Genomic DNA, 121,999 nt, shown 5'->3' with positions numbered 1-121,999 from the left:
GTCCCACCTGCTAGCACCTGGCCCATATCCCTCCAAACCCTTCCTATTCATATACCCATCCAAATGCCTCTTAAATGTTGCAATTGTACCAGCCTCCACCACATCCTCTGGCAGCTCATTCCATACACGTACCACCCTCTGCATGAAACGTTGCCCCTTGGGTCTCTTTTATATCTTTCCCCTTTCACCCTAGTTCTGGACTCCCCAACCCCAGGGAAAAGACTTTGCCTATTTATCCTATCCATGCCCTTCATAATTTTGTAAACCTCTATAAGGTCACCCCTCAGCCTCCGACGCTCCAGGGAAAACATCCCCAGCCTGTTCAGCCTCTCCCTGTAGCTCAGATCCTCCAACCCTGGCAATATCCTTATAAATCTTTTCTTAACCCTTTCAAGTTTCACAACATCTTTCCAATAGGAAGGAGACCAGAATTGCATGCAGTATTCCAACAGTGGCCTAACCAATGTCCTGTACAGCTGCAACATGACCTTCCAACTCCTGTACTCAATAGTCTGACCAATAAAAGAAAGCATACCAAACGCCTTCTTCACTATCCTATCTACCTGCGACTCCACTTTCAAGGAGCTATGAACCTGCATTTCAAGGTCTCTTTGTTCAGCAACACTCCCTAGAACCTTACCATGAAGTGTTTAAGTCCTGCTAAGATTTGCTTTCCCAAAATGCAGCACCTCACATTTATCTGAATTAAACTCCATCTGCCACTTCCCAGCCCATTGGCCCATCTGGTGCAGATCCTGTTGTAATCTGAGGTTACCCTCTTCACTGTCCACTACACCTCCAATTTTGGTGTAATCTGCAAACTTACTAACTGTACCTCTTAGGCTCGCATCCAAATCATTTATGTAAATGACAAAAAGTAGAGGGCCCAGCACCGATCCTTGTGGCACTCCACTGGTTACAGGCCTCCAGTCTGAAAAACAACCCTCCATCACCACCCTCTGTCTTCTACCTTTGAGCTAGTTCTGTACCCAAATGGCTAGTTCTCCCTGTATTCCATGAGATCTAACCTTGCTAATCAGTCTCCCATGGGGAACCTTGTTGAAATCCTTACTGAAGTCCATAGAGATCACATCTACTGCTCTGCCCTCATCAATCTTCTTTGTTACTTCCTCAAAAAACTCAATCAAGTTTGTGAGACATGATTTTCCATGCACAAAGCCATGTTGCCTATCCCGAATCAGTCCTTGCCTTTCCAAATACATGTACATCCTGTCCCTCAGGATTCCCTCCAACAACTTGCCCATCACCGAGGTCAGGCTCATGTTATACAGCAATGTAGGGGTTAAGCACTGCTGTATACTCTGGAACAGCTGCGCACAATGTTAAAACACAGACAACTTTTATAGGTCTCTTAACAAACAGAACAGCCTTAATTGCAAAATTAATCCAATGAAATGATATGACAAATAGACATAAAATTAAGCCATTGATATTTCCTGGGAACTGACTTGTTTTTCGCTTCTTTATCTCTGTGACACCTGATTTCTAAGGTCAATTTGGGATACTTTAATAATGTCATATCTTACTTAGTTAATTCATACTATGAACAGGGCATTGTTTACTAATCTCTTTCAATTAGTTCAGGAATGCAGTTTTTAAGAGAGTCAGATGTCATTGCTCCTAGGAGCCATTTTATTATGTTATTTTATGTTACTTGCATTAAGAAGCCACTTTGTAGTTAGTAAAAGCATGCATTAAATGGTTGCTACTGACAACAGCCTAAATCCAGATTTTAGATCCTCATGATTATGTAAGAAGATGAGCTTGTCAACAATTTGCAACATTTTTTGCAACTACTTTGCAACATTTTTTTGGAACTTTTGAACTTGACATCATTCGGCTCGACTAAGGACCATTGCATGGCATGTGTTAGTAGGGCAAAATATTGGTTGCTGCTATCACTATATATTGTTAATACCAATTTGTGTTGCTGCTCATTCTTGACACTGAAATGTTTAAGAATAATTGCTCAATTTGCTGGAAGAATGTCTAAAAAGCATCAGTTACAAATATAATGAATCCAAGATAGTCATGATTGCTTGTATATACCTGTGAATCATCAGCCAAGTATGCAGGTGACACTTGTATATGAGTTTGATCAGAAACTGATCTCCAAGTGAAAGATGATGCATTCTCTGCAGCATTTGTCAAAATGGTCTTTTCAGTGAACAGCTGGAAACCTAAGATCCTAAACCAACTGGACGGAGTTTAATGTAGGGAAGTGATGACACACTTTGGTAGGAAGAATGAAAGGGTAAACTATTATTTAAATGAAGAGATAATCACCAAAAAAGTGCAGTGCAGAGATATCTGGGTGTTCTTGTGCGTGGAACACAAAAGGTTAGATTGCAGGTCCAGCAAGTAATTAAGAAGGCAAGTGGAATTTTAGCCTTTATTGCTAGTGTGTTGGAGTTTAAATGTAGAAACGTCTTGTTGTAATAGTTTTCGTCGCTGTGTTTAGGAAAGGATGTGCTGGCATTGGAGACAATTCAATAGAGATTCACTAGACTGATCATAGGAATGATGGGATTGACTCATCAAGAATGGCTGAACAAGTTAGGTCCTTATAAGAGTTTAGACGAATAAGAGGCAATCTTGTTGAAGCATTCAATATTCAAATTGGTCTTGATGTTAAAAAGATGTTTCACTCGTGGAGGAGTCTCAAAGTGCGGGACATAGTTACATAATGAGGAGATACTCATTTAAAGTGGAGAAAAAAAAATCTTTTGCATCTCAAAGTGTGTAGTGAATTTCTGGAATTCTCTACGCTAGAGAATTATGGGAGCGAGATCACGGTAAGTAGTGGATGTAATTAGATTTTTAAATATTGATTTGAAGGCTTTAATAAACTTGTGCAGACCAACCATAATTTTATTGATTGGTGGGGCAGGCTTGAGGGGCCAAATGGCCTCCTCCTACTCTTGACATTTCTTATAGAGTTTTTTGTTATATAGATTATCTGATGTTTCTGCTGGAAAGCAGGGTAAATGAATCTCTTCTGCCCATAGCACTTTTATATAATATTATTATTATTATTATTATTATTATTGTTATTAATGGGTCGAAGTTGATACCTAATCACTTGAAATAGCATGGGCTATGTTCTCACACCTTGTCTGATTATTTGGGTTGCAGCAGTCTTGAATTTATGAAATATTACTCTGTCAAACGAAATAGGTTTGATTATTGCCTGTAGGGGAAGAACTGCTAGAAAAGTGTTTTGCGAAGTGATGACATGTTTAATATGCAGGTGGTTCAGCAGACTACTTGCACTTCTGTAACATGATACTAAATAGAGGAGTAACCACCTTTTATCCAATGCACATAAGACAATTTTCAATAAATTTCTGTTCACAAATCCTTAATTTCTAGAGTTTGTGGCATAATGTTTATCTTGACATTTTTTTTCCCAGTTCTGTTTAAATATTGGTCCACATTGTCCACATGGTACCAACAGGCCAGTGAAATTATACAAATCATTAAAGATATGAAATAACTCAACAAAGGCTGGTACCACATTACCAAGTCATCCTTTTTTAACACGTGCATAGTACATGACACTGGCTCAGCTGGCTCAGAATTGGGTCATAGAGTGAACAGAAGCCCTGACACTTCATTTTATATTTGTCAGCCAGAACTCCCTTAGTGGACCAGGTTAATAATCCCAGTCAGGGACCTCATTACAAGGTGTGATTTTTTTTTCTTGTTTTCAACTTTTATTTTTTATTTACAGCTCTCAGTCTTTATTCAGTGGTAGCATTCTCCCATTTGAATCAGAAGCTTGTGCTCAGTCACATTCCAGAAACTTGAATAAATGGATCAGAATCATTTAGTCAGCAGTGAAGATTTCAGCATAGGCTTCTTGCTTTCACAGCTCCTGTCCCGTTCAGTCTCTCTGGTGTACTGGCTGCAGTCTCCCCTTTGACCCTATACTTCCTAACCCAGTTGCTCAGTCAGAAACAGAAGCTGTGAGGAAAGGGAGGTGTGGGGTGAAGTGGTAAGAGGAGCTGTTCATTTAGAAAGCAGTGTTTCTAAGCAGTTCTACTGACTAAGTGCAGCTCTATGTAAATCCCTGTAAAAATGGCAAATAGCTGAATTTCCTACGTGATAGGTCTGACTGGGTTCTTCAGGAGCTCATTTAGATACATCGTGACTAATGAATTTGAGCTTAAGTCAGATTTACAGAGTTTGCAGCACTTTTATGGACCTCCCCAGTGTTCACTACAATTGGAATAGCGAGTTCTGAGCCAACATCTATGCTAACATTTCTTTGAAACTTTGTGGGAGTTCTGCGCTATTAGCGGTGCCATAATTTGGATGAGATGTTAACGATGCATTTCAGTTGCATGTAAAATCTCTGGCCTTTCAGATGTATGTAAAACATCCCTGCGTGTTATTTAGAGAAGAATCAGTGTCCAGTCATTGGTTATGCAAAAGCAAATATCTGAAACAAATAATCTAGTCAGTTTTTTACTTGCTGCTTGTGTTTTGCAAATTAACTGCTGTTTCCTACACTACAATCCTGGATACTACAAAGTCTATGGGTATTGACAACATTTCAGCAATAGTATTGAAGATTCATGCTTCAGAATTTACCATTACCCTAGCCAAGCTGTTTCAATGCAGTAACAACTCTTGAGCATCTCTTCAAGTATTGAAGCAGTCCATGTCCAAATTCAGAAAGACCTGGATAATATCCAGGCTTAGGCTGAAAAGTGGTTAGCAACATTCACATTACACAAATGCCAGGCAATAACTACGTCCAACTAACCACCAGCCTTTGACATTCACTGGTGTTGCCATCACTGAATCTTCCTGTGTTAATATCCTGGGAGTTACCATAAACCAGGAACTTAACTGGATTGACCATTTAAATACAATGGCTACAACAGCAGGTTAGAGGCTAGGAGTACTGCAGCAAGCAACTCATCTCATGACTCCCCAAAGCCTGTCCACTATTTACACGGCACAAATCAGGATGTGATGGAATACTCCACACTTGCCTGGATGATTGCAGCTCCAAGAACTCACAAGAAGCTTGCGATCAACCAAGCCAAAGTAGCCCACTTGATTGGTACAACATCTACAAATATCCACTTGCTCCACCATCGACGCTATGTAGCTGCAATGTGTACAATCTGCAAGATGCACTGCAGAAATTTAGAAAACATCCTTAAACCTATAACCACTTTCATCTAGAAGGACAAGCACAGCAGATGCATGGGAACACCTGAAAGTTTTCCTCCAAGCCATTCAACATCTTGACTTGGATATCACTGTTCCTTCAGTGAGTTTTCATATTCTAAGAAGGATGAGGTCAAAAATATGAAATAGCAAGAACTTTATTAAGGGGTTATTCACTCAGCAAGCAGAAAGATTAGGCGAAGCAGTTTCCTGCGTGAAATGACAGTGAGGTCGTTATGATGTGATGTGATTGGACTCTTAATGTGACTGTCTACCATACAGACCAGATGTACAACATACTTCTCCCTTTACATGAGAGGTTTCTACAGTGAAACATTCACAGAATTTACAATCGTATATAAAAAGTCAAAAAGTAAGAAGTTCTGGAGAACGCTTATTTCTATATAGCTGTGGGAGTCCCTCAAATGTTTGTTTATTTTTCTTGTTGGCTTTAACCTCTGGTGTTTTAGATGTACTAAGAACATGAATTGTCATTGTGTTTTCCTGAGACAACTCAATGTTTGGAAGTTCGCAAAATGTCATGGTATTCTACACTAAGGTACCGTCTTCCTTACATGTGCCACTTACTATTCTATCCTCAGGTAAATCTAGGTCTCTTATTTCGGTGCAGCTATTTGTGGATCATTGATTAACTTTGTTTCTGGCATGTTTATTCTGGCTGCCAAGAGTTGATCTGCATGTCTTCTCCTTACCATATTGCCTCTTGTCTGTATGTTGTGAGATCCTGGATTAGTGGTGCTGGAAGAGCACAACAGTTCAGGCAGCATCCAAGGTGCAGCGAAATCGACGTTTCGGGCAAAAGCCCTTCATCAGGAAGGGTTTTTGCTCGAAACGCCGATTTCGCTGCACCTTGGATGCTGCCTGAACTGCTGCGCTCTTCCAACACCACTAATCCAGAATCTGGTTTCCATCATCTGCAGTCATTGTTTTTACCTGTATGTTGTGAGAGACTGGTTTAGCCTGTGTTACAGGGATGGCTGGTACCCATGTCTTGTCAGTGATATAATTCGTCAACAACACTTCTTGACCTTTTTGAATCATGTGGCATCTGGCTTTGTTCTCCCGTTTGAAAACCCTATTCTGTTGTTTCCTGTCAACAGTGTCTTTAGTCATGGGTGCGTTCAGCAAATCAAATGGCATGTGCAACTGATGCTTCACAATGTCCAGTATGTTGGATGGCATGGTGGCTCAGTGGTTGGCAGTGATCCCTCACAGTGCCAGGGACCTGGGTTTGATTCCAGCTTTGGATGACAGACTGTGGAGTTTGCACATTCTCCTTGTATCTGTGTGGGTTTCCTCCAGCTGCTCTGGTTTCCTCCCACCGTCCAGAGATGTACAGGTTAGGTGGATTGGCCATGTTAAATTGTCCATAGTGTCCAGGGATGTGTAGCTTCGGTGGATTAACTATGGGAAATACAGGGTTACAGGGATAGGGAAGGGATTGGTTTAGATGAGATGCTCTTCTGAGGGTCGGTGCAGACTCAGTGGACTGAATGGCCTGCTTCCACACTGTAGGGTGCTGTGATTTTACAATGTTAATAAAACATTGTGTGAACAAACCTTTGTGCCAAAGGATTTTTGATTGTGTGATAAGGAGCTGATTGGATATGTTTAAATCCACTCTGCTTTAGATAGTCCGTAAACTCTTTGAAAAAAATTGTGAACGGTTGTTACAAACAAGATAGTCTGGATATCTGTAACCTTTCAATAGTTTTTCTCTGAAGAAGTCATCTTCATGATGGTAACTTCAGGCCATCTAGTATGCGCATCAACCACTACTGAAAACATTCAGCCTTCAAAAGGTCTTGCGAGGTCAGATTAGAATCTTAGCCATGGGATTTCTGGCCATTCTCATGGGAGTAATGACCCTAATAGAGGTGGGTTGTAAACTCTTGCACATATTCATGCCATCTCCTCAATTTTGGAGTCAAGCCCTGGTCACTAAAAATTGCTTCTGGCTAACTTTTGAAGGTGACTTGGATGGTCACTTAGCATCAATGTCATGGCCTAAATATTCAATGGAAGATTTTTTTAAAAAATCACACTATTCTTTCCTCACTTTAGGCCATAATCTTCAATTCACTGACAATGACACAGTGACCTTCATGTCAATTGGTTTAACATGCTTTCCTTACCTGTGGTGGAATGATAATGTTTGTTACCCATAGGGGACATCATTCTTGTATGAGTAGGTCCAGCTTCTGTATGAAGTATGGTTTTAGTTCTGGGCTTGTTCCACTTATTTTGCCACAAAGTACCATGTCCATCACTTTTGATCGTTTTGGATCATTTCTAGTGTACTTCATAACTTGTCCTGCTATTACTATAGTGTTTCAATATTTGTTTAAAGGAGTTATGCGGGATATAAATAGGGTTAATAGAGGTGTGTTTTCCCTAGGACAGCAGATTTCAAGACTGGATTGCTGATACATAGCTGTGTAAGTATAAATTGATAGCAACAAACCTCATCTCTGCATATAACTTGCTGCTAGTGAAGATATCCCTTTATGAAGCCCAAATATTGTGGTCAATAGTCTGTGCTCTGTTAGTGGCATAAATTTCTGGCCAAATTTTGTCTAATGCCAAAAATTATTTCTTGAGTTTCTTTTTCTATCTGTGCATAATTTGTTTCTGCTTTGTTTAACGATCTTGATACAAAAGTTCTGTGCTTCCCTTCATCATGGGGTAATATGTGAGAAACGAATGCTTCCACTCCTTAGTGTGATGCACAATGGTAACTTGGTCAGGATTTCTAACTTTAATAAAGTCTTGTTGACTTGAGTAAAAGCTGGTTCACATTGATCTTCTTGTTTTGGCACAATAAATTTTGCAAAGGCTTAACAATGGTTGCAAGGTTTGGAAGAAACCTGCCAAAGTAATTTAGCAAGACCAAACATTATCACAGTTAATTTATATTTTTAGGAGCTGGTGTCTCAGTTATGGCTTTTACTTTTGAAGATGACTTGGATAGTCCCTTAGCATCAACGTCATTTGCCTAAATAGTCAATGGGAGATTTTAAAAAATTCACTCTATTCTTTATTTACGTTAAGCCATAATCTTCAAGTCCCTGCAGAGTAGAATCTAAATTGTGGAGATGCTGGTTTTCATTTCACCCATGACTAAAAGACCATAAGATATAGGAGTAGAAATTAGGCCATTCAGAGCACTGAGTCTACGCCGCTATTCAATCATGGCTGATAGGTTTCTCAATCCCATTCTTGTGCTTTCTCCCCATAACCCTTGATCCTTTTGATACTCAGGAAATTATCGATCTCAGTCTTAAATATACTCAATAACCTGGCCTCCACAGCCTTCTGTGGCAATGAATTCCACAGATTCACCACTCTCTGGCTGAAAAAGTTTCTCCTTATCTCCATTCTAAAAGGTCTTTCCATTACTCTAAGGCTATGCCCTCTGGTCCTAGTCTCTCCGATCAATGGAAACATCTTTCCAACATCTACTCTGTCCAGGCCATTCAATATTCTGTATCTTTCAATTAAATTCCTCCTAATCCTTCTAAACTGCATTGAGTATAAACCCAGAGTCTTCAAACGTTTCTCATATGTTAAAATTTTCATTCCTGGGACCATTCCCTTGAACCTCCTCTGAACATGTTCTAGGGCCAGTATATCCTTCCTGAGATATGAAGCTCAAAACTGCACACAATATTCCAAATGTCATCTGACCGGAGCCTAATAGAGCCTCAGAAGTACGTTCCTGCTTTTATATTCAAATCCTCTCAAAATAAATGCCATCATTGCATTTGCCTTCCTAATTACTGGCTCAACCTGCAAGTTTACCTTGAGAGAATCCTGGAGTAACACTCCCAAGTCTCTTTGCGCTTCAGACTTCTGAATTTTCGATTCATTTAAAAATAGTCCATGCCTGTCTTCTTCCTACCAAAGTGCATGATCTCACACTTCCCCATGTTTGTACTCCATCTGCCACTTCTTTGCCCACTCTCCTAACCTGTCCAAATCCTTCTGCAGCCTCCCTGCCTCCACAATACAACCTGTCCCTCTACCTATCTTTGTATCAGTTGCAAATGTAGCCAAATGTCATCAGTTCTTTCATCTAGATCGTTAATGTGTAAAGTGAAAAATTGTGGTCCCAACACTGAGCCTTGTGGAACACCACTTGCCACCAGCTACCATCCTGAGAAGGACTTTTCTATCCCTACTGTCTGCTTTCTGCTAGACAGCCAAGCATCTATCCATGCTAGCACCTTGCCTCTGACACCAATGGGCCCTTACCTTACTCAGTAGCCTCCTGTGGGCATCTTGACAAAAACCTTCTTGAAGTCTAAGTAGATAACATCCATTGGCTCTCCTTGGTATAACCTACTCGTTACTTCCTCAAAGAATTCAAGCAGATTTGTTCCTGTGATGAAACCATGCTGACTTTGCCCTATTTTACCATACACTTCCAAATATTCAGAAATCTCATCCATCACATTGGATTCCAGAATCTTACCCACGACCGAGGTTAGGCTAACCGGTCTGTAATTTTCCGTCTTTTGCCTTACTCCCTTTTTTTTAACAGACATGTCACGTTAGCAATTTTCCAGCTAATTTTTCCTTTGGGACCCTCCCTGATTGTAGTGATTTCTGTCTAGGTAATGACTCATTCCAATCCATTTAAAATCTGATCCATAGGATGTTAGAATAATGCATGTATAGGTGTGATTCCAAATTGAAGCCTTTTGTATTTGAATAGTCCTTGTTACAATTACAAGCACTCCTTTGATTCAGAATCTTCATTCTTGCCTCAGGTCAATTTTACTGAAAAGCTGACCTGCAGCTAGTCCAGCAAATAGGTCAACAATTAAAAGCAAAGGATACTGCTCAGCACACGATACAGAATTAATAGTGACCTTAAAATCACTACACATGTGTGCAATGATCCATATTTTTTCATCACTCATACAATAGGTGTGGTCCAGTCACTCACATTTATGGATTTAAGGAAAGCCCCCAGTCTAGACCACAGCTGCAAATGTGTTGCTGGTCAAAGCACAGCAGGCCAGGCAGCATCTCAGGAATAGAGAATTCGACGTTTCGAGCATAAGCCCTTCATCAGGAATAAGAGAGCGAGCCAAGCAGGCTAAGATAAAAGGTAGGGAGGAGGGACTAGGGGGAGGGGCGATGGAGGTGGGATAGGTGGAAGGAGGTCAAGGTGAGGGTGATAGGCCGGAGTGGGGTGGGGGCGGAGAGGTCAGGAAGAGGATTGCAGGTTAGGAGGGCGGTGCTGAGTTGAGGGAACCGACTGAGACAAGGTAGGGGGAGGGGAAATGAGGAAACTGGAGAAATCTGAATTCATACCTTGTGGTTGGAGGGTTCCCAGGGGGAAGATGAGGTGCTCCTCCTCCAGCCGTCGTGTTGTTGTGTTCTGCCGGTGGAGGAGTCCAAGGACCTGCATGTCCTCGGTGGAGTGGGAGGGAGAGTTAAAGTGTTGAGCCACGGGGTGATTGGGTTGGTTGGTTCGGGCGGCCCGGAGGTGTTCTCTGAAGCGTTCCGCAAGTAAGCGGCCTGTCTCACCAATATAGAGGAGGCCACATCGGGTGCAGCGGATGCAATAGATGATGTGTGTGGAGGTACAGGTGAACTTGTGGCGGATATGGAAGGATCCCTTGGGGCCTTGGAGGGAAGTGAGTGTGGAGGTGTGGGCGCAAGTTTTACATTTCCTGCGGTTGCAGGGGAAGGTGCCGGGGGTGGAGGTTGGGTTGGTGGGGGGTGTGGATCTGACGAGGGAGTCACGAAGGGAGTGGTCCTTGCGGAACGCTGATAGGGGAGGGGAGGGAAATATATCCTTGGTGGTGGGGTCCGTTTGGAGGTGGCGGAAATGGCGGCGGATGATACGTTGTATGCGGAGGTTGGTGGGGTGGTAGGTGAGAACCAGTGGGGTTCTGTCTTGGTGGCGGTTGGAGGAGCGGGGCTCAAGGGCGGAGGAGCGGGAAGTGGAGGAGATGCGGTGGAGGGCATCGTCGATCACGTCTGGGGGGAATCTGCGGTCCTTGAAGAAGGAGGCCATCTGGGCTGTGCGGTGTTGGAATTGGTCCTCCTGGGAGCAGATGTGGCGGAGACGAAGGAATTGGGAATATGGGATGGCGTTTTTACAGGGGGCAGGGTGGGAGGAGGTGTAGTCCAGACCTCATTTTTTACCCAGTCTAGACCAGCCTAATTCTGCCTTGACCCTTGGTCTGATTGCATTAATGTTTAAGGATAAGTTTTAAAGTTGTAGACTTTAAAAGTCCTTCTCAGGATGGTAGCTGGTGGCAAGTGGTGTTCCACAAGGCTCAGTGTTGGGACCACAATTTTTCATTTTACACATTAACGATCTAGATAAAAGAACTGATGACATTTGGCTACATTTGCAACTGATACAAAGATAGGTAGAGGGACAGGTTGTATTGTGGAGGCAGGGATCTAGATCAGACGGGCCAATGAGCCAAGAAGTGGCAGATGGAGTTTAATTTAGATAAATGCGAGGTGCTGCATTTTGGGAAACCAAATGTTAGCAGGACTTATATATTTAATGGTAAGGTCCTGGGGAGTGTTGTTGAACAAAAGCACCTAGGAGTGCAAGTTCATAGCTCCTTGAAAGTGGAGTCACAGGTAGATGGGATAGTGAAGAAGACTGTATGCTTTCCTTTATTGGTCAGAGTATTGATTACAGGAGTTTGGAGGTCATGTTGCGGCAATACAGGACATTGGTTAGGCCACTTTTGGAATATTATGTGCAGTTCTGGTCTCCTTCCTATCAGAAGGATGTTGTGAAACTTGAAAGGGTTCAGAAAAGATTTACAAGGATGTTGTCAAGGTTGGAGGATTTGAGATATAGGGAGAGGCTGAATAGGCTGGGGCTATTTTCTTTGGAGCGTCGGAGGCTGAGGGGTGACCTTTGATGTTTATAAAATCATGAGAGGCATAGATAGGATAAATAGACAAAGTCTTTTCCCTGGGGTCAGGGAGTCCAGAACTAGAGGGCATAGGTTTAAGTTGAGTGGGGAAAGATATAAAAGAGACCTAGGGGGCAACTTTTTCACGCAGAGGGTGGTATATGTATGGAATGAGCTGCCAGAGGAAGTGGTGGCGGCTAGTACAATTGCAACATTTAAGAGGCATCTGGATGAGTATATGAACAGGAAGGGTTTACAGGGGTATGGGCCGGGTGCTGGCAGGTGGGATTACATTGGGTTGGGATATCTGGTCGGCGTGGACAAGTTGGACCGAAGGGTCTGTTTCCGTGCTGTACATCTCTATGACTCTATAAGGCACTGATCGAGCCTTGTAACATTTTCATCCTTGATTTTTCAATTTCATAGAGATCTTATCAATGCTACCCAGATCCCCTTTGAAAACAATGGCCTGTTTCTTTAGAATTTGTGATAAATCAAGTGATTTACCTCAGCCCAGTTGAATTTGATTTAATTCCCACCACGTACTTCCCAATAAATCTGGAAGATGTTCTTTGACAAATCTTTAGACTGACTGTATAGCTGTATAACTGAACATTCACATTTATACAACTCCTTAAGACACTACTTCGCCTTGTGTATGTTGTTAGTACAATTTTTGTGGGTCGCACGCTATATGACTCAGCTATTTCTGATGCACACGTATTGATGAAACCGTCGCTCAGGTGTTCACCTCCATTCTTACTGGTTTGTCATTCAGTAAGGGAGTGATCTAGTACTGCATAGTGTCACCAGCAATGGCCAATATGTTTAATAATAGCTTCTCTTCAAACTATGCATCTAGGCTTTTCTCATGCTCTTTTTGTACTGAATAGATTTTCTTTCTACCCTTTGCTTCCTGTACTTTTACTGTATGTTGTTCATATATCATCATCAAAAACTCCCATTCAGTGTGAACTTTTTTTCCTGCAGTTTCTGAATACAGTTTCTTTATATGAACAATTTTCAGTTGCATGACCAGCTTTTCATCACAGATGACAGTTTTGATTGATGCTTGTCTCTCAGGTGTCATTTTGTGAACTGTCTCAGCTGCCATTTTGAAAGTTCTTGATGCTCAAGCTTAACTGTTGAGCTTCCTTGATTGCTTGTTTCACCAAAACTTTTCACTGCTTTCTTTAATTGTGGGTTCCTTTCCATCAATCATCTCTTCTGTATTACTTCATATCTTAACCCATTCACCCATCTGTCTCTGATAGCATCATTTAAGTTGTCTTTGAATTTGCAGCTTTCTTCTAACTTCTTTAAAATTGCAATGAATTGGGAGATAGATTCACCATCATGCTGGTAACGTTTGTGGAATCAGAACCTTTCAGCAATCACCAATGGTTTTGGTGTAAAATTATTATGTAGAATTCCTACTATTTCTTCATACGTTTTAGAATCCAGCTTTACTGGCTGTACCAGGCTTCTCAGGAGGCTCAAAGATTTTCATCCATAATAGTGAGGAACACAGGGACCACTATATCTGTTTCAATTTTGTTAGCTTAAAGAAAATAATGGAATCTCTCTGTGTATTAGTTACAACTTTTTTTTTCATCAGAGAGCCAAAGTTTTCCATTTATTTTTTAAATGGCAAGGACCTTTGTAGCTTAGTGTACCTCAAAAATGTCAACATTATCTTGCTTTTCAGGTTTTAAAAAAGATATTCCTGAAGCTACCTTTTTCTTTCCTAAGACTATAGGTGTAACTGAAAACATTTCCTCTGTGGAGGGCATTAGTTAGTCAGTGTTCTTTCAGAATGGAGCACACAGGGAGCACTGTTTGCCTTTTCCCTGAGGTGAAGTCCTTTTGTTTTTATTCCTTACTGACTGTACCTGCTTCAATGCAGCAATGGGGACTTTTGATTTCTTATTGAAGTGCCTCCAAGATTTACCATGAGGACCACAAGGGCGATGCAGTGGCTGAGTGGTGTTTCCCCTGGACCGTTAATCAAGTTAATGTTGTAGGAACCTGAGTTTGAATCCTGCCATGGCAGATAGTGGAATTGAATTCAATTTAAAAATAATCTGGAATTAAGAATCTAATGATGACCATGAAACCATTGTTGGAAAAATCTAGCTGATTGACTAAAATCCTTTCTGGTCCTTTCCTGGTCTACAGCACATGTGATTCTAGATCAATGTAATTGATCCTTTACTGCGTCCAAGCAATTAGGGTTGAGCAATAAATGCTGGACTTGTCAATGAAACCCACATCCATGAATGGGTAAATGAAACACTTTTATTTCAATGAATCAGTGGATTGACCCAGTAGATCTTTAAGCAGTTTTAATCCCTATCATCAGGTTTATTTCTAGTGTTATGTTCCAAGAACGACCAGGAGACCAAAGTAGGAACTTTGATAAGGAGCGGTATTTTGGTGGCTTGGATTTGTCCTTGGCGGAGTGAGAGGGGGAGTTGAAGTCATTGACCACAGGGCAGTGGGGTTGTTTGGTGCATATGTCCCAGAGATGTTCCCTGAAACATGCTGTGACTTGGCATCTTGTCCCCTAATGTTAAGGAGACCACATCGAGAGCAACGGACACAGTAGATGAGGTGTTTGGAAGTGCAGGAAAATCTCTGCCAGATGTGAAAAGATCCTTTGGTGCTTTGGATGGAGGTGAGGGGGGGGAGGTGTGGGCGCAGGTGTGGGGATGTGGGGGAAGTTGTGTGGACCTAACAAGGGAGACGTGGAAACAGCGGATCTCCGGATACAGTGCATTATCCTCAGCCATTTCTGCCACCAACAATCAGATCTCACTACTAGAGATATATATTTCCTCCCTACCCCTATCTATATTCCTCAGAGCGCATTCCCTCCGTGACTCCCTTGTTAGGTCCTTCTTTGCTAAGGGGATTGAGTTTGAAAGCAGGGAGATTATGTTGCAGCTGTATAGGGTGCTGGAGGGGCCACTGCAAGAGTACTGCGTGCAGTTTTGGTCTCCTTACTTGAGAAAAGATTTACTGACACTAGAGGGGGTGCAGCGGACGTTCACAAGGTTGATTCTGGAATTGAGGGGGTTGGCTGATGAAGAGAGACTCGGTAGACTGGGATTATAATAATTAGAATTTAGAAGAATGAGGGGGGGATCAAATAGAAACATAAAATTATGAAGGGAAAAGATAAGATAGAAGTATAGAGCATTTTCCATTGGTGGTTGAAATGAGGACAGGGTAGCATAACCTCAAAATTAGGGGGAGCAGATTTAGGACTGAATTGAGGAGGAAATTCTTTACCCAGAGGTTGTGAATCTATGGAATTCCCTGCCTAGTGAAGTAATTGAGGTTTCCTTATTGAATGTTTTTAAAGCTCAGATAGATAATTTTTTGAACAGTAAAGAAACGAACTGTTATTGTGAGAGGGTGCGTAAGTGGAGCTGAGGCAATGAAAAAAATCAGCCATAATCTTATTGAATAGTGGAGCATGCTCAAAGGGGCAGACAGCCTACTTCTGCTCATGGTTCTTCTGTTCCTTGTAGCAAAGATCAAAGACAATGGCTTCAGTCTACCAATGATTTAACTGCTTATCAAGTAGTGGATGTCAGACATGTATTTCAATAATTTAGCAACAGTTGAAGAGCAAGGGTAAGTGCTGGGACCTCTATTATTTGTATTCTATGTAAAAATAATTTGGCCGAAAATGTTGGGTGTCTAACTAGTAAATTTGCAGGAAACATGAAAATGGTGGAGTTGTGGATAGAGAGGAAATTTGTCAAAAGCTACAACAAGATGTAGATCTGTTGGAAAGATGGAAGTAGAAATGGCAGATGAAATTTAATTGAGACAAGTGTGAGGTGATGCATTTTGGGAGGTCAAATGCAAGAGGAAAGTATATAGTAAATGGCATGATCCTAACACAAGAATTAAAGGCAAATGTAATAAGTAGTGAAATTAACATAAACTATACAGAAGACAGTAATTAAACAGATGATTAAAATTAAACACAGGCTATACACTATAAGAAGCTAAATGGCAGTTATAGTAACAAAAACTTTAATCGGGCATCCTACCCTTGGAGTTCCCTGCACTGTCATCACCTGCCTTTCCCTCCCTGCTAACCAGGTTGGAAAATTTGTGGGCTTGGGAGTTTCAGCTCACACTGTGAAAACATAGTTTTAAAATGCTGAGGTTCTTGCTGTTGGTTCTCTTAGTTCATGTCTGGAAGGTCTTATTCAGATAGCACTTGGTTGGTATCCCCCCTCTCAGATGTCCTTGGTTGCGATGATGCTCTTGGTTTATCTTCCTGAATCAGCTTATCTGTTCGGCATCTGTCGTTCTTGGTTTGAAGCTGCTTGTTGAGGCTAGAGCCTGTGGGAAAGCTGTTTCTGCAGAAACTTGGTGTTGAAAAGGCTCTCTCCCTCTGGTCAGATCAGGGCTGATAATTATACAGCCTCGGTGCCCCATTATCTCCTCTCAAATCTATGTTTTGGTGTTCCATTTGAGGTCAGTTTCCTGATGGTTAAGAGTATGTGTGAATATATTTTGATTTTAGATGTGATTTGGAGGTGTTAGACTGAGTTGGACATGATTAAAAATCACACAACACCAAATTATAGTCCAACAGGTTTATTTGAAAGTGTTTTCAAATAAACCTGTTGAATTATAATCTGGTTTTGTACTATTTAGATGATAGGGATTTTTGGTCAATCCTACAACCCTCAACAATCACCTTTTATCATTTCTTTGAAATATTCAATCAAGTTGGTAAGGCGTGACCTGCTCTGCAAATAGCCATGCTGACTGTCCCTAATTAGGCCATGCTTTTCCAAATGCTCATAACTCCTATCTCTAAGAATTCTCTCCAATAGCTTCCCAACAACTGATGTGAGACTCACCGTTGTATAGTTTTCTGGATTATTCTGCTTCCCTTCTTGAATAGAGGAACAACATTAGCCACTTGCCAGACCTCTGGGACTTATCCAGTGGCTAGCGAAGATACAAAGATCTCAGTCAAGGCACCAGCAATCTCTTCTCTTGCCTCTTTCAATAACCTGGGGGTAGATACCAATGGATCCTGGGGACTTATCCACCTTCCAGACACTAAAACCACTTTTTTCTTGATCTTAAAATGCTGTAGTGTATTAGCATGTTCCACACAAACCTCACGATCCTCTGTATCCTTCTCCTGGTAAATCCTGATGTAATGTATTCATTTGGGATTTCACACACATCCTTTGCCTCCAGCACAAGTTCTTTCCATTATCCTTGAGTGGTCCTATCTTCTCCCTAGTTATCCTCTTTTTTAATGTATCTACAGAAATGCCTCTTTAACCCTACCTGCCAAGGTCATTTCATGCCCTCTTCTTCCTCTCCTAATCCCCTGAGTTCTTCCCTGCTTTCTTTATTTTCCTCATAGGCTTTGTTTGATTTTAGCTTCTTAAACCTGACGTGTTTATTTTTTCCTTTTGCCTAAATTCATAGCCTCCCTCATTATCCAAGGGTCCCTTACCTTGCCATCCTTGTCCTTTCTCCTTATTGGAACATGCCGGTCTTAAACTTCCACAAACAAGTCTTTAAACAATTCCCCCATGTCAAATGTGGACTTATCTGATAACATCTCTTCCCAGTTAACAAACCCTAGCTCCTGCCTAGTACAGGCGTAATTTGCCCTTTCTCAGTTTAGTACCTTGGAACAAGATCCTGACTTATTCTTATTCATAGCTATCTTAAAACTTAAAGAGTTGTGATCACTGAATCCAAAATACTGTTCCACTGAAAGGTCTGTCACCTGACCAGGCTCACTAGCCAGTAATATTCCAGTTTGCAGCAGAAAAGTCGACGTATCAAGCATACGTCCTTCATCGTGAATTTATTCCCAATGAAGAGCTTATGGCCGAAACACGAATGTCCTGCTCCTCGGATGCTGCCTGATGTTCTGTGCTTTTCCAGCACAACGCTTTTCGACTCAGTTCTCCGGGAATCTCAGTCCTCAGTCCTCACTTTCTCCAAGTTCCAGTGTGGCCTCTCCTGGAGTTGGACTGTCGAAATATTCTGAAGAAACCCTCTTGGATGCACTTAACCAATTCTGCCGCATCTAAGCCTCTTGCTCTAAGGATCAATGTTGGGGACATTAAAGTCACCCACTATGACAACTCTACTGACCTATTTGTTCCTCAATATAGCAATGGCTGTTGGAGGCTCCATAATATAATTGTATCAGGGTGATTGCACCCATCTTATTTGAGCTCGATCCATGTTGCCTCAGTGGATGAGCCTTCCAGTATGTCCTTTCTGAGTACAGATATAACATTCTCCCTGATTAATAATGTAACTCCACACCTCTTCAACCTTCCTGTCTATCCTGTCTAAAACAATGAAACCTTGGAACATTGAGCAGCGAGTCCTGTCTGTTTCTCAACTGTAATGGCCGCAATATCATATTCCCATGTGCTGATCTGGGCTGTAAGCACATATGATGTTTAGATTACTTTCAGTATGGAAACAGGCCCTTCAGCCCAACAAGTCCACACCGACCCGCCAAACTGTAACCCACCCAGACCCAATCCCCTACACCTAACACTACAGGTAATTTAGAATGGCCAATTCACCTAACCTGCACATTTTTGGATTGTGGGAGGAAACCGGAGCACCCGGAGGAAACCCACAGGGAGAATGTGCAAACTCCACACAGAGTCACCTGAGGTGGGAATTGAACCTGCGTCTCTGGTGCTGTGAGGCAGCAGTGCTAACCGCTGTGCCACCGTGCTGCCCACTAATGCCTTACCTTGGTGGGCAGCATGGTGACACAGTGGTTAGCATGCAGCCTCACAGCGCCAGAGACCTGGGTTCAATTCCCGCCTCAGGCGACGGTCTATGTGGAGTTTGCACATTCTCCCTCTGCGTGGGTTTCCTCTGGGTGCTCTGGTTTCCTCCCACAGTCCAAAAATGTGCAGGTTAGGTAAATTGGCCAAGCTAAATTGCCCGTAGTGTTAGGTAAAGGGGTAAAAACAGGGAAATGGGTCTAGGTGGATTGCTCTTCTGAGGGTCGGTGTGAACTTGTTGGGCTGAAGGGTCTGTTTCCACACTGTAAGTAATCTAATCTATAATACTCCTTGTGTTGAAATAAACACACCTGCCCATTAGTATCATCATGTTCATTTACTTGTCTCTGCCTGTCTTTTCTTTCTGATTTACAGGTCCTAACACGTACCTTCCCCTCCATCTTTCCACTTGCTGATCTACTGCTCTGGTTCCCAATCCCTGCCACTCCAGTTTAAACCCTCCTGAGTAGCACTAGAGAACCTCCTTGTGAGGATATTGGATTCCCCCCCAAGATTAGGTGCAATGCGTCCATCTTGTACAGATCATCTCTGCCTCAGAAGAGGTCCCAATGATCCAAGAACTGAAAACCCTGTCTCCAGAACCAGCTCCTTAGCTGTGCACTCATCTCACCCCATCTTTCTATTCCTTGCCTCACTAGCATGTGGCATGTTGAGTAACCCAGAGATTGCTAGCCTGGAGGCCTGGCTTTTCAATCTCTTTCCTAACTCACTCCGCAGGACCTCATCCCTTTATCTACCTGTGTCTTAGGTACCAATGTGCACAACAACCTCTGGCTGCTCACCTTTCCCTCTTAAGAATTTCGTGCAACCACTCAGAGACTTCCTTGATGAGAGACAGCACATTATCCTGAAGTCTTGAACACAGCCACAGAAATGCCTGTCTGTGTCCTGAACTAGCGAGGCTCCTACCGCTATCGCTTGCCTGGAACTTGCCTAACTCTGCTCTATGGCAGAGCCAGTTATGGTACCACAGACCTGGCTGCTGTTATACTTCCCTGAAAGGCTATCACCCCAACAGTATCCAAAATGATATACTTGTTAGAGAGGGGAATAGATACAGGACACACTTGCACTACCTGCCTGCCTCTCCTGGCAGTCACCCAGCTACCTGACTGAACCTGTTGTGTGACCGCCTCGCTGTAACTAGTGTCTTTCACATGCTGTGCCCTGTGTATACTCCTCAGTGTATCAAACTGCGGCTCCAACCAAACAATTCAGTCTGCGAGGAGCTGCAGCCTGTCACACTTCCTGCAGACATAATCGTCAGGGACACTAGACCGCACCCTGGTCTCCCACATCTGGCAGGAGAAGCATACTACTGTCCTAACTGCCATCTCTGTCCCTTCACACTAAGAAAGATAACAGAATCTTAGCTTGCTCACTTGCAGTACCGTATTCTGCCACAATGTCTGAGTATTCATGCTGTAAGTAAATTATAACAGTGATGTGTATTCCTCACGTATTACATTTCTATTACTTATTGTGTGTTTTCACATTAATTTGCAAAGGTACATTTACATAGATTTTTTTTAGGGATGTTGATGTCTTGAAGCTTCATTTGGTCAAGGTTTACTGTGGTTATTTGTACCTCTTAATTGTCTGGAATATTGGACCAACCGGCACACTCTTGGTTCCATAAATGCTGGTTAATGAAATGTTTGTTGTATATAAAATTATAAGTGGCATGCATAGTGTAGTTAGTCAGAGTCTTTTTTCCAAGGTAGAAATTTCAAATACTAAGGGCTTAGGTTTAAGGTGAGATGGGAAGATTTTAAATAAGATATGTGAGGCAAGTCTCTTACACTTAGGGTGTTAGGTGCCTGGAATGCATTGCTGTTGGGGAGAGTGAGGGGGTGGTAGAAGCAGATACAAAAGCAACTTTTTACAGTCATTTAAGATATATGAACAGACCTGGAATAGAGGGTTTTGGGCAATATGCAGGCAGATGGGATTAGGTTAGAATGCATCATGGTCAACACAGATATGGTGGACCAAAGGACTTATTCCTGTGTTAGATTGTTCTATGTTCTGTGTTCTAGTTGAGAGAATTTGGTGTGAGTGAGACTGGGTTTTATCAACATACAAGCTATTATGTTATCAAGACTAAATATTTAAATGGAAAATATGAGAAGGCCAAGGATAGGTTATTGGGCATGCCAGAGGTATATGAAAGGGAGCAGGAAGAGAAGCCATTCCAGTTGACAATCCTCATGATTCATGTTGTTCAGCAGGCATATGTATGTTGTATGGAAGGCCCAACTGAGTTAATTATAGTTCTCTATGTACAGACTCCAAATTTTCATGGCATACTATTCATATTCTTTTATATGCATAATTTGTTATTATCCCTGTATAATAGTAAACAAACCTTACTTTCTATGTTTCTATATACATAGATCCACTTGTTATTTTGGGATCGTATTTATTTTTCCGTACACAGGCTCTGTTGTTGATTCGACATAATATCTTGCATTAATTTTTTAACAGCTTTGCAAGAAGAGACAATAAAAACTGCAAGATAAAAGAAATGCATTTACTCAATGTCTTTTATAAATATCAGTATTTTTTATTACAGGCCAATTGCCTGTTCATCTTTACATTTGTAGAAATGATGCACTTCACCTTGTTTCACACCCTCGATTGTCATTCTCTCTCATGGTGGCTAGGATATTTTAGTTCAGTCTGGATAGAGAAATCACTGGATTCAGAACTTACTATGTCTGTGACAACAGCATTAGAGCTCATAACTTATCAAAAAATGATTCAATGTTTCTAGTCAATAACATTGCAGGAAAGAAAATTGCTTGAAGAGCTGAGGGGGAAACTATTGCCAAGTACAGAGTTGGAATAAATCAGAAGAACAATGATGCTTTTGCTGTCTTAGGCACTACCTGCTCTCATTTATTATTAGATCAATGGAATTTCAATCAGCTTCCAACGTTGTGTTTAGTGATGTTGAGTGAGAATTTATTTCCTTGAACATCCTGGATATGGTGGAGGTGGGGTGTACTGCAAGGAAGCCTGAGGTGTGGGTGTGTAAGGTGGTGGGAGATCTGCAGGATAATCCATCTCATAGTCATAACTGTAAGGCGGAGGAGGAGGAGGGACTGAAAAGAAAGATTGAGAACAAAATAAATGAGCAGAGGTGGCAGCCAACAGTATTTACAAATAATAACTGGAATATTAAAAAAGTCTACTCTGAAACATTGTCTACAGCAAAAAAAATGATGCAATAAATCATTCGACAGCATACACCTACACATAGCAATATATTTTACTAATGATACCCAGTAAAATTATAAAATTATCTACTCGAATTGAGTAACTGGGACATTATTTTTCTTGCATTCCTGATTTAAAAAACATTTTTGTTGTTGGTTATTTCACAGCTTTCCAGCACAAATAAATTAATGGATTATAGAAAAGTTACTTAGATGCTAATCAAAAGCTTTGCTTATTCTTATGCTCATACTGTCCCCTGAGGTTCTGCCACATAAATACTTTATTTAGTCAGTCATATTCATATTTATTCATTCTAACTTATTAATGGGGCTGTTTTCCCTGGAGCATTGGAGGTTGGGGTTTAAACAATCATGAGGGGCATAGATGGGGTAAATAGACAAGGTATTTTCCCTAGGGTGGGAGAGGCTAGAATGAGAGGGCCTAGATTTATGGTGAGAGGGGAAAGAATTAAGAGACCTAAGGGGTAACTATTTCATGCAAAGAATGATGCATGTATGGAATGAGCTGCCAGATGAAGTAGTGGAGGCTGGTATAATTACAACATTTAAAATGCATCTGCATGGGTATATGAACAGGAGGGGTTTACAGGGATATGGGCCAATGAATAGGAAGACTTTAGAGGGAAATAGGAATAGATTAATTTAGGATATCTGGTCAGCATGAACGAGTTGGACCAAATGGTCTGTTTCCGTGTTGTACATGTCTACGACTCAAAATAAGATGTTGTGGTTGTGTCGGTGTTGGATTGGGGTGGACAAAGTTTAAAAACCACACAACACCAGGTTGTAGTCCAACAAGCTTATTTGGAAGTACTAGCTTTCAGAGCGCTGCTCCTTCATCAGGTAGCTGGGGAGTAGCATCATAAGACACAGAATTTAAAGCAATAGATCAAAGTGTCATGCAACTGATACGATATATTGAACAAACCTAGATTGCTGTTAAGTCTTTTATCTTTTAGAATGGATTGCAGGTCCCAGTTGAGGCCTTTCTCAACCTTGGGTTCATGTCACACTACACTACACAATACACTCTCTCATATACACACACAGTCTTACATACACACTCAAGCAGACCCTCTCTCAAACACAAATTTTCTCTCAGACACAGACATACACCTCTCATACTCATACCCAAGTGAACACCCTCTCATTGGCATATACTCCGTCACACTCATGCACACACTCTATCATGCATGCACACATGCAAACACACACTCTCACATACACACAGTCATGCACTAACTTGCACACACTCCCACTCCCACACATACTCTCTCCCTCTCTCTCTCTCTCCCTCACATTGCATGCACACACACACGCATGTAAGTATGGGGTGAGTTTGCATATGCAGAATTGTATTTACAGATACATTCTATTTTGTTCAAAAAGCACTCATTCTCCAGGCAGTCAATCCATGTGACATTTTAGAAACTCCTACTTTGGAAATAGAACCAGTCTGACTTAAGATTGAGATACAGACAGACTTTAACCTCATACCTTTAATGCATTATCTGAGATGAGATGTCACCTTTTATTATAAAACCTTATCTGGAGAATGTGACTTGAAAGAAGTTCTGGGATTTACATGTCAATGAACTAAAACCTGCAACCCATTCTAAAAGATTAAAGACTTACTTAGAGTCACAGAGATATACAACATGGAAACCTGACCATTCAGTCCAACTCATCCATGCCGACCAGATATCCTAAATTAATTTAATCCTATTACCCAGCACTTGGCCCATATCCCTCTAAACCCTTCCTATTCATATACTCATCTAGACTTAACAGCAATCCAGGTTTGTTCAATATATTGATAAATTGCATAACATTGTGATCTTTTGCTCTAAGTTATGTGTCTTATGATCCCGTTCCACATCTACCTGATGAAGGAACAGCACTCCGAAAGCTAGTGCTTCTAAATAAATCTGTTGGACCATAACCTGGTGTTGTGTGATTTCTAAATGAGATGAGAGCCCATGATGTCAGGGGCAAGGTAATGGCACGGATAAACGATTGGCTGACTGGCAGAAGGTGGACAGTAAGGATAAAGGGGTATTTTTCAGGATGGCAGCTGATGACTAGTGGAGTTCTGCAGTGTTCTGTGTTGGGATTATAACTATTCATGTTATATGTTAACAATCTAGATCAATTGATTGGTAAGAGTATCAAGGGTTACAGGGAGAAGGCAGTTGAACGGGGTTAAACATATCAGCCGTGATTGAATGGTGGAGTAGGCTTTAGGGTCTGAAATGCCAAATTCTACTCCTTTATCTAATGGTCTTATGTCAGTCTGTTGACTGATCCATGCAGACCAACAATACAGAAGATCACAGAGATTAAAAACAGTCACAAGGAAGACATAAAGGTGTCTCCTAGACCTTAGCTAAGTCTGGAGAGTTTGGTGGCTGTGGGAATGGAGTTATGGAAAAGGGTTAGAAAAGTTAGTGAGGGCACAACAGGATGGCATCATTCTAAGGCTGGGGGGTGGAGGGGTGCTTCTGACTGACACTAGAAATATCCCACCTTCCTGCTTAACAGCAACTTGCACTGTCAAATCTGCCAGGCTGTTTGCCTTCTTCTATCTTCCTCTGCTGAAGTCTATTTGATTCCTTCATGTAGGGTCAGGTTGCATTGGGGAAGATGTTAGCTTGCTTTAAAATATACAAGTGGTGGGGCAGGTGGGGTGAGGGAGAGGTGTGGCACATGGCAGCATGGGAGCAGTAAACTTCACACTAGAGGAGGGTAGACAAACTGTAGAAGGTGTTGGAAGCTAGGGCCATAGCTTGGAGTACACATTTTAATGTACTGTAAATTACAAACTTTTACACACATAGAAATGAATGTCATTACTCTGAAACACATTAGCTATATAACAAAGTAGTAATGAGAGCCTATTATGTTGTAAGTATTTTTGATAATGACACAAAAATAAGTAGGAAAGCAAGCTGGAAGTATGTTGGAAAATGTGAGGTTTTCCACTTTGGTAACACAAATAGAAAACAAAGTACTATTTAAAATAAGAGCTTGCAGAATGCTGTGGAAGTGAGGGGTCTGGGTATACTGGTATATCAACTACAAAATCACTGAAATGCAGAAGCATTGTAAGTGGATTGGAGATATGCCATGAGGGCTCATAGAAGGTGGCACATGTGGATGCCAATGCCTGTGGATTTTGGGGTTAATGTGATTGGAGCTTATGAGCCTCTCCTGATATGTTGCTGTCTGGTTTGCAATCAGGAGGTCATTTGGAGTATGCAGAGAAAAAGTGAGAATAGCAGATGCCGGAGATATCAGAGTTGAAAAGTGTGGCACTGGAAAAGCACAGCAGGTCAGACAGCATCCAAGAAGCAGGAGAGTTGATGCTTTGAGCTTAAGCCCTTTATCAGGAATATGGGTGGGGGGTGGTGGGGTAACAGGGCTGAGAAATAAATAGGAGAGGGGGGTGGGGGAAGGTAGCTGGGAAGGTGATAGGTAGATGCAAGTGGGGGATGATGGTGATAGGTTGGAAGGGAGGGTGATAGGTGAGAAGGACAATGGATAGGTAGGACAGTTCAAGAGAGTGGTGCCGAGTTGGAGGGCTGAATTTGAGATGAGGTGTAACGGGGGAGGTAGATGAGGAAACTGGTGAAGTTGTCGTTGATGCCATGTGGTTGGAGGGAGCCAAGGTGGAAAATGAGGCGTTCTTCTTCTAATCGTCAGGTAGCCTGGATTTGACGGTGGAGGAGGCCCAAGATTTGCATGTCCTTGGCGGAGTGGGAGGGGGAGTTGAAGTGCTTGGTGGGTGAGGTTGGTGGGTGTGTGTGTCCTAGAGATGTTCACTGAAAGGTTCCACGAATTGGCATCCTATCTCCCCAGTGTCAAGAAGACCACATCAAGAGCAACAGATACAAAAGATGACGTGTTTGGATGTGCAAAGAATCTCTGCCAGATGTGGAAGGAACCTTTGGGACCTTGTAGGCGCAGATTTTACACCTCTTGCAGTGGCAAGGGAAGGTGCCGGGAGTGGAGGGTGGGTTGAGGGTGGACCTAATGAGAGATGCAGAGTGCATGGTCTCTGCGGAATGCAGATGGGGCAGGGAGGGAAATATATCTCTGCTGGTGGGGTCTGGTTGTACGTGGCGGAAATGGCAGATGATAATGCACTGTATCCAGAGATTAGTTAGGTGGAAGGTGAGGACCGGGGGTTTTATCCTTGTTGTAGTTGGAAGTGTGGGATTCAAGGGCAGAGATACGGGAAATAGAGGAAATGCGCTGGAGGGAATTGTTGATCACGTGGGAGGGGAAGTTGCAGTCCTTGAAATAGGAGGCCACCTGGGATGTCCTGGAGTGGAAGCAGATACAGCAGAGGCAGAGGAATTGGGAGTAAGAGATAGCTTTGTTACAGGAGTGGGGGTAGGAGGAGGTGTAGTCCAGGTAGCTATGGAGGTTGATGGGTTTTAAGTAGATGTCTGTGATCAGTCAGTTGCCGGAGAGGTCTAGGAAGGGGTTGGAGGTGTCCGCGATGGTTCAGGTGAACTTGTCAACGTGGAAGGTGTTTGTGAAGTTGATGAACTGTTCAACTTCCTTGTGGGAGTACGAGGTGGCGCCGGGACAGTCACCAGTGTAGTGGAGCAAAAGGTGGGGTATGATGATAGTGTAACTTCAGAAGATGGACTGTTACATATATCCGATGAAAAGGCAGGCCAAATGGGTCCATGGTAAGCATCTAGTCACATTGCTCATGAAATGCATAAAATGTGAATTGAAATGAACTTGATGTCGATATGAACCTTGCTGGATATGGCATCCAGTTTTGCCACACTCCTTGCCATAGACCATGTAATTCACCCTGCCCCCCTTTTTTGTCATAAATTTGCATTCTGTTGCAAAAATATCTGCAGCTGATATTAATCTGAATCAGTACTAGTAACCAATCATACAAATTAAACATATAATCTAACATACCAGTTTTCATTATGAACCTCAGCTGTCCAAAGATTTCATCAGCTGGGGTCATAACCACAGAAGTTCATAGGACCTTCCCAAAAAGGTGTGGTCAAGGCTCAAAGTTGGACATTGTGAATTGAACCACAACTGGACAAATCAACTTTGACAGAAAATTGGTCAAACTAATTTAAATAGCAGCCAGAGAACAGTGTAAATGAAGATCAAAGATTGAAGGGGAACCAGTTTACAACCAGCCCAAGGATTGTGTATTGACTGCCTGAATTTGTGCACTTTATACCTTCCAGAATGGTAACAGTGAAGGGTGTTGGTGTGACCCTATTGGATGATTTAGTCCCAACTCATGATCTCACTGGCCAAAGGTCACAGAACCTTATAGAAGGTCCATTGTGAGAAAGGATAAAAGCACACACACCTGAAAGCCAGCCCCTTGGTGAAGGTGCAGTGAAGAATTCCAGCAACCCTAGAAGACCCAGGAGAAGGTCTGCCTTGATTTGCAAGATCCACATTTGTAGAAGAAAGCCATCTATGTGGGAAAGGATGGAGATTCTAATGGCCATGCTCAAACATGTGGATTATATTGGATTCAGGTTAGTATACTTTCTTAGACAGCTAGAACTAGACAGAAAGGAAATATTGAGGGAATTTGGGAAATGCGCACATATGTTCTAGCAAGGACTATTTTGTTAATAAAATCAAGTCGAATGACAAACCAAATTCTGTATCCCTTTGTCCGCCTCACCGACAAGAGCAAAGTGGAGAAAGTGTTTTTAATACATAAACTGGTTGAAGTGTCTATAAACAACAAATGTGATTTTGATCAGCTTGTCCCTGGCACAGCTTCGCTTAACAATTGTGTGATAGCTGAGATGATTGACTTTTAATGTCAAGCCATCCTGAATGATGCATCCTCCATCTTGATGAGACTGAAAGGAGCTGGGGTGTCTTGGGGGTACCATTGTCTCATGCATTTGTGTTTCCATGGAGTGGAATATAACAAGAGGACACTAGCAAGCAAGAAGTTGGTTTGAAGTGTGTCTATTTCAAGGCCAGGAGTATCTGGAATAAGGCAGGTGAACTTACAGCATGGGTTGATATCTGGGATTTTGATGTTATGGCCATTTCAGAGACATGGGTAGAACAGGGACAGGAATGTTTGTTGCAGGTTCTGGGATTTAGATGTTTCAGTAAGAACAGAGAAGATGATAAAAGATGTGGGGGTGTGGCATTGTTAGTCAAGGACAATATTACGGGCTGCAGAAAGGATGTTTGAGGACTCATCAACTGAGGTAGTCTGGGCTGAAGTTAGAAACAGGAAAGGAGAAGCCCCCTTGTTGGGGGTTTTCTATAGGCCTCTGAATAGTTCCAGATATTTAGAGGAAAGGATAGCAAAGATAATTCTCGATGTGAGCGAGAGTAACAGGGTGGTTGTTATGGGCGTCTTCAACTTCCCAAATATTGACTGGAAGTATTATAGTTCAAGTACTTTAGATGGGTCAGTTTTTGTCCATTGTGTGCGGGAGGGTTTTCTGACACAGTATGTGGACAGGCCAACAAGAGGCGAGGCCACGTTATATTTGGTACTGGATAATGAACCTGGCCAGATGTCAAGATTTGGAGGTAGGTGAGCACTTTGGTGATAGTGACCACAATTCAGTTATGTTTCCTTTAGTGATGGAAAGGGATAGGTATAGCTGGAGGGCAAGAGCTACAGCTGGGGGGCAAAGGCAATTACGATGCAATTAGACAAGATTTAGGATGCATAGAATGGGGGAGGAAACTGCAGGGGATGGGCACAATAGAAATGTGGAGCTTATTCAGGGAACAGCTACTGTGTGTCCTTTAATCAGTATGCACCTGTCAGACAGGATGACGTTGTTGAGCGCAGGAGCCATAGTTTACAAAGGAAGTTGAAGAAGAAGGCTTTTGTTACGATGAGATGTAAAGGGTCAGTTAGGGCGATTTGAGAGTTACAAGGTAGCCAGGAAAAACCTAGAAAGAGAGATAAGCTGTGCAAGGAGGGAACATGAGAAGGCGGATAGGATCAGGGAAAACCCTAAAGCTTTCTTTTGGTATATAAGGGATCAAACAATGACTAGAGTATGATTAGGGCCAATCAAGGACAGTTGTGGAAAGCTGTGCGTGGAGTCCGAAGAGATAGGAGAAGCGATAAGTGAATAGTATTCACATTGGAAAAAGACAACATTATTTAATAAAATACTGAGAAACAGGCTACGAGACTGAACGGGATTGAGGTTCAAAAGAGGAGGTGTTAGAAATTCTGGAAAGTGTGAAAATAGTTAAATCCTCTGGGCCTGATGGGATTTATCATAGGATTCTCTATGAAGCCAGGGAGGAGAGTGCATAGCCTTTGGCTTTGATCTTTTATGTTGTTATTGTCTACATGAATTGTACCAGAAGACTGGAGGATAACAAATTTTTACCCTTGTTCAAGAAGGGGAGTAGAAACAACCCTGGAAATTATAAATCAGTGAACCTTACTTTGGTTGTGTGTAAAGTGTTGGAAAAGTTTATAAGAGACAGGATTTATAATCATCTCGATAGGAATAAGTTGATTTAAAGAGAGTCAGCACGGTTTTGTGAAAGGTAGGTTGTGCCTCGCAAATCTTATTGAGTTCTTTGCAAAGATGACCAAACAGGTGGATGAGGGTAAAGTTGTTGATGTGTTGTGTATGGATTTCAGTACGGTGTTTTATAAAGTTCGCCATGGTAGGCTACTGCACAAGATACTGAGGCATGGGATTGAGGGCAGTTTGGATCAGAAATTGGTGAGCTGAAAGAAGATGGAGGGTGGTGGTTGATGGGAAATGTTCATCTTGGAGTTCAGTTACTAGTGGTGTACTGCTAGGATCTGTTTTGGGTCTGTTTGTCATTTTTATAAAAGATAAATGTGTAGAAGGATGAGTTAGTAAATTTGCGGATGATACAAAAGGTCGGTACAGTTGTGGATAGTGCCGAAGGATGCTGTGAGTTAAAGAGGGGCATAGACAAGATGCAGAGCTGGGCTGAGTGGTGGCAAATGGAGTTTAATGCAGAAAAGTGTGCGGTGATTCACTTTGGAAGGAGTAACAGGAATGGAGAATAGTGGGCGAATGGTAAGATTCTTGATAGTTCAGATGAGCGGAGAGATCTCGGTGTCTATGTACATAAGTTGCCACCCAGGTTGATATGCCTTCTTAACAGCACTATGGTGTGTTAGCTTTTATTAGTAGAGGAATTGAGTTTCAGAAGCATGAGGTCATGCTGTAGCTACAAACCTCTGGTGTGGCCACATTTGGAGTACTGTATGCAGTTCTGGTCACTGTATTATAGGAAGGATGTGGAAGCTTTGGAAAGGCTTCAGAGGAGATTTACTAGGATGTTGCCTGGTATGAAGAGAAAGTCTTACAAGGAAAGGTTGAGGGACTTAAGGCAAGTTGCATTAGAGAGAAGAAGGTTGCGAGGTGACTTATCCATACAAAGTGAGGGATACTATGTGTCCAGAGTGACGACCTAATTTTCTCCAGTTTCTCCAGCCTCTGCACGGACCTCCAAGATCTGTGTCTGGTAAGAGCGGAGAAAACAAAGTCAATCAGCATAAGCAGATTCTCAGTATCGTACAGCTTACAGGGAACATTGGTGACTGTAACATGTGCAGAAATTGTCTCCAGTTGCAGCTGCTGGAAATCTATACTTTTGATCTGGAGCAGCAGTTTGAGTCATTATGGCAAATCTGCAAGATTGAGATTTTTGTGGATAATACATACAGTCAGGTGCTCACAGTGCAGGTAAAGTATGTACAGGCATAAAATGAATGGGTGACCACCATACAGAGTAAAAGCACTAGAAAGATAGTGCAGAAGTCCATGGGTCCACCTTCCAGTCTTACAGATTTTTCATTTTGGTAACTGCTCGGGGAGATTGTTTCTCAGTGGAATGTAGCAACAACCAAGTCTGTGTCATCATGTGTGGTTCAGCTGCACTGCATGAGGGGAAGAAAAAGTCTAAGAGCAATAATGATACTGGATTCTATCATAAGAGGAACTGCTAGTTGTTTCCTCCCTGGTGCTTGGCTTGTGGTCAACAACAGTTCCAATAACATAGATAAAAAAAAGAATGGGGAGCTGGAAAATAAAGGCACAACCTCAATGGTACCATATATATACTTGTGTATAGGTTGATCACATGCATAAACTGGCTCCTCAGTTTTTGCCAAAAAATCTTGTATTTTCCAGAGATCTTGTATATAAGTTGACCCTACCATATCGCATTAAATCACATGCATTCATTCATATTGGTAACTCTATTCATCGCTCTTTGTTTACTTTATCGCATCTCTATTCATTCATTCGTAACTGTACTTATGGCACTTGGTTTACTACAGCACGTTTTGATCGATTGATTCATTCATTCATTCAGACCAGTCTATCGGTACTTTTCAGTTTGTTCTCTATACATCCAAAAGTTAATATTGTTAAAAAGTTAACCATTTCAATTGTGCCATTATATCTGAATAAAAGTGAGATATATTAGCTACATAGCAGTATATCTTTAATTCCATGACAAATGTGTTAATGTTGCTGAGGTTCATGACATATGAGAGTAAATGGGAGGGAAAGGGAAGAATTTGATGGGAAAGTTCAAGATACTTACACATCCAGAATTTAATAAATATTTCATTTAAGTGTGCCATTATACCAGGCCATGACGATGTTGAACAGTGTGATTTTGCAGGATTTCAATGAATCTTTGACATGTTAAATTTTCGTACCAGTCTCTTGCTTTTATCTGGTAATTATCTTTACCATAATTCATTGAGTTTTTCTTCTTTGCCTGTGACTGTTTGTTTTTTTTCAAAAGATTAGATTAGATTCCCTACAGTATGGAAACAGGCCCTTCGGCCCAACAAGTCCACACCGACCCTCCGAAGAGTAACCACCCAGACCCATACCCCTGACTAACACTTTGGGCAATTTAACATGGCCAATACACCTGACCTGCACATCTTTGGATTATGGGAGGAAACAGGAGCACCCGGAAGAAACCCACGCAGATATGGGGAGAATGTGCAAACTTGTGCAATCAAATTGACTTTTGCTAATAATTCTGTATTTTGAACTGCAGCATGAATTTCAGCCCCTCAAAACTTGTGCCTGTGTATTAGTCGACCCCCTAATTTCAGCTTTATAAAACCATTTTCAAAATTTGACCTTTACATAAGTATGTACGGTAATAATCTCAGGATTACTCTCAGTATAAAGTATTAGCAAGTTTTGGAACAATAGAACTGACAAGATTAGTGGCTAGAGAGATGTTGTAGAAAGAAGGATTTAGATTTCTGAGGTGTTGGGTCTGATTCTGGGGAAAATGGAAACTGTACAAGTTGGATGGATTTACCCAAGCAGGACTTGGCCTAATATCCCCCAGGGTCATTTGCTGGTATTAAGATTTAAACTAAAATGGAAGGGAAAGGGAACCTGAGTTGGAAGACACAGGAAAGAGAAACAAAATTAGAATTGAAAGCTAGAAAAGTAGAAACAGGAACATCAAGGTTAACAGCAAATAGGGCCATTGTACAAAAAAGTGAATAAAAATGTTAGAAAGGCATAAAGACTATAAGATGTAGGAGCAGAATTAGACCATTCATATCATAGATTCTGTTCTGACATTTGATCATGGCTGAAATGTTTCTCAACCCCATTCTCTTGTATTCTCCCAGAAACCTTTGATCCTCTTACTAACCAAGAACCTATCTATCCCTGTCTTAAATACACTCAATTATTTTGGCCTCTATAGCCTTCTGTGACATTAAGTCCCACAGATCAACTGTTCTCTGGCTGAAGAAATTCCTTCAGTTCTTCTCAGTTCTTCACTCTGAATCTGTGTACTTCGGTCCTAGTTTCTCGACTAGTGGAAACTTCTTCTCCACTTCCACTTTATCCAGGCCTCTCAGTATCCTGAATGTTTCAGTCACATCACCCTCATCCTTCTAAACTTCAAATACAGACCCAGAGTCCTCAATTGCCTCTCATACGACAAGCCCTTCATACCCAGGATAATTTTTGTAAACCTCCTCTGAACCTTCACCAGTGCGAGCACATCTTGTCTGAGATACGAAGCCCAAAACTACTTGCAGCATTTTAAATGTGGTCTGCCCAGAGCCTTTTATAGCCCCCAGCAGTAAATCTCTTTTCTTGTATTCTAGCCCTCTTGAAATGAATGTCAACATTGCACTTGCCTTTCTAACTGCCAATTGAATCTGCATAATAACTTATCTTGTGAACTAGGACTCCCAGGTCTCTTTGTGCTTCAGATTTCCACATTTAGAAAAAGTCTGCACTGTATTCTTCCTACCAAAATCTACCTCCCATTTTCAAACACTGTATTCTATGTTCCACTTCTGTATCCACTCTCCTAGCTTGTCCAAGTTCTTCTGTAGCTCGCTGCCTTTTCAACACTGCCTGTCTCTCTACCTATCTTATGTTGTTTGCAAATTGAGGAACAATGCCTCCAGTTCCTTCATCCAAATAGTCATTATATACTGAAATGTGAATGCTTGTTGTCCAAAAACACACTCCTTTGGAACTCCAATATTCACCGGCTGCCATTCTTAAAAAGACCCCTTGGTCTCTACTCTCTGCTTTCTGCCAGTCAGCCAATCTTCTATCCATCCCTAACAACATGGGCTCTTGACTCATTTAATAGCCCCCTGTGCGGCACAAATAGGTCATGTGCACTGGCTTTTCTTTATCTAATGTGGTCATTATCTCTTCAAAGAATTCTAATTGATTCCTCAGGCATGACCTCTTATTGATGAAACTGTGCTGACTTTGCCTTATTTTACCATGCACTTTCAAATACTCTGCATGTCCTTAACAATTAACTCTAAAAACTTAGCAATGACTGAGGTCAGGCTAACTAGTCTATAGTTTCCTCTTTTACCTCCGTCCCTTCTTACATTAACCATTTTCCAGTCCTCTGGGATCCTTCCTGACTCCAGTGATTCCTGAAAGATCACCTTCAATATCTCTACAATCCCTGCTATCTCCTTCAGGACTCTGGGGTGTAGTTCATCCAGTATAGGTGATTTATCTACCTTCAGACCTTTCAGCTTCCCCAGCACCCTCTCCCTATTGATGGCCACTACACTCACCTCTGTCCCCTGACTCTCCTGAAGTTCTGGTATGCTGCTGGTGTCCTCCATTGTGAATACTGATACAAAGCACTTATTCAGTTCCTCTGCTATTTCTTTGTTCCCCATTACTACTTCAGCCTCATTTTCCAGTGGTCCAATGTCCACTCTTGCTTCTCTCTTAAGAAAGAAAAAAAGAAATGTTAGAGAGAAGTAGATTCGTTTCTAGATAGTAAAGGTATTAAGAGGCATGAGGAGACAATGGGAGTACAGGATGGCGATATAGGATTAGCTATCTTGAATGGGGGGGGGAGGCTCAATGGGCCAAATGGGCCACTCTTGTTCTTCTTTTCTGTGGTTCTAACACATATTGAGACAGAGGCAATGTAGAAGAATGGATAAAGGCAAAATTAACATGAGAAATGACTAGATAGGAGACGATTTGCACATTACAAAGCAGATTAGATGTATTTCCTTTCACAGACATTTTGGGATCTGTATATGAATAATTTGATATGTGACATTGGACAACTATTTTATGGTTGGGAGAAGAACAAGATTCCAAACCTTTGATTTCTAAAACATTCCACCATTGTGAGTTTCTTCTGTGTCTGTTGCAGACTAATTGATAAAGTGTTACAGTCCATGTCGAGAATAATAAAACTAAAAAATTCATGCTCCCCTCCTCCACCCCATCTTCAGCAAATATATAACCTTTCCCTAGCTCCTAAACAATCTGAAGGAGGGTACTGGACCTGAAGTATTGACTTTGCTTTCTCTCCACACATACTGCTAGACTTTTGGATCCAGTGACCCTTCCTCAGAATTGGAACCTTAGTTCATAGTTTCTGCCAGCTTCTAATGGTTCCAAGTTTCCTCAGGAAAGGGAACATAAGAAGGTTCAGATTGTTTTACTGGGAAAAGTAAAAGGCTTTTACACTTGTAGGCAATGGCAGCAGGCTGTATCATAACAATGGAGGATGTAATAAAATATATATTATCATCATTTGGAACATGGATTTCAAAAAAGAAACCGATAGCTGTGAATCAGTTCTGTGAAGGTATTTTTTAGACATGATACACCATCCTTCATTTTACTTAAAGACAGTTCTAAATAATAGCAGTTCTATAAAAAAACAAAAGTTGTTGGGGAAGCTCAGCGGGTCTGGCAGTACCTGTGAGAAGAAAACGGGGTTAGCGTTTCGGGCCCAGTGACCTTCCTCCTTATCAACCTCATTATTATAACAAAACGTTTATGTCACGGTTAGTCCTCGAAGACTGTTGAGACATGTTTTTATCAGAATTCTACCAAGCAAATTTGACAGAATTTGTTTTATTTTCATCTCGTAATTATTAAGTTCCACAAAACTAAAAGTATAGAAGCTAAAATTAAAGTGAGTGGAGGTCCAATAAACCAAGGCGGATAAATGGAGAAATTGGCACATGTCTGGGTTCATTAAATGACTGTTAAATCAAAACTTTGCTGATTCTTTGTTTCTTACCAGTGAATCGACTGACGGTATTGATATGAGATGCCTGTATCACACCCACACGTGTGCTCCCACTGTTTTTGATACACATGCAGATACAAATAGCTATTCCAGCAACTACTCCCATGAGAAAGACAATCCCAAATACGACACCTGCTATTGCTGTGCCTCTGTAAAACAAAGAATTGTTACTGTGAGATGGGGATGCAATTGGAAATTAAACTATTTTGGCTTGATGAGTTACATTGAGCTGTTTGTGACTGCTTTTGCCTTGAGTCTAGGGAGGTTTCTCTCCATATTTTACCAAGTATCTCTCATTAATTACCTACTCTCCCACAATGGTAATATGTCCATCAGGCTTTGAGTCCAAATGCATTAATGTTGAGGCAGTGTGGAAACAGAAGGAAAGAAAAGGAAGCAATTAAAATCCTGGGACACTGGGCTCAAAGATCTATGGATCAAAAATAAGCCTTTTCAGTCACAAAGAAGACAAATATCAGAAACTTGCAGCTCCAAGTAGACATCATCCTGAACTGAGAGACAGCAAACAGATATATCATCATTGCAACTTGGACTTCTTGCGGTGAGGGAGAAAGAAAAGCAGCTAGTTGGCTCATTTAACTGGACAGCCGTGTTAATCTGATTATAACTATGGAGCGTGGGGTTTAATCCTCATTTCAGCTAGTGTGGATTTGGGACCTGCCTCCTTACCATACCAATGGTGAAGGTCATGGTCTTAACTTCAGGCAGGTAATTTCAGGAAAAGATATACCATATCAGAAAAATTATGTAAGTTGCCTTCCAGCACATTCATGCTGCTTTTCCCTAATGAACCTTTTTTTAAAAAATTCATGGTAGTAGTGGTCATGGGTTTGGAAGTTGCTGACCTGATGAAATTTTGCATCTTGTGGGTGGTACAGACTGCTGCTATTGAGTGTCAGTGGTGGAGGGAGTGAATGTTTCTGAATGTGGTGTCGATCAAGTGGATTGCTTTTTCCTCGATAGTTTCAATCTTCTGGAACATTGTGGAGGTGCGGGCAAGTGGGAGTGTTCTGTGGTACTCCTTACTTGTGCCTTGTAGTTGGTGGATAGCTTTGCAGTGACAGGAGGTGAGTTACCACAGAATTTGGAGCGTCTGAAATGCCAGTATGCCCACAGCACTTGTATGGTCAATGGTAACTGATAGTGGTCCATTCATTGATGGTAATGCAATTGAATGTCAAAGGGTGATGGTTAGATTCCCTCTTTTTGGAGATAGTCATTGGCATAAATATAACTTCCTAGTAGTTAACAGAAGATGTTGTCTTGCTGCATTTGGACATGGACTGCTTCAGCATCTATGGTGTTGTGAATGTTGCTCAACATTGTGCAATCTTCAGTGATCATCCCCACTTCTGACCCTATAATGGAGGCAAGGTCATTGATGAAGCAGCTAATGATGTTTGGGCCAAGAACTCTCCCCTGACAGACTCCTGAAATGATGTCGCAGAGCTGAAATGACTGACCTTCAACAACTACAACCATCTTCCTTTCTTTGAAATATTTTCAATCTTTAGCAGTTCGAGCTGAAGATTGCTTTAGCCTTATTCTGCACTGATGTGCTGTTTTCCCCCATTACTGAGGATGGGGATGTCTCGAGTGAGTTGTTTAATCGTCCACTGCTGTTCATGACTAGATATGACAGGACTGGATATTTGGCTTGGGAATAGCTTAGCTCTGTCACATGCTATTTGGCACACAAATAGTTCTAGGAGAAAGTGAGGACTGCAGATGCTGGAGATCAGAGCTGAAAATGTGTTGCTGGAAAAGCGCAGCAGGTCAGGCAGTATCCAAGGAGCAGGAGAGTCGATGTTTCGGGCATGAGCCCTTCAGCCCTTTCCTGAAGCAGGGCTCATGCCCGAAATGTCGACTCTTCTGCTCCTTGGATGCTGCCTGACCTGCTGCGCTTTTCCAGCAACACATTTTCAACACAAATAGTTCTGTTGTTTCTTCACCAGCTTGAAACAACAGTTTTAGCTTTAGTTGGTACTGCTCCTAATGTACCCTTCTGAAATCTGCTACATTGAGCCAGGGTGAGGTTTGGTGGTCATAGTAGAGTTGATGATATGCCAGGCCGTGGGATTACAGATTGTATTAGAATACAATTCTGCTGCTGATGGCTCCCAACTCCTCCTGCATGCTGAGCTTCAGTTGCTAGATCTGTTTGAAAACTATCCTATTTAGCATGGTGATAGTGCCACACAATACGATAGAAGCTATTCTTAATGTGAAGACTGGACTTCCGTTTCCACCAGATTCTGGATTGGTGGTGCTGGAAGAGAACAGCAGTTCAGGCAGCATCCAAGGAGCAGTAAAATCGACGTTTCGTGCAAAAGCCCTTCATCAGGAACTGTTTCCACCAGGGCTATGTCGTAGTTATTTTCACTGAGCTGTCATGAATAGATGCAACTGTAGCAGGTCAAGTGTGTCTGACGTCAAGTGTGGTTTTCCCTCTTGTTGGTATCTTCCTGCATGCCACAACCCTAATCTGGAAGCTTTGTCCTCAAGGGCTCAACCTGCTTATCATTAGTGATGCTTTCAAGAACTCTTGGTGATAGACATTGAATACTACCCTGGTAAATTCCATGCCCTTTTCACCCTCATGCTTCATACAGTGTTCATCATGAAGGAGTACTGATTCACCAGCTGAAGTATGGGGGTGGTGGGTAAGAGGAGGTAAAGATAATCAGCAGCAGGCTTTCTTGCTTTTGATGCCATGAGATTCACAAGATCAGAGCCAATGTTGAGGATTCTGAACGAAACTTCCAACTTTATACCTCTGTGCTGCCACCTCTGCTTTTGCCTCTGGGATGTACCCAGAGATGATGATGATATTGGTTGGGGCATTGTGTGTAATGTATGATTCTGTGAATATGACTATGTCAGGCTATTACTTGACAGCTGACACAGTTTTTGTACTAGTCCCGAGGTGTTAGTAAAGAGGACTTTACAGGCTTGACGAGGCTCTGTTTGCTGTTGTCATTTCCATTTAGTTTCATATTTAGTTAATGAAGTCAAGTGGTCCATTCAGTTTTGATTCTCATTTGTGACTTTCTAGTGTTGATACTTGCTGTGCCACTTCGGAGAGCAGTTAAGAGTCAACCATTGTTATGGGGTCTGGATTCATATGGAGTGCAGATTAGGTAAGGATGGCAGTTTCCTTCCCTAAATAATATTAGTGTCATAATTGTGTAAGTGAATTAATTTTTTTTACCAGATTATTTCTAAAACTTTTCTCACCTCTCAGATTAAATTCATTGGTTTGTTGTGACTGGGTTTTTCTAAATACTGTTTTGGAAACAGGGTGAAATGTTTGCATAAAATAAAACAAAACTGTGGAAGCTGGAAATCTGAAACAAACAAAACCAAAAATAGCTAGAGAAACTCAGCAGGTCTGGCAGCATCTGGCAAAATTTGAAATGTTTGCAAATTCTCCAGCCTGCATCAACCAGTGTCTGCCACTAGATGGAACCTGGTCAATTTAAACTCCTTCAGAATAGTGCAATTTTAACATGCTGCATTTACAGTTCCTGTACTTACATTTATATTGAATTCTTTTTTTAATTTTTAAATTTATCAACGTTATTTTATTTATTAATGTAGGGATCTAGTATTGTACATCATTTCAACTTCATTTTTTAATTGTTTTGTGCTGATAAAAATCCTTAAATGTCTCACTGTAATGTTACTTTTGTACTTCGTGATTTGATTTTGCAAGATATTTCAGCTAGGAATACACAATGTTCAGTATTTAATATCTATGCTATTACTTCTCTGCTAGAAATGTCCATAGAATCTTAGCTCTAGCTTTAACATTGATTCCTAAGGGAAAGCATGCTTCACTTAAGGTAATCTCACTTAAAGTCGTGATTTTTAGAAACACAAATGTGACTTTAAATGGGGACTTAATTATGTTCTTTTTAAAGGCATCATTCTGTTATTGTTTTGCCTGTAATTATTCAATCTAACTTATTCAGGACTGGGCCATCCTGAATCCACTGAAAGTAGCCCTCCTCTAATGAAGTAATTTAACTTTGGCAAAGATCTGGAAAATATCCACATGAAAATAGTATCTTTGTTGCAACTGGTGTCCCTTACATCTCTAATCCATTCTATTCTATGCTTTTCATGCCATACCCTTGTAATCCTATCAGCTGCTTGTGCTCCAGTTGAATAAGTATCAGAGCAACTACCATTAATTAAAGATTAGAAAAGTAAGCTTTTTTTAAGATGGCCTGTGAAAGACATGTAGACAAACAGAGCTTCAGGCTTTGCTCCTCACAATTTGAGTTTTCTCTAACATTCCTCAAAAGAACTTTAAATATTTTCTATCTGTGAAGTGGGCAGAGAGAAGAGAAAAACAGATAAGCAAATTTGTTAGGCTCATATACATATTTCACCATGGTGTTGTACTGAAATAATTAACTATATATCGAATCAATTGTCATCTCATAGGTGCAACATCTGATTTGATCAATATCTGATAAATTAAAACAGTCTGAATGTTAAGAAAAGTTGCATTTCTATAGCTTTAAAGAATTGACTTGCTTAGTACTTAACAGTCCTTCTGGTGACTATATTGGAGAATGCACAATTAGTAGAATTACAATAAATTATGGTTACAGTTTGATCTGTGTGTTTTAAATCTGGAACTATGACCCCATTGGAAATGTACAAGAAATCTCGAAATTGGCATTATTCTGTGAAACTGTGACATCTTATGAAAACAAAACGTGTTGTCGGAAGCAATGTATAATGTTAGGTTGAATTTATATTTTGTATTTTGTCTTGTGTTATGAAGATATGGCTTTCGAGTCCTTGGGAACTTGGAAGCCTATTCATTTACATTACCTTGAATGAGATTTTTGAAATGATGATCTGGGTGTGAGTAGTTCAGTGTGTTAAAGTGTAAAAGCAATGTTTTTGTCTACTGACACATAGAAGAAAAAACTAGATTACAGTAGACATTAAATGATCAGAGAGATCAATCCGGAAAGTCAGTCTGTCTGTGTGTGAGTATGATAGAGTGGATGCTGAGGTGTCAAACACCGTCATAAGAAATTTGACAGGAACTGCTGGAAACTGAATTTATGGAACTTGTGTGTTTGGTCTAAAGTTAAAATAAGATTGAGTTTAGTTTGTAATTTGTTTTAGTTGTCTCAGGAAGATTTATCAACTGAAGAAAATTAGCATCTAGTGCACACATAGAAACTCACTGGAGAAAAAACGTGCTCAGTGACACTGGTCTGTTCGAGAAGAGTTAGTGTGGAATAGTGATGACTCTTTGTTGAGGTTGGGTGTTTGCAAGGATCTTACTGAAGACAAAAAAAATGTGAAATTCTGATGTCGGTATTGAAATATTTCCAACATTTTATCTAGTATAATGTAGTTCATGTTCGTTCTTGTTTAATAATTGTGTTAAAGGTACACTGGCAGACGTTTGTTAATGTATTCAACAGCTAACCTCTATATCTTTTAAAAAAAAAGTTAGGATCTACCAAGCCATATTTTATTCTGTGGTCTGATTTGTGAAGTGTTAACATCAGCTGGGATCATAGCCGTGTTCTTTAGGTGAGATATACCTTAGCAGGCATAAAAAACTCTGTTTTGCATCTATGAAGCTAATATGGTTTGCTGATGGTTTAATTAGTAAGCATGCTTTAGAATGTTAATTGACCCATGAAGCTTAGAATATACTAGGTTCATTTCCCGATATTCAGCTTGAAAGATGCTACAATTGGCTATAGTATGCCAAAGGAGAAAGTGAGGTCTGCAGATGCTGGAGATCAGAGCTGAAAATGTGTTGCTGGAAAAGCGCAGCAGGTCAGGCAGCATCCAAGGAGCATGAGAATTGACGTTTTGGGCATGAGCCCTTCAGGAATGCCAAAGCTAAGGAGGAACAGGAGGAAATGGAATCAGGACTCCTGATTATTCAGAAATACCTGCTAGAAAATAATATCTGTCGCTGTCAGTTGAAAACAAGACTATGTTCAATTATTTTTATTCATTGGCAGGATATGGACATTGCTGGCAAATGAGATTAATTGGGCAATGAGAAGATGTTGAACCACTTTCTTAAAACACTGCAGTCAGTGTGATTTACATACATCCAAAATGCTTTTACAGCATAGGAACAGGCCCTTCAGCCCAACATATTTGTGCCTACCATGATGCCATTCTAAACTAATCCTATTTGCCTACACATGGTCTTTATCCTTCTATTCTTGCCTCTTCGTGTGTCTGTTTAAATGCCTCTTAAATGTTGCTATTGCGTCTGTTCTACGACCTCCCTTGGCAGCACATTCCAGGACCTATCCTCTGTGTGGGAAAAAAAAATTCCTTGCACATCGTCTTTAAACCTTTCTCTCTGACCTTAAACCTTAGGAATTTTAGAATTTTTATAAACCGAGAAAACTGCGGATGCTGGAAATCAGAAATAAAACAAAAATTGCTGGAAAAGCTCAGCGGATCTGGCAGTAGCAGTTGAGAGAAATCAGAGTTAATGTTTTGGGTTCAGAGAGAGGTTGGACTCTGACAGAGTTCTGAGGAAGGGGCACTGGACCCAAACTTTAACTCTGATTTCTTTCCATTTTAGAATTTTTCCTTTGTGGGCACTGAGAACCTGACCCACTGACAAAGAAAGAAACAGCAATTATTTTAAAAGTGGGATTGTGTCTAATTTGGATAGAAACTTGGAGTTGGTGGTCCCCAGGTACCTTCCAAATTTAAACAGCCTTCAGTCTCCTACATCTATTTATATTAATAATTTTGGACTTTTCTTGTGTATAAGGTCATTACACAACTGAATCGCTTACTTTGATCCTCCAATTATCTAAATATGAAATATGCTGTTACTTTAGTTCAAATCTTGTTCAATACAAATTAAAAAGTCAATGCAACATGCCCTTTGAATTAATTCTCTCCCTTTGACTTGGTATTGTTTAATGACTGCTCATGGATTCATCCTGTTTCCTCTTCAACTAATAATGCTGTTGGACTATTTCTTATGTTTTTCAGGAAGAAAGACAAAAAAACCTTTTAAACAGCCTATTAGAGTTGAGTAGAGATCTTCCTTGAGTAGAGATCCTTTTAAGACAGTTGCAAAGAAGAGATGTATTGACCATAGCCTCGGATTTTGGAAAGGCATAGTTTGGTTAAATGGGTAATCAAGGGAATTACTTATAAAGGGCATGTGTTCTGAGAGATATAACTAGGCATTATCTCTTCCTTTTGTTAGAGAAAAGTCTAGATAAATAGCCATCCTCCGGTATGCTCAAAGAAAGATCATTAGAAATTATTTGGAGAAATAAATCAATTGAGACAGGATGTAACAATTTATATAAGCACTGGTCAAAGATGTTATATAACTTTTCCACTAAATAAATCTCTTCTTTAAGCTTAGTTCAATCATTTTTTATTCACTCACTGGTGTTCTATTCTAATGGCAAAAAAATGACAAGTACATTATCCAAGTTCCAACCTGGATATCCCTTGAGAAAATCTTCCAAGGCAGAGTCCTGAAAAATCCTATTGTCACTTTACCTTGGTACAACAGCAACTTCTAAGCTAAGATTTTAAGTGCTTAAATGGATCTACTGTTTTAGCATTTAAAGTCAGTACACTTCCAAAATACAGATTAGGAATGGAAGTGACACAGAAGTGCCTGTTGATGAAGTTTGCAATTAATTAGCAGAATCTGAAAACAATACAAAAAATACTGTTCATCTAATTTACAGCTTGTCCTATATTTTAGCTCACTTATCAATGGGTGCCAGTCAAGAGCTTTGTGTATTATTTCTATTCAACAAATAACAAACCTGCCTATTTGTTAGTAATAAAATAGTACCTCCATGGTGATGCTGTTGGCACAATGCAGACAAAGCATGGATGTTCTGAAATGCTGATAGCCAAGAAATCAAGAGAATATTCCCAGTTGATTTATGTAGGATTGAATCATTAATACCGACTATTTTCCATTTTGCTTTTACTTCCTATGTTTAGATTACCTATATATAGTCGATGGATCTTTTATATGCTTTACACTGGTCAATTTAGGCAGTTTCGAAACAGATAGCTAATAAACCAAATCAATTATTTTTCAAGTATCCCAGGCTCTGGTCAATCCATACCTTCTCTGGGATTGTTCAGCAGGTTATTGCTTAACTTTCAAACTTAATTTTGGCGTCTTTTTTAACTGCTGAAATATGTAAGTAATGGTCCAACACTTATAAGATAAAGAAAGAAGATAAATTTAAAAGTTATCATTAGCTAATACTAAACTTAACGGGATAGAATGAATTTTAAAGACATGATGCTTTGAATCTTAATTTCTGTAAAATGAAGATTCAGAGGTAGGAATAACATATCATGTCTTAAAGTTTAGAGGAACAAAGTAAGATATTTCAGGAATCAGTTACATACAACAAAAATTGTAAAGAGGAAAATAACATTATTGTAGACAGATTTGTGACTAGAATGTTGGCCTTTTGGACAATAAGATTTGCAACATAGGAAATGTGGAAGAATATGAAAATACATCAAAACAATTACATTGAGTAATGTCTTTACTATTTTGATGTTTGTAAGGAGATGACAATACTAGTGTGTAAAAGATGTGGGGTCAGAAGGGATCAGCAATTTTATTTTTTAATAAACTGCTGTTTATTCTGCAATGGATTCCAAGCCAGGCTGAGTAGGACTATTTATTGAAAAAGACATTACAAACATAAGACGGTGCTGATTCACCTGTGGAAGCAAGATTCATCTTTGCCTTTGTCTTTATCTGTTAGGAATCCTGAAAGTGTTTCCCATTTTTTATATTCTTTAAATCAATTGTGCACATCTAAAGGACATTTATACTAGAAACATGCAAATTCATCAACTGCTATGACAGCAAAATAAAGAGATTACTTTGCCTTTTTCAAAATGTCAACAAATGACCTTTAATTGTAAATAAATTAAATGTTTTATCAAAATAATATATTTGAAACAAGCTGTCATCCCAGTTCATGTACATACTTAAAATTTATTTGAAAACAAAATAGAAAGTCTTGCACTTGCATAGTACTTTATCACGTCACTTAGACATATTTTCAATCAATCAACTTATATGCAGTTAATTACTTTGAGGTACAGTGATTATTGTTAAAAACAACTGCTGGCCAAAATGTTTAGACACAGGTATATCCTATCCGCTGAATAACCAATTAATCTGTTTTTGGTAATGGCAATCCAGGGTATAGTGTTGGTCAGAATTCCAGGAAGAACTGTTTGTTCTTTTTGAAATGCTTTTTGGTATATTTAATGTTAACATAAATATAGTGAAATGCTGTCATTTAAAGTAGAGGTGATCATCCATCTCCAAACCCAAGCAAATCCAGCTACTTGGGGTACCATTCAACCATGCAGATACTAAATCATATTTTAAATACACAACAGAAGCTATCACAAACATTCCTGAAATATGCAACCATTGAGGTAAACAACCATGTGAATAGACATCTGAACATGTACCCACACAGAAATGTCACCAACACATGCAGTTATTCAAACAAAGCTAAACATGATCAGTCAAATATTCAGCCATTGAAACACAGCATGTCAAACTTAATCAAATCAGTTAAACACACAAATAAATAGCTATTCAAACATACTCTTCGGAGGGTCGGTGTGGAGTTGTTGTGCCGAAGGGCCTGTTTCCACACTGTAAGTAATCTAATCTAATATAGTGAGACACATAACCATTCAATGATACTGCTACTAAGACATAACAACTAAAGTTCACAGTCACTCAAAATCAGAAATACAATCTTCTCAAACATACATTCATACAAATACAATCAGCTATTCAAAATAGCAAGCATTATTTAGAAATATTTAAATGCAAGCAACACTGTCACTCAGAGCATGCATGTTCCATGAACAAAGATGCTGAACACTTTGCCACTCAGAAGCGCAATCAACTAAACATTCAGCCACTCAGACATAGAAGTAGTTACCCAAAGTAGTTACACAAATATGCTTACACCCAAACCTCAGCACGCATAGAGATAAGCATTGTTCCATAATCTACCGTCACAAGGGACAAGATTTTCCTGTTGCGATTGAGAAACTTAACATCAGAACTGTCTGGTCGAAAGCAATTTCAAGTTCCATTATTAGTGTGAGTAGCCCATTAATTGGTTGGAAAGGTTGCTGCTAATTGGTGACAGAACTGATAAGAGTGCTGCTCTAAGTGCAATAGAACTTAGACTTATTGAATTGCAGTGATTGACGTGGAACATAAGCAACAGAGAACTGGAACACAGGGCAGGGGTTCTACTCACTTCACAATTCAGACCTAGAGTTCCTCTTTTTGAAAGCTAATAGCAGACGGCCACCCTCCCAGACCAATAAGGTGTAGTTATAACACAGAACTGAGAACATAAGAGTAGGATCGGAAATACATGAGGACCCCACTGCCTGCAAGTTTCCTTTCAAGACTGTCACCATCCTGAGTGGCAAATATATTGATTCTATGATTACTGTTGCTCAGGGTAAAAATCCTCAAACTCCCTCACTAACAGCATTGTAGTTGTACCTACACTAAATGGACTGCATCAGTTCAAGACGGCAGCTTACCACTACCTTCTCAAGGAGGAAGTGTGGACTGCAGATGCTAGAGATCAGAGTCGAGAGTGTGGTGCTGAAAAAGCACAGCAGGTCAGGCAGCATCTGAGGTGTAGGAGAATCAACATTTCGGTTATAAGCCCTTCATCAGAACACTTTCTCTTTTTCATCAACACCATATAAATATGCCAGATATGTAAGCTTCTGTTCTTTTATTGTGAGGTAGGAAAAGAAAAGTAGTAGTGAAGGAAGGCAAAAGTGAAAAACAGCACTGAAATGGAGTTAATGTTTCCATGTAGCTTCAATTTCAATGAAGAGTCATATTGACTTTGAAATGTTAACTCTATTTCTCTGGATCAGTGGTGCTGGAAGAGCACAGCAGTTCAGGCAGCATCCAACGAGTAGCAAAATCAACGTTTTGGGCAAAAGCCCTTCATCAGGAATAAAGGCAGTGAGCTGGAAGCATGGAGAGATAAGCTAGAGGAGGGTGGGGTGGGGATAGAGTAGCATAGAGTACAATGGGTGAGTGGGGGAGGAGATGAAGGTGATAGGTCAGGGAGGAGAGGGTGGAGTGGATAGGTGGAAAAGAAGATAGATAGGTTGGACAAGTCCAGACAAGTCATGGGGAGAGTGCTGAACTGGAAGTTTGAAACTAGGATGAGGTGGGGGAAGGGGAAATGAGGAAGCTGTTGAAGTCCACATTGATGCCCTGGGGTTGAAGTGTTCCGAGGCGGAAGATGAGGCGTTCTTCCTCCAGGCGTCTGGTGGTGAGGGAGCGGCAGTGAAGGAGGCCCAGGACCTCCATGTCCTCGGCAGAGTGGGAGGGGGATTTGAAATGTTGGGCCACGGGGCGGTGTGGTTGATTGGTGCGGGTATCTTGGAGATGTTCCCTAAAGTGCTCTGCTAGGAGGCGCCCAGTCTCCCCAATGTAGAGGAGACCGCATCGGGAGCAACGGATACAATAAATGATATTAGTGGATGTGCAGGTAAAACTTTGATGGATGTGGAAGGCTCCTTTAGGGCCTTGGATAGAGGTGAGGGAGGAGGTATGGGCACAGGTTTTACAGTTCCTGCGGTGACAGGGGAAAGTGCCAGGATGGGAGGGTGGGTCGTAGGGGGGGCGTGGACCTGACCAGGTAGTCATGGAGGGAACGGTCTTTGCGGAAGGCGGAACGAGGTGGGGAGGGAAATATATCCCTGATGGTGGGGTCTTTTTGGAGGTGGTGGAAATGTCGGCGGATGATTTGGTTTGTGTGAAGGTTGGTAGGGTGGAAGGTGAGCACCAGGGGCGTTCTGTCCTTGTTACGGTTGGAGGGGTGTGGTCTGAGGGCGGAGGTGCGGGATGTGGACGAGATTCGTTGGAGGGCATCTTTAACCACGTGGGAAGGGAAATTGCGGTCTCTAAAGAAGGAGGCCATCTGGTGTGTTCTATGGTGGAACTCATCCTCCTGGGAGTAGATACGGCGGAGGTGGAGGAATTGGGAATACAGGATGGCATTTTTGCAAGAGATAGGGTGGGAAGAGGTGTAATCCAGGTAGCTGTGGGAGTTGGTGGGTTTGTAAAAAATGTCAGTGTCAAGTCGGTCATCATTAATGGAGATGGAGAGGTCCAGGAAGGGGAGGAAGGTGTCAAAGATGGTCCAGGTAAATTTAAGGTCAGGGTGGAATGTGTTGGTGAAGTTGATGAATTGCTCAACCACCTCGCGAGAGCACGAGGTGGCGCCAATGCAGTCATCAATGTAGCGGAGGAAGAGGTGGGGAGTGGTGCCGGTGTAATTACGGAAGATCAACTGTTCTACGTAGCCAACAAAGAGACAGGCATAGCTGGGGCCCATACAGGTGCCCATGGCTACCCCTTTGGTCTGGAGGAAGTGGGAGGATTCAAAGGAGGAATTGTTAAGGGTGAGGATCAGTTCGGCCAAACGAATGAGAGTGTTGGTGGAAGGGTACTGTTCGGGACGTGTGGAGAGGAAAAAACGGAGGGCTTGGAGGCCCTGGTCATGGCGGATGGAGGTGTAGAGGGATTGGATATCCATGGTGAAGATGAGGCGTTGTGGGCCAGGGAAACGGAAGTCTTGGAGGAGGTGGATGGTGTCTTGAACGTATGTGGGGAGTTCCTGGACTAGAGGGGATAGAACAGTGTCGAGGTAGGTAGTGATGAGTTCAGTGGGCAGGAGCATGCTGAGACAAATGGGTCGGCTGGTGGGGGCGGAAGTAGTGGCAGACACGGCAGTAGGGATGGTGGAAGTCACTGATTGTGTGGTATCAGCGATGATGTGAGGGCCGGAAGGGGGTTTGGGAGTGGCCATGATGGGGGCAGAAGTGACATCATCAATCAGTGTGGGGGTGGAAGCTGCATCAGCCACATGGCTAATGGCGTTTCCGAGGCTGGGGGAATCTTCTGGAATGTTTGAGGAGCGCTGGTTATGGAGGTGGGTGGATAAAAGTTTGTTGTACTTAAAGTTTTTGATGTTTGAGATGGAGTTGAAATACTGTTTAGGGTAAAAAGAGGTCTGCAGATGCTGGAGATCACAGTTGAAAATGCGTTGCTGGTTAAAGCACAGCAGGTCAGGCAGCATCCAAGGAATAGGAAATTCGACGTTTCGGGCATAAGCCTGAAATACTGTTTGTTGAGAGTATGAATTCTCCTGAGGATGTAGTACAGAGTGGGTCCTTTGCAATTCTGAGAGAGTGTGGCCCTTAGCTGAGGCAGGGCTGACTGGAGAGAGGGTAGGTGCCGGCACATTGCTGCAAGCGTGGACCGGAGGCCGGCACATTGCTGCAAGCGTGGACCGGAGGCCGGCACATTGCTGCAAGCGTGGAGCGGACTCTATTTCTCTCTCCACAGGTGTTGATGGACGTGCTGAGTTTCATAGAACATAGAATAATACAGCACAGAACAGGCCCTTTGGCCCTCGATGTTGCACTGACCAGTGAACTAATCTAAGCCCATCTCCCTACACTATCCCATCATCATCCAAGTGCTTATCCAAGGATTGTTTAAATCTCTCTAATGTGGCTGAGTTAACTACATTGGCAGTTAGGGCATTCCACACCCTTACCACTCTCTTAGTAAAGAATCTGCCTCTGGCATCTGTCTTAAATCTATCACCCCTCAATTTGTAGCTATGCCTCTTCATACAAGCTGACGCCATCATCCTAGGAAAAAGACTTTCACTGTCTACCCTATCTAATTCTCTGATTATCTTATGTCTCTATCAAATCCCCTCTGAACCTTCTTTCCAATGAGAACAGACTCAAGTTGTTCTGCCTTTCCACATAAGACCTTCCCTCCTAGTAAATCTCCTCTGCACCTTTTTCAATGCTTTCACATCCATCTTGGAAAGCACAAGCAGTTTTTGTGTTTATTTCAGATCTCCAAATCTGCAGTTCTTTGTTTTCCTTATAACATTAAAACAGAGTCTTTGTACCATTGTTTATGTGATAATTTTTCAGATGCAGCACTTCAGTTTTCTGCTGTGAATTTAATCTACAATGCATCTGCCCATTTCACTAGTTGACATTCTCATCATCTGCTTCTATCCTGTCTGTTAATGTGGCTTTGAAACTCACTTATAATTGCTATTTAAGAATGCCTGGCACCTGCTTAGAGTAACAGAAGGGTATTTGCAAGTATCACTTGCAGTTTAAGAACTTTTTTCTAGAAAAGGTAACTAGGATATAAGCAATAATGTTACAATGTGTTGCAGAAGGTTAGTGACTTTAATATGGTAACTTTATATTCCTGATGTATGCATCTTGAAAACTGATCTGTCAAAGTAATGGTAACTCCTCTGAATGTCAACAGGCAGTGGTTAGGTTGTCTGTCTGTCTGTCACTGTCTCTCATTGGAGATGGTCATTGCTTGCCATTTGAGTGGTGGGTATGTTACTTGTGACTTTTTAGCCCATGCCTGGGATATTGACAATTCTTACTGCATTTGGACATGGACTGCTTCAATACCTGGGAAGCTGCAAATGGTGCTGAACATTGTGCAATCATTGGCAAACACCCACTTTTGACCTTACGTTGGAGGGACCGTTACTAATGAGGCAGCTTAAGATGTTCTCTTTCAAGGGAAGCAGAGAACTTGTAGAGATATTCCAAGGCTGAGATGACTGACCTCCAACAACCAAACCATCTTCCTGTGTGCCAGGTCTGACGCCAACCAGCAGAGTTTTTCTCCTGATTTCCATTGAGTCCAGCTTTGCTTGGGCTCATTGCTGGCACACCTGGTCAAATGCAACCTTAGTGTCCAGGGCAGTCACTTTCATTTCACCTCCTGAATTCTCTCTTCTGTCCAAATGGCAGTTAGGAAAGATCACAAGTTAGTAAATGTGGAAAGATGGCTCTTTTAATTAATAATGGTATTTAATGCATGAGAGACGGGTGACCTAAGTTCAAAAATCAAGGTGTAGAAGTGATTAGGGTAGAAATGAAAAATTACAAAGGCACAAAATCACATGTGGGAGTGGTGTGGTCTCTGAACAGTAACCATGTGGTAGATTGGAGTATAAAAGAAGAGATAATAGATACTTGTCAGGAAGATACCATGATAATCATGGGAGTTTTAATCTTCATAGACTGGAAAAATCAAATGGTCTGTATGAAGTGTTCATGGTTTTTTGGCTCTGGAACATTCTGTTTGAAGAAACAATCAGAAAAAAGGCTATATTAAAACATAGACCTGGTATTGTGCAGTGAGATAGGATTAATTTATGACCTCATAGAGAAGGCAGCCCTACATAATAGCAATCATAATATGAATTAAATTTACATTCCATTTGAGGGGGAGAAGAATGTGTCCAAAACAATTAATTTTCACATAAGTAAGGGCAATAAAGAGAGCATGAACACAGAGCCAGCTGAAGTAAACTTGTCAGTTAAGCAAAGTAATAGGTCAATAGAGATGCAGAGGCAGACATTTAAAGTGATATTTCAGAAATGCAGAGTGGATGCAAGTGCAACAAGAAAGAAAAGCTCTGAGAGGAGGACTCACTTTCTTTTGGTAACAAAAGAATGTTAAATATAGTATCAAGCTTAAAGAAAAAACACATTGTGCAAAAATGTGTGGCAGGTCAGAAGATTGAACAGAATATTTCAACAAGCAAATAATTATTAAAAGATTAACAAGGAAGGAAAATTAGACTGTGAAGAAAGTCACATTTCACCAATTTATTGGAGTTCTTTGAGGAAGTAATAGATGTGGATAAAGGGGAACAAGTGGATATACTGTACATAGATTTCGAGAAGGCATTCGATGAGGTTTCAACATCAGATGTTATTAGAGAAAATAAAAACTTATTGTGTAGTATATTCACATGGATAGAAGATTGGCTAGCTAACTGGAAACAGTAGGCTTAAATGGGTCATACCAAAAGATATATCCCAGGGATCAGTATTGAACATAGAACAGTACAGCACATTTCAGGCCCTTTGGCTCTCTCTATTGTGCCAAAATTTTATCCTTCTCTAAGATCAAACTAACCTACACTGTACTATCTTCCATGTGCAGACCCAAGAGTCGCTTAAGTATCCTTAATGTATTTGACTCTACTACCACCACTTGCAGTGCATTCCATGCATCCACCCTTTCTGTGTAAAGAACCTATCTCTGACATCTCCTCTAAACCTTCCCCCAATCACCTTAAAATTAGGTCTCCTCATGATAGCTATTTCTGCTCTGAGAAAATTTCTCTGGCTATCCATTGTATCCATGCCTCTCGTCAACTTGTACACCTCTATCAAATCACCTATCATCCTTCTTTGCTCCAGTGAAAAAAGCCCTAGCTCACTCAACCTTACTTAATAAGACGTGCTTTTCAGTCCAGGCAGCAACCTGGTAAATCTCCTCTGCACCCTCTCTAAAGCTTCACATCCTTCCTACAATGAGGCAACCAGAACTGAACACATTATTCCAAGTGACGTCTAACCAAGGCTCTATAGAGCTGCAGCATAACTTTGTAGCTCTTAAACTCAATCCCACTGCTAATGTGAAAGCCAGCACACCATATGCCTTCCTTATAACTGTCTCAAACCTGGGTGACAACTTTGAGAGATCTATGGACATGGAGCCCTAAATCCCTCTGTTCCTCCACACTGCCAAGAATCCTGCCTTTAACCCTGTATTCTACATTCAAATTCAACCTTCCAAAATTAATCACACTTTTCCAGGTTGAACTCCATCTACCACTTGTCATCCCAGTTCTGCATCTTGTCAATGTTGCAATCTACAGTAGCACTCCACACTATCCATCAGTCCACCAACCTTTGTGCCATCGGCAAATTTACATCTTTGCCTGCAATTTTAAAAGATGAGAGACTTAATAAACAATCCATGTCTTTTTCAATATATAATTTCAGTTGCTTCACAGTGTAAACATTTGCTATAAATTCTGTGTTTTACGATCTTATACTCTACAATCACCTGATGAAGGAGCAGCGGTCCGAAAGCTTGTGCTTCCAAATGAACCTGTAACCTAATGTTGTATAATTTTGAACTCAATTGTACAAGACACTGATAATACTACATCTGAAGTACTGTGTACATTATTGGGTTCCATTGACCAGAAGCTGAACTGGACTAGCTATATAAGTACAATAGCTATAAGGGCAAGCCAGGGGCTAGGAATACTGCAGTGAGTAACTCGCCTCCTGAGTCTCCAAAGCCTGTCCACCATCACAAGAATATCCCAGGAGTATGGTGGAATACTTCATACTTGCCTCAATGACTGTCGCTCCAGCAAAACGCAAGAAGCTTGAAACATCCAGGCCAAAGCCTATTTGATTACACTACATCCACTCCCTCTACCACCGATGCTCAGTAGCAGCAGTGTGTACCATCTGCAATGTCCACTGCAGATATTCACCAAAGCTCCTCAGAAAGCAACTTCCAAAACCGTAACCACTACCATCTAGAAGGAAAAGGTCAGCAGATACATGGGAATACCACCACCTGCAAGTTTCTCCCTAAGCTACTCATTATTCTGACTTGGAAATACGTCCGTTCCTTCAATGTCACTGGGTCAAAATTCTGGAATTCCCTACCTAACAGTATTGTGGGCCTACCTAGATCACATGACTGTAGTGGTTCACTACCACTTTCTCAAGGTTAACTAGTGATTGGGAACTAAATGCTGGCCCAGCCAGAATTGTGTCCCATGAGTAAGTACAAACTGGTATTTTAAAAAATTCAGTTACCTGTTCTTCAGTAACACCTGGCCTTATCTATTGACATGCTCTTAGATTTGTACTATTCCTTTCTATTATGATGTGTTTATTATTTCTCATATAAATATTTTCTTTCCTCCCTTGTCCCTAATCATTGATTTACGACATCTTCTGAAATTTGATCCTTTGCCCCCATGTTTAGTGTAAAATCTTCCCTACTTCTCTCGGATATGGCTCACTAGAACATCACTGCCAGCATGGTTTAGATGCAGACTGTCCTAACAGTCCCAAGTTCTGGTTGTATGAATTGGAACCCACTTTTGCCATAACAGTCCTTGAGCTATATAGTCTTATTTGCCCCATTTGCACATGACTCAGATGAGAATTGGTTCAATAGACAGAGATTATTACCATTGATGTTCTGCTTTTTAATTCAGTTTCTAGCTCCTCGACTAATTATGCAGAATATCTTTCCTTGGCCTGCCTATGTTAATGGTACCTACACAGATCATGATGATTGTACCCCTTCCCTCATGCTATAAGTTCCTCTCCATCCCTGAGCTAAGGCCACCCCTGGCACTGGGCATACAACATAATAATCTAGAGCTTCACTGTTTGCTGCACAGCATTGTGTCACCACCCCTCATTTCATTGTTCCTATGACCATGATATTCCTTTATGCCCCCCGACTTGAATTGTTTCCACTTGTTCTGAAACTTGAAAGAGTTCAGAAAAGATTTACAAGGATGTTGCCAGGGTTGGAGGATTTGAGCTATAGGTAGAGGCTGAACAGGCTGGGGTTGCTTTCCCTGGAGCATCGGAGGCTGAGGGGTGACCTTATAGAGGTTTACAAAATGATGAGGGGCATGGATAGGGTAAATAGGAAAAGTCTTTTCCCTAGGGTCGGGAGTCCAGAATCAGAGGGCATAGGTGTGACCATAGGGTGAGAGGGGAAAGATATAAAAGAGACCTAAGGGGCAACTTTTTTCACACAGAGGGTGGTGCATGTATGGAATGAGCTGCCAGAGGAAGTGGTGGAGGCTGGTACAATTGCAACATTTAAGAGGCATTTGGATGGGTATATGAATAGGAAAGGTTTGAAGGGATATGGATCGGGTGCTGGCAGGTGGGACTAGATTGGGTTGAGATATCTGGTCGACATGGATGGGTTGGACCGAAGGGTCTGTTTCCATGCTGTACATCTCTATGACTCAATGACTCTAAGTTGAAATATCATCAAAGGTGTTGGATAATTGTGATAAGGCTCCTATACTCCTCACTCTGGGTCTCCTTGCCTGTGTCACACATGGTCACACACACCTTTTCCTGACCATTGATCAAATCAGAAGATCCTGCCCTAAGATGTGTGACAGCGTTCTGGAATAAAGGTGTTTCACAGTTTCTGTAATTAATCTTTCAGCTCATCAAATCTGAACCAATGTTGCATGAACTGCAAACTTAATGCAGATGTGTTTGTTCCAGATCACACTGGTATCTCAGAGTTTCCACATTCTGCAATCTCAACACAACACCTATGCCATTACGGCCAGGTACAGAAAAACAGTTTAAGTGGTTTCCTGAATTAATTAACTTTGGCTGCTCTCATGCAGAATGGAGAACTGAAAGGCCAATTATAATCTCAGTAGGTAATCTATTTGCATCAAAATTTTCTGAAGTTCTAATTCCTAGTGAAAACAATCTGGCCCTACAATACTTTACACATGAAGTCTTAAACTCTGGAAATATTCTGACCATCTTCCCCATTCTCCCTTCAATACATTTGTACAATTTATTTCAACATGTTTTAAACAAAACATTCCCGTAAAACTGTGATAGTAGCTTTGGTATCCTTTGAGCTTACATTCGGAATGAGCTTGCATTGTTTCAAAATAACTGGGTTAGCCAACTTACGATAAGATGCTTCTGATGTAGGCGTAGTATGAGCAGCAGTATGGAGGTGAACCTCTGCAGCAGTAGGAAGATATGCAGTCTTCACAGTGTGCACTGAAACACTCTGAATCATTCAATAACAGATTCTCAGTATGTAAAATGTGAAAGCAATTAAATGAATGCTTTTCACTATTTGAAGCATTATAAAATGACAAAATAATTTAATTCAACCATATAATTTCTCTCAAGCTACAACTGCACTAAAATAAATTTATTCTAACCTCACTCCTCTCATGAATATAGTGGTATGGGTTAGTAAGTTTGCAGGTGACAACAAAATTGGTGGTGTAGTGGGACAGTGAAGAAGGTTATCTTGGAGTACAATGGGACTTTGATCAGATGGTCTAGTGGGCTGACAAGTAGCAGATGGAGTTTAATTTAGATAAATATGAGGTGTTGCATTTTGGTAAGGCAAATCAAGGCAAGACTTCTACATTTCATGGTAAGGTACTGGTGAGCGTTGCTGAACAAAGAGACCTTCTAGAGAGGTTCACAGCTTGAAAGTGGAGCTCCAAGTAGACAGGTTAGTGAAGAAGGCATTTAGTATGCTTGCCTACATTGGTCAGTGTGTTGAGTATAGGAGTTGGGAGGTCATATTGTGGCTGTGGACATTAGTTAGGTCACTTTTGGAATAGTGCATATTAATCTGGTCTCCCTGCTATAGGAAGGATGTTGTGAAACTTGAAAGGGTTCAGAAAAGATTTACAAGGATGTTGCCAGAATTGGAGGGTTTGAGGAATAGGGAGAGGCTGGAGAGGATGAGGCTATTTTACCTGGAGCATCTGAGGCTGAGGGGTGACCTTTTACAAGTTTATAAAATCATGAGGTGCATGGATAGGGTGAATAGTAAAATTCTTTTCACTTGGGTGGGGGAGTCCAAAGCTAGACTGCATAGGTTTAAGGTGAGAGGGGAAAGTTTTAAAAAGGTCCAAAGGGGCAAAGTTTTCACACAGACGGCTGCGCAAGTATGGAATAAGCTGCCAGAGGAAGTGGTGGAGGCTGATACAATTACAGCATTTAAAAGGCACATGGATAAGTATATGAATAGGAAGGGTTTAGAGAGATAAGGGCCAAATGGAACTAGATTGATTTAGGATAACTGGTCTGCATGGACGAGTTGGATTGAAGGGTCTGTTTCCCTGCTGTATAACTCTATGACTCCATGATGACTTGTCACTAGTGGATCCTAAACTAGAGAAATAAGTATTCTGTTATACTCATATCAAAGCCCTTTAAAACTTAAATCAAACCTCCAAATCGTACGGTTCCCTGCTCCAGGGAAAATAGTTTCATTATAACAAAAATCTCCATTTACACAGATCTACTGTTTACATGCTACCTAGTTTGGCACACTGTAACACCTTAAAAAAATTCTTCCTCATCTGTTTATCGACTGTTTGGACGGAATTTAAATTTAACTTCATGAGTTCGTTTTCCGATCTGAGTTTAAAGAATTGTCTAGGGTAAGTATTTTTTAAAAAACATTTAATGTTTGTGCCAAAGAGTTCACCTTTAAATTTCTCTTTCTGAACTGAATATTTCGTCTCTGATCTTTCCTTAAAAGAATGACACTTTTTTCAGGTTCAGGCAAGCACGATTTCTCAGTAGTGTTTCTTAAGCTGTTTTTGTTTCCCACCTGAAAATACATTGAGAAGACACACAAAAAAGTAACAGTTTCCGTAAGTCCTCAAGATGTCCATTCACGATGAATTCGTAACTGTTCTCTCTTTTAATATCCCAGTTTCTCAAATCACAAGCTCTTCAAGTCGGTTAGCCGAGTCTTCCCTCCTTGGTGCACGTTTTTAGCAGATGTTCTGACCACTGATCGGATCGAGGATCCACCACGTTAAAAGAAAGAAAAGGAATACGAACCGAAAGATTTTCCTTTCCACCTAACTTTTGGGCAGTCTTCTTCCGAAGCCAACTTCCATGCCCGATCTTGGTAGCTTTGCTGGCGTTATTTTTAAGTATTAGTTTTATTTATTTTTATTATTCCTGGTATTAAGCTCAAATTTCTGCAAACTAAATTCCCAAAGCCTGTCGCTCTTCGTCAGCTTTGCGGTTGCACTACCCTTTTCTGACTGCTGGCTTGTGCCGCAATCTCAGGTTACAACCCCGTGGGTGGCATTAGAAAGCTGGGTGGTGCCGGCGCCGCTCAACAAACCCTTATTTAAACCAAATTTCTGGTAGAGATTTTTTAAAAAGCTATTATGTGTGTGTGTGCAGGAAGTTATTTAAATCCTTCTCCTGCCCAAATCTTAATCCATAATCGTTATGTAATATTCAACAATTTATGCATAGCATTGGTAATTGTAAGATATTTAAGGTGAATTATAGAAATAACAGACAGTTCTGTAGCACATCCCAGGATACTTGACTAGAGTGGAACAAGACAAAGATTAACAAAGTTAAAAAAACGGAAAGTTGAAAGAGGGTGTTTGAATGGAGGAGAACAACGCAAAAGGATGAGGAGGTTTAGCAAGGAAGTTCAGAGTTTTTAAGGCATATCCACCAATGCTGCAGGAAAGAAGGAGAGATTGCAAAAGGTTTGGAAGGATGGAGAATTCTTGGAGGGCTGTAGGATTGAATGATGTTATAAGGATAAGCTGGGGCAAGGTCCCAGAGGTGTTTGAACTTAGGGAGGAGACCTTTAAAAGTTAATCTGTGGACATGAGCCAATATTGGTCAGTGAATTGGTAGTTATGCAGTTTTTTTTTTAAAAAGCACCAGAGTTTTTGCATGAGCTCAAACTGGTCCAAAGTGGTAGTGGAGTAGGGCACCTGTGTCAGAACTGGTCTGCTCCAACCATTTTTTCTTTCTCTTAAAACAATAGGTCAGAATGTAGAATAGGTTTGGGTGGAGTTGAGAAATAGTAAGGCAAGAAGTCACTAGTGGGAGTGGTCTGCAGACGCTAACAGTAACCACAATGTAGGATAAAGTATGCAAGAAGTAATATTGAGTGATTGTGATAAAGGGATGCAATAATCATGGGTGAATTTAATCTAATAAACTAGAAAGAAATCACATTAGGGTAATATCTTGGATGAAAAGTTCATAGAAGGCTTTTGTGCTAGTTTCTTGGTGCGTACTTTGCAACTGACCAGAAAACTGGTTGTTAGACATAGTATTGTGTATGGTGACAGGCCTAATTAATGATCTCAGAATGACGACTGCACTAGGTAGCAACAACTCTAATACGATTGAGCTTTACACCCAGTCTGAAAGGCAAACAAATTGTGTTTATGACTTGTGTTTTAAATCTAAATAACAGCAACAATTTTGGCATGAAAGCTGAGCTTGCTGATATGAATTTCATCATAAGCAGAGTGGAAAATGCCTAATGGGACATTTAAGAATACTCAGAATAAGTATATACTTACTGTAAAGAAAAATGCTATGGGGAAGATCCATTGTGACTAACTAAAGTTATGGCAAGTGTCAAGTGTGAAAGATGCATAACTGCGCAAAGATGAATTGTAGGTCAGCTGGTTGTCAGAACATAAAGAATGGCAGAGAATAACTAAAATATTAATCAAGAAAAAGAAATTAGACAAGGAGAGAAATTTTGCTCGGAATGTAAAAATGGATACAAAAGTTTCTACAGATATTTAAACAGAAAAAAAGTGAGATCAGTAATGGTCCTCTACGAAGTGAGAATGAGAAGTCAATAGTAGATAATAAGGAAATGGCAGAAGAAATGAAAAATATTTTGCTTCTGACTTCACTACAGAGAGAATAAAACACTCCAATAATTGCTACAAACCAGATTGTGGAAGAGAGAAAAGAACTTGGCCAATTACAATCACGAGAGAAATAGTATGAAGCAAACTGATGGAACTGCAGGATGACAAGGCTCTGGGTTCAGATAGATATTATCCATGGGTCAGAAAAGAATGTTGCTGATGGGCTAATGGATGCTTTGGTATTAATTTTCCAAGATTCCCTAGATTCAGACAAAAAATAATTGGACTGAAAAGTTGCAAATATAACTCTTTTGTTGAAGAAAAGGAGGAAGCAGGAAACTATACGTCATTAAAATGGATGTCTACCATGGTGGACAAAGTTTAAAAATCACACAATACCAGGTTATAGCTTGTACTTTCAAGTAAACATGTTGGACTATAACCTGGTGTTGTGTGATTTTTAACTTTGTCCACCCCTGTCCAACACCAGCACCTCAACATCATGTTTACCATGGGAAGTGCGTTAGAATTAATTGTTAAAAGAGTTTATAGAAACATAATGGAACTAGACTGCATGGTTTTGTGAAAGGGATATCAGATGAACCAAGTTTTTTTTAGAATTCACTGAAGAAACAACACACACCGTGGATAAAGGGGAGTCTGTCCATGGATTTCCAAAGTCAATTGATAAGGTGCTACATCAAAGGTTATTGTGGAAAATAAACATTCATGCTGTAGGGGTAATATATTAGCATGGATGTAAGATTTGCTAGCTGGGAGAAAACTGAGTATGTATAAATGGGTCTTTGATTTTCAGAATGTGATGTGCTGAATCCTACAGGCTTCTACTGGGAACTTCAACTTATTGCAATTTACATCAATGACTTAGATGCCAGGAATAAAGGCATAATATCTAAATTTACAGATGACTGTAAGATAAGTTGAGAATGGGCAAACATTTGGGATGGGAAATGGAGCATAACAAGGAAAGTGTGAAATGAGACTTCATGTGGTCCAGAGTCAATGTTGCGAACTCACAGGGTGACTCCCTCCTGACTGTATATCACTGTGCCGCATCTCTGTCCTGCGGGTGGGACAGGACATATCCAGGGATGATGATGATGGTGATGTTTAGGACGTTTTCGATAAAGCATGATTCCGTGAGTATCACTTTGTCAAACTGTTGCTTGACCAGACTGTGAGAAAGCTCTTCCAGTTTTGACAGTAGCCCCAGATGATTTGACAGGATTGACAGGGCTGTTTCTGCCATTTTCATTTCCGGTGCCTAGGTCGTGCAAGGTGGTCTGTCTAGTTTAATTTCTTTGTGACTTTGTAGCAATTGATACAGCTGAGTGGCTTGCTAGGCTATTTCAGAGGGCAGTTGAGAGTCAACCATATTGCTGTGGGTTAGTCCCTCTCTCACTGCACCCCCCAGGCTCTTATTCCTGATGAAGGGCTTATGCTCGAAACGTCGAATTCTCTATTCCTGAGATGCTGCCTGGCCTGCTGTGCTTTGACCAGCAACACATTTGCAGCTGTGATCTCCAGCATCTGCAGACCTCATTTTTTACTCGAAGATTTTAACCTACTGCGAATCCTCTTACAAGGATGCCTTCCTTGAAGAAGCTCTCTTCCTCCCTCTACAAGGATTTCAGTGAGTCCCTCTCTCACTGCACCCCCCAGGCTCTTATTCCTGATGAAGGGCTTATGCTCGAAACGTCGAATTCTCTATTCCTGAGATGCTGCCTGGCCTGCTGTGCTTTGACCAGCAACACATTTGCAGCTGGAGTCACATGTACACCAGCTCAGGTGAGGACGGCAGATTTCCTTCCCTGAAGGACATTAGTGAACCAGATGGGTGTTTCTGACAATTGACATCAGCAGATTTTTAATTTCATACTTTTTAAATTGCATTTCTGATGTGATGGGATTTGAACCCAGGTCCCCAAACCATTTTGTTAAAACATTGATGGAGTGTAACATGTCAGGACTTTAACAATGTAATATGTAGTGCCAGTGCATTGGCAAGAAAGTTGGCACCACACCTTATATATACCTAGGCTGGAAGCTGGCATCCAGTCTGCCCATGTACCACTGATAGTTATAGAATGCTTGCCTTACTCCTTCCTCTCGTATCTTGGCTTGGCATTCTGCTCTCCTGCTTCAGTCAGCAACTGCCTCTCCTACTCCCTGCTCTTCTCATCCCCCACCCTACTTGACTTGGCACCCCTCCCACTAATCCAATTGCTACCATCCTCCCTGACTTGAAATGTTGACTCTGTTTCTCTCTCCACAGACCTGTTGAGTTTCTCCAGCTGGGTTTGCTGCCATGTTGTTTTCTCTGCTCTTGACCCTTCATTGAGTCTTTCCCATTCACCACCTTGCTCTAGGAGATGATGAATAGTGAGTCAGCACAATAGGGAGTGGGAGGGAGGTAGTGAGGGGTCAGGATTGGGACGGGCAAGTATTTGGAGTGAGGTAGTAAGTAAGTTGTGATCCCAGGATTTGAATTCATTTGAAACACTTGAAAAACACTCATTTTATTGCTTCTATTATTTGATGCAGATATACATATTAACATTTTGGCACTGTGAAAGACAGAGGAGCACGACAGCTCAGGGAATAGTGATTCCGGTGTTTTCCAGCTATTGCTCGGTTGTCACGGTGTTTGCACATTGGCGAGGTTTCATTTCCCCTTGTTTCTCCTTCAGAGAAAATCGATGGAGAAACTGTGAAAAGTTCTAAGCGACCCAGACAATGAGGAACAAGGTCTCACGGCGCAGGCTTCAGTGGAGGAAGGATGTTTTAGGAGGCTGTTGCAGCGATAGCGACGCTGTGGTCCATTCCTTGTGGCTATTGTGGCCAAGTCATAATAGGTCCTGCGGAGTGGTGGTCTGCTTCAGTGTCTTTGGTGGCATGGTGAGTCTGGCCCAGGATTCCAACGGCCCTTGAGGCAACTTCTGCAGCGTCTTCTGGCCCACGATTCCAATGGGCTGAAATTCAATGTCTTTGACGTTGGAGTTTTGCAGCAGTGGAGAATGTGGTTCTTGTCCTTTCCTTGACTGTGGAAGCCCATGAGCCATGAACTGAACAAAGATGGACTTTTGTCTTAATTTTCCTTCTGTATATGTGTGACGATGCTGCTCCTTTAACAAGGTTATTTTGTCCTTGGCTTTTTTTTTTCCAGAGGTTGTAAAAGATGCAGAATCTGTAAAATCTGGGATTGAAGGGTTTTAGGGCCAATTTGATGATAGCTAACAGGTACTGCCTCAGACAAAAGACTTTTATGTAAAAAAGAGAACACTTGAGCAATGAAAGGGGAGTGGTTAGTTCTCCCAGCTCAGCTTTTCTCTGGGTTGGTTTGGTTTTAGCACAGCCATGTTTTGAAGCTGTTGGACTCGAAGAAGCAGGTCTATGCTGGTCCTCTCTCTCTGACTTCTCTCCTGTAAGACCCTGTGCTTGATTTTACCTTTTGTGCCAAGGGGTGTTTATGGGGATTTTTGCAAGCATTGGGACAGCTTCATTAAATAGGGATGATCTGTTGTGTTTTCGGATATGTTCAGTTATTCGGTATTCTGTTCTCTTTTGTTTCTGTTTCATTCGGGTAATCTTGTAAATAAATTCTGTTTTGTTTAAAACTAAGTGGTTGGATCAGCTGCACCTTTCCTGGAGTATTCATACTACACCTGCTTAAAACAACTAACAAAGTTAGGGTCCGGGCTACTTTCTTGAAATGTTTTGAGGGGTCTGGCCTGATCCGTAACAGATGATATCTGTTATTAATATAGATGCTGGAGTATGGCAACTTAAACACTTTTCACTGTATTTTTTGTAAAAATGCAAGTGACAATAAATTATTGTTCTAGTCTATTAAGTTCCTATTCTATTCTATTTGCTGCTGTGTCACAGGCAATACCATCATAGTTACTGTGACCACATGAAGGGTGAGTACACACTCTGCCTTTTAGACATAACCTTTTAAAAAATACCATTTTTTAATACTGAGGAATGTTACCAAGTCTATTTTGTCTTGGTCAAGCTTAGCTTTAAGTTATGGCAGACTTGAGTCCAAGACATTGACAAAAAGTCGATAAAATGATGATCTTTTATGTTCAAATCATATGTAAGGTTACAGTCAAGCACAATCCAACCATCAGTGCCACAGAAGGGTTAAAGCACAGAGAGGCTTATTAGCTTGTTGCATCTTCCCTGGCTGTCCAAAAGACCAATTCACTCAGTGCCACCTTTGCACCTTCTCCTCAAAGCCTTGCATATTCCTCCTTGTGAGATAACAATCCAATTCTCTCTCTTGTATGGCTCTCAGCTATGAAGAGAGACTACATAGGCTGGGATTATTTTCCTGAGAGCAGAGGAGGCTGACAGGGGATCTGATTGAGATGTACAAACTTTGGAGGGAAATAGGCAGGATAGATAGGGAGAAATGTTTTGCCTTGGAGGGATAAGATATGCATGAATTTGAAAAGACAGGGTTTCATTAGGAATCGTTAGCATGGTTTTGTGTGTGGGAGATCATGCCTCCCAAATTTGTTAGAGTTCTTTGATAAAGTGGCCAGGAAGGTTGATGAGAGCAGGGTAGTAGATGTAGTCTATATAGATTTCAATGTAGCCTCTGATAAGGTTCCACATGGTAGGCTCCGTGGAAGGTTAGATTGTGAGGAATCCAGGGGGAATTGGCAAATTGGATACACAATTGGCTTGATGATAGGAAGCAAAGGGTAATAGTGGAAGGATGCTTGTTGGACTGGAGGCCTGTGACTAATGGTGTGCCTCAGGGGTTGGCGCTGGGCCCATTGCTGTTTGTTATCTATACCAATGATTTGGATGAGAATGTACAAGGTGTGATTAGCAAGTTTGCAGGTGTCACCAAAATAGGTGGTAACGTGGACAATGAGGAAGATTATTAGGAATTGCAGCAGGACTTTGATCAGTTGGGGAAGTGGGCCAAGAAAAGACGAATGGAGTTTAATATAGATAAATGTGAGGTTTTGCATTTTGCAAAGTCAAAACAAGGTAGGAGTTTCATGGTGAATGGTAGAACCTTAAGGAATATGGTTGAACAGAGGAACCTTGGAAATGGAGTCAGCGGTAGATAAGGCAGTGAAGAAGGCTTTTGGTACACTGTCCTTCATCAGTCAGGGCATTGAGTAAAGAAGTTGGGAAGTTATGTTGCAGTTCTACAGGACGTTGGTGAGGCTGCATGTGATGTATTGTGTTCAGTTTTGATCACATTGTTACAGGAAGGATGTTACTAACCTAGAAAGAGTGCAGAAAGCAATTACGTGGATGTTGCCAAGACTCAAGGGTCTGAGTTATGGGAGGAGGTTGGACAATCTAGGACTTTGCTCTTTGGAGCGTAGGAGACTGAGGGGGCATCTTCGAAGTGTATGAGATCATGAAAGGCATGAATAAGGTGAATGCACTCAATCTTTTTCCCAGGATTGGAGAATTGAGGACTTGAGGGCATTAGTTTAAGGTAAGAGGGAAAGAATAAATAGGAACCTGAGAGTCAACTATTTTTACACAGGGGTGATAGGCATATGGAGTGGGCTGCCAGCAGAATGGTTGAGTTGGGTACATTAGCACCATTTAAAAGGCACGAGGACAAATACATGGATAGGAAAGGTTGAGAAGGATATGGGCCTAGTGTATGTAAATAGGGTTAGCATGGATGGACATTTTGGTTTTCATGGACCAGTTTGGGCTGAAGGCCCTGTCTCCGTGCTGTAGGGGTCTATGACTCTGAGGGGTAAATAACCAGGGAGCCCAGTATGAGGTAGGGAGTAGGAAGTTTTGGGAAGATTCCAGAAAGTTCTGGTATCTGGAACTCACTGTAGAAAAAAAATAGGAGGTGGGAACCCTCAAGAAATTTAAAAATTATTTAAATGAACACTTGAAACATCATCATTCAAAGATCCAAATGCTGGAAAATAGGATTGGAATAAATGGGTGCTTGATGACTAATGTAAACACGATGGACTGAAGGGCCTTTTTCCAAACTGTAAAAATCTCAGTAACTTCATTGGACTGAACTCCACCACACCATCATTCCAGATCCTAACCACTCATGACAAAAGTTATTCAATTGCTTGTTTTGTCAATTACTCAAAATCTATGCCCTCTTGTTCTTGATCTTCCCAACAGGAAATATTTCTTTCTATTAACTCTGATCTCTCATGGTTTTGAATGTCAAAACTCTCACCTTTCCAAGGAAGTCAGTCTCAACATTTCCAAAATAAAACTGAAATTTTCTCATTTCTGGAACTACTCGTGAATCTTTTCTACTCTGTAATGCTTCTAAAGGCTAAATGAAACCTTCAATGTAGTTGACGCCTCCAGTGTTGAATCCTTCAAACTGCATAGAGTAGCCTCTTGTAAGCAAACCTTATCCCATAAGCAGGTGCAACAACTGAGAGTACTGGATATTTATTGGCATACTCCCCTGAGATTATCTCCGATCCATTGATGTTTACTCACCCTGCTTTCAGTGATATTTTCACATTGACAGCAGTGGTCACTCAGGGAAATCATGGCGCTAGGCAGTGCAGTTAACAACTAGTTCCAATGCCAGAGTGCTTCACAGGGGTCAAAGGAGAATGCTAAACAGAAGACAGGAACTATGGTGGTTTTTTTTACGAAAAATGTTAAAAGAACAGATGATGGAAAGTTGTTACCAGGACAGGTTTTCAAAAAACCGAGTGAACAAAGTGATGTAACATCTGTCTTTGATAGGGAAATGTATCTCATGTAACAAATCACTTTGAAGTTCAATTTATAGACTGAGGTTCAGTATTTTCTTATATTAACAACATTCCACAAATAGAAATAAGATGACAGGCCAGTTAATTTGTTTTTGGCTGGGAGAAAAATTTAAGACAAAACACTGGGAGATCTCTGTACTCCTTTTCAAATAGTGCACCTTCAATAAAACTATTAAAAAATTAGAAAGCCAATATGAAGATTGGAGTTCATCACTGCACTTCCACATGTAGCAAACACAAGACAGACACAAAGATTGAGAATTCAACCATTTTTATTATCTCCTAGTGACACATTATACTGTATAAATAGTCTATTCTTGTTAAATGTTCTTTGTTCCTTTTTAAAAAAGCGATAACTTAAAGATTATATTATTATACAAAGCTTTACAAAAATAAATAAGTTTATTTGAAATCTGTACAAAATGCTGATCCTTCACAGAAGGGATTTAATACTCTTACTTATAAAGTACACCATATTGGCCTTGGTGCTGGTTTAATATTTACATTCCTCATGTAATTGCGGATTTCAAATCTGTAGCTTTGTATTAATAGCAGCTGATGTATAACATAGTTTAAGCTGTTTTGTTTTATTTCTTAAATAAGATAAATCTTGCCCTTCATCACTGAGGTAGGTGGGACTGATTTGGTCAGCAGGTGAAACTATGACTAGTATCAACCTGTATGTCAGGACCTTAGGATATTACTTGACAGTACCTTGAAGCCAGGATAAAATAACAAAAAAATCCCTTCTCACACCTACAGATCCCAAACCAATTTTACCCTGCTTTCCAAAGTACTGGCTCTTCTTCGGGGACAGTTTTCAATTACTTTGTTCTGTGACCATCCTTTACTCTTTGTCTAGGTTCATACATCTTATATGCATCTGGCTGTGGGGGCATATCATTGAGCTTAATCCTGTCCCCACAAATATCAGTTGCAGCAAAAAAATCATTATCTAATGATCATTTGTGTTAATTCTGGATGATTTTCCAAATACCCCACTGAAGCCTAGAATGTAAGGGCAAATGTGGAGTCTTAATGGGTTCCTAGTTGCAAACATCTAACACAGCTCTCATTCCAAGGTTCTTTTGCCACCTTTGGTTTTCAGTATTATATCTAATGCCAGGTAAATACCATCATTCCATGCAACGACTTAAGGCAGAAATTTGCAAAGTTTTTTTAAAAATTAGCATATGCAAAATAAATTGAACTTGACCCTTGCAAAACAAAATGGGAGTCTTGTTCATAGCCACAGAGATTGGCAGGTGCGGACCACAGTATTTCTAATTTTTTATTATATTCATCTGTGGGACATGGACATTGTTGGCTGGCCAGCATTTATTGGCCCTCCACATTCCAAAAGCTTGAGACTGCAAGGTCATCTTGATTTGAGAGACATGGGTCACAGGGTGAAGGGCATAATCAACTAAATAATAACCGGCAAAATTGGGATTGTTAGCCTCCAAATTGTGAAACAACAATTAACTGATACTTATTCCTCTTCGTACCAATGGCAATGATAGATATTATTCTGCAAAGGGAACACTAACTATAACAGCTAGTGGTACAAGTATCCTAACGCCAGTGAACTAGCAGAACATTATAGAAACTATCTAAAACAAAATATTCTTGCAATTTCCAGGGATTGTGTTCTCTAAGAGAATATATTTTTGCAGGAAAAAGAGAAAGAGTCCGGTGTTCTTTCATTTGTAACAAAATGTGGTCATGTAAGTTCGCCAGTGGCACTCGTGAATTTGGGATTAACATGGTTATCAAAGAATGAGGAAGACCTGATTTCACTGTCAACAGTGAAAGTTCATGGTTTTAAAAATCCATCGCTAGTAACTAAGACAACTACTAACTTGAGATAAACAATGCTAGCATTGCATTCTCAGATTAGCCCCAGTCCTCCTCCCCAAAACATTGTCCATCTACTTATTGGTTATGACTAATGCAAACATTCATTGTCAAAGGGAAAATGGGTCAAACGATTATCATGTTTCACATGACAAATGGATTGGGAAACCCTTATTTTCAGTGCATTTAGGATGAATTAAAAAAAAGATTTGAAGTGTCTTTCATGTTTGTTGATTCCTTAGCTACAAGCTTGGATGGTGCAAAGGCCAATCAGATGTTTTGGTTTTTTTGAAATGTTGCAGCTCTCCTGTGGTAGCACCTGGCCATCACGCATGACACATTTCAAAGACCTTTTCTTAAAGCCTTTCCCACATGTCTTAGAGCAGGCTGACCATTCTCCTAACAACCACCGTGGGCAGGGGATGTCAGCACACAGTTGAAGGTCATCAGGCTTCAGTTCTTTCTCACAATCAGTGGCTGGTCTCCCATAGATGTCCATACATTTGACTGCTCTGCGTTGCCACCCTCGACCACATGACTTGGAGCACTCTCCCCATTCGCCAATAACCCACTCAGAGGTTACGGTTTCCTTGATGGCATTAAAAGACTCCTTTTTCGAGTTGGGTTTACTTGGCTGATGCTGCAAATCTTTCTTCGCGAAGAATGTAAATTTGATTCTTGGCCGCAAAGAATCTCCCACGGAGAGTACCTCAACAATCAGAGGTTCCTTGAGGGCACCATAGCTACGAATTCTTTCTAGTGACACAGAAGAGCCAGTGTATCTCAAGGTTGCACCTTGATATGAAATGTCCTGTTCCACCGTGGATAAAGTGTATTCCCCATTGAGGAGGTATGTACCATCAACTTTTTTCAATGCCAGATAGTTGCCATCATGTCTTGCACCACGCAGACTGCGCTGTTTAATGTCAATATTCGTTGCCCCAGCTGGAATGGTTACAACCTCTTGGTAGCCAGGTCTACAGAAACAGATTGAAGGAGGAAAAGATCAAATTAATTTGCTGGCTTGCAATTTTATGTCAACTGAAGCAAGAACTTCAGACAACAATATTCCCGTTCTTCTTAATGTTTGTCAACAAAACAGTAAATTTTCTCTTTTTCTGCCTTCCTTTTCAAAAGGCAAATTATATGGCATCCATTTTCACAAGTGACAATAATTCTTTCGTCATTCTTTGACTATTGACAAGCTCATCATAGAATCATCTTTAGCTTCAGTTTTGACCAATATAACACCCACACATGCACATCATGTGAATAATGGTCAGCAACAATTATTTGACTAATTTGTTTCTCCTTTCCCTTGTTTAGTGATACACGAGTGTCACTTTCAGTCAAAATGAGCCATGATTTATGACATCGCACAGAATTTCATAATGATTCATTCACCAAACTTACTTCCCCAGTTTCTAGCCACCATGGGTTTCGTCCAGAATTGGGTAGCTGAGGTAGTCTGTGTATCGAACAAAATCTAGACTTAAAGCTAACTATATGGGCCTTGTGCTCTACTATCTGAAATACCAATTATCCCTAAAGCAGTCCAACATAAATACAGCAGATAATTTCAAAGAATTTCCTAATGTCCAGCTAGAGTCACTGAACCTTCAGTACAATGGTTTAATGCTCAACACTAAGAATTATCATATGTGAAATAAATTTCTGAAATTATAAAGGACACCAATTATAAATGCGTGAAAACTGGCATTCAATTTGTTTCTGAAAATCAATCCAAAAGCGTCTGAACATGAGGACTTGATGCTTCTATACACTTGGGTGGATGTTTTACATTTAAACAATATTAGCAGCGTAAGCAAGGAGTTCCTACTTACTTTGAACGGTCAAACGAGCCAGCAATCTTTTTGCATGTTAAGCCTTTGCCTTTGCATACACCGCACTTGTCAAACTTCTTGTTGGAACCGATGACTCTGTCACAACCAGCCTTGACACATTGTCCTTGAACACATACAGATGTGGAGTCTGGGCTACATGGTGTGCCATCAACAACCTGTGAAGAAAACATTTATACTTATTATTAACCCTAATGGTGAGTAATATCCCAGTGGTTAAAGAAAAAAAAATACCGCAGCGTATTGGAGCACTAAACAGGAACTGGCCTTGCAACCTAGATTAGAATAATTTGGATAAATTCTCTGGAGATTGACTGTATTTTTCTTTTTCTTGCTTTTTTTTTTAAAGTAGATTTCATGACATGTTGAGAGTGTTGACAATGCATCAAATTTCTGGTTTTTTTAATATAAAAGGGATAGGCTGTTTTCAGTTCTGCTATGGCTACTAAACTAACAGTCCACATGTGGGGTGTTTGCCCTCATGCTCACTTGGAATAAAGGTAGAATTTGCAACTGGCAGGTATAAAGCTCCTGGCAGGTGTGATTGTGATATTTATGACTCTTAAAAGATTTTCTGAACTCTATCGACGGCTTGACTCTTGTAATAGAGACATGACTTTTATTAATCCTTATACACACTGGAGCTTGAACCAAGATCTCAGCAGACCTCTCGGTTCCTTTCTTCATACTAACTAGGGAAATACTGAAGGGAATTGTTAAAAAAAAATTGGAAAACATACCTTGGGTTGAAGCACAAAATAGTTGCCTGTGCCTTTTGATCGGCAAATAAGTTTGCATCGATCTTTAGGAGAGACTCCAGCATATTTTGGGACCCATTCAAATGTGCGCATTCCTCCAAAGGCGGCAGACTTTGAGAAGTCATTGTGCATCTCACATTGCTCTTCACGGAATGTTTTACCTGCAAAAGAAACCATCAAACTGAAGATCAAAAACATTATTATTTGCTCAGTCAAAACAAAGAATCTGGAAAGGAATATTCAGCTTCTCAGACCCCAAATGCCAATATTTTTGGAAAATAAATGATTCCCTCTTGGCCATTATTGTTGACTATGTTAAAAGTATTGTACAAATCTTACCATTGTTAAAGGGGCAGTCCATGGTGTTGCATGATTTGTATTGGACCCTCTTTCCTTCACAGTATTTCCCACCGTTCTGTGGAACTGGATTATTGCAGTGCCTAAATGAATACTGTACACCTCCACCACATGTCCTTGAGCACTCACCCCAGGGTCCCCATGGGCCCCAGTTCCCATGAACTGCAGTCTGTTAGGAAAAAAGGATAACTAATTTAGAGAAAGATGAACCAAACAACAAACAAAAAGTTAGTTAGACAATGTTTCTCTCATTCTTTATTTCCCCTTCTTAATTTGTCTTTTCCCTTGCCCGACCGGTGTTCATTTGGAATGCATTGCTTGAGAAATCATTAACCTTTTAAAATTGATCAGACCAAAGATTACCCAATTCCATTTGTTGTTAGGGAGCACAAATGCAAGTGATAGCTAGGATGTTGTGGGTGAACTTTCATACAGTCTGGACTATATTTAAACCCAAATCTTAATATGGATATTTGCTGAGCCTCTGTGACACTTCATAACCAGGATATTTTAGCAGGCAATGTCACAGAAGATAGTTACTAGTTAACTAGAGTAGTAAATGAAACACACAATCAGGATAAAGTATGAACCTAGGAGGAACCAAAGCAAAATATGTTTGTGTAAATGCTTACACTATATCCCATCATGCTTGTCTGGTTAACACACTTTCCTTCCATGCACCATTTTCCTTGCCCACAACTAGTACCATCAGCCCATGGGAAGTGCTTGGTTTGGCAGATGAGCATCCCACCAGACATTCCAGTGCACCACAGCAAGGAACAGGTGTTGCCTGCATCAGGACAAAGCCTTGACTCTTCCCCAAAGGTGAACTGACACTGGCGATCCGCATCATAGGTGCTCCCTGGCAATTCACTAGGAAGCTGTAGAGGCTGCTGTGGTTTGTCCAACAGACATTCACCTGAAAGCAGAGATGTTGACTGAATTTAGCTTTATCGCAAATATTTCAGCACAATGCAAGATATTTGAAGACCTTTCAAAGGAAATTCACAGTAAAATGTGAAAAACTCAATCAGAAGTTGAAAAATATTTTTTAATATATTATCAAATCACTTTAACTATAAAAGGGCGGCACAGTGGTTAGCATTGCTGTCTCACAGCACCAAGGACTTGGGTTTGTTTCCAGCCTTGGGTGACTGTCTGTGTGGAGTTTGCACACTCTCCCTGTGTCTGCGAGGGTTTCCTCCAGGTGGTCCGGTTTCCTCTCACAATCCAAAGATGTGCAGGTTAGGTGGATTGGCCATGCTAAATTGTCCATAGTATTCAAGGATTATAGGTTAGGTGCATTAGTCAGGAGTAAATTTAGGACAATAGGATAGTAGAATGGGTCTGGGTGGGTTAATCTTTGGATAGTCGGTGTGGACTTGTTGGGCCGAAGGGCCTGTTTCTACACTACACAGATTCTATACAAAAAGTTAAAAATGGTGTACTAGTAATGGTTAATCCACATTACAATTTGTAGCTTACTAGTAAAACTAATTACAATTATAGTGTATTTATTAGATACATTATCCACAATAGTTGTTATATTTTTAATCAATTCAGTTGCCAAAGTTACATACTAAAAAAAAAATCCAGAAACATAAACTTTACTTTTGGGCAGGGGTGTGGTTCTTACCATGCCCATTGTCCAGGAAGGAAGTGATCCTGTAAGCACTGCAGGCAGACCAAGGCTGGTTCCTATCCAAGTTGGAGAGTGTTGACGCCATCATGTGGGAATTCCCAGTTTTAGGAATGGTATTAAGACATTGCCATGTATCATCATGGAGCATGTTAAACACATGGCCTGGAAAAGAGTAAAAGAAAATCAATCAAGTTTCAGATTATGCAAATATTTCAGTTACTTTAAGTACTGCTGAATGACCCTTCCATACTTTGCAAGTCCCACCCACTTATATTAACTTCAGCTGTATCTCAGACAATGTTGTAATGTGCTGTGCCCAATCCCTAATATTGTGTAGAATGTTATTAATTCATGAAGATGCCCTAAATTTGATTTAGGAGAAATTAGGACAAGTAGTTTTTCAAAGTTAGACATTTTGTACTGTTACGCAAATAATATTTAATACAAGTGATTTGATTTTTAAAAAATGCTCAATGCATCTTTCTCCAATGTCTCCAGAAGTTATATGAACTAATCTATGCAATAAACTAAGCCGGAATTACAAAACTAACAAACAGCAGCTGGAACTCCATCTTCAGCAAGTAAAAATTAATACAACAAACATTTACCATTGGAGGGTGAGGTACTTACCCAACTCGTGAGCTGCAGTGAAGGCAGCTTGCAGACCATCATCCTCAATGACTGAACAGCTCCGCCTGGGATCACAAATTGTCCCAACATCAGCCATCCCCAGTGTATCACAAGTCTGGGCTCCACACAGATCCTTAATAAGGATAAACAAGGGCAGCATTTAGCAAAATCTTCAGGGAAATAAAGGTCAACTATAAAAGCTGGCATCCTTCTTTACCAAGAATAATTTTTTTTCAAAAAACCCACGTAATTCTCAAAAGATGCTTTGTGAAAGGCCCTCTGCATGTACATTAAACATATTTGACATGCATACTAATAGACATGTTTGGACAGGAGCCTCAGCTTACCGTTCTAGTGAAGAGTATAGCAGTGTCGTAGTGTTCTGGATTACGGTCACTGACTGGGTTGTGCTGCCTCTGCCAAGTACAGAAGTTCCTCAAGGTTAGAGCTGCATTAAAAGACACGTCAGGTCCTTTCTCCTTCTCATAGATAACCAGGATCTTCACCACCACCAAGCTGATGGAGTTTTTAATACTCGGATGCTTATACAATTTGGCAGCCACTGACATTAAAGTGAGGAGATAGTGCCTGAGCCCACTGCCATGGAACTCTGCCATAGAATTGTCTGCCACCAGCAAGGTCTCTACATAGCGAGGCGAGGAGACAAACCTCTTGGCTCTTTGGTGTCCAGTGGGTTCTGGTGGAGTGGCCTCGGATCCAGACTGTTGGGTTTCAGTGGTCTTTGCTGTCTGGGGCACCTCTTGATCACTTACCTAGTTGATATTTTAAAAAAAATGAAATTAGACATTAATTGAAAATCAAATAAAACTCTCAAGTTTCCCTCTGTAAGACAGATAGCAAGCTGATAGCAGGAGATGCCACTTCATGAGACAGCAGCCAGAATTGCACTCTGCTCGGTTGCTGGTTTTTATTTGCAGGCTCAGTAGTTCAGGACTTAAAAAAGTGATCTTGTGAGCAGATCGAGTGCTTTTCAAACATTTGATTTACAGATTTAACATTAAAAACGGTCAAGATTAGAGTGGTGCTAGAAACGCACCCATTAAAAGGGTATAAATTTGGGAAAAAAAGTCAAGATGGACAGAGAAGCGGCATATGACAAAGAGGAGTTGATAGGGCAGGGAACAGGGAGTGAAGGGGGTGGGAGAATGTTCGCTACAGTAGCAGTGTAGCCAGTGAAGACAGGCTGCTGCTTACCCCGCACTTGGTGCCGCCAGGGCTGTCTGAGGAGCTCAGGCTTGTCCTGCGGATGAAATGAGGCTGCATGTCCCCTGGCTGTGACCCATTCACGGGATAGATGTGATACTGGGTTCCGTCGACCACGAAAGCGCCTTGGATGCCATGGCAGAGGCTGACCGCCGCTAGGGAGCCGGGCAGGGAGTTGACGGTGCCGGCGTAGAAGCAGCGGCGAAGGTCGGGCTCTGCCTCCTCCTCCTCCTCTTCCAGGGTTTGACCGGGCTCAGGACCCCCGAGCCGCTGCAAGGTGACAACCGGCGCCAGGAAACTGTGATCGGGCTCCAGCTCCAAGACGAACCGCTGCCCGAAGGCGTGGAGCCGGTAGAAGATCCTTTGCCCCGGTTCAGGCTCCTGACTGGCCCCGGCTCCTAGCTCCAGGCCCTCCTGGTCCAGCCGCACTGGGTAAGTGACAATCTCCTCCGAGCTCCCGGCCAGAACCTGCCCGGGCCCCATCCCACCGCACAACCACAGCCAAACCAGTCCGAGCACCGCAAACATCTTCCGGACACGCTCAGAGACACAGAGAGAGCACTCCAAAAAAAAACTGCCAGTCAAATTGCAAAGCAAAAAAAATTAAATAAAAATCCCAAATTGGAAATAATAAATCAATGCAACTTCTCAATTTTGAATCTGAAATCGCTTTCTAAAACAGTCGGAGGGATCACAGTTCCACTCTTGCAGCGAGAAAGTCTCTCCCTTATGAAGTTGCAGCAGAATTATTCAGTTTTGCTGCTCCCTATAAATCTGGCGGATGCCTCTCTGGTTTGTGCTGGACTCGCTCGCTCAGTGCTCCTTTTATAAGCCCGCAGCAGCCCTCCTCAGCCTCCAGCTGCCCCTTAGCCGGCCCCTTTCTTTTCCCTTGATCAGCGTCGGCAGCCTATCCCAGCTCGGTGCGTAAGTGCAAACTTGGATGAGTTCAATCTGGCGGCCAGCCTGCTCTCTCCTCAAGGGCAGTCGGCAAAAGAGCTCCCGTTTCACCGGGAAACATTCACTGAACAAACCATTTTCAACCTTTCGTTTGCACCTGCTTTTTTTTTGTTCCCAGGTAGCCCCCTTCTCTGGAAACACAAATCTACCCCAGCTACAATATCACATTCACATTAAATTCCTCCCTTTTTTTTGCTCCTACAGCGTCCCCATTCATTCAAACAGCTCAGCTCCCTTCCACTGCAGTCACTGCCGGAGTAAAATTCTGGGTAAACTCAACGAGATTCATTTTCTTATCTACTTCCGTCTCGTTCAGAAATAATACAATCTTTGTTTCAAAATTGTCCCCTTTCAAACTCTGATGCTTTCCTTAACTCCCTGTCCCCTCTCCAAACTAACATTAACCGTTTAAAAGTAATGTTCCCCTGAATTACAAAGGAAGCTCTTCATGAAACTTTTCTTTCAATAAAAGACAAGTTCAGTTGAGCTTTTGGGTGGATCCAGAGCGACTAACGTTTTCAGGGGAACGCCACGGATAAGTTAGAGGAGGAAACTCAGAATCATTTTAAAGTTTTATTAAATAAGAAAATGTCGTTTTGTTTGAAACACAATCTTTCGTTTGAGGAAGATGGTAAATACAACTTATTATGAAGTATCGTCACTGAAATAAAGGGGAAAGATACGCTTCAGTTGACATTGCCTGAAAGTTTTCTTTCCCTCTTATATCACGTCCCGCAATTAGGTTTCTGAACGCTGACTGCAATTCCCAGTTTGTCAGCGATATTCACAATGAAACCAGCGTCTCCTCTCCTGTCCGCCTTAACAGTAGATTCGCCCACGCCTTCACTATCTGAACCGCCCGAATGAATTTATCTCTGCTTCCCAACAAAAAATAATTCAATATCTTAACACAAACCATCACTTCTTCTTTGTATTTTTTTGAGGACTGATTAGCTCTCGCTTTCCTAATTCTGTTTCTATATGTTAATAGAAGTGGATTAACCCTTTATAATTAAAATAAAGTCAAGGCGTTAGTTAAGAATCGATTAAAACGGGGCAGGAGTAGGAAGGGTGTAATGTAAGAGCACTTCTTGGCTGAGCGGCCTCCTGGTACCGTATTTACTGATATGTGAGCGCTTCATGCGATTCTCCAAATCAGCGCCTGCCCTTTCCAGTCAAGTTTTGATTTTAAGGTAAGGGGTTATTTCACAGCTCGGTGTTCTTTCACTTAGCTGTGTGTATTTCCCTGCTCGTGCATGGCCCGCCCAGTCAAACCTCACGACTCTGGCCACAGCTCGCCACTTTGGAAGGCGATTTGTGTGGGCGCTGCTCAGTGATGACAACGAAAGGTTGAAATTAAAAGAAAGTTACACGTTTGTTCAGTGATTCCCTCCCCAGGGAATCCTCACAATAAAGCAACTGAAGGAACAGCATCAGTAATTTTTTTTCAACAAATGCGACCAAGTTTAAAATCCTTCCAAGTGAACCTCTCCACCTATTCAACGTGTTTTATCCACAATGTAGATTTATGATGGAGGCAGAGTTAAACACATTTTTGTTATTTTCTACTCCCCAGTTAAAAATGAAACAATGAAACCACAGCAAGTATGGAAACAAAGCAGGGTCGACATTTCGAGTCTAATTAACTATTTCTCTCTGCACGATGCTGCCAGATCTGCTAAGTTTCTCCAGCAATTTTTGTTTCCGTTTCAGATTTCCAGCAGTTCTTCCTTTACCCCACCTGATGAAGGAGCGGTGCTCAGAAAGCTAGTGCTTCCAATTAAACCTGTTGGAATATAACCTGGTGTTGTGTGATTTTAAAGTTTGTACACCCCAGTCCAACACCGGCATCTCCAAATCATCCCAGCAGATGGCGCGTTTAAACCACATATGGATCCTAACACTCCCGTCCTGTCATCAACTCGTGTCATTTTTTTTGGTTTTAGTTAACTTAAGATGTTTTAAATGAACGGTTATAAGTCAGTAGAAACCCAAAGCATTTGACGATTCCAATGCAAGCAAACAGGTTAAATCTGGCAAGATCTTTTACCTATCATCTGAGAGCCAGAGTTCTCACTTAGTGTCTACATTGGCCTAGTACAGAGATGTGAGCTGGAGACTGAAATAAGCACAATCGGAGGATGCTTAGTTTACAGACTTCAGACCACTTGGACATTTTCTTAATGCTTACAATGAATAATTGTATTTCGTTTATCTATGCGGCATTTTGTTTGTTGAAGATTACTGAGAACATTTGTTTTCCCGAATTCCTAATCTTACCTCAAAGACAGCAGGACGAGTTGGTATGGGAAAAGGGTAACAGTGAAAGAGTTTGATGGCGATCTCCTTTACGCAGTTTGAAGAAGGTGGCTTCATTATACAAAAGTCCATTCTCTCCAGCCGACAGACAGACTTTCAGATTGAAAACTGTTCAGTTAAAGGACAGTGCTGGCATCCATCCCCATGGTACGCTAAAAACTGAGCTCAAAACTTTTCTTTCTGCATGACTAGTCAGGTGTGCAACTCTTTGGACGCTGTTGAAAGACACGAAAAATTCTTTGTGAATGTTTTGAACCACGTTCAATGTGATCAATTTGCCACCAGATGGCAGCAATCGAGCATTTTTGCACATGCAGTACTGTACTGTATGAGGGTAGTAAATCCATCATCTGCTCTCCACCAGCTCCTCAGCCCCAACCCTTCCAATAGATCCTACAAATTACCTGGTGCTTGTCTTCTGCGGTGAACCACAGTGACTCCACAGTAACATTATGGTTAAGTTGGGGAATCCTATTTGACGCTTCTAGCATGCAAAAGTTCTTAGAATCAACTAGAAGAAAGTCTCTTCCTGATGAAGGGCTTTTGCACAAAACGTCAATTTCCCTGCTCCTCCGATGCTGCCTGACCTGCTGTGCTTTTCCAGCACCACTCTAATCTAGGAGAAAGCGAGGACTGCAGATGCTGGAGATCAGAGTCCAGCTTATGCTCGAAACGTTGACTCTCCTCGAATGCTTGCCTCATCGTCTATGCTTTTCCAGCGCCACGCTTTTTGACAAGTTCTTAGAATGTAATGTAACTCTAAAACATTTAATTTTATTTAAAATCAACTTGTGCGTTTATTGAATTAAAAAAAACCTGGAATTTGATTATAGCCTGTAGCTCATTCACATTTGATTGTTACTTATATACAAGTAGTCTGAACGCCTCATTAGATTCCAGGCTGTCCATTATTCTATATTAAACCACCTGAACCTATCAATTAGACTCCAGATTTGCAATCTGTTCTGGGCATCCAACTTGTAACTAGCTTTCAGGTGTCCATTATTAAACGTAATGACATTTATAGTGTTATAATATAGAATTAATAACATCAACCCTCTATTACAGTTTATTTTTTAATCCACTCTGGTATGTCCATGTACAACATTCCACTTGCCTTCCATCTCAGTGCTCCTTATGGAGCAAAATTCCTGAGCAAAATCCACCAGCAGGTGTCCTTTGGATTAAAGAATGGGAAACACAGAAAGTCACACAGAAATTCGTTGTAGCAAACCTCATTTATTGAAAGGAGGTTTTGAACACTCAATGGTTAGCACTGCTGCCTCACAGCACCAGGGACCCAGGTTTAATTCCACCCTTGGGTGACTATCTGTGTGGAGTTTGCACATTCTCCCCGTGTCTGTGAGGGTTTCCTTCTACAGTCCAAAGATGTGCCGATTAGGTGAATTGGCCATTCTAAATTGCCTGTAGTGTTTGCATTAGTCAGAGGGAAATGGGTTTGAATGGGTTACTCCTCGGAGGGTCGGTGTGGACTTGTTGGGCCGAAGGGCCTGTTTCCACACTGTAGGGAACCTAATCTAATCTAACAAAACAAGAATGGTCCTTACTAAACAAGTATAAGACCAGCCAGGGGGCCCTGCACAGTCAACTGTAGTCTCAGTACAAACTCTTTATGCACTTGTAAAGAGACAGAAATAATTGTGTCCCCTTTATAGACTAAATGGCAGACTCATCACAATAAACTCAGTGGATGTGGCAGAAATCACTTGGTTCTGGAGATTTGCATTTGCTAAATAAATAAATATACCTGCAGTTAAAGAGGTCAGATGAAAGTCTATATTAGCATTGCATTCACAAACAAAAACAGAAGTTGCTGGCAAAGCTCAACAGGTCTGGCAGCATCTCTGAAGAGAAACTGAAATTAACATTTTGGGTCAGGTGGCCCTTCCTCAGAACTGATGGTAGCTAGGAAAATGTTGGTTGGGGAGGGGATAAGGAGTAAATGGTAGGTCGGGAGAGATCCCAAAGAGAGAGAAGACTTGAACAAATAAAGAAGGGTGAATAGCTGTTAATGAAGACAGTTGCTGGCTAACAATAGGTAGTGTCTAATGCCAGGCTATGTGATAATAAGGCATGGCGTATGTGGCAGGGGCTGAGATATGGCAGAGTTCAGGCACCAAAACTATTGAACTCAGTATTGAATCCAGATGGCTGCAGGATCCCCACGTGGAAAATTAGATGTTGTTCTTTCAACCTACATTGAGCTTTGCTGGAGCACTGCAGCGAGCCAGAGACAAGAGACGTTGGCCAGGGAACAGGCTGCAGGTTTACTCTTACTCTGAGACTGTGCCCGCTGGTCCTTGACTCTCCCATAAGTAGAAAACAATCTTTCAGCATCTACCATATCAAGTACCTTAGAATCTTACATGTTTCAATAAGATCAGCTCTGATTATTCTATATTCCAACAAGTGCAACTCCAACCTACTCAACCTCTCCTCAGAAGAAAATCCTGATTTACAGTAAACGCAGTTCTTTCAATTTTTTTATAAGTATTGCATTAACTGTCCACAAGATGGCAGTAGATCACCAGGCACAAATCCTGAATTACCACAGACATTGAGTACACACTGACTCCCATCAGATGAACAGCCAAGAGCAGGTATTACAGTGTACAAAAAGTTTGGATTAATATTTGGATTGATATTTTATTGATGAATTATGTGTCAAGTAGGATCAAATCCAGAACATTTCTCAACAAATTTGCACCAGTAGAAGCCTTACGTTCACATTCCACCACTGCATTTGAGAACTTGAATTTAGTTAAAACATTCTGGAAATGAAACTGTTGTCAGTAAAAGTGACAATGAACTTGTCATATTGTCATAAAGGAGAAAGTGAGTGAGTGAGGACTGCAGATGCTGGAGGTCAGAGTCGAGAGTGTGGTGCTGCAAAAGCACAACAGGTCAGGCAGCATCCGAGGAGCAAGAGAATGATGAAGGGCTTATGCCCAAAACATTAATTTTCCTGCTCCTCGGATGCTGCCTGACCTGCTGTGCTTTCCCAGCACCACGTTCTTGATTCGTATTGTCATAAATCCAACCAAAGTCCAGGAAGGAATGAAAGTGTTAATCTTTTTATTATTTGATCAAGGAATATTAGAATTGCTGGCAACAGCAGCTTTTAATACCTGACCCTAAATGCCCTTGAGAAGGTGGGAGGTCATGGAGATTTGGTGTAGGGACACTCACTGTGCAGCTTAAGAGGGAGTTCCAGGATTTTGACCAAGTGACAATGAAGGAAGCTTGGTGTGTGCCTTGTAGGGGAATTACAGGTGATGATATGCTGATGCATCTCTGCCAATATCCTTCCGGGAGGTAGAGAAACAGAGTTAATATTTCATATCCAATACGACTTACTGTCTCTAATCTCCCTCATCCTTTAGCCTTTCCCTGACATTGCCTCCTGTTTCACATGCTCCTCCTCACCTTTATCTAGAACATAAAGTCCATCACTTTAATGAGGATTCTGTGTAATTAAAAGTAGAAGATAGGAAAAATTTCTGGCTGTAACAACTGCTCCTTTTTAAAGGTATTTTAGGTGTTGGAGGTGATTTCCCCGAATTCCAGGAGCAGCAGTTACTGTTTTACATGCTGTTGCATTGATTTGGAACTTTGGAGAAAAAAAGGTCAAAACAACAGCAGTTTTAAAAGAGAGAGGAACAGACAAATGAAGTACATAGAGAGGTCAGTGCCGGAGAGGGAGAGAGAAAAAAACTGACAGAGCAATGAACCTGCACAGTTACTGCCTTTGCTGTTTTAATTCATGTATCGCTGGACATTGAAGTGCATCTGGGAAAATTAACAAACAGTAAAATTCATAACTGATCTTGGAGGAACCTGTTTGGGAGAGGTCACTGCACAGAAACAGAAGTAAATATTTAAGCGTGGCCTTAGAGTAAGTCTGCAGTAGTGTGTAGAGGGAGTTCTTTCTTCATTACATGTTTTATTGAGCTGTCTCTTTATTAAACTTAAAAATATAAGCCATAAGTATTAATTTAACCTGGAGCAATGTTTTGTAGGGGAATAAGATGGTATTATTTTCTGGATCTGTAGATTGTGAATGAGCAAAAATGGCCCTTAATAGAGTGATATGCTCTTCTTGTCGGATGTGGGAGTTTAGGGAGAGTTTATGGGTTACTGAGGATTATATCTGCAATAAATGCCATTGGTTGCGAATCCTATTGGATTGAATGGATCGGTTGGAGAGATAGTTAGAGGCAATGAGGAATTTACAAGAACAAGGGGATATGATGGATGGCAGTTATAGGAAGGGGGGAAAGTCCCAGGTACAGTCACATATATAAATTAACTCCAGGAAAAGTGAGAGAGGTAGGCAGTTAGTGCAGGAGTTTTCTGTAGCTGTCCCCATATCAAACAGGTATGCTGTGCTGGAAAATGTAGTAGGTGATGGATTCTCAGGGGAATGTAGCACAAGCAGTCAAGTTTCTGGTATTGAGATTGGCGCTAATGCAATGAGGGGTTCCAAGAGATCGATTGTGTTAGAGGATTCTCTAGTCCAAGGTACGGACAGGCATTTCTGTGGCCAGTAGTGAAAAATCAGAATGGTGTGTTGCTTCCCTGGTGCCAGGACCAAAGATGTCTCAGAGACGGTGCAGAATGCTCTCAAAAGGGAAAAAGGCCAGCAGGAGGTCATTGTACACATTGGAACCAATGACATAGGAAGGGAAAAGGATGAGATTCTGAAGGGAGATTACAGAGAGTTAGGCAGAAATTTAAAAAGGAGATCCTCGAGAGTAGTAATATCTGGATTACTCCAGGTTCTACGAGCTAGTGAGGGCAGGAATAGGAGAATAGAGCAGATGAATGCATGGCTGAAGAGCTGGTGTATGGGAGAAGGATTCATATTTTTGGATCATAGGAATCTCTTTTGGGGTAGAAGTGACCTGTACAAGAAGGACAGATTGCACCTATATTGGAAGGGACTAATATACTGGCAGGGAAATTTGCTAGAACTGCACTGCTGGATTTAAACTATTAAGGTGGGGCGGGGTGGGGGCGCGGGGTGGGGGTGGGGGGGAGGTTGGAGGTGATGGGGAGTTGTGACCCAGGGAGATATTGAGGAGAGATCAGTCTGAGACTGGTACAGTTGAGAACAGAAGCGACTCGAACAGTCAGCACAGGCAGGGACAAAACAGATAACAAGATGGGACTGATAAATTAAGCTACATTTATTTCAATCAAGACATTAAGGGTTTGGATAAGAAAAGGAAGGAAGCATATATCAGGTATGGACAGGATAGATCGAGTGAATCTGTAGAAGAGTATAAAGGCAGTAGGAGTATACTTAAGAGGAAAATCAGGAGGGCAAAAAGGAGACATGAGATAGCTTTGGCAAACAGACTTAGGGAGAATCCAAAGGGTTTTTACTAATACATTAAGGACAAAAGGGTAACTAGGGAGAGAATAGGGCCCTTCAAAGATCAGCAAGGCAGCCTTTGTGTGGAGCCACAGAAAATACGGGAGATACTAAATTAATATTTTGCATCAGTATTTACTGTGGAAAAGTACATGGAAGATATAGACTGTAGGGAAATGGATGGTGACTTCTTGAAAAATGTCCATATTACAGAGGAGGAAGTGCTGGATGCCTTGAATTGCATAAAAGTGGATAAATCCCCAGGACCTGATCAGGTGTACCCTAGAACTCTGTGGGAAGCTAGGAAAGTGATTGCTGGGCCTCTTGCTGAGATATTTGTATCATCGATAGTCGCAGGTGAGGTGCTGGAAGACTGGAGGTTGGCTAGCGTGGTGCCACTGTTTAAGAAGCGCGGTAAAGACAAGCCAGGGAACTATAGACCAGTGAGCCTGACCTCCGTGGTGGGTAAGTTGTTGGAGGCAATGATGAGGGACAGGATGTACATGTATTTGGAAAGGCAAGGACTGATTAGGAATAGTCAACATGGCTTTGTGCGTGGGAAATCATGTCTCACAGACTTGATTGAGTTTTTTGAAGAAGTAACAAAGAGGATTGATGAGGACAAAATGGTGGACGTGACCTATATGGATGTCAGTAAGGTGTTCGACAAAGTTCCCCATGGGAGACTGGTTAGCAAGGTTAGATCTCATGGAATACAGGGAGAACTAGCCATTTGGATACATAACTGGCTCAAAGTTATAAGATAGAGGGTTGTTTTTCAGATTGGAGGCCTGTGACCATTAGAGTGCCACAAGGATTGGTGCTGGGTGCACTACTTTTCATCATTTATATAAATGATTTGGATGTGAGCATAAGAGGTATAGTTAGTAAGTTTGTTGATTACACCAAAGTTGGAGGTGTTGTGAACAGCAAAGAAGGTTACCTCTGATTACAATGCGATCTTGATCTGATGGGCCCATGGGCTGAGAAGTGGCAGATGGAGTTTAATTTAGATAAATGCGAGGTGCTGCGTTTTGGGAAAGCAAATCTTAGTAGGACTTATACATTTAATGGTAAGGTCCTAGGGTGTGTTGCTGAGCAAAGAGACCTTGGAGTGAAGGCTCATAGCTCCTTGAAAGTGGAGTCGCAGGTAGATAGGATAGTGAAGAAGGTGTTTGGTATGCTTTCTTTTATTGGTCAGAGTACTGAGTACAAAAGTTGCGAAGTCATGTTGTGGCTGTACAGGACATTGGTTAGGCCACTTTTGGAATATTGTGTACAATTCTGATCTCCTTCCTATCGGAAAGATGTTGTGAAACTTGAAAGGGTTCAGAAAAGCTTTACAAGGATGTTGCCTGGATCTGAGGATTTGAGCTATAGGGAGAGGCTGAACAGGCTAAGGCTGTTTTCTCTGGAGCGTCTGAGGCTGAAGGGTTACCTTATAGAGGTTTACAAAATTATGAGAAGCATGGATAGGTTAAATAGATAAAGTCTTTTCCCTGAGGTAGGGGAGTCCAGAACTAGAGGGCATAGGTTTAGGGTGAGAAGGGAAAGATATAAAGAGACCTAAGGGGCAACCTTTTCACACAGAGGGAGGTACGTGTATGGAATGAGCTGCCAGAGGAAGTGGTGGAGGCTGGTACAATTGCAACATTTAAGAGGCACTTGGATAGGTATATGAATAGGAAGGGTTTGGAAGGATATGGGCCGGGTGCTGGCAGGTGAGACTAGGTTGGGTTGGACCGAAGGGTCTGTTTCCGTGCTGTACATCTCTATGACTCTATGACTCTAAGAGTCATTTTGGACGAAAAACATTAACTCTTTCTCTCTCCACAATTACTACAGACTTGTTGAGTATTTATTTTTATTTCAAATTTCCGGCATTTGGAGTATTTTTCTCTTATTCTCGGGAGCTAGCAATATACTAATAAACCTCTGCCAATAAGAACTAGCAAGAAACGAAAGTATTTTTCTTGTTCAATATTCTGAGTGATAATTTTTCTTTAGCTTTCTGTGCTGACTTAATTATGCAATACCTTTGTACTGTAGCAATATTTTTGACTGTTCTCTCAATCAGCTATAAAGTGATTGTTTTAAGTCTGTACTTTGTAGCAATCAACTACTGCCCAAAACCACCAATGTTTTGATGATATAAACAAAATAAAACAAAGAATTGTGCATTCCAGAACTCCGATATAATTAGATAAGTTTTGATTTGTCTGCTTAACATGCAAAACAATACTTTTCACTGTGACTCGGTGCATGTGACAATAATAAATCAAATCAAATCAAATCAAAAACAAATAACTGAAGTTTTTGGAGAAACCTGGCAAGTCTGGCTGTATCTGTGAAGAGAAAACTGTTAACATTTCCAGTCCAGTGATGCTTATTTAGAAACAAATACATACACACATGCATCCACACTACAGACATACACATATATGAACACAGAGATACAGACACACAAGCAAATGCACGATGTGCACACGGACACACACTGACAAAGGCATCCAAAAATAGAAAGACAGATATGCACACACAAACACATTCACACAGAGTATACAATGAGAACTAAACCTTCTTCAGGCTGTAGAATTATGATAAAGGTGAGTTTTTGTCTTGCTGAGAGAAGACACTTTTTGTGAAGTTTCTCATTTTATACATACCAGGACAAGCTCAAGTGTCAGAGGCTGAGACGTGACCTTATAGAGGTTTATAAAATCATGAGGGGCATTGATAGAATAAATAGACAAGGTATTTTCCCTGTGGTGAGGTAGCCAGAACTAGAGGGCATAGGTTTAGGGTGAGAGGGCAAAGGTTTAAAGGGAAGCTAAGGGGCAATCTTTTCACACAGAGGGTGGTGCGTGCCAGAGGGAGGAATAAGCAGCCAGAGGAAGTGGTGGAGGCTGGTACAAAAACATTAATTCTAATTTCACTCCATGGATGCTACCAGAGTTAGTGTCATCGAGTCATCGAGTCATAGAGGTACAACACAGAAGCAGACCCTTCAGTCCAACTCATTCATGCCTACCAGATATTCCAACCTAATCTAGTCCCATTTGCCAGCACTTGGCCCACATCCCTTTAAACCCTTACTATTCATACACCCATTCAGATGCCTTTTAAATCCTGTAATTGTACCAGCCTCCCACCACTTCCTCTGGCAGCTCAGTCTATACACGTACTACCCTCTGTGTGAGACAGTTGCCTCTTAGGTCCCTTTTATATCTTTCCCCTCTCACCCTAAACCTATGCCCTCTAGTTCTGGACTCAAACCCAGGGAAAATATCTTGTCTATTTACCTTATTCATACCCCTCAAAAATTTTATAAACCGCTATAAGGTCACCCCTCAGCCTCCAATGCTCCAGGGAAAACAGCCCCAGCCTATTCAGCTTCTCCTGATAGCTCAAATCCTCTAACCCTGACAACATCCTTGAAAATCTTTTCTGAACCCTTTCAAGTTTCACAACATCTTTCCGATAGGAAGGAGACCAGAATTGTACACAATATTCCAACAATGGCCTAACCAATGTCTTGTACAGCTGACCTCCCAACTCCTGTACTCAATACTCTGACCATTAAAGGAAAGCATACCAAACACCTTCTTCACTACCTTATCTACCTGCGAGTCCACTTTCAAGGAGCTATGTACCTGCTGTCCGAGGTCTCTTTGTTCAGCAACACTCCCTTGGACCTTACCATTAAGTGTATAAGTCCTGCTCTGACCAACTGGGCTTTTCTAGCAATTTCTGTTTTTGTTTCTGATTTACAGCATCTGCAGTTCTTTTGATTTTAATTTTTTTGTGTTCTGTTGTACGTTTATTGATTTTCTTTAAACTGTAGACAGTCTTGTGTTCTTTCACAGCACAATGGGTGAACTATTACAGCGACTTGTGTTTACATCAGGTCGTTATCAAGGAAAGTGTCAAGATGAGAGTGGTGCTGGAAAAGCACAGCAGGTCAGGCAGCATCCGAGGAGCAGGAAAAGTCAACGTTTTGGGCAAAAGCCCTTCATTATCATTTCCTGATGAAGGGCTTTTGCCCAAAATGTCAATTTTTCCTGCTCCTTAGATGCTGCCTGACCTGCTGTGCTTTTCCAGCACCGCTCTCATCTTGACTCTGATCTCCAGCATCTGCAGTACCCACTTCTGCCTCATGATCATGAAAAGTAATGTGAAGTCCTTCAGAGAGTTGGAAGGAGATTAGATGAAAATGGAGCCAAGGAAATAGATTTAGAAGGGGTGACTAAGTGCTTAATTGACAAGTGAATTTTAAGGAGCAGCTTAACGGAAGAGATTTGGAAGGGTTAAAATTGGGAATTCCAGAATAGAGGCTAGTTAGCTGATAAATGATTACATATGGTGGGATGAAGGGAGTGGGGAAATTATAAACAAAAGTGCAGCTTATGATGAACAGACAAATTGTGGAGGGGATTATAGGACTGGGGGAGGCAACAATGTGATTTAAGTTCAAGGGCAAGAATTTTAAGTCTGAGGTTTAGGGACCTGGGTGCCAGTGAGGAAAGGATTATGAGTGCATCACTTTGTGCAGGGCAGGATAAAGGTGACAGAGTTCTGGTGAGATAACGTTTGACAAGATTGGAAGGTGTTGCATATTTTGTATCCAGCAGGGTACTTTTCCTGACACAACAATGTTTATGTTATCCCTTGTAACATAAAAACAAGGCATAGATCATGCGGTATTGATGAATCTGACAGACATTTCTTACAGCTGGCTATTATGCACTGACACGACACGGGCACGACATGTTTGGGCTCACAGAAAGCTAAAGATTTACAACAAAGCAATAGTGTGTCGTGTTTTGGGTAGCACAGAGGCTCAGTGGTTAGCAACTGCTGCCTCACAGTGCCAGAGACCCAGGTTTGAATCCTGTCTTGGGTGACTGTGTGGAGTTAGCATGCTTTCCCTGTGTCTGCGTGGGGTTCCTCTGTGTGCTCTGGTTTCCTTCCACAATCCAAAGATGTGCAGGTCAGGTGAATTGGCCTTGCTAAATTGCTCCATAGAGTTCGGTACTTAGTCAAAGGGAAATGGGTCTGGGTGGGTTACTCTTTGGAGAGTTGGTGTGGACTTGTTGGACCAAATGGCCTGTTTCCACACAGTAGGGAATCTAATCTGATCCCAATAAAGATAGTGTTTGAGACCTTTTTTTAATGTCAGATCACATGCTATAATGACAAAATGATGACATCATGAGAATGTCTCTTCATTGTCTGCTGAGATATAGTACGTCATAAAGCTAGACTGACCTACTGACTGAGAGATAACACAACAGAAGGTGTTTTTCTTCAGAATCCCATTTACTTCAGTTTTTTTCCAGGGTTCCTTGATGCCATATTCAGTCAAATATTGTTTTAAAGACAAAGGCCTTCATTCTCAGAGCACCTCTGGAATTCAGCTCTTTTCTCCATATCTGCATTAAGTCTGCCATGAGGTCTAGAGATTTGCAGAACTCAAACTGAGCATTGGTGAGCAGGTTAATGTTGAATATGTTGAATATTTGAAGGTATAGTTGGAGTTTGCTTATGAGTGAGAGTTGGCTAAAGGGGCAGTAATTGATTGGATTGAATTTAGAAAGAATCGAGACAGAAGTAGACCATTTCACCACTCACTGCTCTGCCAGTCAATGAGATCATGGACAATCTGTGACCTAACTGTATAGCCTTTTATCCCATATCTGTAATACCAGAGGACAGCAAAACATTCATCAGTCTCAGATTATAAAAATAACATTATGTGAACATGGGAGCACACAGGTCTGGAGCAGGAGTTGACTATTTTCACCTTTGAATCTGCCTATAATAACCTCTGCCTCCCTTGTTAGTCAAGAATCTATCTCGTCAGCTTTAAGCTTTGATCATAAAAACATCCTGGAGTCATACAACACAGAAACAGCCTTTTGTATTGTATGCCATATCCATGCTGAACAACAAACACCAATCTACACTGACCCCATTTATCTGCATTTGGCCGATAGCCTACTATACTATGGCATTTTAAGTGTCCTTCCAGATGCTCCTTAAATGTAACGAGAGTTCCTGGCTCCACCACCATCTCAGGCAGCATGTTCCATATTTCTACCACTCTTTGGGTGAAAAAAGTTTTCCTTCGGTCTTCACTGAACCACTTGCTCCTCACCTTAAATATATGCTCTCTGGTCTTAGACAAGCCTGACATGGGGAAGAAATTCTCATAATCTACTCTGTCTGTGCCTCTCACAACTCTGTATACCTCAATCAGATGCCCCGTCAGCCTACTTTGCTTCGGAGGAAACAAACCCAGCCTATTCAGTCTCTCCACATAACTGAGACTTTCCATCCCAGGCAACATCTTGGTAAATCTCCTCTGCACCCTCTCCAGTGCAATCACATCCTTCCCATAGTGTGGTGACCAGAACTGCTCACAGTATTCCATCTGTGGCCTAACCAATGTTGTATAAAATTTTAACAAGACATAGATTAGATTTGGGTGAAAGTGAGTACTGCAGCTATTGGAGTTTAGACGAAAGTGAGGACTGCAGATGCTGGAGATTAGAGTCAAGATTAGTGTGCTGCTGGAGATGCACAGTAGGTCAGGCAGCATCCGAGGAGCAGAAAAATTGACGATTCGAGCAGGAATCCTTCATCGGAATGCTGGAGATTAGAGTCAAGAGTGTGGGGCTGGCAAAGCACAGCAGGTTAGGCAGCATCTGAGGAGCAGGAAAATCAAAGGTCTTTTGCCTGAAATATCAATTTTCCTGCTCCTCGGATGCTGCCTGACCTGCTGTGCTTTTATATTGTCATGTGTACTCAAGTACAGGGCTCAACAACATAGTGGAGAAATGTACAATTTTGCCACATATGGTACAAAGATTGTATCTTAGATACAAAATAGCTACGTACAAAATCTTAGTAACAGAAGTAGAAAATTACAAAATAAGTTAAAAGTTCATCATGCAGTATTCTTAGTGTAGAAGCAAAAAATAATGAAATGAAATTAAAAAGTCAAACATTGCAGTCTTTCTTAAACAGTGGGCCTGCAGATGTTCCTAGCTGGGCTTTCCCCAAGAGGATGCTCTCTCCTCTGCACTGGTCTAAAACCCTAGCCATTGCTGATGACCTCCATCAGGCACACCAAGCTTCATTGCTGCTCATGAGACCTTGGCTGCATCTGCCACTTCATGACAGACTGCCACTGCCAACATTGCTTGCCGCAGGCTGCCACCAATCACGCCCTGGCTGGAGCCCAGCCGCTGCCACATCAGCCTCCTCACTGCAGAGTCTCACTCCAACACCTCTCCGGATATCAATGAAGCCATAATACTGTCCCTGCTGTCTCCACACCCAAGCTCCAAAGATCGGAGAACCAAAAGAAAGAAAAAGGAAAGTGAGAAAAGGAGGAAGAAACAAGAAAAGAAAGATAGGCAGTTGCAGCAGGTGGGCTCTAATGTAGAGTCCTACTCTGCTGCCATCTTGGATGTTGACTACCTAGTTCCTATAGTCTATGGAAGCATCTATATGCCTTTTTCCATGGGCGGGTTTTTAAAAACTCCTCCTTGCTCCAGACCTTTAAGAACATTTGGTGGCCTTTGTCCAATGGGGTCACAAGCAGGGTTCAAGTCATCCAATTGGCTTTGCTAACACCCTTCACTGTTGCCATGCTAAGAAGATGTAAAGTGCAGACACTCAGGCAGTCAAGGTGCCAGAAAGTCATTGCTTCTCCAACATACAACCTTTAGGTTGGCTGTAACTGGTTCTTTCTGAACCTTTGTGAACTCTTTGATTTTTAGTTTCCACTGTTCTGTGCAATCAATAGGTGCTGAATGCTGCTTAATTTAGTTTGGCCAATTTTCCATCAGCCCTGATTTCTCTGGCTGCCTGTCAGTTTAGAAGACTTGATTTTGTGTCTATCATGGCTTCACCACACAGCTGAGGATAGCCATGTCGGAACCTGTACCAAAGAAAGGCAGGACTGGGGATAAAATATTTCAGGAAACATGATGTTCAGGACAGGAAGAGATAACAGTATTAATTAAGAAGGACATTGCAATGTTGCAGATGGAAGATATTCCAGAGCAAGGGCGGTATGGTGGCTCAGTGGTTAGCACTGCAGCCTCACGACACCAGGGACCCGAGTTCAATTCCAGCAGTGGGCAACTGTCTGTGTGGAGTTTGCACATTCTCCCTGTGTCTGCATGGGTTTCCTCCCAAAGTCCAAAAATTGGATTGGCCATACTAAATTTCCCATAGTGTTAGGAGCATTAGCCAGAGGGGAATGGGTTTGGGTGGGTTATTCTTCAGAGGGTCGGTGTGGGCTTGTTGGGCCAAAGGGCCTGTTTCCACACTGTAGGAAAGCTAAGCAATCAAGGGCAACATCTATTTGTCTAGACAAGTAATTACATTAATTAAAGTACTCTATTGGTCAGCAACTGGAGGGAAATGTATAGAGTAATACATTTACAGTGAAAGTGGACAGAAGTTCAATAAGTTTTTTGACTAGATGTAGTGGGAGACTTCAGTAATATAGACTGGGAATATAGTTAGTGTAAAGTGCAGGAAAGAACAGGAGCTCCCCGATTACATTCAGGAGAATTTTCTGTACAGTATGTTCTAGTTCAATGAGAAAGATACGTTTCTCTAATGTATTCTTGTGAACAAGGTAGGCTACATGGAGATTTTTTTAGCTGGAGATAAGGGGGCAGCGATTCTTATATCATTGTTATGGACCAGGCCTGACCGGCCCCCTCCATAAAACCTTTCAAGAAGTTAGCCCAGACCCTAATTTTGCTAGCTGTTTTAAGCAGGTGTACAGTGAGTATTCCAGGAGAGAATCAGCTGATCAAATCACTTAGTCTTAAACAAAACAGAATCTATTTACAAGATTATTGAATTAAACACAAAGAACAGGAAACAGAATACTGAATAATGTATCCTATCTGAAAACCCAACAGATCATCCCACTGAATGGTATTGTTCGAAAATACTTGCAACAATCCCGATAAACACCCCTTGGCACAAAAGGTAAAATTAAACAAGTCCTTACAGGATTGAAGTCAGACACAGAGACCCATCCTGAACTTGCTAATGAATTCCAGCAGCTTTCCACCATACTGCTACAAAAAAGAACAAACCAGAGAAAAGCTGAGCTGGGAGAACTAGCCACTCCCTTTTCATTGTATGTGTGTTTTTTTAAAAACTTGAAAGCCATCTGCCTGAGGAAGTATCTGTTATCTGTACACAAATTGGCCGTAAAACCCTACAATCCCTAGAAATTTCAGAGCCTATGTCATTTATGGCCTCTCTGAAAAAAAAGGCCAAGGTCTGCATAACCTTGTTAAAGGAGCAGCTTTGTCACACCTCTCCCCTTAAAAAAATGAAACATCAACATCCAAAGATGGCTTCATTTTAAAATCCCTTAAAAATTGTGCATACTGTACATATACATTTACATTATCTTGACTGTAAACATGCAAACACGCACAACTACAGTCTGTTTCAATCTGTTGTACTCCTGCCACCGAACATCTGTTTCTCATTCAAGTCTCAACAATGTGTCAGCAATCACATTTTCTTATCCTGCCACATGCACAATTTTTAAGTTGATTAGCTGTAACAACAAGCTCCATCTAAACAGTCTGGCATTTTTGTCCTTAAATTTCCCCATAAACTTCAATGGGTTATGAATGGTGTATATGTTTGTCTCAAATATGTTGCTGGTCACATAAACACTGAAATGTTGTAATGCCAACACCAAGCTCAAAGTCTCCTTCTCAAACATCAAAATATTTCTGCTGATGAATGGTCAACTTCCTGGAGAAATAGCTGATTAGTCTTTCTATCTTATCATCATCTTCTTGCAAGAGCACAGCACCAAAACCACATCACTTGCATCGATAGCCACCTTGAATGGCTTTGCGTAATTAGGTGTGGGTAATACCAGGGCAGTGGTTAACACAGCTTTCAGGCCGTTCAATGCCCTCTGACAGTCCGCTATCCACTGAAACATCTTGCCTTTCTTCAGCAATTCAGTGAGTGGAGCAGCCACACCGCTAAAATCTTATACAAATTTTCGATAAAATTCACTCAATGTCAGGAACTGTAGTAATGCTCTTTTTGCCAATGGTATGGGAAACTCCCCAGTTACCTTTGTTTTTGCATCCCGTGGGCCCATTTGTCCCTGTCCAATAACATGACCCAGGCAGGTGACTTGGGCTTAGGCAAATTCACTTTTAGCCAGGTTTATCAGCAAACCTGCCTTCCAAAGTCGATCGAACAATTCTGATAAACATTGTAAATGTTCCTTCCAGTGTGGCTAAATATCGCCACGTCATCGATATAAATAACACAGTTGGGTGATCGGGCACTGACCTTATTGGTTAGTCTCTGAAATGTGGCTGGTACATTTTTTATGCAAAATGGCATGACTTTAAACTGATACAGTCCACTTGGCGTTACACAAATTGAAATTGTCTTTGCTCTTTCTGACAAAGGTACCTACCAGTATCCTCTGAGCAAGTGCAACTTAGAATAATAAGTTGCTTGTCCCACTTTCTCAACACAGTCTTCCAACGTGGAATTGGATATGCATAAGTCTTTGTAGTAGCGTTGACTTTGCGATAGTCCACACAAAACCGTTGGCTACCGTCTGGTTTTGACACCATTACTATGGGTGAGCTACAGTTATTGTAATTCACTTCAATTATGTCGTCTTTGAGCATGCGTTCAATCTCCTTTTGAGCCTGTGCCAACGTTAGAGGGTTATGCCTTTAAGGATGTTGCTTAATCAGAACAGCATCTCCTATATCTACATCATGCACAATTAGGTTAGTACTTCCCAGTTTATTTCCACATATCTCCCTGTGTGATAGTCATAACTCTTTCAAGTCATTTTGATTTTCCTCAGGTGGGTAACTCAATAATTTATCCCAATTTTTGACAACTTATCATTGTCCAATTAAATTTGATGGTTCTTCCCTCTGTGTTGTAAACAATAACACATTCTCCTCATGCTTCGCTTCCCTGTCAAAATACCGTTTGAGCATATTCACATGACACACTCTATGAGATTTCTTTCTGTCTGGAGTCCCTATCAAGTAGTTTACCTCACTCAGTTTCCTTTTGACTTGGTAAGGTCCACTAAACCTTGCTTTTAAAGGTTTACCAATCACTGGAAGTAACACATACCTTATTCCGATAGCAAATTAGCGAATTTTTGATTTCTTTTCTGCTTCCTGTTTCATTGCATGTGGTGATACTTTTAAATGCTGTCTACCCAATTCCCTAGCTCTAGTTAATTGTTCCCTAAGATTTGACACGTAGTTCAAATGTGTGGTCTCTGAATTCTGAATTACCAATTTCTCCTTAATCAATTTTAATGGGCCTGTTGCTTCATACCCCAAAACTAATTCAAATAGACAGAATTTGGTCGATACATTTGGTGCATCTCTGATCACAAAAAGCACAAATGGAAGTCTCTTTTCCCAATCATCTGGATAGTGTTGACTACAAGCCCTCAACATGGTCTTTAATATCTGATGCCACCTCTCTAGTGCTCCCTAGATTTGCATTATTTTATTGGTAAACTGTCCACAACTTCTTTGAACAACTTTGATGTGAAGTTGGACCCTAGAACTGATTGTGTCTCTGTGGGTAGTCTGTATCTAGTGAAAAATTTGAGTAATTCCTCTACAATCCTTGTAGCTGTGATATTGCGTAATGGTGTGGCCTGTGGAAATCTAGTCAACACATCCATTATTGTTAACAATACTGATTCCCACTTTTTGTTTGAGGTAGGGGACCTACGCAATGAATTATATCTCTTGTAAAAGGTTCCTCAAATACAGGAATAGTTATTAAAGGTGTAGGTTTTATAACTGTCTGGGTTTTCCAATTGCCTGACATGTATGACACATCGGACAAAATTCAACTATGTCTTTGTGCAGTTCAGGCCAATAAAAATGTTACTGTCTTTTAGCTTGTGTTTTCCTCAATCTTAAATGATCCCCAAGTGGTAACTAATACACCACTCCAACACCTCCTTCCTATACCCCACGGGCAATATGATTTGGTGAACTGCTCATTTGCAGTTTCTCATCTGCCTGAATAAATGATGGTCTCCATTTCCTCATTAAGATATCATTTTTACGGGACCAACACCCAGGTATACATTCAGATTCCTTCTCTGTGTGTGTATTTTGATACAATTGCTTTTTATTTTCATCTTTCTGCTGTAACTCGATTAATTTATCTCAGTTAAAGATGTCTGCATTGTCATCTATCTGCTCCTGCTTTGTCTCAAATATCTGATCAAACAGGATCTCTGCTAATTCCACTTCAACTTTCTTATCTGTACTCTTTGATCTCTCCTGTTTCAGCTGGTGACTTTGTGACCTCATTACCACAGAGTCAGGAAAAATTCTAGGATATGTGTCCTACAATAATTCAGTTGCCCTGAGTTTCCACTGGCTTTTCAATCACAGTACCAGTGGATCAGCTATATCATTAGTAAGGACAAATTGTATTCCTGGAGCTGAGAGTTTGTCTAGTACTCCTACCATGAATTCTCCCCTCTTCACTGGACACTCTAACCTCACACAACATATATGAATGCTTTCTGTTTCACCGTGAACTCCTGTTACCAGTACCTTTTCTGGCAATAGTCCCTCAGAGTACATATCTCCTCACCTTTCAACATCAACGATTGAGAGGATCCTGTGTCTCTTAATATTGTTACCTTTTTACCTGCTGTTCCTGGCCTATGTGAATAAACTTTACCTTCGCAGGTATATAGTTTAAGAAGATATGGCACTTCCTCCTTAACCAACCACTGACCAAGTTGTACATTCTGGTGCAGCTTTCTAGCCTCCACTGTGCTTTCTGTTACTACTCCAAAAAAAATTCACTGGCTTATCCTGTTTTCCTACATCTGACTTCCCAGTGCTTTTCCTCACCCGCCAACACTGTCATTTCATGTGATCTACTTTACTGCAGTGAAAACACTGCAGCTTTATAACTTCTCTGTCCCCTTCAAGGGTTTCCTTTTCACCCTGTGGTAAGTTATCCTTATGATCTTCACCAAGATCTACCTTTCTCTTTCCTCATAAGAATTTCTCTTTTCCTCAATTCCTATCCTGTGTGGATTGAAATTGATCTTGGAAGCCAGAGTGTGGTTTATGAACCAACTCATAATCGTCAACTTCAACTGCTAACCTTGCCGTTTTAACTCTCTGCTGTTCCACATGAGTTCTCACTATTTCAGGAAGTGAATTTCTGAACTCCTCCAAAATAATTGTCTCTCTAAGAGAATCGTAGGTTTGCTCTTTTTTAAATGCTCTTATCCATCCATCAAAATTACTTTGTTTGATTCTTTCAAACTCAGGGTAGGTTTGACCAGGGTTCCTCCTTAGATTCCTGAAACGTTGTCTGTGGGCTTCTGGCACAAGCTCATATGTACTTAAGATGGCTTTCTTCACCTCCTCATATGCCCCAGGTACCTCCTCTGGTAATGATGCAAATACCTCACTAGCTCTACCTGCAAGTTGTTTGGATCAATAAAATTTACATGGTCACTGGATTTAGATTAGATTCCCTACAGTGTGGAAACAGGCCACACCGACCCTCTGAAGTAATGCACCCAGACCCATTTCCCTTTGACTAATGCACCTAGCACTATAGGCAATTCACCTGACCTGCACATCTTTGAACTGTGGGAGGAAACCGGAGCACCCGGAGGAAACCCACGCAGACACAGGGAGAATGTGCAAACTCCACACAGACAGTTGCCTGAGGCTGGATTCGAACCTGTGAACCCGGTGCTGTAATGCAGCAGTGCTAACCACTGAGCCATGGAGTTGCCCCTTGTTTAGCCACTTTTTTCAACTGAGATGAAAAAGGCTTCCACATCCTTCTCATCAAATTTGGACAATGTTTGAATATATTTAAACAGATCCCCACCAGGCCTTTGGCCACCGTGGGTTTGCCACTAAACTTACCGTCACCCTTCATCTCCATCCTTTTAAGCTGATGTTCCTGACTAAGTGCCAATTTCTGAAGCTCAGACAATCTCTTTTTCTTTTTCTTCTGTTAAAGCCATTTTTTCCTCTTTCCTCTGCTTTTAATTATCATTCAAACTGTTTCATTTCTGTTGCCCTTTCCTTGTTTTTTGTCTCTAACTCAAACTGTTTCATTTTCAATTGAATCTTAACCATCTCTAAAGATTCTGATGCTGTTTCTAGCTAATTTAAATGCTGAGCTATTGATGTAATTATCTCTCCTTTCCTCAGGGAAGGAGGCAGCTCCAACCCAGCTTGTCTGCCAATTCCAGCAGCTCGGCCTTAATTACCTTTTGTAAAAGCTCCAAGGTCACTTCTTCCATCCCCAGAAACTCTTGGTGACTGAAAGAGCCATTGCTTTCCCAAGCACTGTTTAACCTGACCAAATTCAACACCCTGCACTAGAGATACTAAAATCTCCCACTCGCTGCTTTCGAGTCCAGCAACCCTAATCATAATTTGGAACTACAAAACAAATCCTGCAAAGTGCCCCTAGTCTGTTATCGACCAGGCCTGATCACTCAAAACATTACAAGAAGGTAGCCCGCATCCTTACTTTGCTAGTTGTTTTAAGCAGGTGAAAAGTAGATATTCCAGGAGAGAATCAACTGATCAGACCACTTAGTTTTAAACAAATCGGAATTTATTTACAAGATTACTGAATGCAACACAAAGAATAGAAAACAGAATACTGAATAACTTTACCTATCTGAAAATTCAACAATCATCCCACTTAAATACTAAGTTCCAAAATACTTGCAGCAATCCCCATAAACACCCCTTGGCAAAAAAAGGTAAAATCAATCACAAGTTCTTACAGGATTGTAGTCAGACACAGAAAACCATGAGCTTGCTAATGAATTCCCGCAGCTGTCCACACTACTGCTAAAAAAAGTCAAACCAGAGAAAAACTGAGCTGGGAGAATTGGCCACTCCCCTTTCATTATACAATTTTTTTTTAAACCTGAAAGTCATCTGCCTAAGGCAGTATCTGTTAGCTGTACACAAATTGGCTGTAAAACACTACAAGCCCCCAGAAGTTTCAGAGCCTGTGTCATTTATGACCTCTCTGAAAACAACCCCAGGACTGCATAACCTTGTTAAAGGAACAGCTTTGTCACAGTCACAAAGGCCATGGAAACAGATAAGAAGCAATCCAGAGTAAACATAATTAACTGGGGCAAAGCCATCTTCAATGGAGTAAGAATGGATTTGACTCGGAAATATTGAATCAATTTAAAATTACCAAGGTTTTCAGTTTCTAAATTTGTAAAAGCACCAGCTGCGTCCAAGGATAATGAAGGAAGTGAGATTACAATTTGCCCCGGCCGTAATTTTTCAATCATCTTAGGGTTACTGCTAGAGAACTGGAGAACTGTAAATGTTACCACCTTTGTTCAACAAAGGTGTAGGGATAAGCCTAGCAACTCAAACAGAAATGAGGAAAAATTACTTCACCCGAAGAGTAATAAATTCAATATCCTAGAGTGTATTGGATATGGGACACTAATAAATTGAAGGAGGAAAAAGACAAAATTTTAATTAGTAACGAATTGAATGCTTGTGGAGAGCAGTCAGGAAAGTGGAGATGAGGTTGAGACAATACATGACTGTATTTAATGGTGGAGTAGTCTTGAGGGACTGAAATGCCTACTCCTGCTCCATGTTCTTACGTTTTTAGAGAATAACTGCAGGATTCTAAGGCAGAGGGATCTATGTACTCTAGTGCATAAATCACAAAATTTAGTACAGCAAGTATTTAAGACGGTTAATGAAATGTTATCCGTTATTACGATAGGAAGGGAGAGACAATAGCCAGACTGGACGGACCACCTGACATTGACCTATGCAATGGGAATGTCAACAACAAACGCAGTGCTTACAAGCCTGTAAACTCCTCCTTCCTAATATCTGCCAAGGACGATGTGTGGACTGCAGATGCTGGAGATCAGAGTCAAAAAGTGTGGTGTTGGAAAAGCACAGCCAGTCAGGGCAGCATCCAAGGAGCAGGAGAGTTGATGTTAAGCTTGAAACGTTGACCCTCCTGTTCCTCGGATGAATAGAGGACAAAGAGCAAAGAAAATTTACAGCCCAGGAACAGGCCCTTCGGCCCTCCAAGTCAGAGCTAATCCAAATCCACTGTCTAAATCTGTTGCCCAATTCCTTAACATCGGTATTCCTCTGCTCCCCATTGACTCAAGCATCTGTCCAGATGCATCTTTAATGAACCTACCGTGCCTGCCTCTACTACCTCTGCTGGCAAAGCGTTCCAGGCACCTATCACCCTCTGTGTAAAGTATTTTCCGCATATAGCTCCCTTAAACTTCTCACCTCTCACTTTGAATGCATGACCTCTCGTTATTGAATCTCTCTAGGAAAAAGTTTATTTCTATCTACCCTGTCTATACCCTTCATGATTTTGTAAACCTCAATCAGATCCCCCTGCAATCTCCTTTTTTCTAATGAAAACAATCCTAACCTACTCAACCTCTCTTCATAGCTGGAGAAAGTGAGGACTGCAGATGCTGGAGATCAGAGCTGAAAATATGTTGCTGGAAAAGCACAGCAGATCAGGCAGCATCCAAGGAGCAGGAGAATTGACGTTTCAGGCATGAGGCCTTCTTCAGGAATCTTCACATCAACACATTTTCACCTTCCATACCAGGCAACATCCTTGTAAACCTTCTCTGCACCCTCTCCAAAGCATCCACATCCTTTTGGTAATGTGGCGACCAGAACTGTACACAGTATTCTAAATGTGGCTGATCCAACATTGTGTGCAATTTTAGCATGACCTGCTCAATAATCTGTCCGATGAAGGCAAGCATACCATATGCCTTCTTGACCACTCTATCCACCTGTGCAGCCACTTTCAGGGTACAGTGGACCTGAACGCCCAGATGTCTCTGTTCATCAACCTTTCCCAAGGCTCTTCAATTTACAGTATAGTTCGCTCTAGAATTAGACTTGCCTAAATGCATGATCTCACATTTGCCTGGATTGAACTCCATCTGCCACTTCTCCGCCCAATTCCTCAGTCTATCTATATTCTCCTGTATTCTTTGACAATCCCTTATGCTTTCTGCTACTTCACCAATCTTAGTGTTATCTGCAAACTTGCTGATCATACCAATAGTGCCCTCTTCCAGATCATTTATGCATATTACAAACAACAGTGGCCCCAGCACTGGCCCCTGCGGAACACCACTGGTCATCTTTCTCCATTTTGAGAAACTCCCTTTAACTACTACTCTCTGTTTCCTGTTATCAACCAGTTCTTTATCCACCTAACTAGAACACCTCGCTAGAACACCCTGTACACCGTGTGACTTCACTTTCTCCATTCGTTTACCATGGGGAACCTTATCAAACGCCTTACTAAAGTTCATGTATATGACATCTACAGCCCTTCCTTCATCTATCAACTTGGTCATTTCCTCAAAGAACTCTGTTAGGTTGGTAAGGCATGATCTACCATGTTGTCTACCACTGATAAGCCTATTCTTTTACAAATATAAATAGATTTTATCCCTCAGTACCTTTTCCAGCAACTTTCCCACCACTGACATTAGGCTCACTGGTCTGCAGTTACCTGGAATATCCCTGCTACCCTTCTTGTACAGGGAGACAACATGAGCAACCCTGCAGTCCTCCGGCACCTCAACAGTGTTTAAGGATGCTACAAAGATATCTGTCTGGGTCCCAGCTATTTCCTCTCTCTCCTCCCTCAGCAACCTGGGATAGATCCCATCTGGTCCTGGGGATTTGTCCACCTTAATATCATTTAGCCTACCCAACACACCTTCCCTCCTTATGTCAACGTGATCCAGAGTAAACAAATTTCTATCTTTAATCTCAGCATTCATCATCTCTCGTTCCTCAATGAACACTGATGCAAAGTAATAATTGAGAATCTCACCCATTTTCTCAGGCTCAACACACAACCTTCCTTCCTTATCGTGTAAAAAATGAGGTCTGCAGATGCTGGAGATCACAGCTGCAAATGTGTTGCTGGTCAAAGCACAGCAGGCCAGGCAGCATCTCAGGAATAGAGAATTCGACGTTTCGAGCATAAGCCCTTCATCAGGAATAAGAGAGAGAGAGCCAAGCAGGCTAAGATAAAAGGTAGGGAGGAGGGACTAGGGGGAGGGGCGATGGAGGTGGGATAGGTGGAAGGAGGCCGCCTGGGAACCCTCCAACCACAAGGTATGAATTCAGATTTCTCCAGCTTCCTCATTTCCCCTCCCCCCACCTTGTCTCAGTCGGTTCCCTCAACTCAGCACCGCCCTCCTAACCTGCAATCCTCTTCCTGACCTCTCCGCCCCCACCCCACTCCGGCCTATCACCCTCACCTTGACCTCCTTCCACCTATCCCACCTCCATCGCCCCGCCCCCCAGTCCCTCCTCCCTACCTTTTATCTTAGCCTGCTTGGCTCTCTCTCTCTTATTCCTGATGAAGGGCTTATGCTCGAAACGTCGAATTCTCTATTCCTGAGATGCTGCCTGGCCTGCTGTGCTTTGACCAGCAACACATTTGCAGCTTCCTTCCTTATCCTTTAGTGGACCAACTCTTTCTCTAGCTACCCTCTTGTTTCTTATATAAGAATAAAAGGCCTTGGGATTCTCCTTTATTCTGCTCACTAAAGTTATTTCATGACCCCTTGTAGCCCTCTTGATTCCTTATTTAAGATTAGCTCTAATCTCCTAAAATTCCTCCAAGGCCTGTTCTGTTCTTAGCTGCCTGGATCTTATGTACACTTCCCTTTTCTTCTTGTCAGGTCGCACAATTTCTCCTACCATCCATGGTTCATGAATCTTGCCTGTGCTATTCCTTGTTTTCAAGAGGACATCTTCAAGCTACATTTGAAAGCCTCCCACATATCAAATAGCTGTATCCAATCCACATTTCCCACCTCCGGCCTAATTTTGATATTAATGGCCTTGGCCCAGTTTAATACTCTTCCCTTAGGACCACCCTCATCTTTGTCTACGAATATTCTAAAACTACAGAACTGTGGTCACTGTTCCCAAAGAAATCCCCCACTACAACTTCTACCACCTGGCCTGGCTCATTCCCCTATACCAGGTCCAATATGGCCCCTTCCCTCATCAGATTATTGACATACTGCTCCAGAAAACACTCCTGGACGCTGACATCCACACCTTTGACACTAAGCGTATCCCTGTCAATGTTGGGAAAATTAAAATCTCCCATCAATACCACCCTGTTGCCTCTCCATCTTTCCATAATCTGTTTACCTATTTGTTCTTCTACCTCATTCTCACTGTTGGGAGGCCTGTAATACAGCCCCAACAGTGTAACTGCACCCTTCTTATTTCTCAATTCTACCCATAATGCCTCACTGCTCAAGCCTTTCATAGTGTCTTCCTTTAGCACAGCCGTCATATTGTCCCTGACCAGCAACGCAATCCTCCCTCTCTTTTACTTCCCTCCCTGTCCTGTCTGAAGCATCTATATCGTGGAAGATTTAGTTGTCAATCATGCTCTTCCTTCAACCAAATCTCTGTGATCGCAATAACGTCATACTCCCAGGCACCAATCCAAACCCTAAGTTCATCTGCCTTACCCACTATACTCCTTGCATTAAAGTATGTACACTTCAGGCCATCATTTCTTTTGCGTTCGTCTGCTCTCTGCCGACTCTTCCCCTTGGTAATGCTAACTTCATGATCCTTACAGTCTCCACCTCACTGTCTAGTAGTCTTCTCTTCTGGCTCCCAGTCCTCTGCCACATTAGTTTAAAACCTCCCCAACAGCAGTAGCAAAAACTCCCCCAAGGACATTAGTTCCAGTCTGTTTCAGGTGTAGACCATCCAATTTATAGTTCCACCTTTCCTAGAACTGGTCCCAATGTCACACAAATTTGAACCCCTCTCTCCTACACCATCCCTCAAGCCACGTGTTCATCCTGCCTATTCTTTCATTTCTACCCTGGCTTGCTCAGGATGCTGCCTGACTAGCTGTGCGTTTCTAGCGCCACTTGTTTTGACACTACCATCTGCCAAACTTAGGAGAGCTTGCCTCACAGAGACATCAGCCTGACAGAGATCCACGGAATGATACCTTGTAGATCATCTTCCAGATTCCACCATCAGCTCCCTGGGTAATGCGCTGTCCCACTGGTAGGACCGACCAAGTAGGTCGGTCTGCCATAGTTGCATATTGTCAGGAGGAAGTTGCCCTGGGATTGCTCAGCGTTGACTGCAGACCCCATGAGGTCTCATGGTATCGGGAAGAACATAGGCAAGGAAACCTCCTGCTGATTATCTCGTTCCCCTCCAGCACCAACCCTCCATTTTGCTCCCCACTGGCTGATGAAGCAGTTGGCAGCGTTAAATTGGCAAGGACATAGGGTGCATTCTGGATGTGAGACTTCAATATCCTTCACCAAAAGAGGCTTGGTAGCACCACTACTGGCTGAATTGGCTGAGTGCGAAAGGACATAGCTGCTACACTGTCTCTGAGGTGAAGCTGGTGAGGGAACTGCAGATACATCTGTTTATGACAGTATTGATAGAAATGACTATTGCACAGTTCTTGTGGAGGCAAAATCTAGGCTTCACATTGAGGATATCCTCCAGCATATTGTATGGCCATATCACTTTACTAAATGGCTTAGATTTTGAGCGGGTCTAGCAGCTTAAAACTGGACATCTATGAGGCACTGTAGGTCATCATCAGCAGCAGAGTCATATTTCTACCTAATTTACGACCTCATAGCCCGATATATCCCTCATTCTGCCATTACCATCAATTCAGCAGATAGATCCTAGTTCAAAGAAGAATGAATGAAAGAATGGTTTTATTGTCACATGTATTTTGCAGCGAGAAACCCAGTAAAATATAGTGAAAAGCTTTCATTTCGTTGTCACAATATGGTGTAATTTTCACAGTTTAAGAATAAGAGAATAATGAAAAGATGCAGCTTAAAGAGAAGTGAGTTGATAAGAGCAGCATCAGGCATTTCTAAAAATGAGGTTAGAAACCTGGTGAGGCTACAACACAAGTGAGGCCACTTGTGTGCCAAACAGCATAAACAGCAAGTGATAGATCTAAATGATTCCACAACCAATAATTTCTCTTGCTGTGAGAATCCAATCTTTCCATTGAAATGTCTTGCCTCTTTATTATCTCATGATTGGCTGACCCATCCTCATATCTTTGTGAACTTCATTCCCCCTCCTCCTCACCCCATTGTGATCATCAACACCTTACTTCCCTGAAACCTCCAACACACCTCACCCCCTTACCACCCCAATAATGGAAATAACTTCCTGATCCTCATTGGCAAGAATCACACATGAAAGATGACGATTTAGGAGAGTCACCGGAGCATTCAGGGAAGGATCTGACTCCTCAGGAAAGGAGAACTGGGAGAAATTAATGTGAAGATAAGACTGATAGCAAACAATTTCATTTTTCAATCCTGGTGAAACATAAGAGAAGTAACTATGGACACCACTGGACTGCTGGGGAAGAGGAATGCATTTCCTTAACGAGTTGAGTCCCTTGACCAAGAAATGTCAAAGTGAACTGGGAGAGAGTTGAAACTGTGTGAAATGTATCCTGGTCACGTGACTGAAATTTCTGTGCTCAGAGCTCGTTCATAAATTCAGATTGTGCATCAAGAACCAATAGGTGGCGCTTCATGTTAACTATTCTGATTTAGTTTGTTGGTCGTTCTCAATTCTGTGAAAAGGTTTGGTCATTTGAGTGAAAAGGCAATGCAGGAATTTGTCTCAACTCCACTGCATCAGGGAGCAGGAGGAACTAATCAGCCAGCATTTGGGGGTGGAATGCCTTACATCCTTTTCCAACCCATTTTTATTTTGTACCCTCCCCTCTCTCGAATTCTCAATCAACTTTGATGGTCTCCATTGCCCTGAATTGGTTTTGCATGTAAATCAATTGCTTGGAAAATGTGGGAGATTTGCTGGTGGACATTAATACATGAAAAAAAATACCATGGACGATTTGGATGAAGGGAAATGAAATAACTCCACAGAGGCCGGTCACCAAGTCATCCTTTATTTACACATGGAAAGTCCTTGACACCGATCCAGCTCCCTCAGAGCCAATTCTCAGAGTTAACAGAATCTCTGACACTCCTGTTTATAAATGTTGCTTGCTTTCACGAGATGAGGCAGTTACTGCATCTCCACTAGCACTTATTGTTTATCCCTTATTTCTCAGGGGCACTTTCACAGTCAACCACGTTGTTGTGGCTCTGGAGTTGTATATAGATCAGACCAGGAAAGGATGGCAGTTTCCTTCCCTAAAAGACATGAGTGAGCCAGATGCATTTCCCCCCAACAATCAATGCATAGTCATCTTAATTACAGGCATTTATTGAATTCCAATTCCACCATGTGCTGTGGCAGGATTTGAACCTGGGTCCCCAGAACATTACCTGGGTCTCTGGAATAACAGCCCAGCAATCATACCACTAGGCCATCACTTCTCCTATACTCCTGTTTATATCTGTCAGCCAGGGCTCCCTGACTGGACCAGGTTAATTGTCCCAATCAGGGAACTCATATTCTATGAGGTCCTCCTGACTGACCTAGTTACAGTCACTACATCCCTCCCCCTCTGAGTCCAAGGACTTAGGCCTGTGTTTTTGTTTTCAGTAGCTCTTCTGAGGTGTGTTTTAGCACCGGGTCAGGTTCCTCCAACTGTCCCTCTGATACAGGCAGCGTGTAACACACAGTAGCTGGCCTCTTGCGCCCAGAGCATCTCAGAAGAAATTCACTCCCCACTTCAGGCAGCAAAGGTATCGAGCAGTGACAGCTGCTTTGTCCAGCTCATATTCTGAGGTTTCTTCAACCCTCGATGGAAAGGGAGAGCCCATAGGTCCCAGAACAATCAGAAAGGCAGTCGAGGAGCCGGGCACATTTTGCTCCTGCACAGTATGTGAGTTTGTAGCTTTAATATGGTTCACATCCTTGTACTTGTACTCTATATGTCACTGGACCTGACCTCACATTGATCATGCCTCTTATCCATGCATGGCCATTCCCGTGGTTCCTACACCAAAATCCGCCCCCTGAAGTAAACCATCTCTCTCACTTAGCGGAGTTTTGTGTCTGGCATTGGTGTTCCTGATGCCATTTCATCCTTCCCCTCCCCCATGTCCAGGAAGATCAGATTTAACCTGATGTGGAGTCTTGAATAGATTAGATTAGATTCCCTACAGTGTAGTAACAGGCCCTTCGCCCAACAAGTCCACACTGAGCCTCCAGAGAGTAACCCCCTCCCACGTGACTAACGACTATGGACAATTCAGCATAGCCAATTTGCCTGACCTGCATATCTTTGGAATGTAGGAGGAAGCCAGAGCATCCGGAGGAAACCCACACAGACACGAGGAGAATGTGCAAACTCCACATAGACAGTCGCCCGAGGCTGGAGTCGAACTTGGGACCCTGGTGCTATGAGGCAGCAGTACTCATCACTGAGCCACAGTGCCACCCCAAACAGTGGCCTTCGGCTCTGCTACTCAAGTGGCATTGTCACTATGCTAACAACTCCCCCAGATAGCAACTCTGCTGGAGCAATACCAATAGTCGTATAAGGAGTGGTCTGATAACCAAATAGGAACCAGAACAGTTTGGTATCTAGTGAAACTGTAGGACCTTTCTTTAAGGCAGCCTTCAGAGTTTGGATTGCTCTTTCTGCCAGACTATTGAATGATGGATGGAATGGTGCTGTCCTTAAATGATGAATACAGTTTAACTTCAGGAAATAATCAAAATCTCTCCTGGTCAACAATAGCCTGTTATCTGTGGTCAGCACTCCCGGGAGTCCATGTATGGTCAAAGATGTGCACAGTCTTTATATCATCATCCCCATGTTTGATGAATGAACTCTATGTATGTCCAGCCATTTTGAGTGGACATCCACAACGATGAAGAACATTGAGCCCATGAAAGGAACTGCATAGTTGATGTACAACCAAATCTAAAGTTTACCTGGCCATTCCCATGAATGTGAGGAGCTGCTGACAGTAATTTTTCTCCTTGTTGGCACTCTGGGACTGCAGCTATGTCGGTATCCAATCTAAACCACCTGACGTAACATCCCGTCAACATCTTCATTTGGAAACGCCTGGATGATCCTGGTTGAGTTCAGCCAGTATCCCGAGGCAGCCGCTGCTCAGGCCAATCGCTCGTACTCCTCATAATATAGAATGCTGTCTTCTACCATGATCTGGTCTGTCCAGGCCCATAAAGGTTTCAGTTCTGGTTGTGATGGCCCTTTGGTCTCCCCCATCACCAGCAGCCATTTCAGTTCTGCCAGGAACAGATCTTTCTGCATCGGAAGTCTGATATTGCAAACAGTGACTGGAAGGGTGTCCGGAAAATTTAAAACCATTATGGACTCTCCCAGTGGCAGTCCCACCAGCAGGAGGCAGCTCAATGCATTTGCATTTGCTACTTGGCCTCTCAGACATTGTTTCAATTATAATTGTAGTCACTTAGTAATAGAACTCGCTGCTAAAGGTGGGCACTGCAGGGAGTGGAATAAAATATTTCCCCCTCCAACTCTATTTTGCTTTAATCCCTGCCCTCCCCTTCACTGTTTGATTATGCAGCACTGACCTCTGAGAAGAGCTTTGCTTGTCACTGGCTATCCTGGTGTTTCCTGTTGGTGGAAATTGAATAAAGATTTGTACACCTGTTGTCTCTCACTGTGTGTCACACCTGCACACATACAACATGGGTGCTGGGGAAATATAAGCACGACCGCAGTTGGGCGGTAGTGTGGGGAAATAAACAACAAGAAATAACTCACAGCTGAATTCAGCCTGAAGCAATGGGCGGCACTGTGATTTTTAACTTTGCCCTCCCTACGTAGTCCTAGCAGGGGCTTGTGGTTCATTATTATTATAAACTTACATCCGTAAAGATATTGGTGGGTCTTGCTGACTCCAAATATGACCATTAAATCTCCCTTCTCTATCTGGGGGTATTTAAGCTCTGCATCAAAGTCCCGGATTGGGCTATTGGGCATTCCTCTCCATTGGGCTGCCTATGAGCTAATACCACCCTGATGCTGTATTGGGAGGTATTGCATGCTAATACTAGACCTCACTTGGAATCATGGTATGCCATTACCTTAGAGGGTGATAGTTGTTTTTTTCACTTCCATTTAGGGAAGACCTAAGCTCTAGTGCTGATGTGGGAGCCGGGGTACTTACTTTATCACTTTATCTTCCAGCAGGCGTAACCCAGTCTTGTCAACTCTGTCACCCAAGAAGATCACTTGGAGTGCCTAGAGCACACATTTTTCCCTTCTAAGATATATGCCCACCTGGAAGAAACATCTAAGGACCATGTCCAAGTTCTCTGAATGCTCTTTATTGGTCTTCCTTGTGATTAGCATGCCACCTAGATGAATGGGGTAGACCTTGTAAAATATTCTCCATCATCCGCACAACACCCCAAATGGCTATCTTGTTCAAAGGTTCAAATCCTTATCGATATTAATTGTAGCATTCTTCTGGAAATCCTCATCTAACCATGATTGCATATACACATAGTTCATGTCCAGTTGTGTGAAAGACAGCCCCCTCCCCTGCCAGCTTGGTGTATAAGTCCTCTATGTGAGGGATTGGGCATATATCAAGCTGTGAATAGTGGTTTACTGTTTGTTTAAAATGTCCACAAAGGCGAACGGACCTATCAGGCATCACAATCAGTGTGACCATTCCACAAACTACTGTGTACACTTGTGGTCACCCCATTACAGGGAGCATGTGGAAGCATTGGAAAAGGTGTAGAGGAGATTTACCAGGATGTTGCCTGATCTGGAGGGAAGGTCTTAAGAGGAAAGGCTGAGAGATTTGGGTCTGTTCTCATTGGAAAGAAGAACGCTAAGCGGAGATTTGATAGAGACATACAAGGTTATCATAGGATTAGGTAGGATAGACAGTGAAAGTCTTTTTCCTCGGATGATGATGTCAGTTTATACTAGGGGGCATAGCTACAAATTGAGGGATGATAGGTTTAAGACAGATGTCAGAGGCAGGTTCTTTACTCATACAGTGGTAAGGATGTGGAATGCCGTGTCTGCCAATGTAGTTAACTCAGCCACATTAGGGAGATTTAAACAATCCTTGGATAAGCACATGAATGATGATGGGATAGTGTAGGAGTATGGGCTTAGATAAGGACACAGGTCGGTGCAACATCGAGGGCCGAAGGGTCTGTTCTGCGCTGTATTGTTCTATGTTCTATGATCTATGTTCTATAAACTGGACTTGTTTGATGATTCCTTCACTTTCCAGCCTTCTGATTTCCGTCTCTACTTTTGCCTGATGGTCAATGGCACTGGGCAAGCCTTGCAGAGTCGTGGAATTCCACACAGGGTGGCCTTGATTCCTTTGATAGTCCCTCGACCTTCCTGAAAAACCTCTGGGTATTTAATTAGGACTCCACTCAGGCAGTCATTTTCTAATCAAAGATGTGTAATTCAAGGTGAATGTTTCTCAACCAGTTTCACTCCATCAATCTTGGGTCCAAACCTTTCACTACATTCAGTGGTAACTGGGTCAGCTGCTTCTCATAAGAAGTTATGTCCTTAATCTGTAGTGGTTCCCTCGCATAGGTTCCCCGTCTAGCCTAGGCCTTGTGCAGACTTAAGGGTTGGAGTCCAGAATGAATTTTGTGATCACTGAACCACTCCGGTATTGAACCCCATTAGAACCAGATGACCGTTTAACCAGGCATTTATTTTAATTGATTTTGATTTGGATGTTGCTAAGCAATTTAACTGCTCCAAACCCGATAATAGAGGACTTTCCAGGGTGTGCACTCTTCTGGATGCGAGCCTATGTGTTCGCTTATTCCATTTTGGTCGAGTGGGACCCTTTTTCTGTCTTGAGTCCACATGCCAGCAGCTATTGTAATGGCTTACCAGCCCAGATCCTGAAGAAAATTTGAACAGTTTGGCTATGGCTTGGCTTTGTTTTGGGCTGACCTAGAGTCCCTCTGTTCAGGATGTGTCCTGAGTGAGGCTATTCAATAGTCTTCACTCAAATGGCGTTGGACTGGTGGGAGTGTCCATTTGCATCAGCATACCCTGCAACTCATGCTCCACTTGTCACATTTTCCAATGATAAAGCCAGTTGTAGTGCCTGTTTGAAGTGCAGTTGGCCTTCAGCTAATGGGCACTTTTGCCTAGTCACATCATTAACTCCGCTGTCGTCACCGCTGAAATAACTTTACAAAGACCATTAACTCATCACCAAGTGGAGAGTCCTTGACACTCCCTCAGAGCCAGCTCTCAGATTGAACAGAACTTCTGAAAATTCTGTTTACATCAAGTTATAGAGTCACAGAAATGTACAGTACAGAAACACATTCTTTGGTCCAACTTGTCCATGCCGACCAGATATCCTAAATAAATCTAATCCCATTTGCCAGCATTTGGTCCATAACTATCTAAATCCTTTCTGTTCATTTATCCATCCAGATGCCTTTTAAATGTTGTAATTGTACCAGCCTGCACCACTTCCTCTGGCAGTTCATTCCATACACACACCACCCTCTGCATGAAAAAGTTGCCCCTTAGGTCCTTTTTAAATGTTGCCCTTCTATGTCCTCTAGTTTTGGACTCCGCTACCCTTGGGAAAAGACCTTGACTATTCAATCTATCCATGCCCCATACCTGTCAGACATGGCTCCTTGATTGGACCAGATAAACAGTCCCAGTCAGGGAACTTGTATTCCAAGAGATCTACTATACTGACCTTGTTACAATCACTACAGGAAAAATACAGATATAGGCAAAAATGGTATCACCCAACAATTAGGATGTGGGGGTTTTGTGGTGTTGTGGTTGTGTCCCTACCATTGAGCCAGGAGGCCTGTATTAAAGTCCCACTTTCTTCAGAAGGGTGTAATAACATCTTTGAACAGGTTGATTAGGAAATATTTGAATAACCCAGCAATCCTGTTCCACATTGCTTGCTATTCAGAATATATTGCTGAATCTCAGGATCAAGATTGGCTTTGTTGGAACGAGGCAGACTCACTTTACAAACTCACCTGGGGCGTGGGTACTCTTGCATGATTGATAAGCAATTCCAGTATTCGGGCAACTGTATTACCTTTAAGATTAGAACCCTAAGGGAGGATTGGCGCTCGTCTTAAGGATTATATGAGAAAACCTGCAAAATGTGGAGGAAATAAAGGAACAAATGCTGTTGATACAGAGACTGATATTAACACCGACATGGGTAGAGAATTAGCGCTGAAAATGTGTTGCTGGAAAAGCGCAGCAGGCCAGGCAGCATCCAAGGAGCAGGAGAATTTCTGTTTTGGGCATGAGCCCTTCTTCAGGAAGAAGGGCTCATGCATCTCCAGCACCATTTCTCCATGGGTAGAGAATTGCATGGCCACAATTTTCTTAGTAATTCTTTAACTGGGTTTTATTGTTTTAGAATGTGCAGGGATACAAGAAAGAGGGAAGATAATTTTAATCTGTTTCACTCCACTATCTTGATAAACCAAAGTCTGTGGAACGAGAGAGCAAGATCGATAAATTAATAACACAATTGCACTTCATGTCATTGGTGTGTCCAGTAATGGTTCTGAAAGATTTAATGCTAATGATTACATTAATCTCTGCCTAATCTGATGCTTCTTAAGGACTTCGGTGAGGAAAGATACAACACATTGGGTTCTTGAAGGGGACAGTTTTGTTGTTCTAGGTCTCCCAACAGTCTTAGTAAAAATGTCTGTCTACTCGTGTAACTTGAACTCAATCATCATCATTCAAAAGTGGCATCATGTTGAAGACAGGAGTATCTTCTTGTCGGACCACCTTGTGGTTTTGCTGTATCTTTTTAAACCCAATGGGTCGGAAAAGTGGATGATGGTAGTTCTGTTCGCAACCACACATCAGCAGGTCGTGGCATCACCAGCTCATACAACAACCATCAATCGAAGAATTGTAGAATTATTACAGCACCGAAGCAGGCAATTCAGCCAGTTGAGCTCATGCTAACTCTCTGCCAGAACATTTTTCGCTTCACATACTTCACCACTTTTGAAAGCCACAATTGTGACTGTATCCAACACCAGGTAATAGTCATCACATCTTCCCATCACTTTGGATTTTTTGCAGCTCACTTTAAATCTCTGTCCTGCGGTTCTTGACCACGAAGCTAATGGGGACAGTTTCTCCCTATCTGCTGAATCTAGCACCCTCATGATTTTTGGCAACTCTGCCTTCTGTCAGGAAAGCAACTTCAGATTCTCAAATCTATTGTTGTAACTGAACTCCTCAATCCTGGAACCATTCTTGTAAATCTTTCACACCCTCTCAAAAACCTTCACCTCCTTCCTAAAGTGTGGTGAACAGGATTGGACTTAAAATTTCTATTGGGGCTGGACCACAACTTTTAAAAAAAAGATGTTTCATTATAACATCCTTGAACATAGAATATAGAACATAGAACAATACAGCACAGAACAGGCCCTTCGGCCCACGATGTTGTGCTGAACATCTATCCTAGATTAAGCACCCATCCATGTACCTATCCAATTGCCGCTTAAAGGTCGTCAATGATTCTGACTCTACCACTGCCACGGGCAGCGCATTCCATGCCCCCACCACTCTCTGGGTAAAGAACCCACCCCTGACATCTCCCCTATACCTTCCACCCTTCACCTTAAATTTATGTCCCCTTGTAATACTCTGTTGTACCCGGGGAAAAAGTTTCTGACTGTCTACTCTATCTATTCCTCTGATCATCTTATAAACCTCTATCAAGTCACCCCTCATCCTTCGCCGTTCCAACGAGAAAAGGCCGAGAACTCTCAACCTGTCCTCGTACGACCTATTCTCCATTCCAGGCAACATCCTGGTAAATCTTCTCTGCACCCTCTCCAAAGCTTCCACATCTTTCCTAAAGTAAGGCGACCAGAACTGCACACAGTACTCCAAATGTGGCCTAACCAAAGTCCTGTACAGCTGCAACATCACGACTCTTGAATTCAATCCCTCTGCTAATGAACGCTAATACACCATAGGCCTTCTTACAAGCTCTATCCACCTGAGTGGCAACTTTCAAAGATCTATGTACATAGACCCCAAGATCCCTCTGTTCCTCCACCTGACTAAGAACTCTACCGTTAACACTGTATTCCGCATTCTTATTTGTTCTTCCAAAATGGACAACCTCACACTTGGCAGGGTTGAACTCCATCTGCCACTCCTCAGCCCAGCTCTGCATCATATCCAAGTCCCTTTGCAGCCGACAACAGCCCTCCTCACTGTCCACAACTCCACCAATCTTCGTATCATCTGCAAATTTATTGACCCACCCTTCGACTCCCTCATCCAAGTCATTAATAAAAATTACAAACAGCAGAGGACCCAGAACTGGTCCCTGCGGAACTCCACTTGTAACTGGGCTCCAGGCTGAATATTTACCATCTACCACCACTCTCTGACTTCGACCAGTTAGCCAGTTTTCAATCCAATTGGCCAAGTTTCCCTCTATCCCATGCCTCCTGACTTTCCGCATAAGCCTACCATGGGGAACCTTATCAAATGCCTTACTAAAATCCATGTACACTACATCCACTGCTCTACCCTCATCCACATGCTTGGTCACCTCCTCAAAGAATTCAATAAGACTTGTAAGGCAAGACCTACCCTTCACAAATCCGTGCTGGCTGTCCCTAATCAAGCAGTGTCTTTCCAGATACTCATAAATCCTATCCCTCAGTACTCTTTCCATTACTTTGCCCACCACAGAAGTAAGACTAACTGGCCTGTAATTCCCGGGGTTATCCCTATTCCCTTTTTTGAACAGGGGCACAACATTCGCTACTCTCCAGTCCCCTGGTACCACCCCCATTGACAGTGAAGACGAAAAGATCATTGCCAACGGTACTGCAATTTCCTCTCTTGCTTCCCACATAATCCTAGGATATATCCCGTCAGGCCCGGGGGACTTGTCTATCCTCAAGTTGTTCAAAATGTCCAACACATCTTCCTTCCTAACAAGTATCTCTTCTAGCTTACCAGTCCGTTTCACACTCTCCTCTTCAACAATACGGTCCCTCTCGTTCGTAAATACTGAAGAAAAGTACTCGTTCAAGACCTCTCCTATCTCTTCCAACTCAATACACAATCTCCCACTACTGTTCTTGATCGGACCTACCCTCGTTCTCGTCATTCTCATGTTTCTCACATATGCATAAAATGCCTTGGGGTTATCCTTGATCCTATCCGCCAAGGATTTTTCATGCCCTCTCTTAGCTCTCCTAATCCCTTTCTTCAGGTCCCTTCTGGCTATCCTGTATCCACTGCTCTGTCTGAACCCTGTTTCCTCAACCTTATGTAAGCCTCCTTCTTCCTCTTTACTAGACATTCAACCTCCCTCGTCAACCAAGGCTCCCTCACACGACCATTTCTTTCCTGCCTGATAGGTACATACATATCAAGGACGCGTTGTATCTGCTCCTTGAAAAAGTTCCACTTTTCCACCACATCTTTCCCTGACAGCCTATGCTCCCAAATTATGCTCCTCAAATCCTGTCTTACAGCATCATAATTTCCCTTCCCCCAATTGTAAAATCTACCCTGTTGTGCGCACCTATCTCTCTCCATGACCAAGGTGAAAGTCACAGAATTGTGGTCACCATCACCAAAATGTTCACCCACCAACAAGCCCATCACTTGTCCCGGCTCATTACTGAGTACCAAATCCAATATGGCCTCCCCTCTGGTTGGACAATCTACATACTGAGTTAGAAAAGCTTCCTGGACACACCGCACAAACACCGCCCCATCCAATCTACTTGATCTAAAGAGCTTCCAATCAATATTTGGGAAGTTGAAGTCACCCATGACTACGACCCTGTGGCTTCTGCACCTTTCCAAAATCTGTTTCCCAATCTGTTCCTCCACATCTCTGCTGCTATTGGGGGGCCTATAGTAACCACCCAACAAGGTGACTGCACCTTTCCTATTTCTGACTTCAGCCCATACTACCTCCAAAGGCAGATCCCCCTCAAACTTCCTTTCTGCAGCCGTTATACCTTGCTTTTGTGTTCTTTCCTCTACTTAAAAGCCACCTGCCTATTTACCCATCCGCTGTGCCAACTTCAATGATTGATGCACAAACATCCTCCGCTTCCTTGTCCCTTGTTAGCCATTCTCACAAGTCATGGCAGTCTGGTGGAAGTAGGGATCCCCCAATGGAGGGCTTGTTTCCATTAGGGGTTTGGCAAGAATGGTCCTGGCCAGTTGTAGCTTGATTCAGTTCACAGGCTCCCAGGTAAGCTGTATTTCCTGTGGCATTGGGGAGTCCATCTTTCATGAGTATGCAAGGTCGCGCTCCCTCTCTATTATTTATTGGTGCTGCTTCTCAACCTTTGATTTCACTCTTGCTCTACACTTGAGTTTTAGTCACGTGATGCAGAGAAAGGTAGGGGGAATGGAGATATTGGCAGACTTCCTGGTACATCTACTCTAGGTTGCAATTAAGACATCTCAGTAGTGGGCTGCTGAGGGGGTCATTTGTCCAGACCACCTATCTTCCTTTTGTGTTTGCATTAATTCCCAGGTTTCCTTAGAGATGGAATGTTCATTCTGCCACAATATTTGAGGCTTTCTATGACTGGTAAAGTCTGAGGGGCTGGAGAGCATCTTCGAATCCAGTGAGGATACTTTAATTTAACAAGGTTTAGTTTTTGTTCTTTAGTTAATTTGTTAGTTAATCATTTGATTCACTCAGAAGCGTCTGTCCCCAGATCACTCTATTCCTGCACTCTATACCTGCACCCCCTTCAGAATTGTATCCATTGATTTATAATGCTGTTCTTTTTCTTCCAACTAAAATGTATCTCTTCCTACTTCTTTGATTTTGATTTCATCTGCCACATGACCACCATTTCAACAGCCTGCCAACCTGTTGAAATCACCTTGAAGCCCCTGTACCTGCTCCTTACCATTCACAATGACTCCTAGGTGTGTGTCGTCAACAAAGTTGTAAATATTATGATTGATTCCCTCATCCAAATTGTTGATAAATATTGTGAGTTATTGTGCCCCAATCACTGACCCCTGGGATACACCCACCACGACTTTTCACTCTGAAAAAAATCCCATTTATTTCTACTCTCTATTTCCAGTCTGCTAACCAATTCCTAGTCCATCCCACAATATTACTCTCATCCATCTTGCACACTACTGCCCCGTGTGGGACTTTATTAATTTCCAAAAACACACCACATCCACTAGTTCTCCCTTTCCTATTCTACTATTTATGTCCTCAAAACACTCCAGTAGGTTTGTCAAACACAATCTCTCTTTAATAAATTCACATTGCCTTTGTCGAATCCCATTGGATTGTTCTGCTATAACATCCTTAATGATATACTCTAGCACTTTCCTTACCACTGAGGGCAGACTAATTTGTTTGTAATTCCTTGTTTTCTCACTTCCTCCTTTTTCAAATAATGGAATTACATTTTTCACCTTCTGATTTGCTGGGATGATTCCAAAATCTACAGAATTTCAGAAAATGGCAACCAAAGCATTCCACTATTTCCATGTTACATTTTATCAGTTTTCATAAAATCCATACAACACGGAAACAGGCTATCTGGCCCATTGACTCTGCACTGACCCTCCGAAGATCATCCCAGCCAGACTCAGCCCTGACCCTATCCCTGTAACTCTGCATTTACCATATCTAATCCATTTAGCCTAAACGTCACTGGACACTATGGGACAATATAACATGGTCAACCCGCCCTAATCTGCACGTATTTGGAGTGTGGGAAGAAACCAGGATACCTAGCAGAAACTCACACAGATACAGGGAGAACATGCAAACTCCACACAGCCACCCAAGGCTGGAATTGAACCTGGATCCCTGATGCTGTGAGGCAGCAATGCTAACCACTGAGCCACCGTGTTGCCCCATTAATTTATTTTGCACTTTATTTTTAAGTAATGCTAATTCCCTTCAATTCCTCCTTCTCAATCAATCAATTGAAATTCTGTCTTCTATGATCTGGGGCATGCGCATAACGTGTGAGAATGTGAAATTATCTGCTTTGGCAGCAAGGATAAAAAAAAGCATATTATCTAAGTGGTGAGAGACTGTAGTGCTTTGGGATGCAGTGAACTCTGGCTACATTGGTCCATGAATCCCAAATGTTGTTAAGTTGGCAAAGCAAAACATTAGAAAAGCAAATAGAATATTAGCCTCCATTGCCCGTGGAACTGAATACAGAAAGTAATGAGATTATGTTTTAGGGCATTGGTCAGACTATATTTACAGTATTGTGTACAGTATTGGTCTCTTATTTAAGAATGGATGTAAATGCACTGGAAGCAGTTTTAAAAAGGTTTATCAGGCATTTACCTGAAAGGTGTGCTGGTTGACTTATGAGGAAAGGTTGGACAGACTGGACTTGTACCTGCTGGAGTTCAGAAGAGGAAGAGATGACTTGATCAAAACAAATAAAATATATTATAATTATTCCCTTGAATAGAATGCACTGGGAACTATCCAAAGATTTTACCTGAGAGGTCCTGCTTTATCGTCTCTCTCCTGGTCTCCCAAAGTCTAATTACAAGACCTTAACATAACCTCTTTTGACTATTTCATTGGTAAAATGATATGGATCATGATATTTAGTTTTTTAAAATTGTCTCTCAGAATATCTGCAGTAATATGCTTAACTATCCTGGAATCATGTCTGCCACAACGGAAACATCTGTCTATTTCCCTTAACTATTAAATCCCCCGTTGCTATTATTTTCCTAATCTTTCTCATCCCCTGTTGTACAGCTGAGTGTCATGTATTTAATTGCATTCCCAGAGGAACCAGTACTATCACCGACCTTCAGAACTGAATAATGGTTAGAAACTGAGATGCAGAGGATGGTGTGTGTATGGGACAAGCTGCCAGAGGAATTGGTGGAGGTGGGTACAATTACAACATTTAAAAGGCATCTGGATGGGTACATGAACAGGAAAGGTATAGAGGGATCTGGGTCAAATGCTGGCAAATGGAACTAGGTTAGATTGGGATGTCTGGTTGGTGCAGAAGAGTTGGACCAAGGGGCCTATTTCCACGCTGTATTACTCCATGACTCTAAACATACTGGTCCTCTTTAACTCCCTTTCTGTGTGCTTGATTAAGCTGTGGGGTGATCTCCCACTATGTTAGCAACACAGCAATACTAGCTGCCACTCAAATCCTGGAAGCCACAAGTGTATCTGCTCTAGCTGTTAACAGGTTTGCATATGTGTTTCTATGGAACTTGTTCTAAGTCCCACATGGAACCATTCCTCAATTCATTAGACTAGCTGAACTTAACAAAATAAACAAAAGATTTATTTTTTAAAAAACTCACCAGCGACTCACAATAAACATCTCCCCTTGTACTTAGTTTATGTTACTTGTTACTCACCTTCTCTTCTTGATTCTATCCACTCTGCTGCTTCTCCCTCAAACATCTCCAGGCCCATACTCTGACTTCTGGGTCCTTTGATTGCTGGCTAAATCCACCTCTTTAGGCTGAAGATATAGCAAGGTGATGTATCTTTGGAGTGATGATGGAGACAATAGTTATCAGGGAATAATGTACTCTAGTTTTCAAATTCATTCATGGACATGGGTAGTGATGTCTATGTGCATTTGTAATTGCTCAAGAGAAGGTGGTGGTGAGCTGCCTTCTTGAACCATTGCAATCCACATGGTGCAGGTAGACCCACAGTGTTATTAGGAATGGAGTTCAGGACTTTGACCCATCAACAATGGAAGAAAGGTAATTAGTTCCAAGTGAATATGATGTAGTTTTGAGGGGAATTGGAAGATGACGATGTTCCTATGCAACTGCTGCCCTTCACTTTCTAGCTGGTAGGTCATAGGATTAGAAGGTGCTGTCAAGAAATCTTAAGAGAATTGCTATCATGCATCATTTAGATAGCACACACTGCTGCCACTGTGCATTAGCTTTGGAAGGAGCGAACATTGAAGGTAATAGATGGGGTGCCAGGCAAGTGGACTGCTTTGTCTGAGATGATGTTAAATGTCTTGAATGTTGTTAGAGTTGTAATCATTCAGGCAAGTGGTGAGGATTCCATTGCATTCCTGAGTTTTGCCTTGTGGATAGTGGACAGGTTTTGAGGAGTCAGGAAATGAGTTGCTTGCTGCAGAATTCCCATTCTTTGACCTGCTCTTGCAGTCACAGTGTTTACATGTCTAGTTCAGAAAAGTTGCTGAGCAACGATACGCACCCCAAGGTAGTGGGAAATCATCAAAAGTTGGCAGTGTCAAGGGCAATGACTGGATTTTCTCTTGTTGGTGACAGTCATTGCCTGGCATTTGTATGACATGAGTTTTACTTGAATGTTTCTTATCATTCGTCAGCCTGACCATAACCCGGGCATTGCAGTATTTGAATACCAGTGAGGAGTTACATGTAATGCTTAACATTGTACAACCATCAGCAAACATTCCCATTTCTGACTAAATGATGTGGGGGGGGGGGATCATTGATGAAGCAACGTGAAAATGGTTGGGGGCTAGGACATTACTCTGAGGAATTGAAACAAAACAAATGCAATTGAGAAGTGAAATGGTGTAAGTTAAACAATAGAGGTTATAAGGAGATGTGAGAAAAAGGGAGCTGACAATAAAAGGGAACCAATATTCTAGGAGGAAAAATTAAATTTCAGCAAAATCTTTGGGAAATGATTAACGAGGCCAAATGTAAAAGTTTTATACTAATTAACAGAGATAGAATGTGCTTATGTTATATAGTGATGCCAGCTTTGGAAAATGAAGTCCCACAAAATCCAAGACCCCATCCATTGCAATTAAATTGGATGCCACCTTTAGCCAACAGCATTCTGACAACTGCTCTCTGCTGTATTGAAAACTGTTCTCTGCTTCCAGTTGTTAACAAGAGTCACGTGACGAATGAAACAAGAAGCCACATATCTCACTATTGCAAATGGGAGGTAACTTTGAAGGTATAGTTATTTTTAATCCACTTGTTCAACATATTATGATGCATCACATTGCAGGTGGAACTTAAATCTCTGGCCATAAGTAGAGACACTACCACTTCTGTGGTGTATGCTCTGACAGAACAGAGGGAGCTCTACTCTGCTTAAAATTTACACTATATTGATTTAAGAGAACTTAGTGCTGACACTGGGAGTCAAGATGTTTCAACAATGACATTCCTCATCTTGGCAAAATAAAATGTGACTGGAGTTATTTGTACAGCCTCAGTTACTTTCTTCTTGATTTTCTGCCAGACTTTCTGATGGATTAAATGTTGCAGGAAGTGTTACACCATTGTACGGTTGCTTTAATTTCTGGTGTTCAACCCCAGCACAAGCCTTGGTTCAAGAATAGGGCTACCATTTAGATTAGATTACTTACAGTGTGGAAACAGGCCCTTCGGCCCTACAAGTCCACACCGACCCACCACCCACCCATATCCCTATAGTTACCCCTTACCTAACAATACGGGCAATTTAGCATGGCCAATTCACCTGACCCGCACATCTTTGGACTGTGGGAGGAAACCGGAGCACCTGGAGGAAACCCATGCAGACACGGGGAGAATGTGCAAACTCCACACAGTCAGTCACCTGAGGTGGGAATTGAACCCAGGTCTCTGGCGCTGTGAGGCAGTAGTGCTAACCACTGTGCCACCGTGCCGAAGGCTGAGGGTTCGAAAACCAACTTAAAAAAAGACTTGAGCACAATTGAGATTCACACTTCACTGTAGTATTTGAGTCCCTGGATGATTGCAGCTGTCTCATTTTCAGATGAGATGTCGAACTAAGGACCTGACTTCCCTTTCAAGTGGATGCAAAGAATGCCACTCTGCTGTGACTTGGCAGCCATAGCTCAGGAGCAGCGATTCGGTTTTGGGTGGAATTTTACCAACATTGTTTTTAAATCAAAGTGAGCCTGGCTCTGATGATGTTTAAGTTCCCCCAGCCTGTGCACTTTTCCCAGAGGTGGCCAATTAACATGCTGCTGTTGGGAGCCTCAGCCCCACTAAGGAACACAGGCAGTGGGACACAGTTGGCACTTCCACTAGGACAGCTGGATGCTACTGATTTGAGTAGGCAATAGGGAGAGTTCTTGGTGATGGGATGTCTTCTGAAGGCTTCTAAAGTTAGTAAAAATAAGTGTGGCTCTTTGTGGAATGGGAAACTCTTTGCCCCTTTACTCACCGTTCTGGCCCCTGATTCCGGCAGCTCCATTGAAAGGCGATTTTACAGGGGCCTCATTGATCCTTTGGCTCAGTTGACATAGGGAGGTCACCTCCATGCAATGAGCTGTCTTGGCCAGTGACCCATTCACCAGATAGAAGCTCCCACTGGCATTATCAGCTCTCCCTCAAGCAAGCACTCAACTGGTTTTAATTTGCTGCTGACTATTGCTGGGCACATCGACAGTGACAGTCAGACCAACACTTTAAGGAGATTGATCCAAGAAGCCATTTGCAGAAATTCCCTGCCCACTAACCTCCAAATCTTCCTTGCACAGACATTGCGATTTTGCCTTAGAGACTGTAGATCATGAATTCAAGTCAAACTCTGCAATTTTAGTGCATGATCTGAGTTAGCATTTCATTGAGGGAAGAGTTATGCAACTTTGGAAGTCTCAACTTAAAGTTACATATGAAACCGCGGTGCAGCTACTCTCAGAATACAGTAAAGGAATTATTCTGGTGACTAGATTAATATCTATCCCTCAACTAACATGGATGAATCGCAGTTAACCAATGGCTTATTGTTATTCATGGAATTTTGCAATGTGCAAACAGCCACCGTTTCCACAGCTGAAGTGACAGCACTTCAGAAATACTTAACTGATCAAGTTTAATTTGAGATCGCTTAAAGTAATGAAA

At 41.7% G+C, this 121,999-nt stretch overlaps 2 protein-coding genes across 2 annotated transcripts; both read right to left on the bottom strand.

The window, feature by feature from the left end:
- Positions 1-21,931: 21,931 nt before the first annotated feature.
- Positions 21,932-65,774, bottom strand: cyyr1 (cysteine/tyrosine-rich 1). Its single transcript, XM_060832830.1, has 5 exons — positions 65,721-65,774; positions 57,053-57,098; positions 55,504-55,606; positions 35,788-35,945; positions 21,932-22,071 (listed from the first exon to the last, which is right to left on the bottom strand). The coding sequence occupies exons 1-5, from the start codon at positions 65,772-65,774 to the stop codon at positions 21,932-21,934; spliced, it is 501 nt and encodes a 166-aa protein (XP_060688813.1).
- A 484-nt stretch (positions 65,775-66,258) lies between these two features.
- On the bottom strand, positions 66,259-75,147 carry adamts1 (ADAM metallopeptidase with thrombospondin type 1 motif, 1). The gene is made up of 9 exons (XM_060833839.1): positions 74,326-75,147; positions 73,458-73,883; positions 73,111-73,243; positions 72,475-72,642; positions 71,471-71,757; positions 70,821-71,007; positions 70,464-70,642; positions 69,706-69,881; positions 66,259-68,838 (listed from the first exon to the last, which is right to left on the bottom strand). The coding sequence occupies exons 1-9, from the start codon at positions 74,860-74,862 to the stop codon at positions 68,100-68,102; spliced, it is 2,832 nt and encodes a 943-aa protein (XP_060689822.1). The 5' UTR covers positions 74,863-75,147; the 3' UTR covers positions 66,259-68,099.
- Positions 75,148-121,999: the final 46,852 nt, after the last annotated feature.

The sequence above is a fragment of the Hemiscyllium ocellatum genome, chromosome 12 (genome assembly GCF_020745735.1).
Source record: "Hemiscyllium ocellatum isolate sHemOce1 chromosome 12, sHemOce1.pat.X.cur, whole genome shotgun sequence".
NCBI classification, from domain to species: domain Eukaryota; kingdom Metazoa; phylum Chordata; class Chondrichthyes; order Orectolobiformes; family Hemiscylliidae; genus Hemiscyllium; species Hemiscyllium ocellatum.
Note: the sequence above shows the minus strand (reverse complement) of the source record. Positions and strands in the feature narration are given on the sequence as shown.

What these genes read in the sequence shown, in the direction of transcription:
- adamts1 (XM_060833839.1), bottom strand. Translation starts at nt 74,862, where the DNA reads ATGTTTGCGGTGCTCGGACTGGTTTGGCTGTGGTTGTGCGGTGGGATG. An exon ending in CTATACTCTTCACTAGAACG is followed by an intron (nt 73,244 to 73,457) that starts GTAAGCTGAGGC and finishes ATCCTTATTAAG; the next exon opens with GATCTGTGTGGAGCCCAGAC. An exon ending in CACTGCAGCTCACGAGTTGG is followed by an intron (nt 72,643 to 73,110) that starts GTAAGTACCTCA and finishes ACTCTTTTCCAG; the next exon opens with GCCATGTGTTTAACATGCTC.
- cyyr1 (XM_060832830.1), bottom strand. Translation starts at nt 65,774, where the DNA reads ATGATTTCCCTGAGTGACCACTGCTGTCAATGTGAAAATATCACTGAA. An exon ending in AAAATATCACTGAAAGCAGG is followed by an intron (nt 57,099 to 65,720) that starts GTGAGTAAACAT and finishes CATTCTTTTAAG; the next exon opens with GAAAGATCAGAGACGAAATA. An exon ending in TACCGTCAGTCGATTCACTG is followed by an intron (nt 22,072 to 35,787) that starts GTAAGAAACAAA and finishes CTTTCTTTTCAG; the next exon opens with TCCCTCCTCCTCCTCCGCCT.